We start from the raw sequence: 144,179 nt of genomic DNA, 5'->3' as shown, positions 1-144,179 counted from the left end.
TACTGATTTTAATTCAGTTTCAATGTGGTCAGAGAATATACTCTATATTATTTTAATCCTTGTAAATCCATTGATTCTTGTTTAATATCCTAGCACATGGTCTATCTTAGTGAATATTTGTACTTGAGAAGAATGTGTATTCTGCTGAAAATGGGTGTAGCGTTCCATAAATGTCAATTAGGTCAAGTTGGTTGATGGTGCATTTAAGTCTCATATCTTTACTGATTTTCAGTTTACTTTTTGAATTAATTACTGAGGGAAGGCTGTTGAAATCCTCAATTATAATCGTGGATTTGTCTGTTGCTCTTTTCATCAGTTGCTTTATGTATTTTGAAGCTCTATTATTAACTGCATATATATTTAGAGCTATAATATTTCTGATAAAATTGACCATTACCTGTTATCACATGCCTGAAAACAGTTGTTTTATATATTTTGTACAGTTTTATTATTACTAAAGGTAAAGCCGATACCTGTTACTCCAACATGGCTATAACTAGAAGTTCAGTTAAAGAGTTCTTAATGAGGCTGGGCTCAGTGGCTCATGCCTGTAATCCCAGCACTTTGGGAGGCTGAGGGGGGTGGATCACCTGAGGTCAGGGGTTCAAGACCAGCCTGGCCAACATGGTGAAACCCCATCTCTACTAAAAACACAAAAAAATTAGCCGGGTGTGGTGGTGGGTGCCTATAATCCCAGCTATTCGGGAGGCTGAGACAGGAGAATCGCTTGAACCCAGGAGGCAGAGGTTGCAGTGAGCCAAGGTCACACCATTGTACTCCAGCCTGGGCCACAAGAGCAAAACTCCATCTCAAAAAAAAAAAAAAAAAAAAAAAAAAAAAAATGGAGTTCTTAAAGAAGATCTTGTCACTATTGTGAATAATGGAGATCTATTGACTAACACAATGACATTTATCTTAAAAATTTTAAAGTACTTTTAGAGTAATTGCCAAAGGTTATAGCTCTTTTTATGTAAATTGACCTTGATTGTATTGTCTGATGTTTTAGTTGAAGACCATACCTAAGGGTGTGGATATGGAGACAGAAAGTTGTCCCCTTTTTCTATAAGTAGGAGCCTGCTCATACATTTTTTGTACTTATTTTGATTATTGTAATGATCAATTATTACATAATTGCTGATGACATTTGAACTTTTTGCCAGTAATATAATAAAACGTCAGCAATGAATGTACTTGGTAGGGTGGATATTTTATTGGCTAATAATACCTGTCAAAAGGTGTTGGTCTGGCAGGTGTGTTTATGTCTCATTTCTGGTCTGTTTTCATTTTCCACATATGATTCTATCTTGTAAATCTTTTTTTACAAAGCACTTTTTAAAAGCAAATGGTTAAAGTAATGAGTTGCTTACATAAAAATAAAAAGGCCAGGTACAGTGGTGTGCACCTGTAGTCCCAGCTACTTGGGAGGCTGAGGTGGGAAGAACACTTGTGCCCAGGAATTTGAGGTTGGCCGGGGCAATGTAGCAAGACCCTATCACTTAAAAAAGGAGCAAGAGAAGGAGGAGAATGAAGGAAGGGAGGAAGGGAGGGAGGGAAGAAGAATAGCAACAACAAATGAAAAATGTGAGGTGAGAGGATTGTTTGAACCCAGGAGTTTGAGGCCCTACTAGGCAGCATAGTGAGACCCTGTATCTTGAAAGAAGAAGAAGAGAAGAAGAAGAAAATAAAGGAAGGAAGGGAAGGAAGGAAGGAAGGAAGGAAGGAAGGAAGGAAGGAAGGAAGGAGAAAGAAAGAAAAAAAAGAAAAAGGAAATGATCCATTTGGCTAGAACATGATGACATTAAGATAGGTCTCAGAGTATTTGAAAAAAGATATAGTCTTGATTTCTGTGTTTATTATTTATATTCCAAGCTTGTAGACTTTTCATCTATTCTCCCTAAGACTGATTTCCAGAGTCTGAGTAAAAATAGTTTAAAGTGTAGTTTCAGTGTCTACTAAGGCCACAAGTATGGTAGACTGTTGCAGAGTCAACATTTTCCTCAAATTCAAAGTTAAGAAAGTAGAGCTTTTATTTTTATTTTTATTTTTTTTTGAGACAGAGTCTCGCTCTGTCACCAGGTTCACGTGCAGTGACAAGATCTTGGCTCACCGCAACCCCCGCTTCCCGAGTTCAAGTGATTCTCCTGCCTCAGCCTCCCGAGTAGCTAGGATTATAGGCATGCACCACCATGCTTGGCTAATTTTTAATATTTTTTAGTAGAGACAGGGTTTTGCTATGTTGGTTAGGTTGGTCTCAAACTCCTGACCTCAGGTGATCTGCCCGCCTCGGCCTCCCAAAATGCTGGGATTACAGGCATGAGCCACCACGCCTGGTCAAGAAAGTCATGGCTTTTAAAACACATGCTTGTATATACATAGGAACAACTATACTAGGACATAGGAATGCCAAGAAGAAGAAAAGTTGGCTACATTCAGAAAGTGTAAATTAAAGGGCTCTAAATGGAAATTGGACCAGGATACTAAAACAATTAGCAGTATTGCATAGGGAAGCAATTGAGAAATCTTAGGTGATATGGGAGCCATAAATTATAAGATGATAAAAGACAGCAAGAAAGCCTTCTTTGATTTTTAATAAAGGCAAAAGTATAGAAAGAAATCAAATATCCTGCTATCTCACTAACCTCCTAACTGCCCACCTGCTCTTTCTGCAGGGTTAGGGAAAGTTGATGACTGATGGCTGTCTAGAGGCAGATGATTATGATGATTTTTCTTCTTTTCTGAAAAAGTAATCCTGAGGTTAGATAACCAGAAGAATGCACTTACGATAGGTGGATTAAAAACCAAACTAAAGAGAGAGGAAAACATAGTTAAAGAGCTCTTCAAGCTGTGTTCTATTCAAACTGGTCCAATATATTGTCATTTACTGTAGGATTGCTAAGAAATCATTAGGTGTTATTGATTAGTTTTGAATTATTATTTGAAAATCTCTCAGAAGGCAGACAAACCTAGCAACCTTCATAAAAATGTCACGCAAAAAAATAACAAATTTGTTTATCTTAATTTTGAAACCTGGAAACCTAGAAAGAATGCCAGTAGTTGATTTATAGTCATCCAGAGAAACAGTATATAATAATCACTATGATTTTGTCATTTTATCTGGTTAGTCTTTTTTTTTTTTTTTTTTTTTTTTGAGACGAAGTCTTGCTCTGTCACCTAGGCTAGAGTGCAATGGCATGATCTCGGCTCACTGCAACCTCTGCCTCCCAGGTTCATGTGATTCTCCAGTCTCCCAAGTAGCTGGGATTACAGGTGTATGCCACCATGCCCGGCTAATTTTTGTATTTTTAGTAGAGGCGGAGTTTCACCATGTTGGCCAGGATGGTCTCAAACTCCTGACCTCAGGTGATCCGCTTGCCTCAACCTCCCAAAGTGCTGGGATTACAGGTGTATGCCACCATGCCCGGCTAATTTTTGTATTTTTAGTAGAGGCGGAGTTTCACCATGTTGGCCAAGATGGTCTCAAACTCCTGACCTCAGGTGATCTGCTTGCCTCAGCCTCCCAAAGTGCTGGGATTACAGGTGTGAGCCACCGTGCCCGGCCTGGTTAGTTTCTCTTAATAATAGTTTGATGAACCTGTAAATAATGGGAAAGCAAGAGATAATGTTTTTGTAGTTCACACATTTGGGTTCACTTCTTAAACCTCTTCTCTTTTTTGTCTACATTCCCTGGGTGATTTTATCCAGACTCATAACCTTGAATACCATTTATATGCTGATGATTCTCAAATCTCTTTTTCCAGCCTGGACTTCACCCGCAAACTCCAAACTCAGATTTCCAATTGCCCATTCAACAGCTATATTAAAATATATACTAGGTATCTCAAGCTTAACATGTCCAAAATTAAAGTCCTGATCTCTTCCCCACTCCCCATATGCTTCCTTGAGTGTTTTCTGCATGTTAGTTAAGGGCAACTCCATTCTTCCAATTGCTCAGGAGAAAAATCTTGGAGTAATGCTCAACTCCTCTCTTTTTCTTATACCCTACATTATCCTTTCAGCTCTGTTTTCAAAATATTTCCAGGATCTGCCACCTTATACCCCTTCACTGCTATTCACAACATCTCTCGTCTGGATTTTGTAGAAGTCTCCTAACTGATCTCCTGCCTTCACCTCTGTTCAGCCTTCAGTTTCTTGTTCTTCAGTTTCTTCAGTTTCAATGCACTGCCTAGGTGTTCTTAATAAAACTTAAATCAGATTGTGTGTGGTGGCTCACACGTATAATCCCAACGCTTTGGGAGCCTGAGATGAGAGGATCCCTTGAGGCCAGGAGTTTGAGATCAGCCTGGGCAATATAGCAAGACCCCATTTCTACAAAAAAATTTTTAAAAAATCTTAAATCAGATGATGTCATTGCTCTGCCCCAAACCCTCATGGCTTCCCACTTTACTCAGAGTAAAAGCCACAGACATCACAATAACTTACACAGCCCTACACAGTATGCCTCTCCCCTTCTTTGACACCGTTTGTCATTTTCCTCCCTATCACCTCCTTCCAGTTCAAGACAAACTCTTTTCTTTATTTTTTTTTTTTGAGATAGAGTCTCATTCTGTCACCAGGCTGTAGTACAGTGGCACAATCTCGGCTCACTGCAACTTCCCGACTCCCTGGTTCAAGCGATTCTCCTACCTCAGCCTCCTGAGTAGCTGGAATTACAGTCACGTGCTGCCAGAGACAGGGTTTCACCATGTTGGCCAGGCTGGTCTCAATCTCTTGACCTCATGATCCACCCACCTCAGCCTCCCAAAGTGCTGGGATTATAGGTGTGAGCCACCGCGCCTGGCCAAGACAAACTCTTTAATGTTCTTTATTCATGTACAAAGCCTCCCCTACCACCTTGCTTAAAATCATAACTCTCCCCATTTCTCTTCCCTTTTTGTTTTTTGTTGTTGTTGTTGTTGTTGTTTCAGATAGCATTTCTCTGTGTTACTTTTGAATCTTTCTTATCAATTGTGTCCCTCCACTAAAATGACTCCCGAAGGTAAGGTTTTTTGTTTTTGTTTCTGGTTTTTTTTTTTTTTTTTTTTTTTTAAGACGGAGTCTTGCTCTGTCGCCAGGCTGGAGTACAGTGGCGCAATCTCGGCTCACTACAATCTCCACCTCCTGGGTTCAAGCGATTCTCCTGCCTCAGCCTCCTGAGTAGCTGGGATTACAGGCGCTCGCCACTACGCCCAGATAATTTTTGTATTTTTAGTGGAGACGCGGTTTCACCATGTCGGCTAGGAGGGTCTTGATCTCTTGACCTTGTGATTCACCCACCTCAGCCTCCCAAAGTGCGGATTACAGCCGTGAGCCACCGTGCTTGGCCAAGGCAAGGTTTTAACATCTTGTTCACTGCTATATTCTCCATGCTTAGAACAATGCATAACATATATTGGCACACAATAACATTCGCTTTGTGACAAATGAATGGATTTATTTATTTATTTATTTAATTTCTTTTTTGAGATGGAGTTTTGCTTTGTCGCCCAGGCTGGAGTGCAGTGGCATGATCTGGGCTTACTGTAAGCTCCACCTCCCAGGTTCACGCCTTTCTCCTGCCTCAACCTCCTGAGTAGCTGGGACTACAGGCACCTGCCATCACGCCCAGCTAATTTTTTTTGTTTTTTTTTTTAGTAGAGATGGGGTTTCACCATGTTAGCCAGGATGGTCTCGATCTCCTAACCTCATGATCTGCCCACCTCGGCCTCCCAGAGTGCTGGGATTACAGGGAATGAATGGATTTATTAAGCACTCCGCATAGTAAGTCACTTGAGAAAAAAAAAGAAGAAGAAGAATGAAATATAAGATAATTTTACCAGTGGGGTAGAATATGCCCTCTGTATCATGTTAGTATTAATTTCACTTTCAGTACTTTGTACTGATTGTTTCCAGTAGCTGTTACATGTTCTGTATGCCCCTCTTGCTCTAGAGAGTAAGGATGATTCTGAAATTCTCTCTGAAGTCAGATTATCATAGTCTCCTCCAGAGGGAGCCCACAGTCCAGCATTTTAAAGAGCTGGAGTCAGCCTCTGTCCCTAACAGAGGACAAGCCATTTGGTCTCCTGTTGGACTGAACTAATGTATGAAGATGGGGTGCTAATACAGCTGTGTGTTTTGCTCTAAATCTCCTAGATGACAGATGCAACAAAAGTGCAAGCTAGGAATTTGGTTTCCTCAGATGAATGGCTCCAAAGTCTTAGGACGTTTCAAATCCAAGACCTAGATCATACACATTTCAGGCAACATTTACTCTTGGGCATCTCTGAGTAATTTCTTTGTGGCTACTAATTATTACATTGAACAGTATTATTATAATGTTAAAAGCATCTGATGCCTCATGAAATTACTTTAATAACAGGATTTATTATATAATAATTCTGCCATCAGTATTGTTAGATTCCTTGGATTGTTGTTGAGTTTGGAAAATTGGTTTCTTTAATTTCTCTCTATTCTTCAAATAGAAAATTTGATGGTATCAGAATATTTATTGAAACTACTGTACCTAGAAACTCCTGGGGACTTTTTTCTTTTCTTTTTCTTTCCTTTTTTTTTTTTTTTTTTTTTGAGACAGGGTCTTGCTCTGTTGTCTAGGCTGAAGTACAGTGACAAGACCATAGCTCACTGAAGCCTCAAATCTCTGGGCTCAAGCAATCCTCTTGCCTAAGCCTCCTGAGTAGCTGGGAGTACAGGTGTTCACCACCATGCTGGGCTCATTTTTAAATTTTTTGTAGAGACAGGGTCTCACTATATTGGCCAGGGAGGTTCTTAAAAAAAAAGCTCATTGAACAAACATTCCATTTTTATTTAAACCCACATATTATGAGAGTCCAGATTAGTATCAGGTTACCTGAGTTAGAAGGCAGATGCTTTTATCACCTCTTCATTGGAAGCCTGTTTGGTGCTTTGCAGCCTCAGTTTTCCCAGCTGGATAATGGGGACAAAATAGCTGATCTTAGAGATACTGTGAGGACTCAAGGTTTAGCACGCACAGGACACAGTGGGTTTGTAGTGATGAAATTTAGTAGTTCACTGGGTCTGTGTGTCTCTTCAAGAATGAAGATTATGGTCTTTAAGTTTTGTTGTGCAAGTTATCTGAGTTTATCCTGACTTAATTCCCTTTGGGAATAAATTAGGTTTGAAAGTACCCTCTACTCTTGTTGCATACTGCCTGTGAAATTCCTAGGGTATCTGTGCACTGGGCAGCATGTTTTTAGACATAGAGTTGGCATGAATTATCTGTTCTGCATGCATAAAGTGTTTCATTAAATACAAGAAAAAACATGGCATTTACAGTTTTAAAAGAGATCTGTATAATGTGTCCGCTATTGTGGTTGGGAAGAAAATCTCTGGAGACCCAGTTAGAGTTGTACCATGTCACAACAGAGATACTAGTACTGTAATTCTTTTCCATCCTGAGAAAAGCAAGTTTAGCTCAACACTTTCCAACTTTTATCTTTTGGGGTTACATTGGATTTACTCAGATTCTTTGTGTGTTAGTGGAGTTTTAAAAGTAAAGTTAGGCCGGGCGCGGTGGCTCAAGCCTGTAATCCCAGCACTTTGGGAGGCCGAGACGGGCAGATCACTAGGTCAGGAGATCGAGACCATCCTGGCTAACACGGTGAAACCCCGTCTCTACTAAAAAATACAAAAAGCTAGCCAGGCGTGGTGGCAGGTGCCTGTAGTTCCAGTTACTCAGGAGGCTGAGGCAGGAGAATGGCGTAAACCCGGGAGGCGGAGCTTGCAGTGAGCTGAGATCCGGGCACTGCACTCCAGCCTGGGCGACAGAGCCAGACACTGCCTCAAAAAAAAATAAATAAATAAAAATAAATAAATAAAAGTAAAGTTATAGGCCAGGCTCGGTGGCTCACACCTGTAATCCCAGCACTTTGGGAGGCCGAGGCGGGCGGATCACCTGAGGTCAGGAGTTCGAGACCACCCTGACCAACACGGAGAAACCCATCTCTACTAAAAATACAAAATTAGCTGGACATGGTGGCGCACACCTGTAATCCCAGCTACTCGGGAGGCTGAGGCAGGAGAATCATGAACCCAGGAGGCAGAGGTTGTGGTGAGCCAAGATTGCGCCATTGTACTCCAGCCTGGGCAACAAGAGTGAAATGCCATCTCAAAAAAAAAAAAAAAAAAAAGTAAAGTTACAAACATAGCTGTGGTAAGTTGTTGAGAAGATGAGTTACTGGTTAATTTAGGCAGATACAGGTTTTATGGAAGCTGCTGCTTTTAAATGAGGGCGCTTTTTGAGGAGAAAACACAAAATTTCAAAGGCAAAATTGGAAGGGCTGTTTCCATGGCTTTGAGTGGAGCCTGTGCAAGTGAAGGGTTACACTGGCTTTCAACAAATATGCCTCTGCTGATAGGATTGCTCCTACTTGGGTCTCCGTGGCCACCAAAACTCATGCAAACAAGTAGGTTATGGCAAAGGCAGTGGCCCTGGCAGCTGAATTGGCAATCAATTGGCCAGGTCTTGAAATCTGTTGGGTAGCATCCATGTGATGATTGGGAGTCCTGGCTCTAAGTCCTTTGACCACGCGAAGTTGTCATAAGTGAAAGGGGATACAACTGGTTGCTCAGTGGGTTGCTGGTGTGTGGCACTCATTACCTTTCTGTTGGAAGAAGGATCACGGAATATAGTCACAAGGATAGGGAACACTCTCCTGTGCTTAACACCCCTTGAAAAATAAAATTAAAATTTGATCCATTAAATAATTGAGTCAGGGTTCTGTTTTCACCAGAGTAATAAAAACTTGCTTTTCATGGGCACTAGTTATCACCTAATTGTCAAATTCAGTGGCTTTTCTTAAGTCCTTATTTTTCCTGATCTTTGTGTCACATTTCACACTATGAATCATCTTATCCTCCTCAAAGCTCCATCTTTTTTGTCACATATCATCATTTTCTTCTTAATTCTAAGTGCTTTTCTGTTCTACTGATAATTTATCTTCCTACCTGTTTCCCTGGCAGTTCTTAAGGCCTCCACTCTTCCCTGTTCCTTGAGAGAAGCATGTTACTCTTATAGCTTGGCTACCACCTCTGAGCGTATTACTCCAAAATTTGTAGTTCTTCCACAGACATTTACCTGAAGCTGCAGTCTCTATATGTTTGCTAAATGTTTCCACTTTATAATTTTGCTGTTTCTTCAGCCTTACTGATATGGTTTGGCTGTGTCCCCACACAAATCTCATCTTGAATTCCCACGTGCTGTGGGAGGGACCTGGTGGGAGGTAATTGAATCATGGGGGGCAGGTCTTTCCTGTGCTGTTCTCATAGTAGTAAGTCTCATGAGATCTGATGGTTTTTATAAGGGGGAGTTTTCCTGCACAAGCTCTCTCTCTTTTTGCCTGCTGCCATCCATGTAAGATATGACTTGCTGTTCCTTGCCTTCCACCATGATTGTGAAGCCTCCCCAGCCATGTGGAACTGTAAGTCCAGTAAACCTCTTTCTTTTGTAAATTGTCCAGTCTCAGGTATGTCTTTATCAGCAGCATGAAGACAGACTAATACAGTGAATTGATACTACTAGAGTGGGGCATTGCTGAAAAGATACCCAAAAATGTGGAAGCAACTTTGGAACTGGGTGACAGGCAAAGGTTGGAACAGTTTGGAGAGCTCAGAAGAAGACAGGAAAATGTGGGAAAGTTTGGAACTTCCTAGAAACTTGTTGAATGGCTTTGACCAAAAGCTTGATCATGATATGGACAATAAAGTCCAAACTGAGGTGGTCTCAGATAGAGATGAGGAACTTGCTGGGAACTGGAGCAAAGCTGACTCTTGCTGTGTTTTAGCAAAGAGACTGGCGTCATTTTGCCCCTGCACTAGAGATTGTGGAACTTTGAACTTGAGAGAGGTGACTTAAGGTAACTGGTGGAAGAAATTTCTTTTTCTTTTCATTTTTTTTTTTTTAATTTTTATTTTTTGAGACAGAGTCTCACTGTCACCAGGCTGGAGTGCAGTGGTGTAATCTCGGCTCACTGCAACCTGTGCCTATTGGGTTCAAGTGATTCTCCTGCCTCAGTCTCCTGAATAGCTGGGACTACAGGCATGTGCCACCATACCCAGCTAATTTTTGTATTTTTAGTGGAGACGAAGTTTTACCATGTTGGCCAGGATGGTCTCGATCTCTTGACCTTGTGATCCACCTGTCTTGGCTTCCCAAAGGGCTGGGATTACAGGCATGAGTCACCGCACCCAGCTGGTGGAAGAAATTTCTAAGCAGCAAAGCAGTCAAGAGGTGACTTGGATGCTGTTAAAGGCATTCAGTTTTATAAGGGAAGCAGAGTATAAAAGTTCAGAAAATTTGCAGCCTGACAATGCAATAGATAATAAAATCCCATTTTCTGAGGAGAAATTCAAGCCAGCTGCAGAAATTTGCAAAAACAATGAGCAGCCGAATGTTAATCCCCAAGACAACGGGGAAAATATTTCCGGGACATGTCAGAGACCTTTGCGGCAGCCCCTTCCATTACAGACCCAGAGGCCTAGGAGGAAAGGCCCAGGGTTCCCATGCTGTATGCAGCCTAGGGACTTGGTGCCCCATGTCCCAGCTGCTCCAACCATGGCTGAAAGGGGCCAATGTAGAGCTCAGGCTGTGGCTTCAGAGGACCAAGCCCCAAGCCTTGGCAGCTTCCCTGTAGTGTTGAGCCTGTGAGTGCACAGAAGTCAAGAATTGGGGTTTGGGAACCTCTGCCAAGATTTCAGAGGATGTATGGAAATGTCTGGATGTCCAGGAATAAGTTTGCTGCAGGGGTGGGGCCCTCATGGAGAACATCTGATAGGGTAGTGCAAAAGGGAAATGTGGGGTTGGAGCCCCCACACAGAGTCCCTACTGGGGCACTGCCTAGTAGAGCTGTGAGAAGAGGGCCACTGTCCTCCAGACCCCAGAATGGTAGATTCACTGACTGCTTGCACTGTGTGCCTGGAAAAGCTGCAGACACTCAATGCCAGTCCATGAAAGCAGCCAGGAGGGAGGCTGTACCCTGCAAAGCCACAGAGCTGCCCAAGACCATGGGAGCTGCCCAAGACCATGGGACCCCACCTCTTGCATCAGTGTGACCTGGATGTGAGACATGAAGTCAAAAGAGATCATTATGGAGCTTTAATAATTGACTGCCCCACTGGATTTTGGATTTGCATGGGGCCTGTAGCTGCTTTGTTTTGGCCAACGTCTCCCATTTGGAATGGCTGTATTTATCCAATGCTTATACCTCCATTGTATCTAGGAAGTAAATAACTTGCTTTTGATTTTACAGGCTCGTAGGCGGAAGGGACTTGCCTTATCTCAGATAAGACTTTGGACTGTGGACTTTTGAGTTAATGCTGAAATGAGTTAAGACTTTGGGGGACTGTTGGGAAGGCATGATTGGTTTTGAAATGTGAGGATATGAGATTTGGGAGGGGCCGGGGCGGAATGATATGGTTTGGCCCCACACAAATCTCATCTTGAATTCCCATGTGTTGTGGGAGGGACCTGGTGGGAGGTAATTGAATCATGGGGGCAGGTTTTTCCCATGCTGTTCTTGTGATAGTAAGTCTCATGAGATCTGATGGTTATTATAAGGGGACGTTATCCTGCACAAGCTGTCTCTTCGCAAGCTGCCATCCACGTAAGATGTGACTTGCTGCTCCTTGCCTTCCACCATGATTGTGAAGCCTCCCCAGCCGTGTGGAACTGTAAGTCCAATAAACCTCTTTCTTTTGTAAACTGTCCAGTCTCAGGTATGTCTTTATCAGCAGCGAGAAAACAGACTAATACACTTACCATATCTAAACTGTATTAATTTATCCCCAAACCATCTTTCTCTCTTAGCTTTTCTTGTTTTTAAAAGTAATACTGTGGTTTTCCTTGGCTTGAAACTTGGCATTAACTTAATTTTTTCAGCTTCCATGTATCTGATAGCCATTCAGTCATCAGGCCTACTTGACTTACTCTAACAAATTTTGATCCTCCCAAATTGTATTAATTTTTCATGTTTACGCTTATGTAGCCTTCCTTGCATGACCTGGGCTCTTCCTATGACAGGTTATCTCCTTTTTTTCTAGGTTCCCATATTCTATTGTTTATACTATGTTTTACATCCTGCTTTGTGATGCTAGTTACCTCTTAATTTATGTGTGTCATCAACAAAACTATTAGTTCTTGGAAGTTAGAGTTGTCAAACCGTTATCACCGAACCCCCAGTGCCTTTTATATGATTATGTACCTCAATATGTATGGAACAAATAATTTAAATTCAAAATGACCTTGGTAGTTTGGAGACTTGTTGAAGAATTAGGGAATGATGTTAAAAATGATCAGTAATACTGAACCTGGGAGGCGGAGGTTGCAGTGAGCCAAGAATGCGCCACTGTACTCCAGCCTGAAAAAAAAAAGGAAAAAAAAAAAAAAAACAGAAAGAATCTGAGGTATAGATGTCACTGAGCAAGCTTGCCAGAAGAAATCTTGAGATGGGAATTAGTGTCATGCTGTAGTTACTCTTTAAATTTTCGGAGCATTCACAGTTCTGTTTGCCTTTAGAAAGATGTAGTTGAAGATTTCTGAAGTTTCAGACTTAGATCAAAAGCAGATCTACTTTTTCATTTCTGGAAATATGTGTGGCGGGTATCTGATTAAATGTATACTGCATATCCTGAAAAACTCCAATTGTAAAACCTCTCATCAAAGGCTACAAGTTCCTGGTGGTTTAGAGCATTGGTTTGAATAGGTCACCCAGCTGGAAGGAGATAAACCTAGAGCCTAAGCAAGTTTGGAAGTTATGTTGGAGACTGCACATGAAGTTGAGTCCGTAAAAAGTGTTACCCTAAGTAAAGAGTGAATTAGAAAAAAACCTGCTCCTCAAAAAGAGGAGACAGAAGAATTGCTTGAACCCGGGAGTTGGAGGTTGCAGTGAGCGTGGAACCACTGTTCTCCAGCCTGGGTGACAGAGCGAGACTGCATCTCAAAATATATATATATATATATATATAAAAGGACACAGAAATAGTGAAAATATATGTTAGAAAAGATATAACAGGCAAACACTAAGAAAAAAAGTTGGTGTGGCTCTATATTATCAGGAAAAACAAATTATAAAGCAAAAAAACTTACTGTGCATAAAGAGGGACACTACATATGATGATTTAATTCACTGAGAAGGCATAAAAGCCAAGAAGTTTTTGCATCAAAATATATAAAGCATAAATTTAGTGAACATGAGAACTTGAAGAATCCATTATCATAGCATGATATTCTTAATACTTCTCTTTCAGTAACTGACAAGGAAACAAAGAAAAAGTGTGGATACGGATTTGAATAACAATATATTTAAGTTTGATTTAATAGATATATAAGAAAACATTTTGCCCAGAAATGAAAAATAACCCATATAAACCCATATATATGATTTTATATTTTTTTGAGACAGAGTTTTGCTGTGTTGTCCAGACTGGAGTGCAGTGGCATGATCTTGGCTCACTGCAACCTCTGCCTCCTAGGTTCAAGTGATTCTCCTGCCTCAGCCTCCCGAGTAGCTGGGATAACAGGCATGTGCCACCATGTCCGGCTAATTTTTGTATTTTTAGTAGAGAAGGGTTAGTCATATTGATGAGGCTGGTCTCGAACTGCTGGCCTCAGGTGATCCACCCACCTCGGCCTCCCAGAGTGCTGGGATTACAGGTGTGAGCCACTGTGACTGGCCCCGTATATATGAAATTTTAAAAAATACTTTCTGAAAGTATCAAAGAAGAAATAATAATGGAAATTAGTTAATCATTTCCATATAATAATACATAGAAAATAGTAATAAAAATGCAGTCTCAAAACATATGGAATAAGATACTTATGCTTCTAGATACGATAGTTTGCAACAAAATTAAACATCCATTGAGAACCAGGTGAAATGCAAGAAATTTCTGTTTAAAGGCAGGTTGCTGCTGATGCAATAGTGATTTGAGGGGATAATTCCAGAGAGTTGAGCTGATGGTTTACAGTGGCTTTTCCCTGGGGAATATAGACTGATTCTTGAAACAAGAAAAAAACTGAGAATTCAGACTTAGCTCTGGAAGAGGGCACTACTGTGGTACAGAGAAACTAACAGAGCTTTTTAGTAGTTTCATACAGCTAGAGTGACAACATCAGAGACATGAACAGTCTCAACACATAGTTTGTTTCCCCTTCAAGACAGAGTGGAAAGATCTAACCTAAGTATAATTAGGTTCCCATCAGACGAGGAGAGAGAAAATAAGGCAGAAGCGCTGGCTGCGGTGGCTCACGCCTGTAATCCCAGCACTTTGGGAGGCCAAAGCGGGTGGATCACAAGGTCAGGAGTTCGAGACCAGCCTGGCCAATATGGTGAAACCTCATCTCTACTAAAAATACAAAAATTAGCCAGGCGTGGTGGTGCACGCCTGTAGTCCCAACTACTCAGGAGGCTGGGGCAGAAGAATCACTTGAACTCGGGAGGTGGAGGTTGCAGTGAGCCGAGATTATGCCATTGCACTCCAGCCTGGGTGACAGAGCAAGACTCCATCTCAAAAATAAATAAATAAATAAATAATAAATAAATAAGGCAGAAGCAATATTTGAAGAGAATGTCCCAAAATACTACTAAACTGATGAAAGACAAAAATTTGTGTGTTTAAGGAGCTCTGTGAACCCCAAGCAGGAAAAATACAACTAAAACCCCACCTAGGCGGCTGGGCACAGTGGCTCACACCTGTAAACCCAGCACTTTGGGAGGCCAAGGCGGGCAGATCACTTGAGGTCAGGAGTTTGAGACCAGCCTGGCCAACATGGTGAGACCCTGTGTCTACTAAAAATACAAAAAATTAGCTGGCCATGCTGGCGGGCACCTGTAATCCCAGTTACTCGGGAGGCTGAAGTGGGAGAATTGCTTGAACCTGGGAGGCAGAGGTTGCAGTGAGCTGAGATAGCACCACTGCACTCTAGCCTGGGCAACCGAGTGAGACTCCGTTTCAAAAAAGAAAAAAGAAAACCCCACCTAAGCACATCATAATGAAACCACCTAATTCATATATAAAAAGAAAATCTAAAAGGCAAGAAGACATGTTTCCTTTAAAGGAGCTGATCTCAACAAAAATGATGAAATACAGAAGACAATGACATGACACCTTTGAAGTACTGCAAGAAAATAGCTGCCAAGCTGGAATTGTATACTCTGTGACAAAAATGAGGGCAAAATACAGACTTTTCTTTTTTTCTTTTTGAGACAGAGTTTCACTCTTGTTGCCTGGGCTGGAGTGCAATGGCATGATCTTGGCTCACTGCAACCGCCACCTAAGCAAACATATAAGCAGAAAGAATTTATTGCCAGAAGACCTGCCTTAAGATAAAAGCTGAAGAGAGTTGGTTTTTTTTTTTTTTTTTTTTTTTTTTTTTGAGACGCTCTGTTGCCCAGGCTGCCGTGGCGCAATCTCTGCTCATTGCAATTTCCGCCTACTGGGTTCAAGTGATCCTCATGCCTCAGCCTCCTGAGTAGGTGGAATTACAGGCATCTGCCACCACGCCCAGCTATTTTGTTTTCTTCTTTTTGGTAGAAACGGGGTTTCACAATGTTGACCAGGCTGGTCTTGAACCCCTGACCTCAAGTGGTCCTCCCAACTTAGCCTTCCAAAGTGCTGGGATTACAGGTGTGAGCTATTGTGCCTGGCCTGAGGAGAGTTCTTAAGGCAGAAGGAAAATAGTCCCAAATGGAAACAGGAAATTTGAAGGGAATGAAGAACAACAAAAGGGGGAAATGTGTGAGTAAATATAAATAAATATTTACTGTAAAGATCAATCATAGTAATATGAGGGCTTAAAATATATGTAGAATTAAAACTCATGACTCCAATAAAGCAAGAAGGAGAGGGTAAATAAAGTGTTCTAAGATTTTAGCATTATCAAGGAAATATTAAAATAGTAATTTGTATTAAACTCAAGTCAAAGATGGTAGATACAATTCCAACTATATTAGTAATTACATTAAAACAAATAGAATAAATACTCCGAACAGAAGATGAATATTATCAGATTGGATTAAAAATTATCTAACTATAACCTGGGTCTGGTGGCATATGCCTATAATTCCAGCTACTCAGAAGACTGAGGCAGGAGGATTGCTTGAGGCCAGGAGTCAAGGCCAGCCTGGCCAAATAGTAAGACTCCAATCTAAAAAGAAAAGTTAAAAAAAAAAAAGACAGCTATATGCTGCATATAAAAAATATCTTAAGTATAAGACACTGAAATGCTGAAAGTAAAAGTTGGAAAAATATAGTGTGCAAACAATAATTAAAGGAAAGCTGGAGCTGGGTGTGATACTCACACCTGTAATCCCAGCATCTTAGGAGGCCAAGGTGGGGAGATCACCTGAGATAGGGAGTTGGAGACCAGCCTGGCCAACATGGTGAAACCCCATCTCTACTAAAAATACAAAAATTAGCTGGATGTGGTGATGCCTGCCTGTAATCCCAGCTACTCGGGAGGCTGAGGTGTGAGAATCACTTGAACCCAGGGGCAGAGGCTGCAGTGAGCTGAGATCGCATCATTGCACTCAAGCTGGTGTTGCTCTGTTATTATGAGAGAGAATAGTTCTTAAGGCAAGAAGAATAACGAGATAGAAAGGGGCATTTTCTAATGATAGAGTCCAATTCATAAGAAGATATAACAATTCTAAATATATATGCACTGAATAATATAGTTTCAAAATATATAAGGCAAAAATGGACAGAATTAAGAGGAGAATATAGACAAATCAACATTAATAAGGTGGATTTAACACACCTTTCAATAGTTGATAAAACAAGCACATGATAAATCAGTAATGACATAAAAATCAAAATAACACAATAAACTTGAGTCTGTTGACATAATAGAACACTGCACTGAGGATAAGACTACATATTAGGGCCGGGCACGGTGGCTCACACCTGCAATCCCAGCACTTTGGGAGGCCGAGGTGGGCAGATCACGAGGTCAGGAGATCGAGACCATCCTGGCTAACATGGTGAAACCCCATCTCTACTAAAAATACAAAAAATTAGCTGGGTATGGTGGCGGGTGCCTGTAGTCCCAGCTACACGGGAGGCTGAGGCAGGAGAATGGCGTGAACTGGGGAGGTGGAGCTTGCAGTGAGCCAAGATTGCACCACTGCACTCCAGCCTGGGCGACAGAGCGAGACTCTGTCTCAAAAACAAACAAACAAAAAAGACTATATATTAAAAATATATTTTTTTGAGATGGAGTTTTATTATTATTGCCCAGGCTGGAGTGCAATGGCATGACCTCGGCTCACTGCAACCTCTACCTCCCAGGTTCAAGTGATTCTCCTGCCTCAGTCTCCTGAGTAGCTGGGATTACAGGCATGCACCACTATGCCTGGATAATTTTTGTATTTTTAGTAGAGACAGGGTTTCACCCTGTTTGGTCTCAAACTCCTGACCTCACATGATGCACCCACCCTGGCCTCCCAAAGTGCTGGGATTACAGGTATGAGCCACCACGCCCGGCCTTAAAAATTTTTTTATAGAGACAGGGTCTTACTCTGATGCCCAGATTGGAGTGCAACGGCATGATCATACCTCACTGTAGCCTTGAATTCCTGGGCTCAAGCAATTCTCCTACTTCAGCCTCCCAACTAGTTAGGACTACAGGCACACACCACCAGTGCCCAGTTATTTTTTTAAAAATTTTTTGTAGAGACAGGGTCTTATTATGTTGCCCAGGCTGGTCTTGAACTCCTCGCCTCAAGTGATCCTCTCGTTACAGCCTCTCAAAGTGCTGGGATTACAGGCATGAGGCAAAATGCCCAGCTAGAATATACATTGTTTTTAGTATACAGGTGAATTTATCAAATTTGACAGTAAAGCCAGCTTCAACAAAGTTTCAGAAGATTGGAAGCACTCGGAATGTACTCTCTGACCACAATAGTCTTAAGGTAGAAATGAATTACGAAAACTAATTAGAAAATGGAAATTAAGCAGTACACTTCTAAGTAATCCTTTAATCAAAAAAGAGATCACAATAGAAATTAGAAAGTATGTGAAACTGAATAATAATGAAAATATGACATATCAAAACTTCTGAGATATAGTTAAAACAGTGGTTCGATGGAAATGTGTAGCTTTAAGTGCATATGCTAGAAAAGAAGGAAGGTTAATATCAGTGATCCAAGCTTGTATTTCAAGAAGTGAGTAAAAGAACAGCAAATTAAACCCAGAGAGAAATAAATAGATACAAGTAAAAAATAATGAAATTTAAAACAAACACACACCAGAGAAAACTGAGGAGCTTTGACTTCTGTCCATGATGGAGCAACTGGCATGATACTCTTCCTTTGTAAAAGCTAGGATAATGGAAAAAAGTATCTGAAACAATGCCTTAGACATTGGGCAACAGCCAGCCCAGGACCATAGTCCCTTACAGATGGAAAATGAATGAGGTAAGCACTATGATTACATAGGCTTTTTGCTTAAAGGCAATTTCTGGACTACAGCACAGGATGGCATAACCCAAGGAGAGCCTGGCAGCTTTGCTGAGTTGATGAAGTAGGGATAGAAGCTTGGGGAGGCCAAGGTGGCTAGAATTTGCAAGGCAGAGTACTAGAGAAGAGAAAAGCTCTACATATAGAGAAGGTGCTCAAAAGTCTGCATGGGTTACCCTCCAGTCTTTGGTTGACTATTAATCTGTGCAATTGTGGCAGCCATGAAAATAGACCTCTCAGACCTTCAACAGCAGGGAATGTAATTTTGACCTATCGGCCCAGTTGCTGCATTTTGAAATTCATCACCATGTTCATACTAAGGAATCTTCCTATGGCTGCTGCTTACAGTCAGTGACTAGGCACAGAGATACTGAGGAAGGCCCATTCTTGGAAGGTGTGAAACTCAAAATTTTGGCTGAAAGATTCTTCACTGGCATTGCCAAACTTCCTTAGAATTGCACTGCAGTGTAAGTTGCTTCCACTCAACCTTTCTTTTCTTTCCTTCACAAAGGTCAGACATACATTACAGTCTGATGCCTTTCCTAGATTCCCCTGGCTCCTTTCCCAGTTTTCTCACAGGTATTTCTCCCAGTAAATCTCTTGCATATCTAATCTCTTGCCATCTGTTTCTCAGGGGACTTGAGCTAACACAAGTGGTACCAAGAGTGGTCCAAGAAAATAGGCAGTAAGATGGGATCTGGGACTGGCTCACTCACCTCCTGGCAGGCAAAGAGAACATCATTCTGACTGGTACGTGGGACATGGATAGACACTAGCATAAACCGGAGCTCAGCAACTAAAGATTTCAGTGGTGACTTGGAAAATGATGTGGTAGAGGGAAATTCTGTGTAAGGTGTGCTGATGCAGGCAGAGAAAGATTTTGGGGGAGGAAGGAGATTACCTCCAAATGTGAGTGAATTGGTTACTGCTGAGTTGTATTGATGCCTTGCAGTGGAATAATCAGAAACTGAAAGCTCTTGAGCAATTAATGGCTAAGCCAGATGGTTTCGTGTTATCATCTTACAAAGAGCTCCTTATGTACTGCAGTGGAAGAGCAGACACATGTGAGCAGTAGGATGAAGACCTAATTGTTAGAGTTGCAGAACTTCAGAGACATGACACATTTGAATGCCCAGCAGGCCTATTATACAAAGGTCAGGACCTAGTGGGGATAACCTGGGACCCTGAAACATGGAATGGGGACATCAGGTTGAATGCCCCTAAGAATGCTGGCACTGCAGCCCTTGAACTGTCTGGGCTTGCAGAGATGGCTCATTTTTCCCTTGTAAGAACTAACACTTATATTTTGCTGTATGATGCCGCAGGTGCTCATCTCAGTAGCACTCCGACGTTTTGCTGCCAAATCAATAACTTAGGTTAAATTTCAGCATAACTTTGTTGAAAACATGCTGGGCCTGATAAAGGAAGAAAAGAGACTTATATCAAAAGAATTGCAAGAATTAGCTAGCATACTAGCAGGAGGCAGGAATGTATCCTTGGAATTAGATTTTTAGGTGTTTTTAGATTTTAGGGTGTTTGATCAAGGGGACTAGAATGTAAGCATAGATAAGCAAGAATTCTTCTACTTGGGAGTACTATCTCAGGACATGGGATTTAACACCCTTGCAAGGACCGTAGGGGATAAGGCAAATTCACTGCTGAGGTGGATTTTAGAAGCTTGGAAAATGTTGTGGCTAACACTCAGGGAAGTGGAAATGCCTGAGTTGCCCTTACAGATGGCACAGGAAAGGATGAAGAGGCTGAGGGAAGTAGGCATGCTGGAATAGATGTGTAATATAAGACCAGAAGTCTAACCAGAGAATCATGGGAGGACCCAGAGGACACATCATTCACCAAGGACTGGTGAAATAAGATTGAAGATTTGGACACTGAAAACTACAGCAACAGAGACTAATGTTGAACCCCAGACATAGCACTGTTCTCTGAAGAGACCAATCAGCTAGTTGGTGCCAAGTCAAGTATATCAGGCTTCTTCCAACCCAAAAGAGCAAGAGTTTTATCTTCACCAGGTATAGATACTTATTCTGAGTATGGTCTTATACTTCCTGTCTAAAGATTATCAGCTTCTCTGGGGCTTACAGAATAATTCATAGGCATGGAATTCCACACAACATAGCATCCAACCACTTTACAGTGAAGAGGGTGTGGAGTAGTTTCATGACCATGGGATTCACTGGGAATATCACATGTACCATCCTAAAGCAGCCAGCCTTATAGAACACTGGACCAGCCTTTGTAAGTACAGATGAAGTGCTAGCTCAGAGGAAATATTCTGAAAAGATAATGTGCCAATCTTCCGGATGCAGGATATATATGCAGAGACTTTTATAGGATATCATATCCCCAGGGGGAAAAACACATGGGTCTGGGAGTCAGGGCATGGAAGCAGGAGTGGCTCCTCTTATTATCACTCCCAAAATGGGAATTCATGTCCCACCTGGGAGATTTTGTACTTCTCATCCTTGCAACCCTGGACTTTGACAGAATTGGAGTTCTTGGTTTCCAAAAGGGGCACAATCTTGCTAGAGGTCACACACAGCAAGAGTTCCATTTAACGTAAAGTTACAATTTCCACAATGGCATTTTGAATTCTTTGTGTCCGGGGTGTAGCAGGCAAGAAAAGAAGTCACCATACTGGGAGGGGTAATTGGCCTTGATCAGCAGGAGGAAGTAGGACCACTGTTACATGAAGGGGGAAGGATGGCAAATGTGTCCAACCCATTATCCATTTGAGTGTCTCCTGTTATTCCCTTGAACCACTGTAACTGTGAATGAACACATGTAGCAACCTGAGACTGAAAAGGGTATGATTACTAAGAGTTCGGGTTTCCCAGGAATGGAGGTTTGGATCACACCACTAGGTAAGGCACCAAGACCTGCTGAAATGATGGCTATGAGTGAGGCAATTCAGAATGAATCATTGGAGGAAGGAGAGGGTGAAGACCAAGTGCAGTGCTTAGATCAACTGCAGTGACGAGGACTGTAGTTTGTCTCATCATTCTCTCTATTCTTAGTTTCCCCCCAGGAAGAAAGGATAATAGGCATCATGGAGGAGCCTGTCTCCAAATTTTGAGGAGATGTATATCTGTTTGATGGAAGGTGTGAATATTTGGTCGCCTAAAAAAATGTGTCTCTAATATATCTGACTGTTAAGAACATACTTGACTAATGGGCCCAGCTGCTGCACTCTGAAATCCATCTCCACATTTGCAGTAAGGCCATGTTTCCCATGTGTTAACTCCCATCTAATGACTTTCAGGCATATGAAGGTAGGCCTATTGCTGAGAAAAGGAGAATGCCTCCGATGGGAGACTTTGGCTTAAGGATTCCCCATCAGATTTCCAAACTTCCTTAGAACTGCAGTGCAGTCTAAGTGTCTTCCACTCAACTTTCCTTTCTTTTCTCTTTCAAAAAGGGTCAAACCTGCATTGCAATTATATGATTCTCTTAGCTTCCCCTGGCTCCCTTCCCATTTTTCCCTACAACATTATAATGTCTTAGAACCCCCTTCTTGGTATCTGTTTTTTGGAGTACTCAAACTGATGAGCCATATATAGGATGAAATTTACAAGGCCAGTCAAATAATATCTCCCAGGGATCTATAAGTAAAATAATTGTCAGAGATCCCACAGGGCTAGGAGCAACTCCAGTTTCTGCCATCTAATGTGTAGAGATCTTTTTGAACAGCCAGGGCATTTAGTAGAGACCCCATATCATATCTTTGTAGTAGGGATAAACTATCTTACGATAAAAGGCCTTTTAGATATGCTCTTACACAGCTTAAAAACAAGACTCTTGGCCAGGCACGGTGGCTCATGCCTGTAATCCCAGCACTTTAGGAGGCTGAGGCAGGTGGATCATGAGGTCAGGAGTTCAAGACCAGCCTGGCCAACATAGTGAAACCCTATCTCTGCTAAAAATACAAAAATTAGCTGGGCTTGGTGGCGTGTGCCTGTAGTCTCAGCTACTCAAGAGGCTGAGGCAGGAGAATTGCTTGAACCTGAGAGGCAGAGGTTGCAGTGAGCTGAGATTGTGCCACTGCACTCCAGCCTGGGCAACAGAGTGAGACTCTGTCTCAAAAAAAAAAAAAAAAAGACTCTTAGGGACCAAGGTGATCTGCAAGTAACTCAATGGCTTGTCAAAACAAATTCTAACTTCTTTAAAGGAAATTTAAAAAATTCTAACAATCATGTAAGTGTTATAAGCCTGCCACCCAATGAAAAAATTACTATAATTGGCTGGATGTGGTGGCTTATGCCTGTAATCCCAGCACTTTGGGAGGCTGAGGCAGGTGGATCACTTGAGGTCAGGAATTTGAGACCAGCCTGGCCAATATGGCGAAACCCTGTCTCTACTAAAAATATAAAAATTAGCCAGGCATATTGGTAGGCATCTGTAATCCCAGCTACTTGGGAGGCTGAGGTAGGAGAATCGCTTGAACCAGGGCGGCGGAGGTTACAGTGAACTGAGATTGCACCACTGCACTCCAGGCTGTGCAACAGAGCAAGGCTCCATATACAAAAACAAACAAACAAACAAAACAAAAAACAAACAAAAAAGCCGGGCACGGTGGCTCACGTCTGTAATCCCAGTATTTTGGGAGGTCGAGGTGGGTGGATCACCTGAGGTCAGGGGTTCAAGATCAACCTGGCCAACAAAGTGAAACCCCATCTCTACTAAAAATACAAAAATTAGTTGGGCATGGTGGCAGGCACCTGTAATCCCAGCTACTTGGGAGGCTGAGGCAGGAGAATTGCTTGAACCCGGGAGGTGGAGGTTGCAATGAGCCAAGATCACGCCATTGCCTCTAGCCTGGGCAACAAGGGCGAGACTCCATCTCAAAAAAAAAAAAAAAAAAAATTGTAGACTTGAAAACAATCCAGCAGCCGGATGCAGTGGGTCACTCCTATAATTCCAGCACTTTGGGAGGCTGAGGCATGCAGATCGTTTGACCAACGTGGGCAACATGGTGAAACCCTGTCTCTATAAGAAATACAAAAATTAGCTGGGCATGTGGTGCACGCCTGTAGTACCAGCTACTCAAGAGGCTGAGATGGGAGGATTAAACCTGGGAGGCAGAGGTTGCAGTGAGCCAAGATTGCTCCACTGCACTCCAGCCTGGGCAACAGAGTGAAACTATATCTCAAAATAAATAAATTAAATTAAATTAAAATAAAACAACCCAGAAAATATGTGACCTACAATGACAATTTTAAATGATTCAATAGAAGGAGATAAAGAAATGATAATGGAATTAGCAGGCAAGGGCTTTACAACAACTTTAGAACAGGATTTAAAGGATAACATTAACATAATGAGAAAATAAATGGAATATTAAAAAAAAAAATCCACATGGGGCTGGGCATGGTGGCTCACACCTGTAATCCCAGCACTTTGGGAGGTTGAGGCAGGGAATTGCTTGAGTCCAGGAATTTGAGATCAGCCTGGCCAACATGGCAAAACCCCTTCTCTACTAAAAATACAAAAGTTAGCTGGGCATGGTGGGACACACCTGTAGTCCCAGCTACCTGGGAGGCTGAGACACAAGAATCACTTGAACCCGGGAGGTGGAGGTTGCAGTGAGCAGAGATCATGCCACTGTACTCTAGCCGGGGCAACAGAGGAAGACTCTGTCAAAAAAACAAAACAAAACAAAACAAAACAAAAGACATAAAGCAAAAGGGGTATAGCTAATGAACCAACAGTAGAGACAGAATGGTACTCTATCCATAGGGAAGCAGCACATGAAAGGGAAGAGAAAACAGATGCTATATCCTAACTACATAGATAATTACATTAAATATAAATGGTTCAAATACTCCAATGACAAGGACAAAGATTGTCTAACTGGGGAAGAAAAAAGCAATATCCAACTATATGCTGTAAGAAACACACTATAAATATGAATACACAGGTTAAAAGGATAGAAAAAGGATGCCAACAGTGATAATAAGAGAGCTAGAGTGACTACATTCTTAGATGAAGTAGATTTTTAAATGAGGTATACCAGGGATAAAGAGAAATTTCATGATAAAAGGGTCAGTGCACTAAGAAAATATAACAGTTTTAAATGTGTATGCATTTAATACCAGAGCTTTAAAATATGTAAAGCAACTACTGATAGACAATCCACAAATATAGTTGAGATTTCAATACTCTTCTCTCAATAACTGATAGAACAAGTAAACAGAAAATTAGTAAAGACATAGGTGACTGGGTGCAGTGGCTCATGCCTGTAATCTCAGCACTTTGGGAGGCCGAGGTGGGCAGATCACCTGAGATCAAGAATTCGAGACCAGCCTGGCCAACATGGTGAAACCCCATCTCTACTAAAAAATACAAAAATCAGCCGGCTGTGGTGGCATGTGCCTGTAGTCCCAGCTACTTGGGAATCTGAAGCAGGAGGATCACTTGAACTTGGGAGGCAGAGGTTGCAGTGAGCCAAGATTGTGCCATTGTACTCCAGCCTGGGTGACAGAGTGAGACTCCATCTAAAAAATAAAAAGACATAGGTTATCTGGCTGGGTGCGGTGGCTCATGCCTATTAATCCTAGCACTTTGGGAGGCCAAATGAATGGATCACTTGAGACCAGGAGTTCGAGACCAGCCTGGCCAACACAGTGAAGCCCTGTTTTTACTAAAAATACAAAATATTATCAGGGTGTGGTGGCATGCATCTGTAATCCCAGCTACTCAGGAGGCTGAGGTACAAGAATCACTTGAACCCGAGAGGCAGAGGTGAGCTGAGATTGTGTGACTACACTCCAGCCTTTGGAACAGAGTGAGACTGTCTCAAAAAACAAAAACAAAAACAAAACAAAACAAAAAAACATAGATGAGCTGAACAATACTTTCAACCAACTTTGATTAACTGGCATTTATAGAACATGATACCCAACAATGGCACAATACACATTTTTTCCAAGTGCAAATGTTACACTTACTAAGATAGACCATATTCTGAGCCATAAAACAAGTCTCAATAAATATACGAGGATTTAAATCATATAGAATATGTTTTGTGACCACAATGGCATCAAATTAGAATTAATAACAATACAATGTTTAGAAAATCCCCAAATATTTGGAAACTAAACAATCAATTCTAAATAATCTATGCATTACAGAAAAAACACCAGGAATATTAGCAAATATTTTGAACTGAATGATAATGAAAGCACAACATATCAAAATTTTTAGAATGCAGCCAAAGCAGTGCTTTGAGAAATGTATGGCTTTGAATGTTTATATTAGAAAAGAAGAAAGATCAGGGCCGGGTGTGATGGCTCACACCTGTAATCCGAGCATTTTGGGAGGCCAAAGAGGGTGGATCATGAAGTCGGGAGATCGAGACCATCCTGGCTAACACGGTGAAACCCCATCTGTACTGAAAATACAAAAAAATTAGCTAGGCGTCGTGGCATGCGCCTGTAGTCTCTGCTACTCAGGAAGCTGAGGCAGGAGAATTGCTTGAACCCAGGAGGCAGAGATTGCAGTGAGCCGAGATCACGCCATTGCACTCCAGCCCGGGTGGCAGAGGGAGACTCCGTCTTAAAAAAAAAAAAAAAAGAAAAGAAAAGAAGAAAGATCTAAATTTAATGACCTAATCTTTAAAATGTTTTTTTTTAAAAAAAAAGTCTAGAAAAGAACAAATGAAACCTATAGTAAATAGAAAGAAAGAAAGAAAGAATAAAGGAAAGAATTCAGTGAAATAGAAAGCAATAACTAGAGTAAAATCAACACAACCAAAAAGTTGGATGATTAGAAAGAATGAAAAAAAATGATAAACTTAGGGGCTGGGCACAGTGGCTCCCAAGCCTGTAATCCCAGCACTTTGGGAGGCTGAAGCGGGCAGATCACCTGAGGTCGGGAGTTTGAGATCAACCTGACCGACATGAAGAAACCCCGTCTCTACTAAAAAACAAAAAAAATCCAAAATTAGCCAGGCATGGTGGCACATGCCTGTAGTCCCAGCTACTCGGGAGGCTGAGGCAGGAGAATCACTTGAATTCGGGAGGCGGAGGTTGCAGTGAGCCAAGATTGCACCGTTGCACTCCAGCCTGGGCGACAGAGGGAAACTCCATCACAAGAAAAAAAAAAAAAAAGATAAACTTACTAAACTGGTCAAGAAATACAGAAACACAGTTTAACAATATCAGGAATAAATGAGAGATGTAAATGTATAATCTACAGACATTTCACTTAAAATTTAAAATTTATCAGTATATAGTTTATAACACCCTCTTACTATTTTGTAAAAGTTGGTAAGATTCTAGCGAAGTTCTTCCCCCACTTCCTGCTCTGTCACTGAGGCTAGAGTGCAGTGGCACTATCATTGCTTACTGCAGCCTCAAACTCCTGGGCTCAAGTAATCCTCCTGCCTCAGCCTCCCAAGTAGCTGGGACTACAGGCATATGTTACCATGCCCAGATTTTTTTTTCTTATTTCTTTTTGATATGGGTTTCACTATGTTGCCTAGGCTGATCTTAAGCTCCTGGCCTCAAGCTATCATCCCGTCTGAGCCTTCTGCCTGAGCCTCCCAAGTAGCTGTGATTATAGGCACGAGCCATCATCCTTAGCCCCTTTTCATTCTTGAACTTAGTAACTTGTGTTTTTTCTAATTTTTTTATACCAATAATTTATCTAATTGTCTTTTCAATGAAGTGATTTTCTCTAGTGTATATTTATTTGCTGTGGTATTAATGTCTGTTCCTATCTTTTTTTTCTTCTAATGTCTTTAGATTCTGTTTATTTTCCAATTTAAATCATTGACTATCAGCCATTGTTTTTTTCTCAGAAGCATTTTATTTATTAATTTGTTTTTAGTTAAACAATCATTTTACTGCTTGAGTACATAGACAGATTTATGCGAGCAGGACAGAGGCTGTTGATGATTCATATTTCCAATTGGGAGGGAGGATTCACTTGGTCTTACAATATCTAGCCAAATGGTGATCTGGCTCTCTATCAGAATCAGACATAATTTAGCATCCTTATCCTTTCTGTTTTGTTCGAGATGCTTTCAAATAGCAACTGCTTTCTTAATTAAATGGTACAGATCATCAGGGAGATCAAGAGCAAGTCCTTTGGACTTAAGAATTCTTAAGGGCTGGGCGCGGTGGCTGAAGCCTGTAATCCTAGCACTTTGGGAGGCCGAGACGGGCAGATCACGAGGTCAGGAGATCGAGACCATCCTGGCTAACACAGTGAAACCCCGTCTCTACTAAAAAAAAAAAAAAAAAAAAAAAAAAAACTAGCCGGGCGTGGTGGCGGGCGCCTGTGGTCCCTGCTACTCGGGAGGCTGAGGCAGGAGAATGGCCTAAACCCGGGAGGCGGAGCTTGCAGTGAGCTGAGATCCAGCCACTGCACTCCAGCCTGGGCGACAGAGCGGAGAAGATTTCATTGCCTGTCACAAAACATACTTGTGCAACACATGTCAGTCTCTCAGGATCACACTGATTTGTGAGGGAGTCAGGCCCTTTTTGGCCAGTTTGTAAATCTGCTCCTTCATGTCATCAGATATCAACTTCAGCCAGGTGGGGACGCTGCGGTGATAGGGCAGAGTCCCTCCAGGGAGCATGCATGTGACCCATGATGGCGGCGGTCAGGGAGCGAAAGGCGAAGCATTTTAAATGCATAAATTTACTTCTAAGCACAGCTTTAGCTGTATCGCGTGTTTTTATATGTAGTGTTATTTAGTAAAATGTTTTTCCAATTTCCAATATGATATCTACTTTATGAGTTTTTTGGAAATGTAATTCTCAGTTTCCAAGCACATGGAAGTTTTTGAAATTAATATTTAGCTTAATTAGAGTGTGGTCAGAGAATCCCTCTGTATTATTTCATTCCTTTGAAGTGTATTGATTTGTTTTATGTGCCAACATATAGTAAATTTTTGAAGTTAAAAAAAATTCTGTAATTATTGGGTGCAATATTCTATAGGTGTCAGTTCAAGAGTGTTAATTGTGTTGTTTAAATCTTTATACCGTATCTGATTCTTTGGCATGTGTCCTGTTTATTTGTTATTGAGGGTTATGTGTTAAAATCTTCTAGTACTATTGTGGATTTGTCTACTTCTTCGTTTAATTCTATCAGTTTTTAATATACATTTAAGGCTATGTTATTAGGTGCAGTCAATTTAGGTTTGTTGCATTTTTCTGGTGAATCGTACCATTTTTTCATTATGAAATATGTCTCATTTCTAGTAATGCTTCTCACATTACAGTCTACTTCATCTGTTATTAATATAGCTACATGTTTTGTTTAGAGTTTGTATAGTAACTATTTTTGTTTTCTTTTACTTTGAATATTCCTACATATTTATATTTCATATAAATGGTTATTTTATAAGCAATATATGGTTAGGTTTTATATTTTCTATCCAGTATGACCATCTCTGTCTTTTATTTGGAGCATTTTATTTGGAATCTTTTTTATTTAATATAGTTACTTATATGTTTGGTTTTAAATCTACCACCTAGCTATTTACTTTCTATTTGTTCCATGTATTCTGTTTTCCTTTCTCTGTTACTGCTTTTTAAAAAAAATAGTTGAGTATTTTTATTATTCAATATTTCCCTTTATCAGTTTGTTATGAGAGATATATATTTGACAATTATCTGCAGATTTTTGTCACATGCGTCTGTGACTTACCAGAGTTTAATAAAATTGGTATTTTACTCCTTCTAGATAATGAAAAGACCTTAGAATACTTATTTGCTTCTTTCCCTATTTATGTGCTAATGATGTCATGTATTTTAATTTTACATATATTAATCATATAATATAATAAACATATAATAATAATACATATAATAATACATATATTAAAACATTATTATTGTTTTAGACAGTTAACTTTTACTCTTTTGTTACTATTTATTCCTCCCTGCATTTCCAAGCTTACACTGGGGTCATTTTTTTCTGTCTAAAAAATACCCTGTAGTATTTCCTTTAATGCAGACTATATGATGACAAATCCAGTCATTTGTATTTTCCTATACATGTCTTTATTTTACCTTCATTTTAAAGAATTTTTTTTTGAGATGGAGTCTGGCTGTGTCGCCCAGGCCAGAGTGCAGTGGCGCAATCTCGGCTCACTGCAAGCTCTGCCTCCTGGGTTCACACCGTTCTCCTGTCTCAGCCTCCGTAGTAGCTTAGTAGAGACAGGATTTCCCCGTGTTAGCCAGGATGGTCTCAATCTCCTGACCTTGTGATCCGCCCACCTTGGCCTCCCAAAGTGCTGGGATTACAGGTGTGAGCCACCGCCTGACCAACGTTTTTGTTTTTTGTAGAGATGGGATCTCACCATGTTAACCCATGCTGGACTCAAACTCCTGGGCTCAAATGATCATCCTGCCTTGGTTTACCGAAGTGCTGGGGTTACTGCCATTTGTTAACTTCTTATAGCTATGTCATGTTCTAGTGCATTACCATAATACAATTTCTTTATCCAGTCTCTAGTTGATGCACATTTGAGTTGTTTCAATTATTATGATTAAGGCTGCCATGAACTTTTTTGCACAAGTCTTTTTGTGGATCTATGCCTTCATTATCTTTGGAAAAATATTTAGAAGTAGAATTGTGTGGTCAGTCATAGGGAGAATGTATGTTTAAATTTATGGAAAATTACCAAACAGTTCTCTAAGGTGAGATAATTGTTTATACTCTCACCAGCAAAGACTGAGAGTTCCAGTTGTTCCATAGCTTTATAAACATCTGATATTATCACTTTATCCATTCTAGTGGGTGAAGCTTTTTTTTAAATCAAAGTTTTAATTTGCATTTTCCTAATGAACAATGATGTTGAGCACCCTTTCACATGCTTACTGGCCATTCTTATGTCTTTTTTGTTTGTTCAAATACCTTGTACATTTTAAATTGGATTTTCGTTGTTGTTGTTAATTGTTAGTGGTTCCTGATACACTCAGAATACAAGTCTTTTTTTTAATATTTAAATCCACATTTATTAAATATCCCTTGTTTTTCATTCAGGAGATACCAGAAGGGCCCAGGTCCTGCTGCACAGCAAAGCTTCTTATTCTGGAAGTGGAGAACCTGGCACCCAAACCTAGGGCCAGAGGTCTGTCAGACCCACAGCCCAGGCCCAGAACTGGAAATTCCTGACTCCTTCCAGAAGGGCAGCAAGCAAGGTTTCAAACTTGCTCAATTAAGTTGCCTAGACTTGCATTCAAATTCAGCTCCACTCCTCACTAGGTGTGTTAACACAGGCAGCCTTCATCTCTGCACAGGTTCCAAGGAACAGCCTGGCAGTCACTGAAGGTATCTTCTCTCAGGTCAGGTCCCCTCTAGCTCCGGCATCTCGGGGTTGCTGCTGTAGAAACACTGAGGGATGGCAGGCACTCTTGTGCTATGTGCTGAGTCAGGGACACAGAGTGGAGCCACTGGTGAGAGGTGGCTGTCAGGAACTGGCAGCTAACAAGGTCGCCTCCCAGTTTCATAGACAAAGACTGCTTGAACATGAGACTCAAGGAGGGACCTCAGCAGGCCTGGGGTGTTCAGCAACTGTTCCTGGCCTGAAAAGACAGAATCAGCTAGAAGTCTCTACCTTTAAGAGAGGTGACCCCACCACCCAAAGGAACACAGGGGCTGTGCTGCTTGTGCTATGCCCAAGCCAGCAACACTTTTCCCATCCCAGTCAATCCTTTAACACACCTAACACCAAGACAATAACTTTAAGGCATCCATCTCCTTCCCACCAGCTTCTATATTCCACTCAGGCTGCAGGGTTAGAGAGGCCTGGCATCAAACTCTGATCTGCCGGTTTGTGGCTGGGCAACCCTAGACACATAATTCTGACCTTGGGCTCCTCATCTGTACTGAACTTAAAAACGACCTCATGGTGATACCTCAAAGATTTAAAACAAGAATTAAGAGGGTTGGCACAAAATAGGTGTTCAACAACATTAGCACCTTCCTCTTCCATGAGTTTTTCCTTTAAGACGAGTACACATTGACCTCACCCTCCACTAGCTCCCGGGGCATTCAGCCCCTCTGCAGAACTGAGACTCTGGTTCTCTTTGCTTTGCCTTGTAAATATCCTGTTCCATGAATCTCTCAGGGCAGGACTCTTCCCTGTTATTCCTCTCCACTGTTTCAGCTCCTACACTTACCACCTCTCTTGGCTTCATCCTCAACTTTCATAAGGCTTTTGCTTTAAGTGTGTAATAAAATAAAATTTGTACTGAGTCTGGAGCATAGCAAACACTCAGGATTCCATTCACCTTTCACACCAGAATTGTCCAAAACAACTTCCACAGCGACAGAAATGCCCTCTAATCTGTGCAGTCCAATATGGTAGCCACTGGCCACCTGTGGCTACTGGCCACCTGAAATGTGGCTAGTGTGAAAATGTAATAGAACTCCAAATTTAATTTAATCATGTATGCCAAGTGGCTGCCACATTAGATGGTGCAGATCTATACAAGGCCCAGCACACCAGATCCAGGAGGGAGCAAGTCATTGTCTGAAATTTTTATAACCTTGCTCTGGATAGAAGGGCAAGGTCTCAAACCGTTTCAAAACTGTTCTAGCAAGCACTGAAGGAATGCATAGGGTCACCACAGACCCAAGCATGCTGGAGGCTTGCTACGGGATACAAGTCTTTTGTCACACATATGCACTGCAAATACTATCTCACAATTCGTGGTGTGTCTGTCTATTCATTTTATTAACAATATGTTTTCCTTTAAAGACGTAAACTTATATAAAATAAAATGCAAGGGGGCCCTAACTATTTAGCTTTATCAATTGTAGCAATTAAATATACTCATGTAACCACCCCCCAAAGCAAGATATGAAATAATTACATCACCCCTTATCTTCCTTTCAGCCAGTGCCTCCCATCAAAGGAAACCAGTATCTGACATCTATCACTAAAGGTTAGGGGTTTTTTTTTGTTTTGTTTTTTGTTTTTTGAGATGGAGTTCTGCTCTTGTTGCCCAGGCTAGAGTACAATAGCACGATCTTGACTCACCGCAAACTCTGCCTCCTGGGTTCAAGCAATTCTCCTGCCTCAACCTCCCCAGTAGCTGGGATTATAGGCGTGTGCCACCACACCTGGATAATTTTGTATTTTTAGTAAAGACGGGGTTTCTCCATGCTGGTCAGGCTGGTCTTGAACTACCAACCTCAGGTGATCTGCTCACCTCGGCTTCCCAAAGTGTTGGGATTATAGGCATTAGCCACCACGCTTGGCCCCATTTACGTATTTACTGTATGTTTCCAGTTAGATAAAGTTCAAATACAAATAAAACTATCCTCTGGGCTCTTTCAAACTCGTGACCTTGGGTGATCTGCCGGCCTTGGCCTCCTAAAGTGCTGGGATTACAGGCGTGAGCCACTGTGCCCGGCCAAAGATATCTTCTAAAAGTCTTAAAGTTTTCCATTTGCATTTAAGTCCATAATACATACGAAATTATTTTTTGTGTTTGGTATGAGGTAAGAGTTTAGTTCCTCTTTTTCTATATGGATTACCAATTGTCCCAGTCTCATTTATTTAAGAGTCTATCCTTTCCCCACTTATTGTCAATACCATTTCTATCATATATTAAATTTCTGTACATATGTGGGTTTTTTTAGGCTCTTTATTCAGTTCTACTGCTCTTTTACCCTTACAGCAATTCAATGGTGTCTTAATTACAACTTTAATATGAATCTTGATGTCTGGTTAGACACATGCTTCTACTTTGTTCTTTTTTCTTTTTTCTTTTTTTCAGACAGAGTGTTTTTCTGTCGCCCAGGCTGAAGTGCAGTGGCACGATCTCAACTCACTCCAACCTCCACCTCACGGGTTCAAACAATTCTCCCACCTCAGCCTCCCAAGCAGCTGGGACTACAGGTGCCCACCACCACGCCCAACTAATTTTTGTATTTGTAGTAGAGACGGGGTTTCACCATATTGATCAGGCTGATCTTGAACTCCTGATCTGTTGCGGGAAGTCAGGGACCTCAAATGGAGGGACTGGCTGAAGCCGTGGCAGAAGAACATAAATTGTGAAGATTTAATGGACATTTATCACTTCCCCAATCAATACTCTTATAATTCCTATGCCTGTCTTTTTTTTTTTTTTTTTTGAGACGGAGTCTCGCGCTGTCGCCCAGGCTGGAGTGCAGTGGCCGGATCTCAGCTCACTGCAAGCTCCGCCTCCCGGGTTCATGCCATTCTCCTGCCTCCGCCTCCCGAGTAGCTGGGACTACAGGCGTCCGCCACCTCGGCCGGCTAGTTTTTTGTATTTTTTAGTAGAGACGGGGTTTCACCGTGTTAACCAGGATGGTCTCGATCTCCTGACCTCGTGATCCGCCCGTCTCGGCCTCCCAAAGTGCTGGGATTACAGGCTTGAGCCACCGCGCCCGGCCCCCTATGCCTGTCTTTACTTGAATCTCTTAATCCTGTCATCTTCGTAAGCTGAGGATGTGTGTCACCTCAGGACCCTGTGATGATTGTGTTAACTGCACAAATTTTTTGTAAAACGTGTGTGTTTGAACAATATGAAATCTGGGCATCCTAAAAAAGAGCAGGATAACAGCAATTTTCAGGGAACAAGGGAGATAACCATAAGGTCTGACTGCCTGTGGGGCCGGACAGAACAGAGTCATATTTCTCTTCTTGCAGAAAGCAAATAGGAGAAATATCACTGAATTCTTTTCCCAGCAAAGAATAACCCTGGGGGCCGGGCGCGGTGGCTCAAGCCTGTAATCCCAGCACTTTGGGAGGCCGAGACGGGCGGATCACGAGGTCAGGAGATCAAGACCATCCTGGCTAACACGGTGAAACGCCGTCTCTACTAAAAAATACAAAAAACTAGGCGGGCGAGGTGGCGGGCGCCTGTAGTCCCAGCTACTTGGGAGGCTGAGGCAGGAGAATGGCGTAAACCCGGGAGGCAGAGCTTGCAGTGAGCTGAGATCCAGCCACTGCACTCCGGCCTGGGCAACAGAGCGAGACTCCGTCTCAAAAAAAAAAAAAAAAAAAAAAAGAATAACCCTGGGAAAGGAATGCATTCCCAGGGGGAGGTCTCTAAAATGGCCACTCTGGGATTGTCTGTCTTATGCAGTTGAAGACAAGAGATGAAATACACCCTGGTCTCCTGCAGTGCCCTCAGGCTTGCTAGGATTAGGAAATTCCAGCCTGGCAAATTCTAGTCAGACTGGTTGTCTGCTGTCGAACCCTGTTTCCTGTTAAGATGTTTATCAATGACAATGCGTGCCCAGCGGGATGTGGAACCTCATCAGTAATTCTAATTTTGCCCTGGCCTTGTGATCTTGCTCTGCCATTTGCCTTGTGATCTTTTATTGCCTTTTGAAGCATGTGATCTCTGTGACCCAATCCCTATTCATACACTCTCTCCCCTTCTAAATCCCTAATAAAAGCTTGCTGGTTTTGCAGCTCAAGGTTGCCATCACGGTCCTACCATTATGTGATGGTCCCCCGCAGAGGCCCAGCTGTAAAATTTCTCTCTTTGTATTCTTTCTCTTTATTTCTTAGACTGGCTGACACTTAGGGAAAATAGAAAAGAAAAGAACCTACGTTGAAATATTGGGGGCTGGTTTCCCCGATACTGACCTTGTGATCCATCTGCCTTGGTCTCCCAAAGTGCTGTGATTACAGGTGTGAGTCACCACGCTCAGCTCATATCTCTTTTCTTTTCTTTTCTTTTCTTTGAGACAGAGAGTCTAGCTCTGTAGCCCAGGCTGGAGTGCAGTGGTGAGATCTCAGCTCACTGCACCCTCTGCCTCCTGGGTTCAAGCAATTCTCTTGCCTCAGCCTCCCGAGTAGCTGGGATTACAGGCATGCGCCACCACACTCGGCTAATTTTGTATTTTTAGTAGACACGGGGTTTCTCCATGTTGGTCAGACTGGTCTCAAACTCCCAACCTCAGGTGATCCACCTGCGTTGGCCTCCCAAAGTGCTGGGATTACAGGTGTGAGTCACCGCGCCCAGCCCATCTTTCTTAAATAAGACACCAAAAGCAAAAGCAAAAAGGAAAAACTGTTGACCAAATGTAACTGTATGTGGGCCCAGTGGTGCACGTCTATAGTCCTAGCTCCTCCAGTGCCTGAGGTGGGAAGATCGCTTGAGCTCAGGAAGGTCAAGGCTGTAGTGAGCTGAGATCGTGCCTCAGAGCTCCAGCCTGGGGAACAAAGGGAGACTCTATCTCAGAAAGAAAAAAAAAACTATATTAAAATTTAGGACTACTCCTCATACCAGAAGAGTAAAAAAGTGAAAAAGCAAGTCACAACTGGGAACTTAGAGAACTTACGTAACTTACATAATTATACCTCAAACACATGGTGAATTCCTAAAAATCCACAAACAAAAAACACAAGATACCCCAAATAAAAGTGAGCAAAAGATTGATATGTCACAAAAGCAAGAAGGTGAATGGCCAAAAATATGGAAAAAAAAAAAAAAAGCCTCAGCTTTATTAGTAAGCAGGGAAATGGAAATTAAAACCACAGATTCTAGTTTTCATTCTCACCCAGTTGGCGAAAGTTCATTGTCAACACCAAGTGTTGGTGAGGACGTGGAGCAATGGAAATGTTCACACTCCGCTGGTGGGAGTGTAAATTGGGAAGACAACCTGGCATTATCTAGTACATTGTAGATGGGCACACCCCGTGACCAGCTATTCCTCTCCTTGGTTTTTATTCTGGAGAAAGTCCTGCACGTGGACTTCAGAAGGCATGTAAGGATGCTCCCAGCAGTGTTGTTTGTTACAGCAAAATCTGGAAATAGTCCAAAAGTCTATCAACAACAGACTGGATAAATAAACTGTCATATATTATTAATATATATACACACAGACACGAACATGAATGAACTATATACATCAACATGAATAAATCGCAAACATTTTTCTTAAGAAGAGCAAGTCATATTATGGTTCCACATATGTAAGTTAAACACATACAAAGCTAAATATATTTTAAAATATACAATGTATGTTTTGATTATAAAGAAAGTCAAGGAATAATAAATACAAAATTCAGCACAGCATACCTGTCTGTTGGGGATGTGATCAGAGAGAGCATACCTGGAGCCTCAGTGTTACTGGTAATGTCATGATTTTTGAGTCAAGAGTGCAAGGGAAGGCTGGGCGCAGTGGCTCATGCCTGTAATCCCAGCACTTTGTGAGGCCAAGGAAGGTGGATCATTTGAGGTCAGGAGTTCCAGACCAGCCTGGCCAACATGGCTAAATCCAGTCTCTACTAAAAATACAAAAATTATGCATGGTGGCACGCACCTGTAGTCCCAGCTACTCAGGAGGCTGAAGCATGAGAATCACTTGAACCCGCGAGGCAGAGGTTGCAGTGAGCTGAGATTGTTCCACTGCAGTCCAGCCTGGGCAACAGAGAAAGACTCCATCTCAAAAAAAAAAAAAAGAGTGCAAGGGAACTTGTTTCATTATTAGTCTTTAAATATGTTAATTGTATTTTTGTCAATATTATTTTTCACAATAGTATCTTAACAAAAACAAATCTTACAAGCTACAGGGTTGTGGGGCAGGCAGTGGGAAGAGATGGTCATAGTAGTCAATACAAGAAATGCGAGAATCTTCTAACTCATTCCTCTAGGTGATTAGTAACCTTCTGTTTCACTTTTTAATTTAAAATTTTAGTTGTGTATTTTTTCTTATGAAATATTTCATAAATACAGAAAGATATAGAGGATAATATAATCACTTATGTGTCCATGACCCAATTTAAGGTGTAAGGCTTGGCCAAGTGCAGTGGCTCACACCTGAAATCCCAGCACTTTGGGAAGCCTGAGATGGGAGGATCACTTGAGGTCAGGAGTTCGAGACCAGCCTGGGCAACATGGTGAAACCTGGTCATTACTAAAAATACAAAAATTATCCAGTTTTGGTGGGCCACTGTGCGACCCAGCTACTTCAGGGGCTGAGGGTGCTTGAGCCCAGGAGTTGGAGGTTACAGTGAGCTATGATCACACCCTGCACTCCAGCCTACGCCACAAGATGGAGACTCTGTCATAAAACAACAACAATAACAAAAAGGTCTAAGACTTTACAAAAATAGTGGAAGCCCTTTGTGTAACCCTCCCCCATGGTATTCCCCTTCCTGCATCCCTAGTAACCACATTTCTGAAATTGGTACCACTCCTTTCTATGTTGGTCTTCCTACTTTTACCGACATATGCATGTACCCTTAAAGGTTCGTATTGTATTGTTAGGCATGTTTGGCATTATATATATATATGAAATTATGGCATCATTTGGTACCTATTCTTCTGCAACTCTTTTTTCCAATGTTATTTTTAAATTTTTACTTAGAGACAGGGTCTCACTTTGTCACCCAGGCTGGAGTGCAGTGGCCTGCTCACAGCTCATTGTGGCCTGTAACTTCTAGGCTCAAACGATCCTCCTCCAGAGCAGCTGGGACTATAGGCAAATGCTACTATGTCCAGATAATGCGTGGATAATTTTTCTTTACTTTCTTTCTTTCTTTCTTCACAACACAAGACCGGGTCTTGTGTTGCCTAGCCTGGTCTCAAACTCCTGGGCTCAAGCCATCCTCTTGCCTGGGCTTCCCAAAATGGCTGGAATTATAGGTGTGAGCCACCACGCCCCACCCTCCATATTTTTCTTAATGTTTGTCCATGTTGATGTGGTAGGATTCTTTATATCCAGTTTTAATTTATGTTTCCAGTCCTCCAAAATTTTACAAACTTTTTGTTATGGGAAATTTCAAACATATACAAGAGTAAACAGAATCTCATAATAAGATTCTCATAATTCCTCCTGTTACTCATCACCGAGCTTTAACAATTAATATAACATGTGGTCAATTTTGTTTCACCTATTCCCTCACTCATTTCCCACCCTCTTGTATTATTTTGAAGCAAATCCCAGACATCGTATAATTCTTTCCTAAATATTTCAATACGTGTTTCTAAAAGCTTAGGGTTCTTTCTATAAAGATATAATCACTTATCACACCTACAAATAATTAACAGTTTCTTTTTTTGAGACAAAGTCTCGCTCTGTGGCCCAGGCTGGAGTACAGTATCATCATCTCGGCTCACTGCAACTTCCACCTCCTGGGTTCAAGAGATTCTCTTGCCTCAGCCTCCGGAGTAGCTGGGATTCCAGACGTCTGCCACCATGCCTGGCTAATTTTTTGTATTTTCAGTGGGGATTTCGCCATGTTGGCCAGGCTGGTCTCAAACTCCTGACCTCAAGTGATCTGCCCGCCTTGGCCTCTGAAAGTGCTGGTATTACAGGCGTGAGTCACTGTGCCCAGTCAATTAACAGTTTCTTTTCTTTTCTTTTTTTTTTGAGACAGAGTCTCACCCTGTCGCCCAGGCTGGAGTGCCATGGCACGATCTTGGCTCACTGCAGCTGGGTTCAAACGATTCTCCTGGGTTCAAATGCCTCTGGGTTCAAATGATTCTCCTGCCTAAGCCTCCCAAGTAGCTGGGATTACAGGCGCCTGCCACCATGCCCAGTTAGTTTTTGTATTTTTAGAAGAGACAGGGTTTTACCATGTTGGCCAGGCTGATCTCGAACTCCTGGCCTCATGATCCACCCACCTCGGCCTCCCAAAGTGCTGGGAATACAGGTGTGAGCCACCGTGTCCAGCCAACAGTTTCTTTTTCTTTTTCCTTTTCTTTTCTTTTCTTTTCTTTTTTCTTCTTGTTTTTTTGAGATAGAGTCTCGCTCTGTCGCCCAGACTGGAGTACAGTGGCAGAATCTCGGCTCACTGCAACCTCCACCTCTCAGGTTCAAGCAGTTCTCTGCCTCAGCCTCCCGAGTAGCTGGGATAACAGGCGAGCGCCACCACACCTGACTAATTTTTGTATTTTTAGTAGAGACAGGGTTTCACCATCTTGGCCAGGCTGGTCTTGAGCTCCTGACCTCATGATCCACCCACCTCAGCCTCCCAAAGTGCTGGGATTACAGACGTGAGCCACTGCACCCGGTCAGCAGTTTCTTAATATCACCAAATATCCAGTGTTGAAATTCCCAAATTTATCATGTGTCATTTTTCACATTCTGTTTGAATCAAGTCTTTATTTTTGTTTTGTTATTGTTGTGGATTTTTTTTTGTTTGTTTGTTTGTTTTTTTTTTGGAGACAGAGTCTCGTTTTGTCACCCAGGCTAGAGTGCAGTGGCACAGTCTCAGTTCACCGAAACCTTCGCCTCCTGGGATCAAGTGATTCTTGTGCCTCAGCCTCCCAAGTAGCTGGGACTCCAGGCGCACACTACCATGCCCAGCTAATTTTTTGTGTTTTAGTAGAGATGGGGTTTCCCCATGTTGCCCAGCCTGGTCTAGAACTCCTGACCTCAGCAATCTGCCTATCTCAGCCTCCCAAAGTGCTGGGATTATAGATGTGAGCCACTGTGCCTGGCCAAGTCTTTGTTTTATTTGTTTTATTTATTTATTTTTTTAACTTGCTGATATGCTACCCCGTGCTGAAGATCTCACCCTGAGTGAAGGGCAGTTTTCTCACTCCATTGATGGGTTAAGAATATAGACTTCTTCAGGTGGCTTGTGGGACCCTAGAGCATTTTCCACAGATACCTGGTTTGTACATCACTGATTTATTTATTTATTTATTTATTTATTTATTTATTTATTTTGAGGCAGAGTTTCCCTCCTGTCACCTAGGCTAGAGTGCAATGGCACGATCTCGGCTCACTGCAACCTCTGCCTCCCGGGTTCAAGCGATTCTCCTCCCTCAGCCTCCCAAGTAGCTGGGATTACAGGCATCTGCCACCATGCCCAGATAATTTTTGTATTTTTAGTAGAGACAGGGTTTCACCATGTTGGCCAGGCTGATCTCAAACTCCTGACCTCAGGTGATCCCCAGACCTTAGCCTCCCAAAGTGCTGGGATTACAGGCGTGAGCCACTGTGCCCAGCCTCATCACTGATATTTATTAACTCTTTAATGTTGTTGGTTTTTATGCTTCCTGTGGTCCTTGTGTAAAGAGCTCCTTTAAAGTCTTTCTTCTTAACATCTCATTAGATGGTTAGGCAGTTACTCAGTATTTACCGTATTGAGTAAAATAAATAATACTTGTTTATTAATAATTCATGCTAAGCAACTACTGATTTCCATAATCTTACCATCCTTGCTCTTCCTTAAAAGTGAAGGGTGTGGGGTGAGATGAAGGAATGAGGAAATAACCAAATAAGACAATGTTGGAGTAAGTAGACTGTGACCTGAATGGTACTGTGCAGTGCTGACAGCTTCTTAGCCTAGTCTTACATTCAGGCTCTCATCCATCATTTAGGCTGCTGCAGCGTGGCCTTAGACAATGCATGTCTAATGCATGCAGTCTTGCCAGTTGCTCTCAGTATTGTTGGCACAGTGGTGTTTCAATGACAATTTCATTATTTTCCTTTTTTTTTTTGAGATAATCTCGCTCTGTCACCAGGCTGGAGTACAGTGGCATGATCTTGGCTCACTGCAACCTCTGCCTCCTGGGTTCAAGCAATTCTCATGCCTCCGCCTCCCGAGTAGCTGGGATTACAGGCATGTGCCACCACACCCAGTTAATTTTTTTGTATTTTTAGTAGAGATGGGGTTTCACCATATTGGCCAGGATGGTCTCGATCTCCTGACCTCATCATCTGCCTACCTTGGCCTCCCAAAGTGCTGAGATTACCAGCATCAGCATAAGCCACCGTGCCTGGCCTATTTTCCTCTTTTTAGTAAGAATAAAAATGAGTAGAATTGGAAAAAAAAAAAATGAGGCTGCTGATGCTAGTGATTGGAAGCACTGCTCTCATCACAAGTGTGCTGAAAGAAGACAAAGACAAGCTCCTCAGAGGACCAAGAGCAATGAATCTTTAGCCTCATCTGAACTCTTAGTCACGTGCCAGCTGACATATATTCCGTTGTTAAGAATAAAAAGAGGCTTATGCCTGTAGTCCCAGCATTTTGGAGGGCTGAGGCGGGCAGATCACTTGAGCCCAGGAGTTCAAGACCAGGCTGGGCAACATGGCAAAACCCCATCTCTACTAAAACTATAACAGATTAGCTGGGCATGGTGATGTGCACCTGTAGTCCCAGCTACCTAGGAGGCTGAGGTGGAAGGATGACTTGAGCCCAAGGAGGTTAAGGCTGCATGGAGCTGTGATGACACCACTGCACTCCAACCTGAGCAACAGAGCAAGACCCTGTCTCAAAAAAAAAAAAAAAAAAAAAAAAAAAAAAAAAAAATCTACAAATGCTAAAAATACATTGTTCAATGCTGTGACTAAAATGTGAAATACAATTGGGCATTTTATAATATTTTTAGCTTTCTGGGAATGAACTGCCCTTAACACATTTAAGCCTATTGTTTGACTTGCATACGTTTGTCTATTCAATATGTTTCAGAAACACATTATGTTCAGAAACATGGAAGGGCCCATATGTGAGTAAAGCTTCCTCTCTCACAGTTACCCACAGAATTACAACTCTAGAGATAGAGTGAGGAAACCAGCCTAGGCCTATCACAAGGTCGTCATGCTCAGCCAGCCTGGAGAGAAGGACGGAGAAGAAAGGGGATGAATACCTTGCCCAGGAGAACAAGCCACTTTTTCTCCAGCAGCCCAGGGCAGTCATTTCATGAGAGGCCAACCTGAGGACATGTGCCCTGTTCACATGGTCAAAATATGCTGTCCGGCTGCTCTGTTTCCTCATGTGGTAGGCGCCACAGGTGTCATCTTTTGGTATTTGGGTGAGGCAGGAGCCTGAACAGCCTCATTTGAAGTATTGATGACATGCAGAACCTGGCAGTGACTTAAAGTGTCATTTAGTACAAGACAGAGGACCCCTTCAGCAGTTAGGATTGGAAGCCCAAGGGGGCTGTTTACCTCATGGCCTTGAGCATCTACAGACAGGATCAGAGGATGCAGTACGGGCATGCAGCCTTCACCATCTGCTCTGCCTTGAATTACAAGTATACCAAGAATGCTCATCACAACTACCTCCTTGGGAAAAGGAGGCTAGAAGTGATTTATAGCCCTATGCAATATTTTAGGTCCAACACTTTTTGTATTTATTTTGGCAAAAGCTTTGGGAGCAGAGGAAGTCGTAGTACAATGGTATCACTTGACTCTGACATCGCCAATATTACTTTTCCCTGGATAGTACACTAAGCTCAGCTATGTTAAATTATATTTCACTGTATTTGCCCCCTGCTTAATAGTAAGGAAATGGTCCTGGGCCTAAAATCTAGCTTACACTTTGAGATTCTTCTATAAAAGAGAACCTCAGAGGAACAGAAACCTATATGATGATTATGAGCCTCAACTTCATTCAACAAACATTGGTGAATTGTATTTGAATTGCTCTGTTTGCTAACTAGAAGGTGAACAGTTACAAAGCAGAGAACCAAGTTTTCTTCATCTTTCATTCCCCCATGGAACTTATGGCACTTAGCACATAGCAGGGATTCAGAGCAGAGCAGAGAAGCAGAGCCTAGAGAAGATGTGTATCACAGTACAAGGCAGAAGGTAGTTAGGGCTGAGAAAGAGACTATGCATGAGCTGTGGGATCCCAGAAGAGGAGAGAGATGACTTCCAGCTGGAGGAACTAGAAAGGCTTCACAGGGTGGTATCAGCTAAACCAGGTCTTAACAGATTGAAATGTAGAGGATAAGAGTTATCATATATTGAACTGTGCCAGGCATTGTGCTAAGCATTTGACATGCCTAATCCAACTGAATTCTCCCAGCAACTCCATGAGAAATATACCCTTATCCCATTTTATTTAGTTAGTTTTCCATAAATTTAATAAATTAGAGATGGGTGGTCTTGCTATGTTGCCCAGGCTGGTCTTGAGCTCTGGGGCTCAAGCAGTCCTCCTGCCTCAGCCTCCCAAAGTGCTGGGATTACAGACATGAGCCAATGTGCTCAACCTCACCATCCTATTTTAGAGCTGAAGAAACTTGTGGCTCAGGCAAATTAAGTGATTTTATCAAAGTCACACAGCTGGTAAGTGACAGAGCCAGGATTCTACCCAGTCTGAAATAAAGGGTAGTTCCTTTTTTTTTTGAGACAGAGTTTCGCTCTTGTTGCCCAGGCTGGAGTGCAATGGCACAATCTCGGCTCACTGCAACCTCTGCCTCCTGGGTTCAAGCAATTCTCCTGCCTCAGCCTGCCGAGTAGCTGAGATTATAGGCAGGCGCCACCATGCCTGTGTGCTAATTTTGTATTTTTAGTAGAGACAGGGTTTCTCCATAATGATCAGGCTGGACTCAAACTCCCGACCTCAGGTGATCCATCTGCCTCGGCTCCCAAAGTGTTGGGATTACAGGCATGAGCCACCACGCCCGGCCTAGGGTAGCTCTTAAATACTGCGCTATACTGACCCTAGTTCTGTAAATACATTCAGTGGTTCAGTGTTTGGAAAAATATGGACTATGTTCTAAAAGCATTTACTAGTGATATGGCTGGAGGATGGAGGATGTGGAGGGTGGAGAGCAGAGGGAAAAAAAGTTGTTTGGTAAGTCAGGGACAGGTCACAGAGAACTTTGAATGCTATGCTAAGGAACAGGGATTTTTGGAAGGTGATGGAAACATTAAATGCCTATTAGTGAAGTGGCAGGACTAGGTATGTACTTTAGGAAGACAACTCAGTATGACGGGGCGGGATCAGAGGCATAAAAACCAGTTGGGTGGCTATTGCAGTAGTGGCGCAGGAGTGCAAAGGCATGCATAGCCCCAGGAATATGTAATCCTGCCAGCCTAGTTGAGATTGTTTCATTTTAAGACAAAAAAACCCCAAAAAACTGTGTTCAAAAATCTAGACTCCAAACAATATAAATTAGGGAATAATTATTAGTTTTTTATGTGCTCTATTTTAAAGCTTTTAAAATAAGATTTGGCTTATAAAATTTTTTGCACATGAATCTTTAGGAACTGCATAAATTGACCTCTGTTTATATAACATTCTTTACTATTTATTTATTTATTTGAGACAGAGTCTTGCTCTGTCGTTCAGGCTGGAATCCAGTGGTGAGATCTCAGCTCACTGCAACCTCTGCCTCACAGGTTCAAGTGATTCTCCAGCCTCAGCCTTCCTCAAGTAGCTGGCATTACAGGCGCATGCCACCACGCCCAGCTAAGTTTTGCATTTTTTAGTAGAGACAGAGTTTTGCCATGTTGGCCAGGCTGGTCTCGAACTCCTGACCTCGGGTGAAGTGCTGTCACTTCACCTGAAGTAATTTTTCATCCCTCACTCCCCTCCCATCCTCTCACCCTTCTAAGTTTCAAAAAAGAGTTTTAGTTATAAGGGATATATGGAAATTTGCCATAGTCCTCGGTAATAATTGATTGGCAATGTTCCTTTAAAGAATGTTATGTAGGCTCTCCAGTGGCCAGCGTTTTTCATTTGCTGCCTAAAACATTATCATCTGGACATTATAGGATTATTAATTTTAAGTGTTGGAGTGATTTCATTAAAATGAGTTTTTAAGGCCGGGCGCGGTGGCTCAAGCCTGTAATCCCAGCACTTTGGGAGGCCGAGACAGGCGGATCACGAGGCCAGGAGATCGAGAGACGATCCCGGCTAACACGGTGAAACCCCGTCTCTACTAAAAAATACAAAAACACTAGCCGGGCGAGGTGGCGGGCGCCTGTAGTCCCAGCTACTCGGGAGGCTGAGGCAGGAGAACCCGGGAGGCGGAGCTTGCAGTGAGCTGAGATCCGGCCACTGCACTCCAGCCTGGGTGACAGAGCAAGACTCCGTCTCAAAAAAAAAAAAAAAAAAAAAAAAAAAGAGTTTTTATTCTTTAGAGATAAATATTAAAGATTTAAGTTGAAATTATGATGCCTGAGATTTGCTTCAAAACACCTTCCTCCTGCCTCAGCCTCCCAGAGTGCTGGGATTACAGGTGTGAGCCACCACGCCCAGCCTATATAACATTCTTTAAAGGAACATTGCCAAGCAATTGTTACAAAGGACTATGGCAAATTTCCACATATCCCTTATAACTAAAACTCTTTTTTGAAACTTAGAAGGGTGAGAGGATGGGAGAGGAGTGAGGAATGAAAAATTACTTAATGAGCCTGATGTGCACTATTCATGTGATGGTTACATGAAATAACCCAGACTTCACCACTACGCACTATATCCATGTAACATAACAACACTTGTACCCCTAAATCTATAAAAATAAAACAACAAAATCTTCTTTCACATGACTCCATGTTTTCTTCTAACCCTTATGAATGGCACTAAATAGGTTAAATAAACCTATAAATAAAAAAGTCAAATAGATTCTTAAAATATTTTCAACAAAACAGAAACCAGCAGCATCAGGCCTGGGGAAACTCCCATAGACTGTTGCTTCTGGACTGTGCTCTGGAGGTGCAAGTACTGCCCTTGTCCACTGTGCTCACTCACATTCCTGAGCTATGTATGTAGCTCTGACACAACGTGTGACACCATGGCATTGACTTATGACATGGAATCTCTACTTCTCCAAAGGGAAATTGAGTTGTTCATGAGGAGGCAGGTTCTCTAATCTTCCTTTCATGGAGAGTTCATTCTCATGATTTCCCGCTTGAACCCGGGAGGGAGAGGTTGCAGAATAAACAAAGAATAAAAAATTAGGTTTGCTATGAAGTCTCATCACCTACTTTATGTGGTCTTATCAGTGAAGCTAGAAACATGTCCCATTTAACCGCAGAGGCTGTGAGAGTGACAGCACTTCACATCTCTCCAGTGGCCAGCGTTTTTCATTTGCTGCCTAAAACATTATCATCTGGATATTATAGGATTATTAATTTTAAGTGTTGGAATGATCTCATTAAAATGAGTTTTTATTTTTTAGAGATAAATATTAAAGATTTAAAGTTGAAATTATGATGCCTGAGATTTGCTTCAAAACAGCACAGGATGGAGGAAGTCAGTTGGAGTGCAGATAAAATAATAATGGCCATGAGTGGATGATTGTTGAAGCTGGATAATGGGTACATGGGGGATTATTATACTATTCACTATATAAATTAGTGAATGGCTGGGCACAGTGGCTCATGCCTGTAATCCCAACACTTTGGGAGGCCAAGGCAGGAGGATCACGAGGTCAGGAGTTCAAGACCAGCCTGGTCAACATGGTGAAACCCCATCTCTACTAAAGGTACAAAAAATTAGCTGGGCGTGGTGGCGGGCACCTGTAATCCTGGCTACTCGGGAGGCTGGGGCAGGACAATCACTTGAATCCGGGAGGCAGAGGTTGCAGTGAGCTGAGATTGTGCCACTGCATTCCAGCCTGGGTGACAGCGAGAGTCCATCTCAAAAAACAATAATAATAAATAATTAAAAAATTACTGAATAATTATTAGCTTTACAAAAGGTCTGCTGTTATCTATGTTTGAAATTATAAATAACTTAAAAATGATCACTCTTTAGGTATAGAACAGAATTAGCAATGTTTAGATTTGGGGTGGAATACTAATGAATTGTTTCTAGAAAAATGTGCATGTTCAGTAATTTCTCTTCTTTCTCCTTTTTTTTTTTTTTTTTTTTTTGAGACGGAGTCTCGCTCTGTCACCAGGCTAGAGTGCAGTGGCACAATCTGTTCACTGCAACTTTGGACTCCCTGGTTCAAGCTATTCTCCTGCTTCAGCCTCCTGTGTAGCTGGGATTACAGGCACATGCTACCACACCCAGCTAATTTTTTTGTATTTTTACTAGAGACGGGGTTTCACTATGTTGGCCAGGTTAGTCTTGAACTCCTGACTTCAGGTATCTGTCTGCCTTGGCCTCCCAAAGTGCTGGAATTACAGCGCTTGGCCAGTAATTTCTCTTCTTAATGCATAGTACACTATTCAATCCACCTACTGTCTCCAAGCCTACACTAACTCTATAGAGCTGTGATTAGTTGTGGATGCATTTGTCTGTGCCTTTTATCTGTGTTCTTAGAGCTTTTTCACCTCTGACTTCCCTTTCATTAGATTAGTAACTTCATCGTGGCAGGACTTTCTATTTAACTGGCCACTCACCCTATGGCTCTAAGTACTATGATATCTCAAGTATGAGAAAATAAATTGTTGAAGACAAGATATGAGATCAAACAGTGTAAGTCAACATTTTTCAAAAGGCTGGCAAAGGGATGGTGATTATGTAAATGTCGGTTTATATGTCAGAAACATCTGAGTTCAATTCATTCACCGACAGTGATTCCCTCTGAAGCTCGGGAGAATGTATCACACTTTTTCTTCCTGTAAAATAGAAATAATCTAATCTCAGGGTAGAGAAGTGAGAGGAGAGAAATAGGAGAGAAACAGGGTTGGGGATGGCAGCCGTGTTTTCCAGTGACCCAGTCATTCCCAAGTGGTGGGGACCATGGACCTGTCCTCAGGTGGCTGTGCCCTCCATTGTGGGTCTCTTATTGGTGTGGGTCTTCTGAGTAGGTGGACTTGCCACCATAAGTCTTCTGCAGCAGCTGTAGCCCATTTTCCTCTTTTAGCATAGAGTTGTAGAAAATTTTATTGTTGGCCAAGTGTGGTAGCTCATGCCTGTAATCCCAATGCTTTGGGAGGCCTAGGTGGGAGTATTGCTTGAGGCCAGGAGTTCAGGATCAACCTGGACAACATAGTGAGACCACCCTCACATCTCTATAAGAAATTTTAGGCTGGCTCACACCTGTAATCTCAGCACTTTGGGAGGCTGAGGCGGGTGGATCACTTGAGGTCAGGAGCTCGAGACCAGCCTTATCAACATGGTGAAACCCTGTCTCTACTAATAATACAAAAATTAACCAAGTGTGGTGGCACATGCCTGTAATCTGAGCTACTCGGGAGGCTGAGGCACAAGAATCGCTTGAACCCAGGAGTCAGAGGTTGCAATGAGCCAAGATTGCACCACTGCACTGCAGCCTGCGTGACAGAGTGAGACTCTGTATCAAATAAATAAACAAACAAAATTTAAAAAGAAGGAAAATGTTATTGTTGAGAAAGATCATAGCATTATTTTAAAGGTAATCCAAAGGCTCTGAGTGTGCAGGGACTTGCTCAAGGTCATAGTTATGCACCGAGGCTCAGACTAGAAGCCAGGTCTCCTCAACAGTTCAGTATATGAGACAACTCTCCACCTCCACCCAAGTCCTAGAGACATTCCTTGGGGGCTTATTTTGAAGATCTTAGGCTGATAGGAATCAAGGGATAGGTTAACAGCTGCCCTATATTGAGAACTATAATCTCTAGTTTTGGCTTTCAAAAAGAAGTGTAGAGAGGGTGACTTACCTCTTAAGCAACCTGCTAAGATGACTGCACAAATTGCTGTAGAGGAAGGGTGATGTCATCTTGTCCTTTCTGGCCTCCACACTGAAACTGGGAACTACTCTCTTGGTAAGGAAATAAAGGAGGAAGTGAAGAAGAGTCATCAGTGCTTAAGGAACCTGGTATGTGAGCTAGGATTCCCTAGCTGTCGGCTGAGGCAACAGGGCGAAGCTCTCACTCACGTGTTCTCAGGCCCCAGCTGAGAAGGGATGGGGCACTGCTGGTTTTTGGGACTGGCCCGTTCACCTATGCAGTCTGAGCAGCTCATGGGAATTCTAGAGATGTCAGAACTTCACGGCTGGGCGCGGTGGCTCACGCCTATAATCCCAGCACTTTGGGAGGCCGAGGCGGGCAGATCAACTGAGGTCGGGAGTTCGAGACCAGCCTGACCAACATGAAGAAACCCCAACTCTACTAATAATGCAAAAATTAGCCGGGCATGGTGGTGTAATCCTGGCTACTCGGGAGGCTGAGGCAGGAGAATTGCTTGAACCTGGGAGGCAGAGGTTGCAGTGAGCCAAGATCACGCCATTGCACTCCAGACTGGGCAACAAGAGCGAAACTCCATCTCAAAAAAAAAAAAAAAAAAAAAAAGAGAGAGAGAGAGAGAGAGAAAGAAATGTCAGATTTTCTCTGTTTGGATTGTTCAATACTTCTGGAAAGTTTTTTTTAGTAGAAACCTTGTATAGTAGTTGGGAATGGATAACTGGCAAGTGTGGCTTGGATATAACAGGTAAGATGTGATTATTGGGAAGTTTTTTCCAACTAAATGGACATTAGCACTTAAGATTCCACCTCCCTTCGCCCTGTAAAAGTGGCTAAGAGGCCAGGCACGGTGGCTCACGCCTGTAATCCCAGAAGTGAGGTGGGCAGATCACGAGGTCGGGATATCAAGACCATCCTGGCTAACATGGTGAAACCCCATCTCTACTAAAAATACAAAAAATTCACTGGGCGTGGCGGCGGGCACATGTAGTCCCAGCTACTCAGGAGGCTGAGGCAGGAGAATCACTTGAACCCAGGAGGTGGAGCCTGCAGTGAGCTGAGATCGCGCCACTGCACTCTAGTCTGAGCGACAGAATGAGACTCTAACTCAAAAAAAAAAAAAAAAAAAAAAGAAAGAAAAGAAAATGAGTAGTGAACAGGCCCACACTCCAGGGGCCCAGAAAGCCAGACATGTCAGATCATTTGAGCTGCTGTAATCCTAGGTAGGCTTTCAGTCCTAATTATTACTGTAGAAATAGGTGCTTTTCAATCATTAAGAATACAGAATTATAGCTTGAAAATACAACACCTAGCCACCCTTCTGAAGTGTTTCCCGATATAAAAGGAGCCCTGGCTTTTCCCTGCTTGCAGGCAGGCAATCCTCGAGTCTCGACTGTGTGAGATCCCCTGCTCTGTCTCCTCCTTGAAGGACTCCAGGATGAAATGAAGTTCCCATCAAGTCCTGTGCCCATGGCCTGCTCCAACCTTGTGTTTCCTCTTTTGTCAAATACTTCCTCAGGAGCCAATTCAAATCTTCCTTGCCTTAATTTGGGCCTATTTCTGGGTTAGTCATATGGTAGCATAATAACTTCCTAATCATTATTAAGTAGCTGCTCCTTGAAAAATTTTTATGAGCTTTGAGCCTCTCAGAAGAAAGATATTTGAAATCCAATAAATAAATACACAAATAAACAAACATGGCACACCTTAGACTTGGAATCTAGTAGAAGGGAGGATAGTAAAGGTAGCCTGAGAATCCAAACCCAAACGGAGACCTTGCAATGAGCTACAGGAGCCGATTCTGGTTTACATCATTCTTCTTGATCAAAGAGCAGGGCCTGGGCTGACACGGCAGGGAAAGATGCTGACTCTAGATTCACATGAAGTAGAAGCTAATGCTGACCTTTTTAAAGGGAACATCAAGAGCCCAAAGATGTGAGTTAGTTAATGACTCTGAGGATATAGGGATGGGGATCTAACCAAGAGACACTGCAGGAATAGGTAGGCTCTAGGACCCTGAGGGGGTGATGCATTTCTGGGGCAAGGGATAGAAGGGAATAAAGCTATGCTGAGCCCTTCAAAAAAGATAAGTCAGGCACCACTGGATGGTGGATGTCTTTGTCTTAGGGGAACCATCCAGGCCATTTGTGAATCTCTGGGTCTGTCTTGTCACATAGCAGCTGTCTCCAGGTTTTAACCTGTGCTCATCTTTCTGAATGCCGAGCTTATGTTACGGTTTTTATGTTTAGGCCCCCTTGGTAGTAAATATCTTCTGGATTCTGATTGTTTGTTTATGCACATACCTTTCTCCCTCTGTTCCTTTGTCCTGTTTTACAAAGCCCACCTCCTTGCTTACTTATAATTGCCCATAATAATAGTCATAGCTGTGGTATTCAGAGTGATTCACATCCTTGCATAATGGGCTGTTACCCAGGTAAGTCCTGAGGTGTAATTCTAAGTTCACAAGCACAAGAAAGATAATCATTGTTTGATTTCTGGGATCCTCCTTCAGAAATTGCCTGAAAAATGCATTGATTCCTTCCCAAAATATCATGAATTGTGTCTTCTGTCTTCCTGTAGAAGTTCTCATTGTGATTATCCTCATTTGACATGAGAAAACATCAGCATGAAAATGAGTAACAGCTTTCTTTATAATTTAGATGTTTCATTTACCTCCATACATGGTTGTTTTCAGAGCGTTTAAATGTATCTGAATGGAATTCAGATTAATTCAAGAATTCTAAGAATTTCTGATGGGTTTTAAACCTTACCAGTTTAATAGAACTGTTCTGGATGGCTGAATCTATGCCTGCCCTGGTGTCCTTCAGTGGGAACTGTCCGTCCCTATTTGTGTCTGGCACAGGTGGCTCACCAAAGGACAAAGACAGGATGGCTCAGGACCAGAGCTCCACCACCTGTGGAGTCACTCAGAGCCGCTGACCTGGGTATATAAGGCCAGTCACATTGCCTGTGTCCTACACATGAGAAGACAGTAGTGTTAAGGGAAAAGATGTTTCTCTGTCATCTCTAAGACAAAGTGGGCGAGAGCAGTACCTTGGCCTCAGGCAGGCACATCTGCTCTACCAGCAGTGTGCTGCAGCCATACCTGACTTTCCAGTTCCTGTGGAATGCACATAAACTGTGTTGTCTGCCCATGTGTAAAGTGCTCTTGCAATATGGCACTGCTTGGTCAAATTAAGTATATGCATATTCTATGATGAGATTTTGGTGTCAATTGACACCCTCCCCTTTCCAATATCAACCAGGACAGATGTTGCGAACAGAAACCTGGTGGAAGTGAGAATGAGGGGCCACGTCCTAGTTTTACAGACTGTATCCTCAACTAGGCTCCACCTGAGGGAGTGAGTAGGAGCTGAAACCCAACCTGAGCTCCACATTGTTGAACCTTCAGCTTTACTGTTGGGGCTGCATCCTCCAGGAGGAAAAGGTGCCTTTTTTTTTTTTTTTGAGAAGAAGTTTTGCTCTGTCACCCAAACTGGAGTGCAGTGGCACAATCTCGGCTCACTGCACCCTCTGCCTCCCAAGTTCAAGTGATTCTTCTGCCTCAGCCTCCCGAGTAGCTGGGACTACAGGCATGCACCACCACACCCGGCTAATTTTTGTATTTTTTTTTTTTTTTTTTTTTTTTAGTAGAGACGGGGTTTCACTGTGTTGGCCAGGCTAGTCTCAAACTCCTGACCTTGTGATCCACCCGTCTTGGCCTCCCAAAGTGTTGGGATTACAGGTGCGAGCCACCATGCCCAGCCGAAAAGGTGCCTTTTCTGAGGCACATAAAGACACCATATAAGCGAGAGACTGCCTAAAGATTCCCACATGGGCACAAAATGAATCACACAAGCAGCTGCTTATGGCAGCATTGTCTTGGTGGTGGGAAGTTGGAGGCACTTGGGAGTGCCCAGTACTGGGGAAGCAAAGAGAACAAATGTGGTGGGTGCACACTATTCAGTACTCTGCAGCAGTCAGAATCATGGACTAGATGTGTACATAGCAACATGTATAGGGTCTTTTTTGTTTTTGTTTTTTGAGACAGGATCTCACTCTGTTGCCCAGACTGGAGTGCAGTGACATGATCTCAGCTCACTGCAGCCTTGACCTCCTGTTCCTCCCACCTCAGCCTCCCAATAGTTGGGACTACAGGCAGGCACCACATGCCTGGCAAACTTTTGTATTTTTTGTAGAGACAGGATTTCACCATGTTGCCCAGGCTGGTCTTCAACTCCTGAGCTCAAGTGATCCTGCTGCCTTGGCCTCCCAAAATGCTGGGATTACAGGCATGAGCCACCATGCCCGGCCTAACATATATAGGTCTTAAAAACAAAGTGAGAAATGAAAAAAAGGAAGACAGAATGAGATACATAGCACAATAATACTAATGTAAATTAAAATACCTGCAAACCAAACAACACACTTGTAAGGTACATGGATGTGCTTTGGTCAAGGATAGGCCAAGGTAAACATCCTGCATGACTCAGCGGGATTGGAGTGCCAGTGCATAACTCCATTTGTAATATAATCACAGCTATGTAGCCATAACATGGGAAGGCTTATCACCTAGCTTGGCGCCACTATTGTTCGTAAAAGGTATAACTGCCTTGCTGACACTGTGCATACAGCACGCACCCAGAGAAGGAGAGAGACAGCCAAAGCTGTCCATCTTGTAGATGGACAGAGAGGAGCCAGGGCTCGGCTTGGCTTGTGCCCAGAGAGAGAAAGAGTTAAGCTGCTGACCCTGTAGGGAGAGCTGGCTGTGCAGCTGTGTGTGGGAGCGGCAGGAGCCGCAGAGCCAGAGCAAGCAGCTGAGACAGAGACAGACAGTGTAAGAGAGCTGCTGAATAAAACCATATTTCATCTGCCTGCAGCCCCCTGAGTGTTCTTTCAGCTATCTGCCACCCATCCACCCACTGCCTTCGGACCTCAGGGCCGGAACCTGACCCTGGGCATGACAACACTTCACATGAACACATACATACAAACCAAAAATATATACATATGCATACATGTATATATAATAATTAAATATATGAGAATGGTTGCCTATGGGAAAGGACAGGAGGGAGGTCTGAGGATAGGCAGATATCTATCCATCCATCCATCCATCCATTAAATAGGAGCCTTAGGGCCAGGCATGGTGGCTCACACGTGTAATCCCAGCACTTTGGGAGGCTGAGGCGGGTGGATCACCTGAGGTCAGGAGTTCGAGACCAGTGTGACCAACATGGTGAAACACCATCTATACTAAAAATACAAAAAATTAGCTGGGCATAGTGGTGGGCGCCTGTAATCCCCGCTATTTGGGAGGCTGAGGCAGGACAATCGCCTGAACCCAGAAGGTGGAGGTTGCAGTGAGCCGAGATTGCGCCATTGCACTCCAGCCTTGGTGACAAAAGAGAAACTCCATCTCAAAAAAAAAAAATAATCAAGAAAAGAAAAGAAAGGGGCCTGGAATGGACTGATCATAGTATAATGAGCCATGAACCGAAAAGTGCGATTAACTTAATACTCTATACCTAAGGCCTAATAATTTCTCTTTTTTCTGAAGTGCTCTGGGCCTTGCCATTTGAGGTTTCCCTCAACCCAGCTGTTGACCACTAGCATGGCTTTAACAGGATAATCATAGCTTTTTAATAATCTCATTGACAGAAATTTATACCTGGATTCTGTAAGCTGCCTTATGCTGACCTTTATCAAACTCAGGGATATATGATGCTATCTTGCTCTTTTGCTATCTTGCTCTTTTTTTAAAGAGACACAGGTCTCACTGTGTTGCCCAGGCTGAAGTGCAGTGGCTATTCACAGGCACAATCATTGCACACTACAATCTCAAACTCCTGGGCTCAAGTGATCCTCCCACTTCAGCCTCCTGAGTAGCTAGCACTACTAGCTGGATGCCACTGTGCTGGCTTTTCCTGCTCTTTAAAATACTTGAAAGTTACCTTGCTTTGGCCGGGCGCGGTGGCTCAAGCCTGTAATCCCAGCACTTTGGGAGGCCGAGACGGGTGGATCACGAGGTCAGGAGATCGAGACCATCCTGGGTAACACAGTGAAACCCCGTCTCTACTAAAAATACAAAAACTTAGCCGGGCGAGGTGGCAGGCGCCTGTAGTCCCAGCTACTCGGGAGGCTGAGGCAAGAGAATGGCGTGAACCCGGGAGGCGGAGCTTGCAGTGAGCTGAGATCCGGCCACTGCACTCCAGCCTGGGTGACAGAGCGAGACTCCGTCTCAAAAAAAAAAAAAAAAAAAAAGAAAGTTACCTTGCTTTATCTGTAGTTTTTTAAAGTTTCCTGATGCCATCCTGGCTAACACGGTGAAACCCCGTCTCTACTAAAAATACAAAAAAATTAGCCAGACATGGTGGTGGGCGCCTGTAGTCCCAGCTACTCAGGAGGCTGAGGCAGGAGAATGGCATGAACCCGGGAGGCAGAGCTTGCAGTGAGCCGATATCGTGCCACTGCACTCCAGCCTGGGCAACAGAGCGAGACTCTGCCTCAAAAAAAAAAAAGTTTCCTGATGCCCATAAACAGAAATGAAAGCATGTACTTTCCTGGGGATCTAACCAAAATGTAAACGCTATGTTAATGAAGAATAGGCACCACCAAGAATAAAAGAAAACCCTTAATTCTGTTTGGCCTGGTTTCCTAGAAATCCTGTGCCCAGTTTTTGCATCGAGCCAAGGCTGGCAAGATGTGGATAGGGCTAGGCCCTCAGGCATTGAGATACAGTGCCTCAGCTTCTTCAAAGATAGGTCTAGAACATTCCAGACCAATGCAATCAAAAAGTACCTGGTGGAACCAGGCATAGTGGTTCAAGCCTGTAATCCCAGCACTTTGGGAGGCTGAGGAAGGAGGATTGCTTGAACCCAGGAGTTCAAGACCAGCCTGGGTAACACGAGACCCTGTCACTACAAAAAATTTTAAAATTAGCCTGACATGGTGGCACAACCTGTAGTCCTCGCCACTTGGGAGCCTGAGGTGGGAGGAGCACTTGAGGCCAGGAGTTCAAGGCTGCAGTGAGCTATGAATTGTGCCACCGCACGCCAGCCTGGGTGACGGAGTGAGACCCTAACTTTAAAACAAAATAAAATAAATAAATAAAAAGTACCTGCTGCTAAAAATTACACCATTTTAGGGCCAGGCGCAGTGGCTTATACCTGTAATCCCAGCACTCTGGGAGGCCGAGGCGGGTGGATCACCTAAGGTCAGGCGTTAGAGACCAGCCTGACCAACAAGGTGAAACCCCGTCTCTACTAAAAATACAAACATTAGCTGGGCGTGGTGGCGGTCACCTGTAGTTTCAGCTACTCGGTAGGCTGAGGCAGGAGAATTGCTTGACCCTGGGAGGTGGAGGTTGCAGTGAGCCGAGATCGCGCCACTGCACTCCAGGCTGGGCGACGGAGCAAGAGTCTGTCTCAAAAAAATAAAAAATAAAAAAAAGTTACACAATTTTAAAACAACATTTGAGTAAACCCAGCATCATTTTTGAGATACTCTAAGATCTTGACCTACTTGTGTGTGCTGCTTAAACTGAAACAAGCCCTAGTATTCTCTGAAGTAGCATGTGTTCAATAGATATCCAATAATTTCAAGTTAGGTTGAATGACCTTTTACCATCCACTTGGGGACTCCCCTTGCCTATATGGTATCTATGCATATTAGAAAAGGTGCTTCTTCATCCTGGAGATGCGGCCCCACGGTAAGGCACAGGTGTGGCAAGTGGAGCTGGATTCCTCTCAGCTCATCTCCTTGGCTATTCATGGCACAGTATGTACAACTGTAGGATATGGCCCTGCAAACAAACTCCACCCTTTCTTTCTTCCACCAAACTTCCACTGTTTGCAACATCTTTCCTGGCTGGTGGAAGAAAGGCAGGCTCAATTGATGGTCCTAATCTCCAATGGGGGCAACAATATTGCCCACCCCACAGGCTCTTTTGGAACTTTGCTACTCTAAAGGTAGAGTCTGATTCCACTCTCTTTGAGTCTGGGGAAGCTTGTGACTTGTACCCAACAGAAGAGCAAAACTAACACTCTGTGATTTCTGAGATTAGGTTACAAAAAGTGATAAAGCAGCCAGGCATGGTAGCTCACACCTGTAATCCCAGCACTTTGGGAGGTCGAGGTGAGTGGATCACCTGAGGTCAGGAGTTCAAGACCAGCCTGGCCAACATGGTGAAACCCTGTCTCTACTAAAAATACACAAAATTAGCTGGGTGTGGTGGTGCATGCCTGTAATCGCAGCTACTCGGGAGGCTGAGGCAGGAGAATCGCTTGAACCCGGGAGGCGGAGGTGGCAGTGAGTCAAGATGGCGCCACTGCACTCCAGTCTGGGTGACAGAGTGAGACTCCATCTCAAAAAGAAAAGTGACACAGCATCCACCTTGTGACTAGAACACTGGATTTGTAGCCCTAAGCTGCCATGTAAGAGGTTTAACTTGCCATTCTGTGATAAAGCCAAGGCACAGAGAGAGGCCATGTGTAGGTGCTGTGGTCAGCAGTCCTAGTTTTTGAATGCGTCAGGCCCAGCTACTGACATGTGAGTAAACAGTGAGCCAAGATGGCGCCACTGCACTCCAGTCTGGGTGACAGAGTCTTCCCAGCTGAGTCCCCAGACAGCTTGGAGCTGAGAGAAGCCATCCCCAGTTGTGCCCTTTCTGAATTTCTGACCCATAGACTCTGTAAGCACAATAAATTGGTTGTTATTTTATGCCACTGAGTTTGGGGTGGCTTGCTACACAGCAATAATTAACTAAAAGACCCATTATCTTCAACAACACCAAAAAGTAGGGCTATAAAAAAAAGGAGGAATTGTTATAAATTAAGGCCAGGCACAGTGGTTCATGCCTGTAATCTCTAGAACTTTGGGAGGCCAAGGTGGGATGATCACTTCAAGTCAAGAGTTCAAGGCCAACCTGGACAACACAGTAAGATCCTGTCTCCAGAAAAGATGAAATAAAAAAATAACCTGGGCATGGGAGTATGTTCCTTAGTCCCAGCTACTAGAGAAGCTGAGGTGGGAGGATCGCTTGAGCCCAAGAGTTTGAGGCTACTGTGAGCTATAATTGTGCCACTATACTTTAGCCTGGGCAACAGGGAGAGATCCTCTCTCAAAAACAAAAGCAAAACAAACAACAAAAATGATACATACACACACATATATACATGCCCACATATATATACACACACACACATATACATATGTACGTTATAAACTAAAAAAGACGTAAGAGATACAACAAATGCAAATGATATTGTTTTGCTCCTGATTAGAATAAACTATTACAGAATGACATTTAGGAAAATCAGGGCAATTTGATTTCTGGCTGGATATCAGTTGACATTAGGAATTATTTTTAATTGTTTTATATGTGACATAGTGGTTATTGAAAAACGTCCTTATTTATCACAGAATTTATAGTATTTAAATATGAAGATAACCATGATTTACTTTAAAATTTGCTTTAAAATGATGATGAGGGAGGGGTGGGGTATAGATAAAACAAGACTGCCATATACTGTTAATCGTTGAGGCCAAGCAATAGGTAATGGGTGTTTATTATATTATTATCTCTACTTTTGTGAGTATTGGAAACTTCCCATAAGAAAAAATTTAACAAAAGAGATGAGGGGAGGACTTACTTCTCTATCCCATTCTTCCAAGCTGTAGTTATGTGCTAACAGGGGCCAATGGTTTAAATAGATTCCCTTCTTCTGAACATGCCTCTATGCATGCCTGGGGGCTTCTAAGACCCAGGATTCTACCCCAATATGGGGGATTTCATGCATGGAAACAGACTAGCAGAGGAAGTCATATTCTTAGGAAAATGTTTTGGGCACTCTTCAAATCTTTGGTGACTAGAAATCCACTTGAAAACAGAATTCCCTTCCCTGACAGTACCTAATCCAGTGTTAGGTACACAGGGCGGGGAGAGGGGGAAATGGATTTGAATTAAGAAACCTGATTAATTCAGAATTAATGCACCAGCTTCCTCTGAAGATTAGGCAGTATTCAATTTTCAGCCTTTCAGAAATATATCCGTCAGCATAAAGACAGGCGAATGGGCTGCATGTTGCTATGCAGACGACACAGTTTGGAAGGGCCTTCTGTTTGCTTATGGATTCGCTCTCCCTTGAAGAAAAACTATTAACTCATGCTGCAGCCTGCTGCTCTCTGCTTGGTGTTGGCTATGTCACCGAGCCCAAAATAGAAAGTTCTTTTACTGCAGAGAGGGAAGGAGGTTTAAATTTATCAATTCAAATAACAAAGGGTAGAATTATACTGGCTTTTCTCGGGTGGGGAGTAGGGGAAGATAATGCCTATTTCATTAGAAGAAAAAGTGATCTGACACTGGCAGGGGCTGGGACCAGAAGACAAGCTTGCACTGTGGTGATTAGGCTCGTTTCCCATCCTGGCTCCCCTCACTCCCTCCTTCCAACAGTGTCACCTCTTTTAGGACATGGGAAAGCATCTGAGCCACTGGGTAATCAGTTCCAGAAATATCACTGAAATTATCAGACTGGGAACGATTCTCTGAACCAAATCCCTTCTTGCTCAGTTTTCGAAACAGTCAGTACCTTACCACAAAGTTGAACAGCAGGGAGATGTTATCTTTCTCCTACCAAATGGTCAAAAATCTTTTAAAGACTCCCAGTGTTGGAAGGAGTTTGGGGCTACGGGCATTCTCCTACATTGCTGGAGGAGAGGCAGACTGATCTAACCACCTGGAAAGCAACCCGACAACATAGATCCCAAACCATGGAAACATCAATACCAGAGGATATGGATCCAGGGGCTCTCTCATCCATGGCTGGGGGAAGCGTCAATTGATTGTCTAGAGAAATGCTTGCACGAGTACAACAGGAGACATTGACAATAATGTTCATAACAGCAGTGTGTGCAAGAACAAAATCCTAGAAACAATGCAATTGCCCATCAGTAAGAGGGTAGATGATAAACTGTGGTATGTTTATGTATTGGATTATTTTATATCAGTCAAAATGAATGAACTACAGTGAAATGCAAGGATATAGACGGATTTTAGCAAAATATCAAGTGAAAAATCCTGAAAGATTACATACAACATAATATCCTTTTTTATGAACCTCAGAACAATTTAAAAACTATTCTTTAGGAATATGTACAGATATTGGCCAGGCACGGTGGCTCACACCTGTAATCCCAGCACTTTCGGAGGCCGAGGTGGGCCAGAGGTCAGGAGTTCAAGACCAGCCTAGGCAATATGGTGAAACCCCATCTCTACTAAAAATACAAAAGTTGTCGGGCTCAGTGGCTCAAGCCTGTAATCCCAGCACTTTGGGTGGCCAAGGCAGGCGGATCACAAAGTCAGGAGTTCGAAACCAGCCTGGCCAGTATGGTGAAACCCCATCTCTACTAAAAATACAAAAATTAGCCAGGTATGTTGGTGCGCGCCTGTAGTCCCAGCTACTCAGGAGGCTGGGACAGGAGAATCGCTTGAACTGGGAGGTGGAGGTTGCAGTGAGCTGAGATTGTGCCACTGTACTCCAGCCTGGGTGACAGAGCGAGGCTCTGTCTCAAAATAAAACAAACAAATAAATAAATATTAAAAAAAAATAAAAACACAAAAGTTACCCAGATGTGGTGGGACGTGGCTATAATCCCAGCTACTGGGAAGGCTGAGGCAGGAACCCAGGAGGCAGAGGTTGCAGTGAGCCAAGATCACGCCATTGCACTCCTGTCTGGACATTAGAGTGAGACATTGTCTCAAAAAAAAAAAAAAAAAAAAAAAAAGAAGGAATATATACAGATATAATAAAACCATATAAAAAGGAAAGCAAGGAAATGAGCACAGGATTCAGGATGGTTGTCTGGGGTGGGGAGCAAGGAGATGGGGCAGTGGGGGCAGCAGGAGCTATGGTTGGATATCGGTTTTGTCAAGGTGCTAGCTTTTGTTTGGGGTTATAAATTCACAGGTACTGATTACATTATTAAACAAATGAATTTACCACTAAATTAACAAAACCAGGCCATCTATATACCAGTTATGAGAGTGGACCATGAACCAAGCATTCTGGTTAGTCTAATTCTGTATACCTGACATTAAAAAAACAAAAACAGGGTATAGCTTTTTGTATAGTCAGTCAATTCACTTCTAAGCATTTATCTTAAGGAAATAAGCAGAGATGCATACAAAAATGTATGAACAAGAACATTTACCACAGTATTTATAAATATAAAAATAGGAAATAATCTAAATAATCTAATACCAAACTAATAGATTAGTTATATAAATTGGGTTATATCAATGTGCTAGAAAACTAGGTAGTCTCTAAAAATATTATTTTCTAATAGTATCTAAGTATATGGGAAAATGCTCATAATATGTCAGTTGAATGACACAGTACACATTATGAACCCAGCTTTTTATTTTCCCTAAGTATGTATATGCACCAAAAAAGCTGGGAAGGAAGGGCTGGGCACAGTGGCTCACATCTGTATTCCTAGCATTTGGGAGGCTGAGGTGGAGGATCGCTTGAGCCCAGGAGTTTGAGACCAGCCTGGATAACACAGTGAGACCTCATCTCTACAAAAAATGCAAAAATTAACTAGGCGCGGTGGTGAGCGCCTGTGGTCCCAGCTACTCAGGAGGCAGAGGTGGGAGGATCAGTTGAACCCAGGAGGTCAAGGCTGCAGTGAGCTGTGAACATGCCATTGCGCTCCAGCCTGGGCTACAGAGCAAGACCATGCTTCAAAACAAACAAACAAACAAAAAACAAAAACAAAAAAATTCAGCTGGTATGGCGGTAGCTCACACCTGTAATCCCAGCACTTTGGGAGACTGAGGTGGGTGGATCACTAGAGGTCAGGAGTTTGAGACCAGCCTGGCCAACGTGGTAAAGCCCCACTTCCACCAAAAAAAAAAAAAAAAAATTAGCCAGGTGTGGTGACCTGTGCCTGTAATCTCAGGGAGGCTGAGGCAGGAGAATCACTTGAAACCCAGAGGCAGAGGCTGCAGTGAGCCGAGATTGCACCACTACACTCCAGCCTGGGCGACAGAGAGAGACTCTGTCTCAAAAAAAAAAAGAGAGAGACAAAAAAGCAAGAAGAAATAAAGCTGGGAATACTATATGTCAAAATGATAATAGCACTTATCTCTGTATGTTATGATTGTTCCTTCCTTCCTTAAACTTGCAGTAGTTCACAAATTTGCTATAGTGAAGATTAATTGTTTTTTCTTGTTGAAGATTTTTTGTTGTTGTTGTTGTTTTCGTATTTTTTTTTAGTAGAGACCGGGTTTCACCACGTTGGCCAGGCTGGTCTCGAACTCCTGACCCCAAGTGATCTGCCCACCTAGGCCTCCCAAAGTGCTGGAATTACAGGTGTGAACCACCACACCCAGCCGTGAAGTTTTTTTTTATAACCAAAAATAATCATATTATAAAAATAGATATTAGTAACGACTAATGTAGACAGAGTACTTATTATATGCTAATAATTTTACAGAGATTAATTTAGTTAAAGCTTAAAATAATCCTATGAGGATATTGCTATTATGATCCCCATGTTACAGAAGAAGATACTAAGATTTAAGGGGATAAACAGCTTGCATGAGGACACGGATGATAAGAAATGGTGCCCTCTAGAATCGGCTTCTAGAGAGTTTTTCAAAGAGTACCCAATGGTAGAGTCTTCGTCTCTCAAACCCAGAGATGGCTACACTCAGATGATTTCTCCCAGAACAGTACTGGGAACTGAATGGCCTGAAGAGGAACCTGAAATTCACAAGAGAAAGAGGCCCCCTTGGGGTGCCTGAGCCAGAGCCAACACAAGGCAGCTAACCAGCGAATATAGAGAGGACAGACGTGGAGGAGCCCCAGTGCCCAAGCCCCTGAGGGTTTCTTTTTCTTTCTTTTTTTCTTTTTCTTTTTTCTTTTCTTTTTTTTTTTTTTTTTGAGACAGAGTCTTGCTCTGTTGCCCAGGCTGGAGTGCAGTGGCGCTATCTCTGCTCACTGCAACCTCCACCTCCCAGGCTCAAGCAATCCTCTCACCTCAGCCTCCTGAGTAGCTGGGACTACAGTTGCCCACCACCACACCTGCCTAATTTTTGTATTTTTAGTAGAGATGGGGTTTTGCCATGTTGCTCAGGCTTGTCTTGAACTCCTGAGCTCAAGCTATCTGCTCACCTAGGCCTCCCAAAGTGCTGAGGTTACAGGCATGAGCCACCATGCCTGGCCCCTGCTAAGGTTTTCTTTTCTTTCTTTAAATGTTTATTTCTTGTACCCCTGAGGATTTCTGATGAGCCCTTGAGAGAATAGGAGATCCTACTGACTGGAGAATCAATTGGAGGGCAGAGATGTTTTACTCATGGCTCTGACCAGCCCTGGCTCCCACCAGACATTGCAGGACCGGCTTCTAGAGCCTTCGATGCAGAGGAGGAGAGACCTCTATGGATGGGACAGAGCCAAGGTCTTAGCTTTGGTCTCTTCTCATCACTCATACTTTAAATATAAGCTCTAATGTCATCAAGCCACCAGAGATAAAATGCCTTTCTCAAGCTAAGCAGACAGGATCTGGTATCCAATTTGGACAAGATAGTGGAAAATAGACTCAGGGGGAAAAAATCTCTTGGCCTCAGCACCAGCACACGGGAGTTGAATCTGACACCTTAACATTGTACAATAAACAAATGTAGGCATGGTTTCCTATGTTTTCTTCAAAACATCTAGAATAGATCTGATTAGAGGGAATGATTTTAACAATTAATTCTTCTCTCCTCAGCTGAAAAATTCTGGATTATCCTCCAAGATGTAACTAAACCATCAGCTTCTGTGGAAATACTTCCCCAGCTTCCCCAAGCAACAAGGCCATCCCTCTTCTGTGCATATTTAATAAATAATTTGTTTGCCTGTTGGACTGTGTGTCTCCCCTCAGCACAAGCTCGGTGAACTGTGTAGTGTGCAACTGCAGGCTTCCCCTCCTTTCCCAGAACCCCTCTCTACCACCTCTCCACCACCTCTCCCTCACATGCATTCCCATGCCTGCCGTGGGGTAATTGCTAATTAAATGTTGATTGCTGAAATAGACAGCTATGGAGGTTCAGCAATGGTCTTCTAGATTTCCCAGAGCTGGGACTCAAACCCCTTTTTGGATCTCTGATGCCTGAGATAATCTGATGAAAGCTAAGAACTTTTCCCCAGAAAAAAAAGCACAGGCAAAAGAAAATTCCCAATTGTACAGACTAAATAGCCATACTAACACATATACAATTATGTGCATGTAAAACTGGGGAAATCTGGATAAGATAGGTGAATTGAATCAATATCAGTTTCCAAGTTGCGATATGGTACTATAATACCGCAAGATGTTACCACTGAGAAACTGGGATCTCCCTGTATTATTTCTTATAAATGTATGTGAATCTAAAATTTGTAAGGCCGGGCGTGGTGGCTCACACCTATCATCTCAGTACTCTGGGAGGCCGAGGTGGGCAGATCATCAGAGGTCAGGAGTTCAAGACCAGCCTGGACAAGATGGTGAAACCCTGTCTCTACTAAAAATATAAAAATTAGCTGGGCGTGGTGGTGTGCACCTGTAATCCCAGCTACTCAGGAGGCTGAGGTGGAGGAATCGCTTGAACCCAGGAGACAGGTTGCAGTGAGCCAAGATTGCACAACTGCACTCCAGCCTGGGTGACAACAGCAAAACTCTGTCTCAAATAGATAAATAAATAAATATAATCTCAGCCGGGCCCAGTGGCTCACACCTGTAATCCCAGCACTTTGGGAGGCCAAGGCAGGTGGATCACCTGAGGTCAGGAGTTCGAGACCAGCCTGGCTAACATAGTGGAAACCCTGTCTCTACTAAAAATAAAAAAATTAGCAGGGTGTGATGTTGGGTGCCTGTAATCCCAGCTACTTGGGAGGCTGAGGTGGGAGAATCGCTTCAACCTGCGAGGCGGAGGTTGCAGTGAGCCGAGATCACGCCACTGCATTCCAGCCTGGGCAACGAGAGCGAGATTCTGTCTCAAAAATAAGTAAGTAAGTAAATAAATAATTAATTAATTAATCTCAATAAGAATTTCAATTAAAAAACACAAAATTCCCATACCTTATTTTTTGAGAGTTGATGGACCCCCCGCACTGAACCTACCCATGAATCCTAAATTGAGAACTCTCTAATATAGTCCAATTTTTGCATTGTTGGATGGGGAAACTGATGGGAGAGGATGTGTTCAAAGTCATTCAGATTGATTGTGACGAGGCAGGATGAACCTAGCTCTCCTTATTCTACAACTGGTTGCTAAAAGGAAGAGAATGCTGTCCACATTGTGTTGTTTACTTGATTTAAAAAGGCAAGACACGCCGGGCGCGGTGTCTCATGCCTGTAATCCCAGCACTTTGGGAGGCTGAGGTGGGTGGATCACGAGGTCAGGAGATCGAGACCATCCTGGCTAACACGGTGAAACCCCTTCTCTACTAAAAATACAAAAATAAATTAGCCGGATGTGGTGGCGGGCGCCTGTAGTCCCAGCTACTCGGGAGGCTGAGGCAGGAGAATGATGTGAACCTGGGAGGCAGAGCTTGCAGTGAGCCGAGATCACGCCACTGCACTCCAGCCTGGGAGACAGAGCGAGACTCCCTCTCATGGGAAAAAAAAAAAAAAAAGGCAAGACAAACCAATGTAACAGGGCAACTGAGATTCCCTGATGTGCACAGAGAACACTGAGTCTAGATAAGGCAATTTATTATTATTATTATTATTTTTAAACGAAATCTCACTCTGTTGTTCAAGCTGGAGTGCAGCGGCACAATCTCGGCCCACTGCAACCTCCACCTCCAAGATTCAAGCAATTCTCCTGCCTCAGCCTCCCAAGTAGCTGGAACTACAGGCATGTACAACCATGCCTAGCTAATTTTTTTGTATATTTAGTGGAGATGGGGGTTTCACTATGTTGGCCAAGCTGGTCTTGAACTCCTGACTTTGTGATCTACCCGCCTTGGACTCCCAAAGTGCTGGGATTACAGACAAGAGCCACCGCGCCCACCAGCAGTTTGTTTTTAGGATATTTTTTTTTTCATTGCTTCCTAGACTGTCTGTGCTCAGCCTGTGGTGGACTGTGGATGATCTCATTCACAAACAGGTGGCTTGGAAAGGTGTAGGTCAGGGACCAGCAGCCTTTTTGATTCTGAGTACCAAAAGAGGAACCAAATAGTGCCTATGAGTTATCTCAGCAGACTGGACATGTTGGGGAATAGGAGGGAAAGAAGGAGAGGAAAAAGAAAGTGGGTACATCAGGAGAAAAGAGGGCAAACGAGGATGGTATGGAGAGAAGAGAGTGGAAGAGAGAACAAGTGTATTTAGGGAGTAGAGGGCTTATGTGGTGGGGCTGGGCCACAGGCTGCTCACCAAGTCAGAACCTGTAAGAACATGAGTTATCTGCTCTGTCCTTGGAGATTGCTAGGTATTGGAATTGTCAGGTGGTCAAAGGTCAAGATCTTTCTTTAATGAAAATCACTGTGATCTGATGCTAAAGCCTCTCCGGTAGTTAAGAGTTTGGTACTTCTCCTGAGCTAAAGCCAGACTGAGTTTGTATCCCAGCTCCTTTGTTTACTATTTTACCTTAGACAAGTTACTTAATCCCTCTGTGCCTCAGTTCCATCATCTGTAAAAGGAGGATAATAATAGTACCTACCTCATAAGTTGTGAAGTGTAAATGTATTAATACGTGGAAAACATGACCTGGCGGGGTGGCTCACGCCTGTAATCCCAGCACTGTGAGAGGCCAAGGTGGGCGGATCACTTGAGGTCAGGAGTTCGAGACCAGCCTGGCCAAGATGGTGAAATCCTGTCTCTACTAAAAATACAAAAATTAGCCAGGCATGGTGGTGCACTCCTGTAATCCCAGCTACTCAGGAGGCTGAGGCACGAGAATCATTTGAACCCGGGAGGCAGAGGTTGCAGTGAGCTGAGATCACACCACTGTACTCTAGCCTGGGCAATAAGAGCGAGACTCTGTCTCAAAAAAAAAAAAAAAAAAAAAAAGGAAGAATACATGGAAAACACTTAGAAGAGTTTTGACATGTAGTAAGCGCTTAATAAATGCTGGCCCTTATTATTGTTACCCCTTGACAGAGGCTCATTTCCTCTTGCCTGTTCCTGCAAAGACGGAGACAACTGATTAGCCATCCTTCTTCTAAGAACTAACCATCAACTTATAGACGCTAAATCATCCATCAGTTTCTCTTTCTGAATATACTATCTGTTCCTTCTTTTGTCTGTCCTCCATTACTATCTTCCAGAATCACAATTTAAACATGAGCATAGAAGTGCTTAGTAATGGAGGGGTCTTCCTGTTTGGTGTTCCCTCTATTGGCCAGAGAACAAACACTCCTATGAGAGGAGAGTTTCTTTTCTTTCCATCAGACAGGAGAGCAGTATGGACCTATGTTTCTATCTTTGCAAATGAATTTCATAGCACCAATTAGATACCTCTGTGCTTGGAAATTCACCTGCTTTGGTGAATCTAATTTTAAATTTTGTCAGGAATCAAGGTAGAACACTGGTAAACTGCTTAATCTGGAAAATAAAGAACAAAATATAAACAGATTTCCCCTCTGGCTCCCTGCAAAGCATCTCTCTCCTCCACAGTGTTTCTGTAAGTCTCTAGGGAACAACTCACCAACAAGTCCTCCTCACCAACAAGTCCTCCTCACCAACAAGTCCTCCTCCATTCACACCCCTCTGCCCTGATACCAAGTGTCTGTGCTGTCCCACCAGTCTCTAAGAGTCTCCTGCTAATCTACTAAGTACTCTTGACCAAGAGAGACGTAGAGTCACCACCAGAGAAGACTTTTCAGAGTTTTCTCTGAAAAGTGGGGCCTGAACTGACCTTAAATGACAGGAAAGGTTCATATAGAAACCGGGGGGAATCCAGGGATCCAGGGCAGGATGAGCAAAGGGTGAAAGAAGGAACGGAGTTGGATGAGTACAGAATTGGTTTGGGGAGGTGGCCAGCTAAGCTGAGGAGGAGAGCTTATAGTGAGGGAGAAGGCAGGAGAGGAGGCCATGTGAGAAGGCCATAGGAGAGCTCAGACTTCTTTCCATAAGAAAGTGAGGGCCCTGGAGTAACACTGCAGGGTATAGTGGAATACTTGGCAGAACTATTGGCTATATTGGCTACATGTTGTTTGGTTCTTTGGGCCTGTGATTCTCCCAAGAGATGCCTTGTCATGTTTATTCACGTATCTAACATTTTCTTTTTTTCTGAGCTGCAGTCTCGCTCTGTCATCCAGGCTGGAGTGCAGTGGTGTAATCTCGGCTCACTGCAACCTCTGCCTCCTGAATCCAAGCGAGTCTCCTGCCTCAGCCTCCTGAGTAGTTGGGATTACAGGCATGTGCCACCACGCCCGACTAATTTTTGTATTTTTAGGACAGACGGGGGTTTCACCATGTTGGTCAGGCTAGTCTTGAACTCCTGACCTCGTGATCTGCCTGCCTTGGCCTCCCAACATGCTGGTATTTTTCTTTGTTTCTTTTTTCTTTTTTTTTTTTAGTCAGAGTCTCACTCTGTCAAAAGGCTGGCTGGAGTGCAATGGCACGATCTTGGCTCACTGCAACCTCCGCATCCCAGGGTCAAGTGATTTTCCGGCCTCAGCCTCCTGAGTAGCTGGGATTATAGGCATGTGCCACCAAGTACAGTTAATTTTTGTATTTTCAGTAGAGATGGGGTTTCACCATATTGGCTAGGCTGGTCTTGAACTCCTGACCTCGTGATCTGCCCGCCTCAGCCTCCCAAAGTGCTGGGATTACAGGTGTGAACCACCACGCCTAGCCCCCCCGCCTTTTTTTTTTTTTTTTTTTGAGATGGAGTCTTGCTCTGTCACCCAGACTGGAGTGCAGTGGCATGATTTTGGCTCACTATAACCTCCGCCTCCTGGGTTCAAGCCATTCTCCTGCCTCAGCCTCCTGAGTAGCTGGGGTTCCAGGTGCCCACCACCACACCCAGCTAATTTTTGTATTTTTAATAGAGATGAGATTTCACCATGTTGGCCAGGCTCGTCTCAAACTTCTGACCTCAGGTGATCCACCCGCCTTGGCCTCCCAAAGTGTTGGGATTGCAAGTGCGAGCCACCGTGCCTGGCCATTTTCTTTCATAATTATAAAAGCATTATGTATTCATTACAGAAAAATCAAGTTAGCAAAAAGAAGAAACAAAAAACCATCCTACTCACTGGAAGTAACCACCATTAATACTTCACTGTGTGGCTTTCTAAAGTTTCTTATAAACGTATATTTACAACATATGTTAATGAATTTGGGGTTATATCACACATACTGTTTTATAAGGTATTTTTAATATTTAATATGTTATGAATAATATTATATATCAAACATACTTCCATGATGCAGTTTTTCATAGCTACAGAGTTGGTGACAGTATTATTAAGATTTTCTCAACCTTCTGGAGTGATGAACTTTGCCTACCATTTCAGAGTTTTTTTTTTTTTTCCTGTAACAGAAAAATGTCTCCTTTTGTAACTGAGAATACTATCCAGGCATCACGGGCATTACCAGGGGACATGGTCATTTCTCTCTTTTTTCTTTAGCCAGACAGTAGAAGCTGGGGGAAAGGGCAGTATATCTGTGGCAAAGTTCCTGGTCACAAAATTTTGGCTACATTTATAAAATTCTAATTCCAGGTGAAAGGGGAATATAAACTTAATTTTTCTGAAAACTACAAAGAACAGAGACAGATGCCAATGAGTTGCAGGCATCATTGTGTAAACTGAGTGCAGAAATCATCTGGTAGCTGGGCAGGTGTCATTGGTCAGAGCATGGCAGGTTTTCCATGGCCAAAGCCACTGAAATTTTGACTGCTCAGGACTTCATTTTGGGGCTTCTGGGGCATAAAAGGCCTTGGTACAAAGAGCATGTTATCCTTTTCAACTATGGCACCCTTTTCAGATGTAAGATTCTGAGTTGACAGGAGCATGAGACTGATTGTATTAATTCTTGGATTTAGTCCTAAGTAACTTTTTCTCTATATAACAAGTCTGAATGGATGGCAAGGCAAGAGAGGAGTTGTTCTGTTTATTCCATCTCTACCTCTCCTTGAATTTCTTCCCCCCATCCCCACTTCATCAAATGGCTTTGTGTTTACATGATGTTTTTATTTTACTTATTTATTTATTTTGAGACAGAGTGTCACTCTGTCCCCCAGGCTGGAGTGCAGTGACATGATCTTGGCTCACTGCAACCTCTGCCTCCCAGGTTCCAGCAATTCTCCTGCCTCAACCTCCCGAGTAGCTGGGGATTACAGGCACCCACCATGATGCCTGGCTAATTTTTATATTTTTAGTGGAGACACGGTTTCACCATGTTGGCCAGGCTAGTCTTGAACTCCTGACCTTCAGTGATCCACCCACCTCGGCCTCCCAAAGTGCTGGGATTACAGGCCACTGGGCCCGGCCTACATGATATTTTTGATACCTCTATTTCTGTTTCCAAACACCATGATGTATTTCACTGCAGATATGAGGGACTCTAACTGGCATTAGAGGATATGTATTTAAAATCTGAGCCCACTTAGAAATTATAATAAAAATAACATCTACCACTTATTGTACATTAATTAATACTATTTTGGTGTTATTTATTTATTTATTTATTTTTGAGACCAGAGTCCTGCTCTAGGCTAGAGTGCAGTGGCGCAATATTGGCTCACTGCAGCCTCCGCCTCCCCGGTTCAAGCTATTCTCTTGTCTTAGCCTCCTGAGTAACTGGGATTACAGGCACACACCACCACACCCAGCTAATTGTTTTGTAGTTTTAGTAGAGATGGTGGTTTCGCCAGGTTGGCCAGGCTGGTCTCGAACTTCTGATCTCAGGTGATTTACCTGCCTCAGCCTCCCAAAGTGCTGGGATTACAGACGTGAGCCATCGCACCCAGCCTGGTTTTATTTATTTATAATTTCATTTAATTCTCAGAATAACCTCATTATTTGTCTATTACTTTTATTCCCACTTTATAGACGAGAAAACCAAGACTCAGAAAAGTTAGGTAACTTTCCAAAGTTCACACATGTAGGCAGTTGCAGAACCAGAATTCAAACCCAGTTCCATCTGACTCCAGAGTCGTTTCTGACACTGGTCTACTTTCTGTCTCAGTAAGTTTAGAAGTCAGGGAACTGGAAGGAACAACAACAAAATAAACCTGATTTAATGCCAAGATAATTGCTGACAAGATACATCTCATTCCTACTCCATGTTTAATGTCAATTTTTATCTTTATTTTTATTTTTTTTTATTTTTTTTTATTTTTGAGACGGAGTCTCGCTCTGTCGCCCAGGCTGGAGTGCAGTGGCGCGATCTCGGCTCACTGCAAGCTCCGCCTCCCGGGTTCACGCCATTCTCCTGCCTCAGCCTCCCGAGTAGCTGGGACTACAGGCGCCCACAACCGCGCCCGGCTAATTTTTTGTATTTTTAGTAGAGACGGGGTTTCACCGTGGTCTCGATCTCCTGACCTTGTGATCCGCCCGCCTCGGCCTCCCAAAGTGCTGGGATTACAGGCGTGAGCCACCGCGCCCGGCTAATGTCAATTTTTATATCTTGGGTAAGGGAGCCTATTATAAAGCTATTTGCTCAAGGTTATCCTCCTCCTACCCCGCCCCCATCATCAGATGATTTTTATTTATAGCTATGCTTAAACATCATGGGCAACAATCAGACTTGCTGTATATTGAATTTGCCATCTGAGCAAAGATTCTTTCTCAAAGCATATTTGCTTTATTTACTTTCTGGTGTTTGCCAATAAATTAAAAAGACAATTCTTTTTGGTTTGCTTTAAATTTTTTGTTCCAAATATTCTTCAGCTCTAGAATTTAGTCAGTGAGGTCAAATTAGTCAAGTCCAGATAAGTCAAACTTAATTTTTCTTTTCATGTCCATTAGATATTTTGAGTTCTACAGAATACACAAACATTCTGGATTTCTTCTAAAGAAAAATATATCCTGATTTAGTTCTGTATTGTTTATGATCATGTATGCTTTACTTCACTGTCTGATGCTAAGAGCTTCCTAGAATTCATTCCTTAAGGAGTTAAGTCATGGCATTTAATTATTTGGCAGGATGTTTTAAGTACATATAATTATTATATCTTCCCTACATTTTGTGATGGTGGTGAGCCAAGTAATCTGCATCAAGAGAAAATAAATAACACTACATTAATGCTACCAACAAGGAGCTCACAGTACTTTGGAAAAACTGATTATAATTTTAGCACATAGTGGGTGTTCAATACTTCATCATCTACCAAACTAACATCACCACACCCTTTCCAGGTAAGAGAATCTAGGCAGGCCAAGTGTGGTGGCTCACGCCTGTAATCCCAGCACTTTGGGAGGCTGAGGCAGGTGGATCACCTGAGGTCAGGAGTTTGAGAACAGCCTGGCCAACATGGTGAAATCCTGTCTCTACTAAAAACACAAAAATTAGCCAGGCATGGTGGCGGGCTCCTGTAATCCCAGCTACTTGGGAGGCTGAGGCAGGAGATTTGCTTGAACCTGGGAGGTAGAGGTTGCAGTGAGCCGAGATTGTGCCACTGCACTCCAGCCTGGGCGACAGAGTGAGACTCCGGCAAAAAACAAAACAAAAAACAGACAATCTAGGCAAAGAGAAATTATGTTGATTCTGTTCCTTAAGTCAGACCTTGGAAGGTCAACTGCATGACTGTGACTGAGACTTTGTACTTGGGAGTAAGCAGTTTTAAATCCTGACCAATATCTCGGGCAAGTCCCTTCTCTTTTCTGAGTGCCCGTCTGCTTCTTGCCCTATTAGACATTTCTCACATAGGTTCATGGCAATGGTAAAGAATACGATTAGACAGCACACTGGGTATGGCTTTATAATCACAGGCATTAAGTGATGATTTTTTTTCCTTGTTCATTCCACTTGGTCTTAACTCTTCCCTTCTATTGTTTGGGGATGTTAACTGCAAAGCAGGGACAGAATTTGGGCTAAAGTGTCTTTTTCCCAATCTGGTAAATTAAGTATGTGGTAAGACTTCTGGAAGAGTAGATCTGAGGTACTTTCTTTGGTGCACACTAATAGGAGGTGTGAAGGGAAAGCAGAATTGCAATTTCCAGCCTAAGGAGGCCAAGCCAGTCGGCCTCGCCAAACAGGTTGTCTTGGATAAAGAAGGATTTTCAGTCCTGCTATTGGCTGATGGGACCTCCAGTGCCTTCTTCAGCCTGTTGGTGGGGATGACGCCCTCAGAGTGGCAGGTTGAGCACTCTCCTCCCAAGCATCGCTGAGCACTTGGGTGTGGAAGGGTTGCCTGATACTGAGGGTGGGGCGCCTGGAAGATAGGCGATCAGGTTCAGCTCTTGCCTTGCCCTTTATGGTTAAATGTTCTTTGGAAAGCTTCTGTATCTCTCAAATCCTGGGGGCATTATGATCTTTCTTCTGCCTATCCTAAACCATCTTCAGCCATTACTGTTGGGAGAATACAAGCTCCAGGGCAGGGTCCCTGGTCCGTCTGGATGACCCCTCTGGTTCTGGCACATAGCTGGCGTTCTATGGAACCAGGTATTTATCTAAAAGCAGGGACAGTGGAATGTGAAAACGTTTTGCAAACTCCAAAGCGATTCATAACCAGACAGAGGTCCAATCCTAGGGTATACGAGCTCTCTTTTAAGCACGGATCACACCTGCTTCTAACGCCACCGAGACGCGGTCAGGACAGGTGCATCCATCTTCTCTGGGCTTCCCCTCTTAAAAGTAGGCCAGGGCGCGCAGCGGTTGAGGGTTTCTCATTCCCAGGGGGGAATCAAACTTGGAGGAAAGCAACCACGGGCGAGGAGCTGGGCGCGTGGAAGCGAGCCGCGGTCCGAGGCTCAAAGAAAAGCCCAAACCTCGCCCCCGCCATCGCGCCGGACGAGACACCTAAGTCCGGGGACAGGTATGTGCCGGGGAAGTCAGGTGCACTGCACGGCACTCCCCCGGTAGGTACACGCTCCTCCACCTACGAGTGACCTAATTACAAGGTGCCAGCCGCGCCCAGAGGTGGAGGTGGTTAATCCAAGCGGCCACTCGCTGCCCGTTCCTGCCCCCAAAGATGAGGGAAACCCACACGTTTACAGCGCCGCTGCACCCCGGATGAGCCATGGGGTCGCAATTCTCGTTTCCGTGATCGGGCTGCCAGGCCCCAGGTGAGGAGCTGAGTTCATCACCAGAGCAGCCTTCCCATGGGAACCAGTTCCAGGCCGTCAGTAGCCCCGGTTTCCACCCGGTCTGCGCCTGCGCGCGGTCCAAGTCCTCTCCTCTCAGGGTTTAGCGCTAAGGGATTAGTCCAGTTCGCCGCTGTGCGCACTGCGCATGCTCCAGCTCCATCCTTCCCTTCCCCCACCACCCCGCCCTCCGGGAGCCACGCCCAAAAAGTCAAGGCGCCTCAGTTACCAACCGGCTACGTCGCGCCTGCGCTTTGACCCCCAGTTTGCGCCCCAACTCCGGTTGTGCGGCCGCCCAGGGTGGGCTCTGCAGTTGCGCAGCTTGCTCCCCGGCCCTCTTCCCCTCCGCTCCCCGCCGCCTCCTGACGCCGGGCGTGACGTCACCACGCCCGGCGGCCGCCATTACAGAGAGCCGAGCTCTGGAGCCTCAGCGAGCGGAGGAGGAGGCGCAGCGGCCGACGGCCGAGTACTGCGGTGAGAGCCAGCGGGCCAGCGCCAGCCTCAAAAGCCGCCAGAAGTACAGGAGGAACCGGCGGCGGCGTGTGCGTGTGGCCCGTGTGCGGGCGGCGGCGCGGGAGCAGCGCGGAGCGGCAGCCGGCTGGGGCGGGTGGCATCATGGACGAGAAGGTGTTCACCAAGGAGCTGGACCAGTGGATCGAGCAGCTGAACGAGTGCAAGCAGCTGTCCGAGTCCCAGGTCAAGAGCCTCTGCGAGAAGGTGAGCTGTACTACGGCTGCGGACAGCTGCCGCGGGGCCAAGCCCGCCAAGGAAAAGGCGGCCGTGAGGAGGGTGCAACATGGCGGAGGCCTCCGGCCCGGGTCCCCCGAGCCTCCGAGACCGGCGCCCATCCCGGCCGGCGGCGGCTTCCGAGCGACCCGGCGCCCCCTGCCTCCCGCGCAGGGATTGGTTGTCGCCGCCACCGCCGCCTAAAATGGCGCCGTTCACCCGACTCCTGGGTTTTTGAGTCTCCCGGCCTTGGCGCCAGACGAGGTGGCAGGGGGAGCGGAGACCCTGTGGGTCAGCGTCGTGGACGGTTTTGAGGGTGAGCTGGCTTGGATTCTGCGGCTTGGGAATGGAGCCTGGGCCTCTACGGTGGGCTGAGTAAGAGTCTTTCCGCTTGTACCCAGGCCTAGTTAGGTCCAAAGCTGCCCAGAGGATCCCCACAGGCAGTCTTGTTAGACCATATCCCAGAACATATCTAAAGGTCACACAAGTTTAGTACCCCTTGGTGGCTTGTATTAAACTCACTAAGCGATCTTCTCCAGAAACCAAGGTAAGGGGTGTCTTTAAGAATTTAAAAATTATTCTCTTAACCTAATTTCTGCGAAGGTCATGGTGGTAGGTATAAGATAGGAGTTTAACTTATTTTTCATAGTTGGAAGAAATCGGGAATTTGGTGAGTCATACTACATAAGGAGCTTTTGGATTGGCAATCAAGTGTCACTTGAATCTATGATTTATATGCTGACTCAAAGCCTTCTCTAAGCTTAACACACTTGGCATTTTGCCATTTATTTTTAAAATGAACAACATAAAATGGAAGAGCGGTAAATTTTGTATCTTTGTTGCAAAAGTTACTTCATAGTATTTTGTGACTGCTGGTAGTAGTAGTAATAACTGTCGACTGAGATTGTATTCCAGACATTGTGCTTAGTGTTTAAATAATGTCTCACACTGAAAATAGAATGTTGTAGTCCACTTAACCCTAAACTTTATATTAGCTAATTCCGTTTTGTTTTCCCCTAGGGATTGGGGAAACAGGTAGCTAATTTAACTATTAGCTGTGTGTTGTATTTTTAAATTCTTGTAACTCAGTTTTCTAAAGTACACAAAATGCTGATCTCTGCTGTGAACATTTTAGCTTCCCTTTTCAAAATTAACTTTGCAGCATGTCGCTTTAGTACGGAATGGTGAAGTATCATATTAGCATTTTGTATTCGTGAAAAGAATCAATGGAAAACTATTACCCTGATCTGTTTGTGGTTTGATGTGAAAATTAGGTTCATGAGTTTGATGTATATGTTTTCAAGACAGGCTTTTTTAGAAGCCATGTTGTGAACAATTGGAATTTAAGTAAGTCAAATTTAAATTTATTTCTCCCAAGCCTGAACAAAACTACTACTAGTGGATGAGGTGGTACATCATTTGTTGGAGATGGCTTTTAATGGTAGCGATGTATTAAATCTCCTGTTTCTTTACCCTCTCACATCAAATGAGGTTGGTGTTTATTTTGAAGGTTTAAAATTGGCCTTTCAAAATGAATGTATATTGCCAGGTCTTAATTTCTAGGTACTATACATATGCCGATTTTTGGAACTCAGTGCATTATATGACTTTTAAGTCAATAGTTGGCCAGTTGACTAGTCTTTTGAAGAAAACATGGAAAGGAGGGAGGTAATGACGTAACTGAAAGACTGGACTGCGAGTTAGATTTGGACATGAATCCTTCCGCTCCTACTTGAGTAATTGGGACAGACTTTGGGACAACCACTTAACTTGGTCCTTGCTTTCCTGTCTATAAATTAAAATGTGTTCTGAGATTATACAGTCAATTCCGTTTTAAATTAGTGTGTTTAATATTGAACACCTATTGAATATCCAAGATTGCATACTCTCTTGAGGGAAATGAAAAGCAATGAAGAATAAGTATGCTTACTGTCAAGGAGTTATAAATCTAGTTGGAAAGAAAAGCGTGGTATGAAAAGGTGTGGGAGATGGAGCATGGAAGTAGAGGGTTTGTGCTGGAAACTGTTGTAGAAGATAAGATATATCATACTGGATGCTAAAGTGGGGTGAGTGAAGCTAGTGCATCTAATATTGCTTTCCACATCTTTGTAAAACTAAGATGTAGTGAGGTGAATCTCCATTGCTTGCTCTGCTTACGCAAATTTTAGTTCTGAGTGCCAAAAAAGATGGAAATAATATTTGAGAGTAGGTGTTTTATATAAAAGTTTCCATGGAATGGATCCGTTTTGGTGGATGTCATTACACAACCTTCATACTGTTTATAACTGGTATTTCAACTTTGAGGATGATATTAAACTTCCAAACTAAATTAATTTGAAGACAGTTTTTTTGAGTATGTGGAATCCATGAACTGATATTTTTTGTACAAGTCTTTCTAATAAAACAAAAGCTGTCTTTCACTGTTAATGTTTGTGTGCCAATGGCATCTGTGGGTAAAAGCTACGTATGTGCTCTTTGGTGTGATTGCCTTCTAAAGAGTAATTTTGAAAATTTGAGGGCTAATTTTTTTCATTAGTATATAATAATAGTATTTTTTTTGAGAAAAAAGATACTTGTTTGATAATAGTTGATAATTTTTTCAATCATAAGAAGGAATGATAATGTAAAAGCCTTCCTTCTACCCACCTAAAGATGCCTGATTTGAAGGGGAAATATTTAAATAGTAAAGCTGTATACCATAAGAGGTCATTGTTATTAAAAAATCCTGAGGCCATTATTTTGTTATCCCATCGACAATTAACAGTGTTATGTGTTCAAAACTGAGAAAATCTAAGTATGCATTTATAGACAAGGGTGAACATGGTTTTTAAATTACTGACTAGCTAAAAAGAATTTTAAGATGTGATTAAGGTTTATATAAAAGCCAAGGTTGTAGTGTATCGTATATTTTGTCATATTGAGGATCATAATTTGTTGATAGTTTAATAATTTGGTGTGCAGTTTTGTCTCAGGCTCAGTTCTATAGTCAGCATTATATCAGTATGACTGGCCTGGTATGTTTCAATCTACAGATTGAAAGGACTGAATAGTATCAACTTGTTTTTGCATTGACTACAGTAAACTTTTATCATGTGACTTCAGCTTTGGTTTAGTGTGGGTATGATTCTTGGCTTTGTGCTTAACAAACATGTGGAGAACGTTGTTTGATAGCCAGACTTTTTTTTTTTTTCAAAGAAGTTCTTTACCTAGGTATGCTGTTTTCCATTGCTCTGCAAGCACTATAAATAAAGTGCAGTCATTAGTCATTAAAATGTTAGTTTTAACATTTGTTACGTGAGTATGGAAATAACAAACTGCTTGCTTCTAATTACATGAGCTGAAAAATATTTGACCAAGATGACATTCTTATATGAAGTGGGTAATATATTGGTGTATGTGTGTACATTTCATTTTAAAGGCTGTTTGGCTCATTTACCTAGAAGTGATTTGAATGTTGAGGACAAACAGGTGAGGGAATCTTGTTACAGAACATTATTTTTATCATACTTTTATAAGATAGTTATTGTTCTCAGTTTCAGATACAAACCAAAGACTCAGAAAGGTAAAGTGACTCGACTAAAGGGACTAAAAGTGAGATTGCCAAGGCTTGTGGATTCTAAGCCTGATGTTCTCGTATTGCTTCACAGATCCCCTTCTCTTTTCAGAGGTACTGTTAATAGTGAAAGATGTAGGTGAATTGGGGCCAAGCTAAATTGGGAAGTCAACACTTTCGTAAAATGAAACTTTTTTTTTTTTTTCCGAGACAAGATCTTACTCTGTCGCCCAGTCTGGAGTACAGTGGTGCAATCTTGGCTCACTGCAACCTCCACCTCCCAGGTTCAAGCAGTTCTCTTGCCTCAGCCTCCCTAGTAGCTGGAATTACAGGCACCCGCCACTGTGCCCAGCTGTTTTGTATTTTTAGTAGAGATGGGATTTCACCACGTTGGCCAGGATAGTCTCGAACTCCTGACCTTCAGTGATCCACCTGCCTCAGCCTCCCAAAGGGCTGGGATTACAGGATTGAGCCAGCACTCCCGGCCAAAACATTATTCAAAACATTATTTTTATTTTCATTGCTTGAAAGTTTCCTGTTCATGTTACGTACTGTTGTCCCACTTTGTCCTGGAAAGAGTAATTATTATTCAGTTTTGGATGTAGCTGACAACATTTGCCCCTCAAATAAGATTGGTGAGATGAAAACCCTAGATAATTTCCCTTGTATTCACAGTATAAATCATGATCCAGAGACTGAGCTCTAAACTATTCTAATAAAGTATAACTGACTTTTTATATTGTTCATTGCAGCTGAAAAATGCCTCTTTTCAGCAGGGCGAGGTGGCTCACATGCCTGTAATCCCAGCACTTTGGGAGGCCGAGGCAGGTGGATCACAAGGTCAGACAGAGACCAATCCTGGCTAACACGGTGAAACCCCATCTCTACTTAAAAATACAAAAAATTAGCCGGGCGTGGTGGCACGCAACTGTAGTCCCAGCCACTCAGGAGGCTGAGGCAGGAGAATTGCTTGAACCCGGAGTCAGAGGTTGCAGTGAGCCAAGATGGTGCCACTGCACTCCAGCCTGGGCGACAGAGGGAGACCCCCACACACACACACACACATGCAAAAGCCTCTTTTCATCCTCTTAGCTTCCACAGTCAAATGTCATGCATGTGTGTATTTGTTTCATGGTCTCCTAGGCAGGAAGCTGTAATGCATCTAGTTTGGAGTTGACTTCATGAGGAAACAGAAAAGGTGAACATTCCCGCTATTCAGAAACAGGTTCCCCAACCCTCCCTATGTTCTCCATTGGGGCCAGAATTGTATGTTTTCACAAAATTGGCAGTAAGGCTAAGTTGAAGCTTGTGTACTGTAGAAAGAATGAAGGACCCTTCAGGAGTATGTGGGATAACATTTGTATTACCAGTCTGGTGTGGCCCTGTTTTATGGCAGCAAATATGTTCCCTATCTCATGGTGAGTCAGGTTTGTCAGAGTTACCTGTGAGATCCTTTGCTTAGTTTGGAAGGGGTGAGTTAGGAAAACTAAGAGACTGGGTTTGGTGGGGTCATATCAGGCCACTGAGGAGAGAGGCAAAGTTATATGCAACAGGGAGACACTATTTACTCTTTCTACTTGGACCCATTTATCTTATATCATTATCGTCCTTGCCTGAAAAAGCTGTCAACCTCCACTCATACACAAACAGATCTGAATTGGATGAGAACTATGAAGGAGGAAGATTTTTGTTTTTGTATGTGTGTGGTTTTTTTTGTTCTTTTTTTTTTTTGAGATAGTCTCACGGTCACCCAGGCTTGAGTGCAGTGGTGTGATCTCGGCTCGCTGCAACCTCTGCCTCCCAAGTTCAAGCAGTTCTCCTGCCTCAGCCTCCCAAATAGTTGGGATTATAGGTGTGTGCCACTACGCCCAGCTAATTTATGTATTTTTAGTAGAGAGTCTGGTTTTACCATGTTGACCTTGCTGGTCTTGAATTCCTTACCTCAAGTGATCCACCCGCCTCAGCCTCCCAAAGTGCTGGGATTACAGGCATGAGTCTCTGCACCCAGCTAACTGCTTAATTTCTTCACAGTGCAGTATTATTGCCTGTTTATTTATTGGTCTGTTGTGGATTGTGGTTTAGAATGGATGAACAAGGCAGTGGTGCAGATATGTGTATATCTGAATCTGGGCATTTTTTAAACTAAACGTGACCAGTTGGCCAGTCCCTCTTGCACCCTGTGTTGCCACTTCTGCCTTAGTTTAGTCACGTAGTTACTACTACAGATGGGGATTTTTACCCTGCTGGTGTTGGGGCTGGAAGAAGGTTGCATACCTTTGTGCTAGATTGGGACCAGGAGTAGAATGGGAGACAAGCAGTAGCATGTGTTTACCTGGCCAAAGGCATGCCAAGTGTAGTTCACAGGGGTTATGGAGTGTCAGTGATGCTATCGTGTGACAGTGTACATTTGTTTTTGGAACCAATATTTAATAAACCTTCATTGATGCATTACTGTCTCTACTGAACTTTGTCTAAAAAGCACTACCTTGTTCTTGTGTATAAGCATTTCTTAGTTTGGTTTTGCTCTAATTAATAGTACAGTTTTGGATTAGTCAGAAGATTGACTTTGTAGTTAATTCCAGATAGGGAATGTTTTAGAATGCTTGTGCCGGCGGTGGTCAAGTAACTTATTTTTCTGCCGCTCATCATCTGTAAATGAGCAATAATGCCCACTATCTATTTCTTTTGGCTGGCTTTACTTAATAAAATAGGCTTAAGGAATGATTTAGGATGGGGTAGAATTCTAGTAATGAAATCAACCTTAAAGACCCATCTACGCTGGTGGGGCACAGTGGCTCACGCCTGTAATCCTGCCACTTCGGGAGGCTGTGGCAGGTGGATCACGAGGTCAGGAGATGGAGCCCATCCTGGCTAACACGGTGAAACCCCGTCTCTACTAAAAATACAAAAATTTTAGCCAATCATGGTGGCGGGCGCCTGTAGTCCCAGCTACTCGGGAGGCTGAGGCAGGAGAATCGCTTGAACCTGGGAGGCGGAGGTTGCAGTGAGCCAAGAAACTACATATATAGCAGCATTTCTCAGTTGTATAAGTAGATTAAAACTTTTTTTTTTTCTATGCAGGAATGATTGGGAATGTTTAATTCATTCACATATGTAGGTTAGTTGGTAAAGATTGAGTTTAGACTGTTGTGCATATGAGACATAGGGCTTTAAGGATCTTTCCTTTTGGTCAGAGGCAAAGGTGATTATATTGCAGAAACAGACAGGAAAACTCACAAATTTTATATTTTTCTTTCATTACAATTTTAGAATTATCCCTCATTGCCAACATTTTTCTTTTATTTAGGTCCTAAGCCTTAGAGCCAAACAGAAAATCCTAGTTACTAGAGTATTACCTGGAGGGTTAAACTTTTAAAGTACAACCATACTGATTTTAATCAAAGAAGATTGAAATGTTTCATCAGATATTAGCAGTATCTGTTTAGTGTAATTAATGAAAGACAAGTAGTCATGACATATTGGTCAGTGGTGGACTGCATATGATGGTGGTCCTATAAAATTATAATGGAGCTGAAAAATTCCTATCACCTAGTGACCTTGTAATGTCATAGTGTAACACTTTATGTTGTTTATGTTTAGTTATACAAATACTTCACATTATGTTAACAGTTGCCTACAGCATTCAGTACAGTAAATGCTGTACAAGTTTGTAGTCTAGGAGCAGTAGGCTATCCAATAGCCTAGGTTCGTAGTAGTCTATACTATCTAGATTTGTGTAAGAACACTCTGATGTTCACACAACAACTAAATCATTTGATGTATCCCTGTGGTTAAGCAACACATGATTAGTATGAAGAATGTTTTGATAGTTGAAGGAAATTAACTCAAGACTCATTTGCTTCCAGGGCTAGTAATGTGTTCTACATCATGTATCACCCCACCCCTCACTGCTAGCCCTGTATACTAACTTACCACAAACCTTGGATTTTTTTGCACCGTTATCAAAATGACAAATCAACCGTTCGTCTTGATGTAAAAACAGTATGAGACAAAATGAAATTCTCTTGGAATATTGAAAAAAATTTTTTTGCCTGTGAATTTAGTAATTTTACTTCTTAAGAGTTTTCAAATGATTTCAGTTCTTAAACTGAAAAGTAAAATTCAAAAATTAATTGCATTTTTTCCAGTTTTTCTTCTATGTCTTTATATTGGTGGAACTGTCCAGCTATATGGTAAGGATATGAAATGTTAAATTTACTTGAGCTAGAGTTACAATGAACATTAGAATTAATAATCAGACTTTTTTTTTTTTTTTTTTTTTTTGAGAAGGAGTTTTGCTCTTGTTGCCTAGGCTGGAGTGCAATGGCACAATCTTGGCTCACCACAACCTCCACCTCCCGGATTCAAGCGATTCTCCTGCCCCAGCTTCCCGGGTAACTGGATTACAGGCATGCACCATCATGCCCGGCTAATTTTTGTATTAGTAGTAGAGACGGGGTTTCTCCGTGTTGGTCAGGCTGGTCTCGAACTCCCGACCTTAGGTGATCCACCCACCTCGGCCTCCCAAAGTGCTGGAATTACAGGCATGAGCCATCTCGCCCGGCCAATAATCAGACTTTTAGTAGTAAAATCACTTTCAAAAATGGAGATTCCTTTGTCAAATAGAACTATTAGTAGTACTAAGATTGTAAAGAGGTTATTTGTGTCTGATTTTGAGTTTGATCCTACAGAGAAGACACGTTAGGCCAGCATTGACATTTTCCATCAAGGGCAGAATTGATGATACAAAAACTTGATTTCTGTCTAAGCATGGTGGCTCATACCTGTAATCCCGGTGCTTTGGGAGGCAGAGGCTGGAAGCTCACTGGAAACTAGGAGTTTGAGACCAGCTTGGGCAATGTAGTGGGACTACTGTTTCTACAAAACAAAAAATAGGTTTCTTTAGTTAAGTATAGATCATTGATCTGTGATGAATCTGAACGCTTTTTCCTCAGTATAGATCTTGGGGTTCTTCTGTGTTTGACTACCTTCTTTTGAAGGAAACCACCTTTTTCTTTTTTTGAGACAGTCTCCCACTGTCGCCCAGGCTGCAATGTACAATCTCAGCCCACTGCAACCTCTGCTTCCTGGGTTCAAGCGATTCTCCGGCTTCCGCCTCCTGAGTAGTTGGCATTATAGGCATGCACCACCATGCCCACCTAATTTTTGTATTTTTAGTGGGGAGCAGGGGGTTTCTCCATGTTGGCCAGGCTGGTCTCAAACGCCTGACCTCAAGCGATCCACCCACCTTGGCCTCCCAAAGTGTTGGGATTACAGGCATGAGCCACTGTGCCCAGCCGAAACCACTTTTAATATATTATACCTTTAGAATATTAGTTATATCATGATTCCTTTCATGTAACTAACAACAAAAGTGAATATTAACCCCAAATATTGGAACTAGTATTTTGAAGCAAGTTATTTCTTGGTATACTTGAGTGCCAGAATTGGTACTGCTATGTGATTAACTGTTTTTGAGACTGAGAAAACATTTTGCTGGACATCTGATGAAATTATCTTAAAAACAGTGCTTGAGTGTTTTCCCTGGAATATAGTGGCAAGAGTACTCTGTTGACCATCAGAGCCACTTGCTGCTCTCAAATGGCCTTGCTGTTGAATGGCATAATATGATTTTATTGGAGTACCCAAGTCCTAAGACGTGAAGAATAAGGGTTATTATCTCAGTCTCATCTTTTCTCTGAGATAGCATTTGTTCAAGAAATGTTACCTGTTTTCAATGGTGAAGGGAGTGAGAGTCTGTTTAGGAGTTACTGTATACATTAAACATTGGTGACCAGCTTTTAAAGAATTAGAGGCAGGCCGGGCGCGGTGGCTCAAGCCTGTAATCCCAGCACTTTGGGAGGCCGAGGCGGGCGGATCACAAGGTCAGGAGATCGAGACCACAGTGAAACCCCGTCTCTACTAAAAATACAAAAAATTAGCCGGGCGCGGTGGCGGGCGCCTGTAGTCCCAGCTACTCAGGAGGCCGAGGCAGGAGAATGGCGGGAACCCGGGAGGCGGAGCTTGCAGTGAGCCGAGATCGCGCCACTGCACTCCAGCCTGGGCAACAGCGTGAGACTCCGTCTCAAAAAAAAAAAAAAAGAATTAGAGGCTAGGCCTAGTGACTTACACCTATAATCCCACCACCTTGGGAGGCCAAGGCAGGAGGATATCTTGAGCCCGGGAGTTCCAGACCAGCCTAGGCAACGTAGTGTGAGACCTTGTCTCTACAAAAAAATTTTTACTTTTTAATTTTAATTTTTATTTTTTGAGATGGAGTTTTGCTCTGTCACCCAGGCTGGAGTGCAGCGGCATGATCTTGGCTCACTGCAACCTCCATCTCCTGGGTTCAAGTGATTCTCCTGCCTCAGGCTCCTGAGTAGCTGGGACCGCAGGCGAGGGCTACCATGCCCAGAATAATTTAAAGTTAATGTCATAATGTTAACGATGCAGGTTTAAGATGCTGATATAAAAAGAAGCTTGAGTAGTTGTCGTGTAATCCTAGGATTTAAGTATAGATTTTAAAATGAAAAGCTCTTAGAAAATGGGGAGATGTGATAACTTTTCCTAACACTTGTAGGAGAAAAATTACAAAGCGAAAATGGGCATAGAAAATTTCTGGCTATGTATTTAAAAAATAAGAGAAAATGCCAAAAAGTTACTTAAAATAACAGTTTGAAATAGTTTATACACATACTTAAGAACATCATCTAGCTCTTAATGATTAGATGTTCAAAAATATACACGGACAACTTGTATAAGAGGAGAAATAACTGATGGTAAATAAACATGGAATAAAAAGTTTGTACTCAGAAATGAAAAATGCCAATTAAATTAGTGAGATCACCTTTTATATCCGAAATAACTGAGAATGAGTATATTCTTTCATTTATTTACTGTATAACAAATTGGCATAATTGAGTTTTATAGTACATATGAAACAAAAAAAAAGTTAATGCGCTTTTGCCCCATAATCCCACTATTAAAGCTTTTTGAAAGGAAATAATTCAAATGAGCAATAGTACTGTACATGTATAAGTCTATTTAGAAGGGCATTATGTAGTTTTTAAAAAATCACTATAATGTAGAAACGAGTTAGTATGAAACTTTAGGACACAATGAGATGCTGATCAGTTATAAATAAGAGGTTTCTGTGGGTAGAAACTGAAAGGTAATAGAAATGAAAAGAGTTCTGGTTGGTAAGAATAAGATAGTTGTATATCTTAAAGCTTTCATTGAAATCTTAACATTTTAATGGTTTTTTTTTTTTTTTTTTTAGCATTTTTTTGTTTGTTTTGAGAGAGAGTCTTACTGTGTTGCCTAGGCTGGAGTTCAGTGGCATGATCTCAGCTCACTGCAACCTCTACCTCCTGGGTTCCAGCAATTCTCATGCTGCAGCCTCCCAAGTAGCTGAGATTACAGGCCTGTGCCATCTTACCTGGCTGATTTTTGTATTTTTAGTAGAGATGGGGTTTTACCGTGTTGGCCAGGCTGGTCCCAAACTCTTGACCTCAAGTCATCCACCTGCGTTGGCTCCCAAAGACATAAGCCACTGTGTCTGGGCTTTTCATTCAGCTTTTTTTTAATGCAAAGAATTGTAACATGGTTGTAATCATTTTGTGCTTTTATTTACTTATTTTAAGATAACATCATCATAGCTCATGGGAACCTTGAACTCCTGGGCTCAAGCGATTCTTCTGCCTCAGCCTTTCTAACAGCTGGGACCACAGAGTTCACTACCATCCCTAGCTAATTTTTATTTTTTGTAGAGACAGGGTCTTGCCACGTTGCCCAGGCTGATCTTGAACTCCTGAGCTCAAGCAATCCTCCTGCCACAGCCTCTTCCAAGTAGCTGGCACTACAGATGTGTACCAGTATGCCCAGCTAATATTTTAATTGTTTTGTGGAGATGGGGTTTTGGTATGTTGCCCAGGCTGAGCAGTAATATTTTGAAAGGAATCTTTTTTTTTTTCCCCTGAGCAATGGGTCTCAACAATACACTTAAAATATTCAGTATACCATGCTGTAAGCAGATGTGCTGTCATCCAGGCTTTGTTGTTCCGTTTTTGGAGCACAGGCATAGTAGATTTAGCATAATTCTTAAGTGCTGAAGAATGGCTTACCACTTAAAAATGGTTTTCAGAATGGTGAACGAGCATTGGCTTCAACTGAAAGTCACCAGCTACATTAGTCTTTAACAAGAATCAGCCTGTCCGTTGAAGGTTTGAGGGCAGGCATTGACTTCTCTAGCTAGTAAAATCCTAGGTGGCATCTTCTTCCACTAGAGGACTATTTTGTCTACATTGAAAACCTGTTGTTTAGTGCAGCCACCTTCATCACTTAGGTAGATCGCCTGGGAAACTTGTAGTTTCTGTATCAGTACTTGATGCCTCATCTTGCACTTTTATGTTAATGGAAATGGGTTCTTAAATCTGTTGAGCCAGTCTGCTAGCTTTAAGCTTAACTTCTGTAGCTTCCTCACCTCTATTAGCTTTCATAGAATTGAAGAATTAGGACCTACCTCTGAATTAGGCTTTGGGGTTTTTGTTTTTTTTTTTGAGACGGAGTCTCGCTCAGTCGCCCAGGCTGAAGTGCAGTGGCGCGATCTCGGCTCACTGCAAGCTCCGTCTCCCGGGTTCACGCCATTCTCCTGCCTCAGCCTCCCGAGTAGCTGGGACTACAGGCGCCTGCCGCCACGCCCAGCTAATTTTTTGCATTTTTAGTAGAGACGGGGTTTCACCATGTTAGCCAGGATGGTCTCGATCTCCTGACCTCGTGATCCACCCGCCTCAGCCTCCCAAAGTGCTGGGATTACAGGCGTGAGCCACCGCGCCCGGCCAGGCTTTGGCTTTTAAGCGAATGTTGTGGCTGATTTGATCTATCCAAACCACTAAAACTTTGTCTATATCAGCAATGAGACTGTTTGGCTTACTATTTGTGTGTTCACTGAAGTAGCATTTCTAATTTCCTTAAAGAACTTTTTCTTTGCATTTATACCTTGGCAGTTTGGTGCAAGAAGCCTACCTTTAGGCCTGTCTTGAGTTTCCATATGCCCTCTCCTAAGTTTAATAATTTCTAACTTTTCATTTAAAGTGAGAGATATGCAAGTCTTCCTTTCACTTGAACATTTGAAGGCCATTGTAGGGTTATTAATTGGCCTAATTTCAATATTGTATCTCAGGGGATAGGGAGCCCCAAGGAGAGGAAGAGACAGAATGGCCGGTCAGCAGCAGTAAGAATATATACGACATTTATTAATTTCATTATCTTATGGGCACGGTTTGTAGTGCCCCAAAACAATTAATAATAGTAACATCAAAGATCACTGATCACATATCACCATAACATATAATAGTAATGAAAAGGTTTGAAATAATTTTAGAAGTACCAAGATGTGACAGAGAGACAAGAAGTGAGCACATGATGGTGGGAAAATGGTGCTGATAGACTTGCTCCACACAGGGTTGCCACAAAGCTTTGATTTATTAAAAAATGCAACATATGCAAAGTGCAGTAAAGTGAAGCACAGTAAAATGAGGCATGCCTGTAGTTATTGTGTGCTCTTAAGGAAATTACTGTTACTATTTTTGAGACGGAGTCTCGGAGTCTCGCTCTGTCACCCAGGCTTGAGTGCAGTGGCGTGGTCTCTGCTCACAGCAACCTCGCCTCCCAGGTTCAAGTGATGATTCTCCTACCTCAGCCTCCTGAGTAGCTGGGATTACAGGTGCCCGCCACCACGCCTGGCTAAGTTTTTTGTATTTTTAGTACAGATGGGGTTTCACCATGTTGGCCAGGCTGGTTTCGAAACTCCTGACCTCAAGTGATTCATCCGCCTTGGCCTCCCAAAGTGCTAGGATTACAGACGTGAGCCACCGTGCTCAGCCAAAAATGATAAGTGGTTAGTGAATCTGTTTTCGGTTCATGTACTTTTAAAAATTGTCTTCCGCTGGGCGCAGTGGCTATAATCCCAGCCTTTGGGAGGCCAGGGTGGGTGGGTCACCTCAGGTCCAGAGTTCAAGACCAGCCTGGGCAAGATGGTGAAATCCTGTCTCTACTAAAAAAAAAAAAAAAAATTAGCTGGACGTGGTGGCATGCACCTGTAATCCCAGCTACTCAGGAAGCTGAGGCAGGAGAACCTAGGAGGCGGAGGTTCCAGTGAACCGAGATTGCGTCATTGCACTCCAGCCCAGGCAACAAGAGCGAAACTCTGTCTCAAAAACAAAAACAAAATCGTTGTCTTCCATGAAAAACAGCATGGATGATTTATGAAGTCTAGTTTAAGCCTGCTTTGTTTGTAATTTCATGTTACTACAGTGGTTATGATGGCCTGTATTCAAGAATGTTGAGTCTGTGGGTCATTTATCTTATAGCTGATTAATAGCGGATTGGAAATAAGGTTGTGGGATTTCTGAATCCAAACCAGAATGCCGAGAGGATACTGGTAATAAGATAATGTCCTCAGTAGTGCATGCCTGCAGTCCCAGCTACTCCGGAGACAGGTGGGAGGATTACTTGAGCTTGGGTGGGAGATCAAGGCTGCAGTGAGCCATGATAGTGCTTTTGAGACCTTGTCTCAAAAAAAAAAAAAAAAAAAAGGTTTTAAAAAGTATCCTTAAAGATTGCTTTCCTTCAAGTGAATCTGCAAATTTTTTGGATTCTAGGACAGTGTGAAATGTTTAACTTCCCACAGTTACTTTGATAAGGTGTTATTAAGAGAATATCCTCATTCCAGTTTTAACCTTGTTCTTGGAAGTTTATACCAAATTTTTGTTTGCTTGAAATTCATTCATTTCAGTCTATACCCTTTGACTGAATTTCAGAAGGGTTCTGATAAATGAAAACCAGTATGGTACTAATTATATTCTTTTTTTTTTTTTTTTGAGATGGAGTCTCGCTCTGTCACCCAGGCTATAGTACAATGGCATGATCTTGGGTCATTGGGTTCAAGTGATGCCTCTGCCCTCAGCCTCCTGAGTAGCTAGGATTACAAGTGTGTGCCACCATTCCTGGCTTTTTAGTAGAGCCGGGGTTTCACTATGTTGGTCAGGCTCGTCTCGAGCTCCTGACCTCAAGTGATCCACCTGCCTTGGCCTCCCAAAGTGCTGGGATTATAGGTGTGAGCCACTGTGCGCAACCCTAATTACATTCTTTTAAAAACTTTATCTTAATTTTTTTCCCAGATGTTGACCATATTACCTAAGAAATTTGAGATTCTGGAAAAATGTTTTAGGGGAAGCAAAAGGTTTGGTATGTGTGATTTGCTTTTGCTTGTCCTTCAGTTCTTAATTCAGGTGACATGAGACTTTATAGAAGTCAAAATGCCACAGTAAAAAGGTGGTTATTAAAAATAAAAAACCTCAAATGTCAAAATTAAGTTACTTAAAAGTCTGGTTCTACCATTTACTTTGAGTATTAAGTTAGACAGTTGAGATTGTGTAACCACCTTTGAAAATGATGGTTGCTAAAGGTCTGGAGGCTCTGGAGGTGATCCATAAAGCCACTCTTATTAGGTGCTTTCAGGATTTACAAGGCCTAAGTCTTTGTGATAGCACAGCTTATCTTTATTTTATTTTTAATTTTTTTTTTTTTTTTTGAAATGGCTGTCTACCAGGCTGGAGTGTGGTGGTATGATCACGGCTCACTGCATCCTTGAACTCCTGGGCTCAGGCGATTCTCCCAGCTCAGCCTTCTGGGTACCTAAAACTTCAGTGGCTAATTTTTTTATTTTCTGTAGAGGGGTCTCAATATGTTGTTGCCCAGGCTGGCCTCTGAACTGCTGACCATCCTCCTGCTTTTGCTTTCCAAAGTGTTGGGATTACAGGCATGAGCTGCTGCACTTGCCAAAATGATTTTTTTTTTTTCTTTTTGAGATGGAGTCTTGCTCTGTCACTCTGGCTATAGTGCAGTGAAGCCATCTTGGCTTACTGCAACCTCCGCCTCCCAGGTTCAAACGATTCTCGTGCCTCAGTTTCCCAAGTAGCTGAGATTACAGCCATGCACCACAGCACCCAGCTGTTTTGTGTTTTTAGTAGAGACAGGGTTTTACCATGTTGGCCAGGCTGGTCTGGAACTCCTGACCTCAGGTAATCCACTCGCCTCAGCCTCGCAAAGTATTGGGATTTGGGATTACAGGCATGAGCCACCGCACCCAGCCCAAAATGATCTTTTTTTTTTTTAATTTTTTTTTTTTTTTTTTTTTTTTTTTTTTTTTTTTGAGACAGAGTCTCGCTCTGTAGCCCAGGCTGAAGTGCAGTGGCCGGATCTCAGCTCACTGCAAGCTCCGCCTCCCGGGTTTACGCCATTCTCCTGCCTCAGCCTCCCGAGTAGCTGGGATTACAGGCGCCCACCACCTCGCCCGGCTAGTTTTTTCGTATTTTTTAGTAGAGACGGGGTTTCACCGTGTTAGCCAGGATGGTCTCGATCTCCTGACCTCGTGATCCGCCCGTCTCGGCCTCCCAAAGTGCTGGGATTACAGGCTTGAGCCACCGCGCCCAGCCCCAAAATGATCTTTTATATGAACATCTGTAGCTTTTATTGTTCTAGTGTTCTGGTGTAGTCTGTTTTATTGTAGTAGTAACTATCTGAGAGCTGGTAAGTTGAGACCAAAAAAGAAAAAAAAAAAAACAACAAAACAACCAAAATCATGCTTAAAACTGGTTCTTTCCAAGGTTGCATTTTTGTTAAGATCTACTTAATAGTTGATTGGGTGATTTTTTAATTTAGTTTAATTTTTATTTTTCTTTCTCTGGTCTGAGGGGTGATTGCTTCTACTGTATACCACTGTTAACGCCAGTGTTTAATTATACTTGTTCTGATCTGTGAAGTTTGGTAGGAAGGGAAGAAACAGCTTTGGTTAGCTTTTCTGGATTCACAAGTTAGAAATTTCACTTAAGAGTTAACTGTTCTTTTTATTTTAAAGGACAGTTTGGTAATGTCCACATTTAAAAATCAAACTACCTGATACACTAGTTAAATTCACTTCATAGTATCTTCTCTCAGGAAATGTGCCTGCATATGTATACAAAGGAGAAAATACTAGGATATATATTGCTGTCGTTTCACACTGCTCTGCCATTGTAATTGGTCAGGGGATACTCTGCCTCCCCTATGAGAAATTGACCAGCTGTCTCAATAAATGTTATATATTATTATGTATTGTTAGAAAAGCAGGCTGCTGAACAATATTGTTTCTAGTTTAAAAATGCAAAGGAAAACTACTGTTTCTGTAGACATACAGTATGTGTGTAAACTTTGTAAACAAAGTTTTAAAAGGATATACAGACAGTCCCCGATATTTTCGACTTAATGATGGTGTGAAAGTGATAGACATTCAGTATACCCCTCAGTTTATGATGGGACTACATCCCTACATCCAGATAAGTGTATCATAAATTGAAAGCATTGTAAGCTGAAAACACACTTTTGACTCGATTATGTTTACAATAGGATTATCTGGATGCAGCTGTGTTACAAATTGAGGAGCATCTGTACATCAGGATTTTATTGGTAACTGTGCCCAAAGGGGTTGGGATTGTGCAGGGTGCTCAAAGGGAACATTTCATTTTATCTGTGCCAAATTTTTTTACAAGAATGTATTACTAATTTGTATAGTTTAAAAAATAGATGTGTTTATCGTTGTGATTTGCCTAAATTGAAATAAAAAACAGCAACAAATAGCATTTAAACTTAATTTTCCTTCATGATTTGAATAGAAATTTTGAGTCACTTTTAGTAAGGAACTTCAGGCAGTCCTGAAAGTCAATTTTTTATTATTCATACAGAGGAGAGCCTTGCAGGTAAACAGATATTCACAGATGTATGTTAACATTTAACTTCTGATAGATTTAAATGTGAAAATTACATCAAGGCAAGATGTACACGGTATATAACCATCTGTTTTCTTATGTCATGCCCTTTTAAAACTTCTGAATAACTTTGGCAAGTTTCTTCTCAGTGTAGGACTTATTTCATTCAGTTATTTTCATTAATATATGATAGGTGCTGAAAAAACACTAGATGTGGTATTAATGCCAGACAGACTTGGTAATGGAATATGCCTAGTGAATTTGTGTTTTTTCATGATAATTAATGGGAAGCTGGAATTACCCAGGAGAGAAAAATTTCAAAATGAAGTAGGATTTGATAATAATGGGTTGTACATATTTCTTAATAGATATCTCAGGCCGTTGTAGTGGCTAACACCTGTAATCCAGCACTTTGGGAGGCAGAGGCGGGCAAATCATTTAAGCTCAGGAGTTCGAGGCCAGCCTGGACAACATGGTGAAACCTCACCTCTACAAAAAATACAAAATAGGCATAATGGTGCACACCTGTGGTCCCAGTTATTCATGGAGACTGAGGCAGGAGGATCGTTTGAACCTGGGAGGTAGAGGTTATAGTGAGCCGAGATCACGCCACTGTACTCCAGCCTGGTCTTGAACTCCTGGGCTCAAGCCGTCCACCCTCCTTAGCCTCCCAAAGTGCTGGGATTATAAGCATGAGCCACAGTGTAAATTGAAAAAAGCACAGTGGAAATTTCTTCTAAACTCAGTAAAATGTTAGGTCACTTTAGGGATGTCACTGGTTGGTAGGCATCCTGAAATAGGCCCCCAAAAATGTTTGAAGACTTGAAAATAGTGGTTCTTAAACTTGGTTGCACACTGAGGAAAGGAAGGGTTGGGGTGTTTAAAAATTATTGATGGTTTGATTCCACTCTCCACAATTCTTACTTGATTAATTAGGGGAAGGGATGGGCGTTGGTGTTTTTGTTTTTGTTTTCAGACAGAGTCTTGATCTGTCACCTAGGCTGGAGTGCAGTGATGAGATCTTGGCTCACTGCAACCTCCACCTCCCAGGTTTAAGCAGTTCTCCTGCCTCAGCCTCCCAGGTAGCTGGTACTACAGTCATGCAGCTCCATGCCTGGCTAATTTTTTTGTATTTTTAGTGGAGACGGGGTTTCACCATGATGGCCAGGCTGGCCTTGAACTCCTGACCTCAAGTGATCCGCCCACCTCGGCCTCCTGAAGTGCTGGGATTACAGCTGTGAGCCACTGGGCCTGGCTGGGCATTGGGATTTTCGATGTGCAGCTAAGATTGCATTACCAATGCCTTGAACCCAGTCCTTGTCATGTGTGGTTGTCATGGCTTGTTAGCAACAATTCTCTGGTACTTTGTTTTGGTATCTTATGTAAAGAGGTCTCTCCCAGTTACCCTTTCCCTTTCCTTTGTGACACTTAACACAGTGTACTTTTGGCTTGGTTACTTGTTTGTGGTCCTTCTTCCCTCTATGGTAGTGGGAATGAGCCATCTTGTTCACCACTGTATGTCCAGTTGCTAGCACGGGACTTGGTACATAGTAGTCACTCAGATGGCTGAGCAAATGATTTTCTCATAGGCATGGGCCACGGTGCCTGGCCAAAAACATGTTTTTAAAAAGTCAAACAGGGCTGAGGTGAGGTAGATTATGCATGTAATCCCAAGCCTTGGGAGGATGAGGCTGGAGGATCACTTGAACCCAGGAGTTCGAGAACACCTGTGCAACGTGGTGAAACCCCATCTCTACAGAGAAGTTTGTGAAAATTAGCCAGCCATGGTGGCGTGTCCCTGTGGTCCCCGCTACTGAGGTGGGAGGTGGGAAGATTCCCTGAGCCAAGAAGATCCAGGGTATAGTGAGCTGTGATCATACCACTGCACTCCAGCCTGGGTGACAAAATGAGACCCTGTCTCAAAAAAAAAAAAAATTGAATCTTTGAGTGCTGTATTGTAGTTAGAACTCTAAAGGTAAGGAAGTAGGTACCTGAATGTCCTGTTCCATTTTCATTGATTTTATGTGGCTGCTAACAATTAGTATTTACTTAGATGGCAATTTGATAGGTTTTTTAAAAACTCCTGGTATTGATGATAGGAATGCACATTTTTTTCCTAGGTAACAGGGTGAGATACCTAATGGATTATAATCATATCTCGCTTATTTTAATGGGATCATAAATGCCTGCAATTTTATCTTAGACTGAGTCTGCCCCTTAAGTTACATTAAGTGTAAGTAAACAAATCTTTGTTAATATTGTTTAATGCCAAATGTATTGCCTTATTTTTGTCTCCCATCTGTAGGCTAAAGAAATCCTGACAAAAGAATCCAACGTGCAAGAGGTTCGATGTCCAGTCACTGTCTGTGGAGATGTGCATGGGCAATTTCATGATCTCATGGAACTGTTTAGAATTGGTGGCAAATCACCAGATACAAATTACTTGTTTATGGGAGATTATGTTGACAGAGGATATTATTCAGTTGAAACAGTTACACTGCTTGTAGCTCTTAAGGTAATTTCAGTTTTATGTTGGGGGTTGTTGAAATGGGTAAGACAGTCCTCTTGAATATTTTTTTCCCAATTATTTTCTCTATCTGAATGTTAAATAAAACAAAATTCCACATTTGGGAATGCGTATGTTCAGGTTTCAGACTTACAAATCATAGGCGTCTGCATTCTGAGTAAGGGGATGGTACAGAATCAAAACAAAAGGAAAAAAAGAATGCGTCAGTCAAATTGTTTGAAAAAATAGGCTGGGTGTGATGGCTCACGCCTGTAATCCCAGCACTTTGGGACACTGAGGCAGGCAGATCACCTGAGGTCAGGAGTTCGAGACCAGCCTGGAGAACATAGTGAAGCCCCATCTCTACTAAAAGTACAGAAAACTAGCCGGGGGTGGTGGCGGGTACCTGTAATCCCAGCTACTCTGGAGGCTGAGGCAGGAGAATTGCTTGAATCCAGGAGGCGGAGGTTGCAGTGAGCTGAGATTGTGCCACTGCACGCCAGCTTGGACAACAGAGTGAGACTGTGTCTCAAAAAAAAAAAAAGAAAAGAAAAATGTTAGAGGGCTGGTCAAATAGATATTTTAGTTCAGTAAATTGCGGTATGGAGAGATAATATAATTAGGTTTGTGTTTTTAGATACTTTTGAAGTATTATAAATGTATAAACATACCAAATGTCAAAATGTTTACATCAGCTGGTCACGGTGAGTCGTGGCTGTAATCCCAGCACTTTGGGAGGACAGGACAAGGTGGGCGTATTGCTTGAGTCCAAGAGTTTGAGACCAGCCTGGGTGACATAGTGAGACCTTGTCTACAAAAAAATAGTAATAATAATTAACCAAGTGTGGTGGCACAGGCCTGTAGTCCCAGCTACTCAGGAGGCTGAGGTGGGGAGAGTTGCTTGAGCCCAGGAGGTCGTGGCTGCAATGAGACTTGATCTTGCCACCCCACACTGTAGCTTGGGTGATGGTGAGACCCTGTCTCAAAAAAAAAAACAAGGAAGAATCTTGTTCAAGTAAAAAAGATTTTTTCTGAGGAAGAAATTCAAGAAAACATTTGCTGTAAATATTTAACAGTGAATATGTACATTATAGTTTATCTCAGTTGAATAGTTTCCAGCCATTAACCATGACAGTAATAATCTAGAATAGGCTGGGTGCAGTGGTTCGCGCCTGTTATCTCAACACTTTGGAAGGCTGGGGAGGGCGGAGAGGATCACTTGAGTCCAGGAGTTCAAGAACAGCCTGGTCAACATAGACCCCATCTCTACAAAAAGTTAAAAAAAAAAAAAAAGCCAGGTACAGTGGTGTACACTTGTAGTCTCAGCTACTCAGGAAGCTCAGGTGGGAGGATCACTCGAACCTGGGAGGTCAAGGCTACAGTGAGCCATGGTGCACCACTGCACTCCAGCCGTGTGACAGAGCAAGACCCCTGTGTCTTCAAAAAACAAAACTCTAGAACAATAGAAATGATAACTGAAAAAAGCAAGTTCCAAAATTACATGCATTACGTGCCAGTTGTAGCTTTGCAGAATGTACCGATGATGATCTGAACATGAAGCAAAACATGGTAAATAGCTGTTAGGGTGGCAGGCTTCCGCCTTTCCCTTTAAATAAATTGTTTGACTTTATCTTTACCTAAAAATCTTGGGGAGATTTTTAAAAAAAATTTTCCTAGGCAACAGACTGATTTTTATTAAATAATATTCAAAATGATAAAATGACTGTCACAGACTTTCCTAATATTAGAGAAGCATTGAGATGTGGTTTTAGCTTGAGCTGAATTTTCGTGATTAATATCTGAATTGTGTAAAATGCTACAAAATATTTTTGGAGGTTGTTATTTTCTGCAGTTGTAAAATGAAGGAGTTGGACTAGATGGTGGAAGGTTTCTGCGGTGACTCCAAATACTATGAAAAGAGCTAACCTGTGCTAAAAATAAAAACCCAGGATGAATCCAGTGCTCAAAGAGGAATGAGTGTGCTACCTTTAAGAGTTTATGCAAGCAGCCTGGGCTACCTAGTGAGACACCATCTCTTCAGAAAACAATTTTAGCCAGACATGTTGGCATGTGCTGTAGTCCTAGCCACTCTGGAGGCTGAGGTGGGAGGATTGCTTGAGCCTAGGAATTTGAGGCTGCGGTGAGCTACACCAGTGCAGTTGAACCTGGGTGACAGAGTGAGACCCTATCTGCGGGGGAGAAATTACTCATGGAGGTGTAATGGGCTGAATTGTAGCCCCCAAAATTCATTTGTCTAAGTCCTAACCCACAGCACCTCAGAATGTGACTGTATTTGGACAGGTAATTAAGGTAAAGTGATGGGGTCACATGGTTGGACCCTAATCCAGTGTAAGTGGTATCCTTATTAGAGATTAGGACACAAATGGGGAGAAGATAAGAGAGATGGAGATGATGAGCATCCATAAATCAAGGAGAGAGGCCTTCAGAAGAAACCAGCTCTGCTGACACCGTGATCTTGGACTTCTGCCTCTGAAACTGTGAGGAAGTAAATTTCTGTTGTTTAAGCTGCCTGTTCTTTGATGCTTTGTTGCGGCAGCCTTAGGAAAAGAATACCGGGAGAGAGGATGTTTCTTTCAGTAAATGGTGCTGAAGCAAATGGATCAGAATGTATCGTAGATCTAAATGTAAGAGCTAAAGCTACAAAACTTCTAGAATAAAAAACCAGAAAATCTTTCTCAGGTTAAGTAAAGATTCTTAGATATAACAAAAGCACAATCCATAAAAAATTGAAAAATTGGACTTTATCAAAATTAAGATTCTGTTTCTTCAAAAGATGACACCAGAAAAGAAGTACTTGTATTCAGATATTAGAAAACAAAAGCAAACAACAAAAAAACAACTTTTATAGCTCAATAACGAGACAGATAATTGTTAAATGGAGAAAATATTTGAATAGATACTTTACCCAAGAAGATGATACATGAGTGGTCAATGAGCACATGAAAAGCTGCTTGATATCAATTGTAATCAGGGAAATGCAAATTAAAGTAGCTGAGATACTACTTCACACCTATTAGAATGGTTGTAATCAGTAAGGTTGATAATACCAAGTGTTGGTTAATACCGGAGATTAAACTCTTCATGCATTGCTGGTGGGGATATAACATGGTCTAGCTACTTTGAAAAACAACTTGACGGTTTCTCAAAAAGTTAAACATTACCACATGATCCAACAATTACATTCCTAGGAATCTTCCCAAGAGAAATGAAAGCATATGTCCACAGGAAAACTTCCACGCATATGATTATGGCAACATTATTCATAGTAGCCAAAAACCTCAATAACATAATTACCAGTTCATCTTACCTGTGAATAGAGAAACAAAAAATGGTATAGGCATACAGTGAAGGACTGTGCAACTATGAAAAGGAACAAACCACTGATCTATGCCATTACATGGGTGAGCCTCAAAAATATTCTAGGTGATATTAGCCAAAAGACTACATTTTGTATTCCATTTATATGACATTTCTAGAAAAGACAAACTTAAGACAGAAAGTAAATCAGTGGTTGCCAGGAGCTAGAGTGGGAGTGGAGAGTGACTGCATTAGGGATCTTTTTGGGATAATGGAAAGGTTCTAAAACTGGATTGTGGTGATTATTGCATAACTATAAATTTGTGAAAAATTATTGAACTGTAAAGTAGTTTATGTGGTTTTGTATGCCATTGATTATGTTTGGTATAAAGTTGGTGGTAGAGGGAGTTTGATTTTAGTTGAGATGATGTGGGCAAACATCCCATGGGCATTTAAACACTGTGTAGAGCTGTGGTTTTGGTTCAGTATGATATGAGGATGTGTGTTGTTTTTTCAACAAAATTGTAACTCTGCATTTTTTTCTATAGAAAGTTTCTTGAATTTTCATTGGTTTTTGAAAGAGCTAGTTGTTTATGTTTTGCATTTTGTTGTTTTAGGTTCGTTACCGTGAACGCATCACCATTCTTCGAGGGAATCATGAGAGCAGACAGATCACACAAGTTTATGGTTTCTATGATGAGTGTTTAAGAAAATATGGAAATGCAAATGTATGGAAATATTTTACAGATCTTTTTGACTATCTTCCTCTCACTGCCTTGGTGGATGGGCAGGTATGTGGATCTAAAACTCATTGCTGATTATTTCAGAGAATCAACTTCCTTTAATGTTCAGGTGCTCCTGACTCTTTCCACTGTTATACCCCTTTAGGGATATTTTTTAGTAGATATTGATAGCATTCATTCAAATTTAAAAAAATTAATTTGACAAATGTGTCCAGCTTTTTAAAGTGCATTATTCTTTATATCAGGCACTGAACTATATGATGGGATCACAGGGGTGGATGATGTAGCCCATTTATTCTCTCAGACTGTTTTTGGACAAGTCTGGGAGATGTAAGGAACTAATTATTGTGCACACAAAAGAACTTATAATAAAATTTTATGAGCATGGAGATACTAGTCTCTGGCAGGGGGCAGGAGTGATATCCAAAAAGTTTTCTCAAAGGAGCTGTTTGAGGTGGAGTCTGGGTGTGACAGTGATGTTCTATTAGGAAGAATGGGAGTGTACTCAATCGTTTAGAGTGGGCTGGAGCAAAGCTGAATCCTGCAAAGTCAGGCCTCATTCAGGCAGAGCACAGAAACACCAGAGGGGCCAAGTGATGGGGGCGTCCAGCTCATTTTTTAAAAATTTTTATAGAGACACAGGGTGTTGCTGTGTTGCTCAGGCTGGTCTCAAACTCCTGGCCTCAAACAGTCCTCCTGCCTCAGCTTCCCCAAGTGCTGGCGTTACAGGCATGAGCCACTGTGCCCAGCCAAGAATGTTTACAAATTTTTTAGGTGAGGTTAACCTTTTAAACCACTCTTTTCAGATCTTCTGTCTACATGGTGGTCTCTCGCCATCTATAGATACACTGGATCATATCAGAGCACTTGATCGCCTACAAGAAGTTCCCCATGAGGTATGACTTTTATTTGATAAAATCTTTCCAGAAAACTTATTAATAAGAGTGGAGAGGTTTAATTATAAGATCATTAGATGTATTCTCTCTTATAATTCTCAAAAACAACTTGAGGTGTGAACACTCTTGTCTGCCCTATTGTTCAGAAGAAGCTGACATTAAGAAACCTGCCAAGATCACAACAGCTGTAGAGCTGGGCTTATTAGGACCTAGGTTGTCTGTCTTAGACTCTGAAATTTGCATAATATAGGCAGATTAATTAAGGCATGTTACTGCTGGGTCCCATGGATGTCAGCTGTGTCTCATAAAGTCTACTGGAAAATACATATTACTTGATGCAGATGTTTGACTTCAACTGCATAATCTACTAGCGTTGTCCACAAACATCACTCAAAGAGGGTGACTTAGGGTGCTGCTTCTGATGAATTACTCAAATAATGTGTTAACCATGTTTGTAAAAGGCATTTTATAACGAAGTTATTTTTTAGGGTCCAATGTGTGACTTGCTGTGGTCAGATCCAGATGACCGTGGTGGTTGGGGAATATCTCCTCGAGGAGCTGGTTACACCTTTGGGCAAGATATTTCAGAGACATTTAATCATGCCAATGGCCTCACGTTGGTGTCAAGAGCTCACCAGCTAGTGATGGAGGTATGCTTCTATTATTTGAAATATGACTTGTTTTTTAGTAAACTTAAGGAGAGAAGATATTAGGGAGTTTTAAATTAATGACATTTGTGAGAAATTCCATCTATTCCTTCTGATGAGTTTACCATTATAGCCTGAGCCTTTTCAGTAGATGCACACTACTAGAATTAAAAGCTCAAGTTGTTGATTACAATGAATCCATTAACATGTTTCCAGAGAAATCTGAATGACTAGGAAGTACTTGGGATCTAAGAGTGGGAAAGTAAGATGTAGGGAGTTGGGGTGTGTATATAATATTTTATGATCCCAATGTCATTTCATATATTTAACATGTATGTATGTAGGAGAGACTGGAAAGAAATACACCAAAATGTTCTAAGTGGTCCTTTGGATGGTAGGATTACAGGTAATTTGAAAGAAGAGAAGGGAAAGAGGCAAAGGTTCTTGACATGCACACTGATTAGCATGTTTCTAAAATAAGGTGCTAATTAGATTAATACTAGTACAACTCTGTGGTTATCAATAAAATCTGACTTTGCTAAAGATAAATAAATTTGTGAACAATACTAAACAAAAAGTAACAAAAGTAGCTCATGCATTCAGATGGATGGATTTTGAGGAAACAAGACTGGAGATCCTAGAGGCATATCACATTTGTTCCTGGGCAGTGAATGACTTACAGGCCTTTACCTGTAACTGACGAAATTGGTAAGGTTCTGATCTCCAGGATTAGGTATCTACTTCTCTAGGGAATGGCCACTTAAATACTCATTCTTAAATCATGTTTTAAGACCACTGCAATAGAAGAGGCTAATGAGACACCATCATTTACAGCAAGGCAGATACATGAGAAGCAGTTCATTCTTCGGTGGTCGCCACTGTTTGTTAAAGGCTTTTTTTTTTTCTTTTTAGTACTAAAAGCAAATTTTGTAATTAGGGGGAAAACAAATACGTATGTATCTTACAGGTTGTATGAAGTACAGCAAATTATTAAGTCAACCAGAAAAAAAGTATTAACATTTCTTAAGCCCCTTTGGCAGGGGTGGGAATGAGTAGAGATTTTTTTCTCTCTTGAGTGAAGTAGCATTTAGTTGAATTGAGGGAGTAAAGTAAGATTTTTGCCTCCTTTTCCTTGTAGGGATATAACTGGTGCCATGACCGAAATGTAGTAACAATTTTCAGTGCTCCAAACTATTGTTATCGTTGTGGTAACCAAGCTGCAATCATGGAACTTGACGATACTCTAAAATACTCTTTGTAAGTATTTCTACTTGAACATTTTATTGCATTACTGAATATGTAGGTTTTTGGTTTGTTTATTTATTTTGAGAGAGAGGGTGTCACTATATTGCCCAGTCTTACCTCAAACTCCTAGGCTGAAGTGATCCTTTCACCTTGGCCTCCCAGAGTGTTGGCGTTACAAGTATAAGATACAGTGCCGGCCAGGCACGGTGGCTCAGGCCTGGAATCCCAGCACTTTGGGAGGCCGAGGTGGGCAGATCACGAGGTCAGGAGATTGAGACCATCCTGGCTAACATGGTGAAACCCCGTCTCTGCTAAAAATACAAAAAATTAGCCAGGCGTGGTGGCGGGTGCCTGTAGTCCCAGCTACTCAGGAGGCTGAGGCGGGAGAATGGTGTGAACTTGCAGTGAGCCGAAATCGCACAACTGCACTCCAGCCTGGGCGACAGAGTGAGAGTCTGTCTCAAAAAAAAAAAAGATACAGTGCCCAGCCTGAATACATAGTTAAATGTGAGGTTTAAGAGTTTAAGGGGGCCAGGCACGGTGGCTCACGCCTGTAATCCTAGCACTTTGGGAGGCTCAGGTGGGTGGATCACCTGAGGTCAGGAATTCAAGATAAGCCTGACCAACATGGTGAAACCCCGTCTCTACTAAAAATACAAAAATTAGCCCAACGTGGTGGCACATGCCTGTAATCCTAGCTACTTGGGAGGCTGAGGCAGGAGAATCTCTTGAACCTGGGAGGCAGAGGTTGCAGTGAGCCAAGATACCGCAACTGTACTCCAGCCTGGGCAACAGAGCGAGACTTCATCTCAAAAAAGAGTTTATTAAGGGATTATACTATGTTAGATTCCAACTTTTATTTTTAAGTTTTTGAATGGACCTACATTGAAACACACCCACAGGAACTTATTATATATAGATCCTAGTATAAATTACTAGGTTTTTCACTTTTAAAACCATGTTTTGTGTTTTTTTGTTGTTTGTTTTTTCTTTTTCTTCCCCCCCCCCCCCCCCCCCCCCCCCCCCCCCGAGACGGAGTCTTGCTCTGTCCTCCAGGCTGGAGTGCAATGGCGCGATCTCAGCTCACTGCAAGCTCCGCCTCCCGAGTTCACGCCATTCTCCTGCCTCAGCTTCCCGAGTGGCTGGGACTACAGGTGCCCGCCACTGTGCCCGGCTAATTTTTTTGTATTTTTTTAGTAGAGATGGGGTTTCACCGTGTTAGCCAGGATGGTCTCGATCTCCTGACCTCATTATCCTCCCGCCTCGTCTTCCCAAAGTGCTGGGATTATAGGCGTGAGCCACCACGCCCCGCCAACCATGTTTTGTTTTGTTTGAAATTTCAGTCAAGGTAAAAACCATATTTTTATAAAAGCATAGTCTCTGTGGCTGAATTTGCCTTGACTCTTTCAAGGGGAGTACGGTTAACAGACCATTATCATTAGGGTTCTGTTACATTAAGACAAGCTGAAATTGGATAGGAAGTGTAAAGTTTGAAAGACTCATGTTCTTGATTTTGATTGTCAGTACATGGAGGTCTTGGAACATAAACCATGAATCTGTCTTGTTTTTCAGCTTGCAGTTTGACCCAGCACCTCGTAGAGGCGAGCCCCATGTTACTCGTCGCACCCCAGACTACTTCCTGTAATGAAATTTTAAACTTGTACAGTATTGCCATGAACCATATATCGACCTAATGGAAATGGGAAGAGCAACAGTAACTCCAAAGTGTCAGAAAATAGTTAACATTCAAAAAACTTGTTTTCACATGGACCAAAAGATGTGCCATATAAAAATACAAAGCCTCTTGTCATCAACAGCCGTGACCACTTTAGAATGAACCAGTTCATTGCATGCTGAAGCGACATTGTTGGTCAAGAAACCAGTTTCTGGCATAGCGCTATTTGTAGTTACTTTTGCTTTCTCTGAGAGACTGCAGATAATAAGATGTAAACATTAACACCTCGTGAATACAATTTAACTTCCATTTAGCTATAGCTTTACTCAGCATGACTGTAGATAAGGATAGCAGCAAACAATCATTGGAGCTTAATGAACATTTTTAAAAATAAGTACCAAGGCCTCCCTTCTACTTGTGAGTTTTGAAATCGTTCTTTTTATTTTCAGGGATACCGTTTAATTTAATTATATGATTTGTCTGCACTCAGTTTATTCCCTACTCAAATCTCAGCCCCATGTTGTTCTTTGTTATTGTCAGAACCTGGTGAGTTGTTTTGAACAGAACTGTTTTTTTCTCCCTTCCTGTAAGATGATGTGACTGCACAAGAGCACTGCAGTGTTTTTCATAATAAACTTGTGAACTAAGAACTGAGAAGGTCAAATTTTAATTGTATCAATGGGCAAGACTGGTGCTGTTTATTAAAAAAGTTAAATCAATTGAGTAAATTTTAGAATTTGTAGACTTGTAGATAAAATAAAAATCAAGGGCACTACATAACCTCTGGTAACTCCTTGACATTCTTCAGATTAACTTCAGGATTTATTTGTATTTCACATATTACAGTTTGTCACATTGTTGGTGTGCACTTTGTGGGTTCTTCCTGCATATTAATTTGTTTGTAAGAAAGGAAATCTGTGCTGCTTCAGTAAGACTTAATTGTAAAACCATATAACTTGAGATTTAAGTCTTTGGGTTTTGTTTTAATAAAACAGCATGTTTTCAGGTAGAGCTTAACAAACTAAATGATGTGTTTACTTAGTGCAGTTTCTGGTTATGAATATTATATTGCTATGTATATTATATGGACTCTTTAAAATGATTGACAGATTGGCAAATTCTTAAATCTTTGTACATTGTTGAGTCATATGTTCTTAGAGTTAAATTTGTCTCCGATAAGAAAGTGTTAAAGCATTAGCCTGTGTCAAGTTCTTTGAGTGATACTAGTGAAACCAAATAGAAAACTATTGTTGGATCATGGTTTAGTCTTATGTACGTTCACCTGAAGACAAAAATGGTACTTAAAGTGGCAGTGTTCAACATTTGAGTTTTTCCACCCTTTTATCCTCCAAATAGGATTAGATGTTAAAAAACAGTTCTTCTGTGGGAACTAATATTTGATATTTTAACCTACCAGAGTAAACAGGAACACTTAATCATACTTGTGAGTGTAGTAAATAAAAGTTTTCTTGCTTTGTGCTGTGTTGAATCTGGAACCAACAGGGAAGTTATAGCATATCCCTTTTCTAAAATGCTTGAGGAACACATACATACCGAATGTCTTTTCTGATCTAATTGATAGTATTTTTAGTGGCTTTTGGAGTTAATTTTCCAAAGCAAAAGGCCGTTAGGGTTTCTACATTTCATTCTTTTCTTTCACAAGAAATGCATTCTGTGTCTTTTTGTTGCTCTGTCACTCTATATGCCCTTTCTCTCCGACTGAACAAATAGCTTATCCATGTTTTAATACCCAAGTAATCTAGACACCAAGCAGCTTTTTTTTGGGTCCTGTGATATCAGAATTGACTAAGGAATATGTATATTGTAATTGACATGTGGTGTTATCTTCCAGGTACAAATGTGCTAAATTTTGTGGTTAGCGGAATGGGACTTGTGACAAGAATAGCTTGGTTTTAGAATAACTAGGGTTTAAAAGAATTGTTTAATTAGAGACTGACTGGGCTTTGGCCATTTAAACTAGAAAGTGTTAGTACCCTAACTTCTTTTGAAAATGGCTATGGTAAGGAAAATGTGTTAGTAAGTATAGTAATTTTCTTTAAAAATACATAATCATGGTTGGATGAGAATCACCAAGTTGGGTGTTAATTGACGTCTCAAGGCCGGGCGCAGTGGCTTACACCTGTAATCCCAGCACTTTGGGAGGCCGAGGTGGGTGGATCACGAGGTCAGGAAATCGAGACCATCCTGGCTAACGTGGTGAAACCCCGTCTCTACTAAAAATATAAAAAATTAGCTGGGCGCAGTGGTCGGCGCCTGTAGTCCCAGCTACTCCAGAGGCTGAGGCAGGAGAATGGCGGGAACCTGGGAGGCGGAGCTTGTGAGCCGAGAGAGCACCACTGCAGTCTGGCCTGGGTGAAAAGAGCGAGACTTCCGTCTCAAAAAAAAAAAAAGTCTCAGTAACATTAGAACGGGATTTTCGTTGATAAACTTTCAAAAAGCTTGCGCTAAGAACAGGCCTGGCGTAGTGGCTTATGCCTGTAATCCCAACACTTCGGGAGACCGTGGCGGGTGGATCACTTGAGGTCAGGAGTTGAAGAGCAGCCTGGCGACATGGCAAAACCCCATCTCTACAAAAAAATACAAAAATTAGCCGGGCTTGGTGGCATACCGTATGCCAGCTACTTGGGAGGCTGAGGTGAGAGGATCGCTTGAGCCCAGGAGGCAGAGATTGCAGTGGACTGAGATCGTGCCCCTATACTCCAGTCTGGGTGACAGATCCAGACCCTGTCTCAAAAAAGAGGATTCTGAGTTTGTATAGTGAGGGCTTGTAGAAATTTTGAAACTCATTGTGTAAGATTACGATGAATTTGTACATGATGTGCTCATGTTTTGGGTTGAGTATCCTAGACATTTTTTCGTTTGCTGCGTATTAAACATTTGTTGGTTGTAGTAGGTATTTCTTAAAAGGAAGTTTGTCAATATTAGATTAGTTTCAAGAAGGACTTAGCTCGGGAAAAGGATAGTTATTTCTGTGGTTCTCAGCTTTGATGCCTACAGAGATTCTGATTTAAATTGCTGGAGGAGGGCCCAGGCATACATTTTTAAATTTCCCAAGTGATTCTAATTTACATCTAGGGTTAAAAACAGCCGGGCGCGGTGGCTCACGCCTGTAATCCCAGCACTTGGGGAGGCCGGGGTGACTGGATCACCTGAGGTCAGGAGTTTGAGACCAACCTGGCCAACATTGGGAAATGCCCGTCTCTATTAAAAGTAAAAAACTTGGCCGGGCGCGGTGGCTCAAGCTTGTAATCCCAGCACTTTCGGAGGCCGAGACGGGCGGATCACGAGGTCAGGAGATCGAGACCATCCTGGCAAACATGGTGAAACCCTGTCTCTACTAAAAAATACAAAAAATTAGCCGGGCGAGGTGGCGGGCGCCTGTAGTCCCAGCTACTCGGGAGGCTGAGGCAGGAGAATGGCGTAAACCCGGGAGGCGGAGCTTGCAGTGAGCTGAGATCTGGCCACTGCACTCCAGCCTGGGCGACAAAGCGAGACTCCATCCCCCAAAAAAATACAAAACTGACCGAGTGTGATGGCAGGCGCCTGTAATCCCAGCTACTCAGGAGGCTGAGGCAGGAGAATCACTTGAACCCAGGAGGAGGAGGTTACAGTGAGCCGAGATCGTGCCACTGCACTCCAGCCTGGGCAAGAAGAGCAAAACTGTCTCAAAAAACAAAAACACCTAACTGCCCTGTTTCCTAAGTACATATTTAAGAAACTTGGGATACACGGTTGTGGTTCATGGATGTAGATAAGAAATTAAAATGTACCGTGTGACTCTGTTTCAGTGGTGACTTTTACCTGTTTAGTATAGATATTCCTTTACTTCCAACCATAAATGTGTTCTTAGAAATGGGCTGATAGTTTAGTAACCTATAGTTTGGTGATAGGCTTGTTTTGAGATGGGTTTTGGTTCTGTGAGCTAAAGCTATTTTTTATTAAAGCCTTAGTCCTCACACATTCTTTTGACATATTTCTAGTCTTCATAAACTTTTTTAATTTAGATTTTTTTCCCTTCACAGGTATACATCTGTTTTAGCAAATAGCCTTATGAAGGTTGTAGATGTATTATTTTGGGCATGCCTGGTGATCTCTATGTTTTTTCCAATGACAGTTTAACCTTTATGTTTTAGGAATATAAGTACATTTTATTTCTTTTTATTGTATATATTTAATTGCACAAGTACTACTGTCTAGAAAAAAATGGGATGTTGCTAACAGCATTGTTGGCTTGTAGGCAGTGCTGTCCTGTAAATAGATTGAAATGTATTTTTATCAGCTGGTATATAAATTTGAGGGAAGAAAAATTTGAACTGTGTTTGAATTGTTTAAAAGTTGAACATAAAAGATCGTTGGTAATCAAGTAAGTGAAATAGGCAATAGACCCCAGTTTGTTTTATATTTGCTGTCATGCCTGGACCAGAATTCCTCATTCCCAAGAGTGAAAGAGGAAATAATTATAGCTAATGAGTGAATGCTGGAAAAAGTCACACTTTTTTGTTTTTTAAGGAAAAGCACAAACACCCTTATGTCTGAGGTTGAATTTAATTAAGTACAGCTGGCCCTCCATAGTCAAGGGTTCCACATCTGAGGATTCAGCCAACCATGGACTGAAAATATTTTTGGGAAAAGGAACCAATAAAAACCAATACAGTGGCTGGGCGCAGTGGCTCACGCCCATAATCCTAGCACTTTAGGAGGTGGGGGTCGGGGGATCACCGGAGGTCAGGAGTTCAAGACCAGTCTGGCCAACGTGGTGAAACCCCGTCTCTACTAAAAATACAAGAATTAGCTGGGCATGGTGGTGCGCACCTGTAATCCCAGCTACTCGGGAGGCTGAGGCAGGAGAAGCACTTGAATCTGGGAGGCGGAGGTTGCAGTGAGCCAAGATAGAGCCACTGCACTTCAGCCTGGGCAACAGAGCAAGACTCCGTCTTAAAAAAAAAAAATACAGTGTAACTATTTACATAGCAATTTCATTGTTTAGGTATTTTGAGTAATGCATAATTTAAAGTATAGCCAGCTGTCAGTATCCACACAGGGTTTGCATCGAATCAGTCAATGGATTCAACTAACCTGGGATTGAAAATGCAGTGTTCTTTTTTTTTTTCCCTGAGACAGTCTCGCCTGTCACCCAGGTTGGAGTGCAGTGGCACGATCTCGGCTCACTGCAACCTGTGCTTCCCGGGTTCAAGCGATTCTCTAGCCTCAGCCTCCCGAGTAGCTGATACTACAGGTGCGCCTCGCCACACCCAGCTGATTTGGGATTTTTAGTAGAGACGGTTTCACCATGTTGGCCAGGCTGGTCTGAAACTTCTGACCTCAGGCGATCCACCTGCCTCGGCCTCCCAAAGTGCTGGGATTACAGACGTGAGCCACCGTGCCCGGCCAAAAAAAAAATGCAGTATTCTTGAATGCAGAACCCACTGATAAAGGGGACTGACTTCTAGACTTGAGTATCCAAGGGAGGTGTCCTGGATCTAGTCTCCCAAGATTACTGAGGGATGACTAGTTTGTATCCTCAACAGGCTTGGGAGAAGTAGCCAGGATTTTGTCTACTCTGCCTGCAATGCTGCTAATGCAGTAAACCACTGCTCTTATTTTACTACTTGGGTTCCTTCAGAATCTATTTTAAGATAGCCTCAGCCATGGTGTACAATCTTCTCAACCATTCAGTGTTGTTAGTGGGAAGGACTTTGATGTGTTCTTCCTGCCAGGTGCAGTGGCTTACGCCGGTAATCCTTATCACTTTGGGAGTCCGAGGTGGGTGGATCACTTGAGGCCTGGAGTTGAAGATGAGCCTGGCCAACATGGCAAAACCCTGTCTCCACTAAAAAACACAAAAACTAGCTGGGTGTGATGGCACTTACGTGTAATACCAGCTAGTTGGGAGGCTGAGACTACAGAATCGCTTGAAAGCGGGAAGCAGAGGTTGCAGTGAGCTGAGATCGCACCATTGCTCTCCAGCCTGGGAGACTCTATCTCGAAAAAAATACATTTTTAAAAGCTTTCTTCCAAGAAATAATGTAGCTGTTCTTTCTTAGTGCGGTGGTAGGCTGTAGCCACCAGCAAGCAAGATTACTGATGGTGGAAGTCAAAGGCCAGAATCGTGATAGGAAAGGAAGTTAAGAGTGCTTTTTGCTCTGTAGAAAACTAGGAAGACCACAATGGAAGGTCTAATTAAAGCTATTAGAAATGCCCAAACCTGTTGGGTGCCTCTACCTCAAGGCTTAGCGTACCTTCTGATCTGCAAGGAGACTAATTATTAGGCTTTTTGTAGTTCTAGAACTGCTCTGAGTATGGCATTGGAACCTGGGGATAGGAGCAAGAGCTAGTAATTGGGTTTGGCAGGCCTGGTCAAAGGAGAGCTTTAAGGTCAGGTATGTCCAAACGTGTCAGGAAGTAGGTTACATGGTGTGGTGAAATATACCAGATGGAAAATCTGTAGAATGTACTCTTACTGTTGAGTCCAACTTGCAACATAAGTCCCTTTGCAGTGAAGGTCTTGAGTATGTATTGCATGCAGCAGGCAGAGGAGTGGGAGGAGAAACTATAATGTATTTGGTCTTGAACATTGTTTTCCAGAACCACATTCATCTCTACCTTGGTTGAAATGTATAAAACTACCATTTTAATTTTCATCTTTTCATTGCTCTGTGACTAAAATTAGGATGCAAAGACAAACCTGAGGCCTAGCCCACTGCTTCCACCTCAGAGCTACACTGGAACTGGCTGTAGGGTAAAGTGATATAGGCAATTTAAATATGAGTCAAAATTTTTCGTTTGGCAGTATGGCTCTCATGGCCTCTGGATCTAGGTGATGTGCGACCTGGTATGGCCTCTTGGCCTGTTGCCACCACACCAGGTTTTGCCCTTAATTTTAGTCTTGGCTCTGGATTTCTTTGGGGTATTAGTGATAGCTTTGCTGGTCTTCGGGTTTTTCTAGCTTCACCACAGATCCTAGGAAAAATAACCATACTCTAGAAATGAGAAGCCAGGATTTTTAAAGTAGGGCTGGGAATATGAGTAGACATCTTTTGGATTTTCAAAATGTATTTGCTTAAACCACCTTTTGGCAGCAGTTGGACATTTCTGCTATCAACCTGAGTGGCAGATGGCCTACAGCATTTGGTATGTTAAAAGAGTACAGAGTAAGTGATTCATGGCTTCTGAAATACATCAACTTGACGTTGCAGTCTTGAAAAGGCAATAGCTGACATAGCCTGAACCAGCTTGGTTTTCCGGTGCACTCAATGCTGAAATAATTGCTGTGAAGGGTTGGGTTGAATTCAGAGTGACTTAGGAGAGTAGTAGCTACTGAATGTTCAATCTTTGAAATGACAGAATTAGCTTATAGTGAATATTGTCTAGCACTGCGCATTTCCATGTGCCAAGCATGTTACATGGATTGAGCTTTTTCAACTCTGTTGAGAAGAGCAGAGAAGGTTCTCCTATTCAGGCATTCTGATCGCAGAGTTCCTGATTTTCAGGAAGCATTAGGTTTCTCTTGCCTTTGCTGAAATTCTTACTAGTGGTGTTTGAAGGGTAGGCAAGAGCCTACACAACTTTAGGGTTTAGATGTGTCACTCAGCCGCATTCAGGAAGCTAGGTGTCTGATGGGCCCTTTGGGGAGTGTGGTGAGGAAGGCTTGCATGCTGGGCCTTTTGAGTGTTGGCCCAAGTCAAGTAGCCTGGTTACGGCATTCTCAAGAGTTCATGGACTGCCGGGCGCGGTGGTTCACACCTGTAATCCCAGCACTTTGGGAGGCCGAGGTGGGTGGATCACGAGGTCAGGAGTTCAAGACCAGCCTGGCCAAGATGGCGAAACCCCGCCTCTACTAAAAATACAAAAAAAAAAAAAAAAAAAAAAAAAAATTCGCTGGGCATGGTGGCGGGGCACCTGTAATCCCAGCCACTCGGGAGGCTGAGGCAGAGAATTACTTGAACCTGGGAGGCTGAGGTTGCAGTGAGCCAAGATCACACCTGGACAACACAGCGAGACTCATCTCAAAAAAAAAAAAAAGAGTTCGTGGACTGACCTTTGTGTCTCAAGGGCATTTTTATGAGCCAGAGTTTGAAGGGGAGTTAGGTGAGGTTCAGCTGAACCACCACAACCTAACAATTGCTCTTGAAGATGAAAGAATTTTCACAGTGGACCCAGATTAACAAATACTAAAGGAAAACCAGAAGGTATATATGGAGTGGAGCGCCCCATCCCTAACTTTAAAAAATTCATCTAAGTGGCATAATTCCTCCATTTTTCATTGAATTACCGACTGAAGTGTGGGTTTTCTTGTAGCTGAGGAATGACCTAATTTTTTTAGACTGTTTTATAAACTTCCGGGATTCTGTACAAGACTGCTGGAAACTAGTCAGCTCTTTAGGCTGACAGTTGTGGTAATGAATGAAATCTCATGCTAGCCTGTCATCACCTGACCATCTTCCCCTCCTTCTGAAGACCCTTACCTTCTAATCTGAGAGGAGTCAGAAGCCAAGTCCAACTTACTTTCTTGTCTGGTGTCCTAATGGCCAGTTAACAAATTCTGATACAGAGGACTTGACTCTGTAAACAATGCCCATCTCTAATCTGTATGGGTGCACATTTTTTTCAAATGGATCTTTTCTACTCCTATTAGTATAAAATACATACTTGTAGTAAAGCAATAGAGATGAATATAAAAAAAGTTTCTCCTTCAGCCTTGTTGGTCTGAGGTGGTTACTACTAATGGTTGTGGATGTTTTCACAGTCATATCAGCAAGTGTGCTGTGTGTAGGGTGGTTGTGCTCTAGTCTTCATGATGATGTGTATTAAATTGCTTCTCTGGGAGCAATACTCCTCGCCCATTTAAAACAAATAGTAACAGACACCATTCTGCACATTGCATATTTTCATTTAGCATATTGGGTATTAACCAGTGTGAGCTTTTATTTTACAAGTAACAGTGGTGAGTTGGTGGAAGTATGATGGGTTCCTGAAATAGTTAAACATCGAGGCAAAACTGAGTAAACTCACCAGCTTGTTAATGTGTGGCCATGGTTGGGCACAGCTCCAATATAGGGTGACCGTTTTACCCGGTTGCTTAGGACTTGGTTTTCCAGGAAGCAAAGCTTGCTTTCATCTTCTTTTTCTTTCTTTCTTTTTTTTTGAGATGGAGTTTCATTCTTGTTGCCCAAGCTGGAGTGCAATGGCACAATCTCGGCTCACTGCAACCTCCGCCTCCCAGGTTCAAGCGATTCTCCCGCCTCAGCCTCCTAAGTAGCTGGAATTACAAGTGCATGCCGCCACCACACCTGGCTAATTTTTTTGTATTTTTAGAAGAAACGGGGTTTCACCATATTAGCCAGGCTGGTGTCAAACTCCTGACCTCAGGTGATCCACCGACCTATGCCTTCCAAAGTGCTAGGATTAGAGGCGTGAGCCACTGCCCCAGCCAGTAGAGCTTTCATACCAGAACAGTTGGTCACCCCCATTGTGGGTTCTGTGCCTATGTGTTAATAGGCACAGAAAGAGCCTTTCCCACCCTTATCAACTAGACAAAATCCAGGCTCTGCTTTGGCTCTCAGCTGGGAAATCGGTGGGGGTAGTGGTAACTGGGCGAATTTACTCACACCTGAGCTCTAAGACTATCTGCTGCTGGCCTGCAGTCTTGCATCCACAGGAACCCGTCTTTGCATTAAAAGTCTATGACTGAGACCCCCAACTCCCAAGGTTCCAAGCCTTGTGCTACATGCTCTTGTTTGTGAGAACTCCAAAGCTTCTTAAGTCTCAAGGCAAAGGACAGAAAGGCAGAGATCTAAGGAGAACAGAGGATTAAATTTATAAGAATAGGAAGAAAGGGGTGAAGCAAGGCAGGTGTGTGTTGAGGGGTGAGAGGTTCTAGCAAGAGGACTTAGGTCTTAGCCAGGGTGTATGTAGTAAGGGGCCGCTGCCATCTGGGAGAGCACAGCAAGTGAAGTGGGCAAGAAGAGATGTTACCATGGTATTTGAGTAACTTCCACTGGGTAAGTAAGCCACCACCAGGCACCAGCTGAGTTAAGTGGTATTCAGCAGCTACTTACTGTGCACTTGTTATGTGCCAAGCATTATTAGGCACAGAATGAATACAGCAGTGTACAAGACAAAGTGCCCTTGTGAAGTGAATACCCAGGAGAGACAAATATAAAACTCCGATAGGAATAATGTACTTTGAAGAAAAAGCAAGACAGGAGGCCAGAAGGTAAAAGGAGGTACCCTTTTAGCCAAAACGTGCACATACTGTTGTGCACATTGCTTACTGCCCAACTCAAGTTTGTGAATTTTGGCAATTTTTTTGGCTGATGGCAATAGCATGTCTTGATGTGATGGCTGTTAAAATTTCAAAATAAGTTTTAATGTAAATTTAATATACTATTTAGGTTGGTGGTCTCTGAGGAGGTGACACTGAGCTGAGACCTAAAGGATGAGAAGGAGCTATTCCGTCTCACCAATGTGTGTTAGATACTGTTTATCACAAGGTGACAAATCACTTGTTTTGAAAGAGAATGCTGAAGTGTAGCTTGTAGAAAAGCACTGACCGTGACCTGATAACATCCCTATAGATTTCTGCCATCTGGGGCAGTGGTGGGGAAGCTGCTGATTGGGAGACTGCTGTAGTCCAGGCCGCGCTGTTCTGACCGGAGCCTGCTACCTACAGCTGAGCGGCAGGATGTGGCTAGAGGAATGGACACAGCTGTACTGGTGGGACTCATGCAAATGTCAGATGGATCATAGTTACTGCGGGATAGTCCTCTACACTTCCTTAGATTCTTGGGCTTCAAAAGGACTGATTAACACAGTCTCTTCTCAAATTGCCACCTCCTCTCTTTACTCTATAACACTGATAACCTCGCCAATATTAATACTTCAGGGCACAATAGATAGTGTCTCTGTCTTCTTCCTGCCATTACATCCAGCAATCTTTTTTTTGGAGACAGAGTTTCACACTTGTTGCCCAGCTGGAGTGTAGTGGCACGATCTTGGCTCGCTGCAACCTCCACCTCCTGGGTTCGAGTGATTCTCCTGCCTCAGCCTCCTGAATAGCTGGGACTACAGGCATCCACCACCACGCCCGGCTTAATTTTTTTGTATTTTTAGTAGAGACATGTTTTCACCGTGTTGGCAAGGCTGGTCTCGAACTCCTGACCTCAAGTGATCCTCCCACCTCAGCCTCCCAAAGTGCTGAGATTACAGGCGTGAGCCACCCCTCCCAGCCAACATCCAGCAATCTTTCTGCAGGGGTATCTTTATCCTTGGCCTCCTCAGTTGGATTATTCCTATTAGCATATAACATGGCTCTGTGTCTTCAGGCCTAAAAACAGACTCCTTTGACTTCACAGTCCCTTTAAGTGCCTGCCCTTTTTCTATACTGCTCTTAGCAAAACTCCTTGAAAGAACTGTGTCCTCTGTAACCTTCTCATATCACACTTTTCTCAACATACCACCCCCTGAAATTACGGCTTTATCAAGGTGATTTTCCCATTGCCGAGTATAGTAGATGTTTTTTCTGACTTTAATTTTGTTTTTATTTGAAATGATTGACCAAAACAATTTCCCAGATATAGTTTCTTTGCTTGTCTACCATTACACTACACTTGCTTGTTTTCCTCCTACTTTTTTTTTTTTTTGAGACAGGTTCTCCAGGCTGGAGTGCAGAGGCATCATTATATCTCACTGCAACCTCGACCTCCCAGACTCAGGCGATCTTCCCACTTCAGCCTCCACAGTAGCTGGGACTATAGGTGTGTGCTACCATGCCCAGCTAATTTTAAAATTTTTTATAGAGACTGGATCTCACTATGTTGCCCAGGCTGGTCGTGAACTCTTGGGGCTCAAGCGATCCTCCTGCCTCAGCCTCCCAAAGTGCTGGGATTATAGGCATGAGCCGCAGCGCCCAGCCCCTCCTACCTTTTTGCTGCTTTCCAGACTCCTTTGCTAGTTCTTCCCATCCTCTAAATATGGAAATGACCCAAGGCTTAGTACTCACACCACTTTTTCTCTTCCAGGTGATCTCATCTAGCTCTGTCTATATGCTGAAGAGCCCCAATTTGTATCCTTCGCCCACCTTCTCCCCTGCACTCCTGTTATATATTCAACTGCCTACTTGACATGACTCAGATGTCTAACATGCATCTCAAACAATTCCTGATCTCCCAAACACCTTCCACCCCAGATCCTGGTGTTTCCTATCTTAGTAAATAGTACCACCATTCATGCAGTTATCCTTGACACCTGTTTCTCTCATCCTCCACGTGTGGTTCATTTGCTACACCTCCAAATACATCTTTCTCTTTTATCTCTACTGACTCAGTCCTAGTCCAAGCCTCCTGAAAGGTCTTGCTGCTTCTCTTCTTCCACCTACTACAATCCATTCACACAATCACAAGAGCGCTCTTTCTGTACTGCTGCTTACAATGCGGATCCTACCACATGCTGCTTACCCTCCATCACCTGAGGCTACTTAATGAAAATAGGATGAAGTGGCCAGGCATGGTGGCTCATGCCTGTAATCCCAGCACTTTGGGAGGCTGAGGTGGGTGGATCGCTTGAGGTCAGGAGTTCGAGACCAGCCTGGCCAACATGGTGAAACCCCATCTCTACTAAAAATACAAAAATTAGTCGGGCATGGTGGTGGGAGCCTGTAATCCCAGCTACTCGGGAGGCTGAGGCAGGAGAATCACTTGAACCCTGGAGCCGGAGGTAGCAGTGAGCCAAGACACCACTGAACTCCAGCCTGGGTGACAGAATGAGACTCCGTCTCAAAAAAAAAAAAAAAAAAGCCAGGCCTGTAATCCCAGCACTTTGGGAGGCCAAGGCGGGTGGATCACGAGGTCAGGAGATCGAGATCATCCTGGCTAACATGTGGTGAAACCCCATCTCTACTAAAAATACAAAAAAATTAGCTGGGCCTTGTGGCGGGCACCTGTAGTCCCAGCTTCTGGGGAGGCTGAGGCAGGAGAATCGCTTGAACCTGGAAGGTGGAGCTTGCAGTGAGCTGAGATCCGGCCACTGCACTCCAGTCTGGGTGACAGAGCGTGACTCCGTCTCAAAAAAAAAAAAAAACAAGAAAATGGGATGAAATTCCACTTTCTTCACAGAGCTCTTCATGGTTTGGTCGTTACCTGCTCTTCTGCCCTCCTTTGTTTTCACTCTCCCCCCCATTCATTAATCTCTAACCATATTAGCCATGCTGTTCCTGAGACACACCAAGCTCATTTTTAGAGACACTTTTTCCATCTCTTTCTGTGAGCTGGGGCCTTCTTATGCAGGTTTCTGCTTAAATGTATTGCCCTCCTCTCCCTTTGTAACCCTACTTTGTTTTCTTCACAGTATTTATCCACCTGACATTCTTTTATTTGTGCTTATCACATTGAACCCACTAGATGGGAAGCTCCCTGAAGGTAAAAATCCTTCTCTTGTTTACCACTGTCTACAACATGATGGGGAGAGGGTGCTAAGAAAAATATTCATTGAATGACTGACTGGCCCAGCAGCTTGCTGGGCCTAGGCTCAGAGATTTTCCTGGAGAAATCCCTGCCACTCAGTAGTCCCTTGGCAGACAGGCCTTCCTGACTGGGCAGTTAGGAGTCAGGCACTTGGCTTGTAGGACACACCCATGTCATACTTGACTACCTCATTGATGATCCCAGTCTAACTCCTGGGATGTTCAGCAACTCGGCCTGCCTGGAGTTCCATGGGTGGCTGGTCGGCTGGGCTTTGCAGAGTTTTTAAATTGCCCTTTCTCTCTGGTAGTCTTTGCCCCAGTGTGCTGGCTCCAGACGACATATTGGTGCTGGGGTCCTCTGCGCGGAGGGGTAGGGAGACTTAGCCGGTGATGATAGGTGATGCCTGTCATTGTTTTCTCATCTGTGAAGGAGTCCTCGCTGCATTGTACTGCACTGCCCTGCTCCTAACTGAGTCTTCCTGGACCTGCTACCAGGTCCTGCATTTCACAGGTCTCTGTCAAACTCCATTTCACAGAGGGACACTGTGACCCAGATGGCTGGGGGTTAATTCCATGGTCACTCTGTGGACATGGGATTAAGTTGCACTGGCCTTCAGCCTCTGGTGGCCAGACTGGGTTTCTGGACAGGAGTCTGCATCCAGGAGGGGAGAGAAGGCAACCTTTGGAGGGGCCAGAGGGCAAGCCTGGAAGAGGGCAGGCTCAGTGAAATGCACCCTTGGGACAGCCACCTGGCTCTCTGGCGCCATCTGTTGGTCAGAGCCAGTCAGTACTGGTAGTTCTTGGGGGTTGACCTGGACCAGACAGACTCTAGAGCAATCCCATCCCTGTCCCTGCCTTAGCTTGGGCCCAGCATGGCAACTCTGAGCACATGGGGGGCACCATGTATCCCCATAGTCTTTTCTCCTTGGAGAGAGGTGGTGTAGCCCATGCTCTTCCACGAGGTCAGACTCATCTGTGGTGAGTTAGCCAGACCTAGGTTCAAATCCTACCTCCCCACTTTCCTGCTCTATGGCCTGGGGCTGGTTACTTAACCCATCTCAGCCTTGGAATCTCTCCTATAAAACGCAGATGATAATAGTAACCACCTCCTAGGGTTGCTGTGAGATTAAAAGATTATAAAGAAAGAGTTTAGCTCGGTAATCTGGCAGGCCCATGCTCCAGGAATGTTAGTGGCTGTGCTCACGGGCTTGCTGATTTGGGCAGGATTACTTTTCAGTCCCTCCTTCATGGGTAGACCCACTTTGGCTTGACCCACAGATGTGGGTCAAGAAATGTTTTCCTCCACCACTTAGGTGTAGATGCCACTTCTGCCTAAAGATTCCACAGCAGCTATCCAAGGACAGGTCCATAGTCCACCAGGGAAGGTATTGCACTGGCTGGCTCAGATAGAGGAAAGGAAGCTGTAGGTTTCTGTAGCTTTGTCCAAGGTCTTAGTTGAACTCTTGGGCCATGGGCAGATAAGTCCTCCCTGTGGCCTTGCAGAAATTCCTCACCTTCCCTCCCAACATCTCCTGTATTTCTCCAGCCTTGGCTGTGAAGGGTTGGGAAGCCATGTGAAGGAAAGGCTCCAGGGGCTCAAACTTCCTTCAGGAATTGGCACTGGCATATGTTAAGAATGTTACATGCATTCACACATTGTCACTACCTCCTAGCTTTTTTTTTTTTTTTTTTAAAACAGAGTCTTGCTCTGTCGTCCAGGCTGCAACGGCGCAATCTCGGCTCACTGCAACCTCCACCTCCCAAGTTCAAGCGATTCTCCCGCCTTAGCCTCCCAAGTAGCTGGGATTACAGGCACCTGTCATCACGCCCAGCTAATTTTTTAATGTATTTTTGTAGAGACGGGGTTTCACCATGCTGGCCAGGCTGGTCTCGAACTACTGACCTCAAGTGATCCTTCTGCCTCGGCCTCCCAAAGTGCTGGGATTACAGGCGTGAGCCACCATGCCCGGCCTTTCTCCCCCTTTTCTACTGAGTTATGATTTACATACAGTAAAGTATACAAATATAATTGTAGCTCAGTGAATTTTTGTATGTGCATACACTCATGAAACCACCATCTGGACCAAGATACAAAATGTTGGCTGGGCATGGTGGCTCACACCTGTAATCCCAGCACTGGGAGGCCAAGGTGGGAGGATTGCTTGAGCTCAGAAATTTGAGACCAACCTGGGCAACATGGCAAGACTCCATCTCTACAAAAATAAAAATAAAAATAAATAACTAGGCTGGGTGCGGTGGCTCATGCCTATAATCCCAACACTTTGGGAGACCAAGGTGGGTGGATCACCTGAGGTCTGGAGTTCGAGACCAGCCTGGCCAATAGGGTGAAACCCTGTCTCTACTAAAAATACAAAAATTAGCTGGGCATGGTGGCAGGTGCCTATAATCTCAGCTACTCAGGAGGCTGAGGCAGGATAAGTGCTTGAACCTGGGAGGTGGAGAGGTTGCAGTGAGCTGAGATCATGCCACTGCACTCCAGCCTGGACAACAAGAGTGAAACTCTGTCTCAAAAAAAAAAAAAAAAAAAAAAAAAAAAAAAAAAGCCCGGTGTGGTGGTGTGCACCTGTAGTCCCAGCTACTCGGGAGGCTGAGGTGGGAGGATTGCTTGAGCCTGGGAGGTAAAGTGCAGTGATTACACCACTGCATTCCAGGCTGGGCAACAGAGCAAAATCCTGTCTCAAAGAAAAAAAAAAAAAAAAAGAAACAGAAAAAGAAAAAAAATATTTAGCATCCCCTAAACTTCCCATCAATACTTGTCACCTGCCAAAAGTAACCTTTCTTTCTTCTCTCACCGCAGATTCATTACTGCCTGGGGCTTTTTTGGTCTTTATTTAAATGGACTTTAGCAATCGATATTCTTGTGTTTAGCTTCTTTTGTTCAACATTGTCCATGAGATTCATTCACATTGTGTATATCAGTAGGTTCTTTTTCATTGCTGTTTAATATTCCATTAAGTTAATATACTACGGTTATTTTTTTCATTTTATAGTTGATAGATTTGTTCTTTCTTGACTCTTATGAATAAAGCTGCTATGAACATTCTTACACATATTTTCGTGGACATAAGTGCTTATTTCTGCTGAGTATATATCCAGAATTGGAGTTGCTGGGCCACTGGGTATATGTATGTTTAGCTTTAGTAGATACTGCCAGCTTTCTGAAGTGTGCCAATTTGTACTCCCACCAGCAATGTATGAGAGCTCCAATTGTTCCACATCCTTGCTAACACTTTGTATTATCATTCTTTTAAGTTTAGCCATTCTGGTGACTAAAATAATTGATTTTCACAAAAATCCTGTTATGTGTTGGTATTGTTATAATCCCCACTTGACAGACAAGGGGTCTGGGACTCAGCGAGGAGAAGCCACTTATCCCAGATCATGCAGGATGTTAGCAGCAAGTGGGAAACAGCAGGTCTGTGTGATTCTTCTGCATCTGTGGCTGCATGCATTTTTTTTTTTTTTTTTTTTTGAGATAGAGTTTCACTCTGGCACCTAGGCTGAGGTGCAGTGGTTCTATCTCGGCTTACTGCAACCTCCACCTCCTGGACTCAGGTGATCTTCCCACCTCAGCCTCCTGAGTAGCTGGGACTACAAGCGCACACCACTACGCCTGGCTAATTTTTGTATTTTTTGTAGAGACAGGGTTTCGCCATGTTGCCTAGGCTGGTCTTCAACTCCTGGGCTCAAGTGATCTGCCTGCCTTGGCCTCCCAAAGTGCTGAGATTACAGGCGTCAGCCACAGCGCCCAGCCTGCATGGAATTTTAAAGTCAGAATATTTGAGTGTGTCAAATATCATCTTATTTTCATAATTCCTTTCTACAGCACTTATTTCCATTTGACAGCAGAAATATAATCTGATCACTTCCTGGCAAATACAGTCAAGTAAGTGCGTGATCACCCAGTCATTCCAGGGAATACTCAGTCGAGTGTTCTGTCCCTCCACTTCTATCCAGGGGCACAGTTACATTCTGTGGAGGTTATGTGGTCATGGCATGGAGTGGGAAGTGAGGGGGTTAAGGTTGTCTGGTCCTTGGTCATCATCATCTTCCTCTGCTGCTCAGGGAGGCAGGCCGACTTCGCCCCTGCCAGTTGTGGGTTGTCATCTCTGGTTTCTACTCTGCCCACAGATGTATGCATTCGTGCCATGGTCTCTGGCTTGGACTGTGGCGTTAATGCTCCCTTTATTCTGCTTATTATCCCAGAAGTTCTTTCCTGGTTATCTGGCCCCTCTCAGCAACTTCATGCTGTTCTAGGGCCTCAGGACACATGCTAATGCTTCCTGGGATTCTCACACATTAGGCATGGGACTGAGATGCTCCCAGGGCCCCCTGCGTAGGCACACCCAGCTGCCATTTCTACTTGACTGCTACCATACTTTCTCATCATGGAAGATTATTTAGACCCTACCCACAGACAGATTCTCCCCTCTCTCAGAACCTCCAAACCTATCTGGGGTCCTAATCCCTCCCTATCCCTGGGTTGAGAGGATGGAAGAATGAGAGAGAGTCCCTTCTCAGAGACCCACACTGGAAGCTAACTGCATGCAGTGGTCTCCTCCCCACCCCAAGCCTGGCATCATACCTTCTTTCCAATTCTTTCAACAGAGGAAGGTGAGGCCCAGAGACGTGAAGTAAGTTACCCAAGATCACGTAACAGAGGCAGGTAGTCTGACTTCAGAGTGGCTATGCTTACCCCTGTATTAGAGGACCAAGACTGAGAGAGTTGACACACAGCAGGATGCAGCCAGGAGACCTTTGACCATGCAGACTGAATACTTCCTAGCTTACATGCTGTCCTATGGGATGGAACATGTATCTAAGTCCAGAGTCTGTCCCATGGATGGGTGCACAAGAAATAGAATGAGAACTGAATTCTGGGCTGCAGAGTCCTGTTTGTTTGTTTGTTTACTTTGAGTGGAATCTTGCTCTGCTGCCCAGGCTGGAGTGTAGTGGCGAGATCTCCACTCACTGCAGCCTCCACCTCCTGGGTTCAAGCAATTCTTCTGCCTTAGCCTCCCGAGTAGCTGGGATTACAGACACCTGCCACCATGCCTGGCTAATTTTTTTTTTTTTTTTGTATTTTTAGTAGAGACGGGGTTTCACCATGTTGGCCAGGCTGGTCTCGAACTGCTGACCTCAAGTGATCCTCCTGCCTTGGTCTCTCAAAGTGCTGAGATTACAGGCATGAGCCACTGTGCCCGGCCCAGCGTCCCGCTTTAGATGCACTGACAGGGTTGCTCCTCATAGGAATCCTCCTGTGAATGCTTTATAGCAACGAAGACTCCAACGAAGACTTACAAAGGGAGATCATTTCTGGAAATGAATTCATCATAAAAACTGGATTTTCACATCTGGAATATTTGAATCAAAGGCCTTTAGTCTCCCTGGAAGTAGTATGCTGGGAACAGCTGTAAATTAGAAAATGCTCCTGCATTTGAGGAATGGGGCTAAGATTCACTGCCTGGGCTGTGATGGCAGATACATAGCTGGGGCTGGTGTGATGGCTGGGAAAGTCTCTTTGGTTTTGTTTCCTTCCTCTTAGGACAAGGGGTTTTGATTACCCCTTGGCACGGAGCATATGGAGTGACTGGAGTAAGGGTGGAGCCTCAGCTTCCTCAGGGCCAGCTCTGGTAACATAGGTACCCCTGCCCCTCACACCCACACATGTATCCACACGTACCACAGGGACTCTGTGCGGGCCAATCCTTTCTGACCTGTGGTCATCACTATGGATAAATGAATGGAGATGAGTCACTCCCAGCCTGTCCCACAGTGCTGCAGCTACCTTGGCCCTCCTGAGTGGAGGGTTTGAGAGAAGGTAGGGTTGATCCAGAAAGTGAGGAGCTAAACTAGTCACCTTTGACGAACACTGTTGGCTCCTTCCTGGCAGTGCTTCACCACTGAGACGCTACTACAGAGGTTTATTCACTTACTCTGGGCTTGAGGATCACCTGGAGAACTTGTTTAAAGGGCAGAAAAACCTGCCGCCAGGGAGTTATTAGATTGAAAGTGGACCCAGGAATCTGCATTTTTCTTGAACAAATTTATTTTTAAGTTAAAAATTTTGAATATGTAATACATTGATGTGAATTGATACCCAAAAGGTAGAAAGGGGTATAAGGTGAAAAATTATTCTAACCCGTCCCTCAGTGACCTAGTTCCCTTCCTCTGAGGCGACCAATTTCTTGTGTATCTTTCCTGAGATAATCTATACATAAAGCACCATATACAAGCAAATGAAATATGTTTTATTTATTTATTTTTTGAGACTGCGTCTCACTCTGTCACCCAGGCTGGAGTGCAGTGACATCATCTCAGCTCATCGCAACCTCTGCCTCCTAGGCTCAGGTGATCCTCCCACCTTAACCTCCAGAGTAGCTGGGACTACAGGCTCACGCCACCATACCCAGCTAATTTTTGTTTTTTTGTAGAGATGGGGTTTCACTATGTTGCCCAGGCTGGTCTCGAACTACTGAGTTCAAGTGATCTGCCCACCTCGGCCTCCCAAAGTACTGAGATTACAGGTGTGAGCCTCCATGCCCGGCCCCGAAATCTCTTTTAAAAGTAGGCATTTCTTGGTGATTCTAATAAAGGGGGTTCTCAGACATATTTGGAAAAGCATATACCTACTTTTACGCCAGACCCTGTGCTGGGGCCCCAGGCTAGCTGTATGACCTGACACTGCACAGTCCTGCTTAGGATGCTCAAGGAGAGTTTATAAGGTATCACCCTGCATACCATAGGCAGGGGAGCAAAGGGGCTCCAGTGGGCCCTGCCTAGGAGGCCTGAAGCTGGAGCTGCTGAGGGCAGGGCTGTGCTGCTGAGAAAATATCTGAGAGCTGCAGGCGTTTCATCTTCTGTCATCAGCTGTGGCACCTGGCAGACACTGGATACCACAGCTTATAGACAAAGACCTGGTAACTCAAGAAGCTGCTTGGCATTCCTGCCCAGTCCCATCCCAGAGGCACTGTACGTCTCCGGTTTCTTCAGGGGGCCCTGTGTGGAAGTATCTTTTGTCTTCCTGTGTCAGGGATACCATCACGTGCCTATTGGCTAGACGAGCCCGGCGCCCAGTCTCCTAGGACAGGGAGAATAACCTTCCCGAGCAGAGCGGGGTGGGGCTTTCAGACTACTCCCGTTCCTTTACTGCAGGCTTCATTCCATCGACCTCATCACAGCCTTCCTGGGAGCACCCCAGACAAGAGTTCTGTCCAGGCGGGGCCCTGGCTGCCTGGTTCACTGCCGAATCCCCAGCACCACGCCTCGCATGTCGGGCTCAGAGCATGTTTAGTGAAGGAATGGGTACCTATTGCTAGATGGAAGCCATCTCTCTAGATTTGGGGTTTCCCTACGACGATGGCTATTTTTGGCACGGAAGCCTCTTTAGAAGTCAATAGTAGGAAATAAGGGCTAACGGCACCTAACTGTGGAGTAATGTTCAAATCCTGGCTCTGCCACTTAACCGTTCCGAACCTGTTCCCTCACTGCAGAGGCGAAAAGGCTAACACTATTTCACCTCGGAGGGTTACTGTGGAGAATGGAGGCTGGACAAGCTGTATCAGTTCAGTAGTAAAACACATACACACAAGCGCCCCCCCATCCCCACCCCAGGAATGAACACACACACACCCGCGCGCGCACACACATACACCTCAGGAATGAACACACGCGCGTACACACACACGCAGCCCCTCCCAGGAATGAACACACACACACACGCGCGCGCGCCCCGTTCTGTTGTTCCCAGGAACACACACATAGGCGCACACACGCCCCGTTTTGTTTTTTCCAGGCCGTTTAGCTGGGGTATTTTACTCGGCTTAGGGCGCCCCTGCCTGAAAGACCTTTCTAGGCCAGTCAGGGTTCGGCACCCAGTTGATGAGAGAGCGCGGCGCTTTCAGAGCTAGGGAAAGGCGAAAGCTCTCCCGTTCCCCAACCCCCCGGCCAGCCGCCCCGGCAGCTCCTAGTCGCCTCCCGGCCTGGGCCCGCCCCGCCGTCTTCGGCCTGCCGTCAGGCGATCTCGGCGGCCAGCCCAGCCGCTGTGTGACGCCGCGCGCCCCGGGGTCCTCGGCGCCTGCGCCCTCTCCTATAAAGCAGACGCCGCGCCGCGCCGAGAGGCTGTAGTGGCTTCGTCCTCCGCTTTTCTGTTCCTCCGCTGACGTCTCCTAGCTCTCGTCAGCCTCCCGCCGGCAGTCTCCTTAACACCGAACACCGTGAGTAGCCGCCCACTGAGCTGGAAAGGGTCGTGGCTCCCGGATTGCATGCAGGCTGGCCTCACTGCTGCGGTTTGGGCCTGCCCGCGGCGGGCGGTGACTGGGCCTGGCCTTCTTTCGGGCCCGGTGGATCGTGTTGTCGACCCCGTTCTTCGGGAGACACCATCAGGTCTCGTCCACCCTCTCCGCCCCCGATTCAGCGAGGCCTGCTCTGGCCGCGCGTCCTCACAGCGCTCCATAAGTGTGAGCCGAACCCCGGGCTGGGCTTTCTCTGCACCGGCCGAGCGTCAGCCGGCGCAGGCTCGGCTGCAAGGCCCAGGCTATGGCCGGGGGCCTCTCTTGGCCTTAAGCCTGCTGTCCCGGGGACTAGGGCGGGGGTGGCGGCGGGGTTGTGAATGGGGGTCCCTTGGCTGTCGTGAGCATGGGCGTGTGTCGGTGTCTGGCTTTTGTTGTGGTCGGGAGGGAGAGCTGCGGTGGTGGTCTGAGGCCGCCCGGTTCTTGGCTGCCATCCTTTCTCCCCCGTGTCTGGCGTCACTAGCTACCCGTCGGTCCTGGCTAACTGTGTGCGGGCGCCGAGTTTCTGCACATAGCCGCCTGTTCCTTCTAAATATTTCTTCGCGTTGTTTTGCTATGACTTGGAGTCGTTGAAATAACTATTGTGATAGCAGATACCATCTTCAGAGTGGTGTGACTTGTAAGAGCTGTGTATAACTTAACTCGAAGTGTCTGGCTTTTAAAGAAATAGGATGTCCAGCTGCTTTGGTTCACTTTTAATGGGAACTTCACGTTTGGGTTTTAGGAACATGCATTTTTCCATTAGAGCGTCACAATAGAATGTATCTGTGTCATAGAACAATAGTCTCCTCCACTGTGCAGTCTAAAAAGCAGTGGCAGAATTTCGGGTCACTTAAAACGCAGGGGTTTTTTTCCCTTTATGATGTGATAGAACCCACTTTATGCTGGCCATGGAGAATTATTTACAAGTGCAGGAGCCTTTAGGCCTCTTTCTTTAGAATGGAATTGTTTTGAAAACATTTCAAATCAAAATTTCATCCATTATTACTTAAAAATTTTGCACTTTATTCTACTGTAACACTAAAACTTATCTTTTAGTTTAGTATTACCAAGTGCATCGAATTACAGATTTAACCGATTACCTACCTGCTATTTAGTAAGATCTCAACTCCCTTAAGAGTAACCCAATCCACGAATTTGACTATGACTAAGCACTTGAGTTATTTGAAAGAAATATGAAACGGTCGTCTTGCTTTTAGGGTAATTTTATCAACTGCATTGTTAGACTTGTGATTCTGCACTGTTCATTTCAGTACTATCTGATATAAAAATTACATGTTTAAATGTTTTATAATTAAAAATTGGACTCACGTTAAAATATTTTCTTTTGGAGATACCTTTTGTTGTTGTCTTGTCACAGGAAGGGTCCTCTACTCTGGGTCCTTCTTCATTGAGCAGGGACAACGGCATTATTGGCAAGCGCTAAGCAACATGGAGAAGCAGACATGTTTGTGAATTGCAAAGTGAAATCTGATTCTCTCCAACCATGGATGAGTGAGAGTAGGATATTTCAGTGGCTGGTTTTAAAACACGCTTTACTTTTTTGCTTCCTTTGCCTAAGAACCTGTTTGCTTTGGGGTTGCGGACAATTGTCTCAGAGAAGCTGAATGAATATTTTAACCGATGTAATGGGTCATAAGTCTTTGAACATAAAATGGGTGTGATGCATGTTTTAAATGCCAAATGATACACTTTTGTGAAAATATATGCGATTTTTAATACAACACACCTAGAAAACTTCAGAGGTACCATAAGTTAATAGTGACATCATTGGATTATGAATACTTGAGAAGCATGGGCCTTTTAAAAGTTGTATGTGAATTTTAAGAGGCCTTGAATTAATCTGTACCAGGTATTGCTACTCTTTTTGTTGTTGTTTTTCTTTTATGTATGTTTTCTTTTTTAAAAAAAGAATTTGAAGATGGTAAGAAATTGTTGGACTTTTAATTTTAAATTCCTTTTTTTTTTTTTTTTTTTGCCAGAACTCAAGTCCTTTGGAATTAATTGCTTAACTTTTTTTTTTGACACGGAGTCTTGCTCTGCCACCCAGGCTGGAGTACAGCGGCGCGGTCTCGGCTCACTGTAAGCTCTGCCTCCTGGGTTCATGCCATTCTCCTGCCTCAGCCTCCCAAGTAGCTGGGACTACAGGCGCCCGCCACCACGCCCGGCTAATTTTTTGTATTTTTGGTAGAGACGGGGTTTCACCATGTTAGCCAGGATGGTCTCGATCTCCTGACCTCGTGATCCACCTGCCTCGGCCTCCCAAAGTGCTGGGATTATAGGCGTGAGCCACCACGCCTGGCCTAATTGCCTAACTTTTTATGTAAGATTATCTTTTTCCTAGTGACTCATAATTACTCTGAGTTAATAAATGCATTTTCAGAGCAAGTAATAGGTTATTATTATGGAGCTCTTGACAAGAGATCTCAAAGTTGGTCAGTTGGACAGTCAGTACTGAAAGATAAAAAGCGCTCTGAAATGAAGCTTCTTACTAGATTTAGGGAATTGTACTCACATCTGCTTATCTTTAAATCATTTTATTCTTGTGTATATGGTCTTGCATTGCCTCAGACATAAATCAGCATATTCTGATTTACTCTCTGGATCTGAACTCATCTTCACAGGTAGGTCTCACTGTGGGGAAAATTTCTGTCTTATTTGGTAGCCTTGTTTATTTTGGACTGACCTTCCTTAGGTTTGCATGCAGTTAATTGTGGCAGTTAACTGCTCAAATGGAGTAGTCCAGTATTCATTGGGAGACGAAAGGCAGGAAGAAAGCAAATACAAATATGTATGTTTTATTAAATTTATACCAATAGTGAGTTCAGTAGGGCAGGCCTTAAAAGCTTCTGTTCCTAGTAGTTATACTTTGAAAAAAGTTAATAGAAATACTTGCAGGCTAACCTGTGAATAACTACTTTCAACAGTGTTTTACAGGATTATGTATTGTAGGTCCTTAGAACTTTGTGGTCAATAAGTTATAGCCTTCTGACGGACTGTAGTTGATGAAATATCATGTAGAACTCTCTCTCAAATTTTACATCTAATGTACTTGTTTTTAGATGCCTTCAATTAAGTTGCAGAGTTCTGATGGAGAGATATTTGAAGTTGATGTGGAAATTGCCAAACAATCTGTGACTATTAAGACCATGTTGGAAGGTAAGTTCATTGGAAAACCTGGGTGGGGAGAAATGTGTAATTTGAGATAATTTGTGAATATCAAGTTTATATGAGCAGCAGGCTGTCATAAGGTGCTTGAGAGTATAAAGAGGTAAAGTTTACATTTTTTTCTTTATAACTTACATTTTTCTGATACAAGTCATCCTTTCTGCATTGTCTGAATTAGTGAGGGTTCTGTAATTAAATGGATAAAATCATAAGGTAATAAACATTGAAGTGATTGCCAAGCCTTAGGCAATGGTTAATTTCTGTTCAAGTAAATTTGAATTCATAAGTTCCAGTGACAGAAATTAAAGTCTTTGGAAAAGAGATACCGTCCTATAATGGTAGCTGAATAGAACACCTTATTTCAGTGAAGGGAGTGAGCTCTGTGGATTGCTGTGTAGATTTTATTTATTTATTTATTTATTCATTCATTCATTCATTCATTCATTCATTCGAGACGGAGTCTCACTCTTGCCCAGGCTGGAGTGCAGTGGTGCAGTCACGGCTCACTGCAGCCTCAACCTTCTGGGCTCAAGCAATCCTCTCACTTCAGCCTCCTGAATAACTGGGACTACAGGCACGTGCCACCACATCTAGCTGATTTTTTTTGAGACAGATTTTTGCTCTTGTTGCCCAGCCTGAAGTGCGATGGTGTAATCTTGACTCACTGTAACCTCTGTCTCCCTGGTTCAAGCGATTCTCCTGCCTCAGCCTCCCAAATAGCTGGAATTAGAGGCTTACGCCAGCAAGCCCAGCTAATTTTGTATTTTTTTAAGAGACGAGGTTTCTCCATGTTGGTCAGGCTGGTGTCGAACTCCCAACCTCAGGTCATCCGCCCGCCTTGGCCTCCCAAAGTGTTGGGATCACAGGCGTGAGCCACCGTGCCCAGCCCCAGCTGAGTTTTTTTTTTTTTTTTTGAGACGGAGTCTTGCTCTGTTGCCCAGGCTGGAGTGCAAGTGGCAAGATCTCAGCTCACTGCAACCTCTGCCTTCCGGGTTCAAGTGATTCTCCTGCCTTAGCCTCCCAAGTAGCTGGGATTACAGGTGCACGCCACCATGCCTGGCTAATTTTTGTATTTTTAGTAGAGACAGGATTTCACCATGTTGGTCAGGCTGGTCTCGAACTCGTGACCTCATGATCTGCCTGCCTGAGCCTCCCAAAGTGCTGGGATTACAGGCGTGAGCCACCATGCCCAGCCTAAATGTTACCCTGGCTGTTCTCACACTTTTGGACTCAAGCCATCTTCCCACCTCGGCACCCCAAAGTACTGGGAAGAGCCACATTACAGGCATGAGCCACTGTGCCAGGCAGAATTTTTTATTTATTTATTTATTTATTTATTTTTTTTGAGACAGAGTCTCGCTCTGTCGCCCAGGCTGGAGTGCAGTGGCGCAATCTGGGCTCACTGCAAGCTCCGCCTCCCGGGTTCACGCCATTCTCCTGCCTCAGCTTCCTGAGTAGCTGGGACTACAGGTGCCCGCCACCGCGCCTGGCTAATTTTTTGTATTTTTAGTAGAAACGGGGTTTCACCGTGGTCTCGATCTCCTGACCTTGTGATCCGCCCGCCTCGGCCTCCCAAAGTGCTGGGATTACAGGCATGAGCCACCGCGCCCGGCTTTTTTTTTTTTTTTTTAAAACAAGCTTTCTCTTTTTGTCATTCCCCTTAAACTGCTACAAAGTATATATGCAGCATAAGGAAGCGAGTTAGAAAACAGTTCTTGAAACTCACTAGTTAATGTAGATCTCTTTTAAGTATTACCAGTGGGGTGATACAAATCAGTGTCTGGAATTGATGAAAAAAACTCAGTAGTATTGAGTGTTCTTTAGTACTTAAATGTCAGAGGTTTTTTACGTAGGGAAGATCAGTAGCTTATAAATACTTAAACGAAGAGAAGGGTTATATGCCAACATTGGTGCTGGTGAAAAGAAGGTAAGTGAGACATGGCCTTTGCCCTTGAAGAACTTATAAGCTAGGAGGGAAGCCAGACACAAACAAGGCAAACTTGTCACATGGTGTAATTAGCGCATTAATAAAGTTGCGTGCCAAGTGGCGCTGTGGGAACATCTTGGCTAGTGTTATGCTTCAGTCTTGAAGAGATTGTAGTATGTAGTACTGGTGAGGATATTTCTTCTATTTATTTATTTTTTTGAGGCTGAGTTTTGCTCTTGTTGCCCAGCCTGGTGTGCAGTGGTGCGATCTCAGCTCACTGCCACCTCTACCTCCGGGGTTCAAGCACTTCTTCTGCCTCAGCCTCCCAGGTAGCTGGGATTACAGGCATGCGCCACCATGCCCATCTCATTTTGTATTTTTAGTAGAGACGAGGTTTCTCCATGTTAGGCTGGTCTCAAACTCCTGACCTCAGGTGATCCTCCCACCTCAGCCTCCCAATATGTTGGAATTACAGGCGTGAGCCATTAAGCCCAGCCGAGGTGATATTTAAATCCAGTAAAATTAGGATGTTTTGGGAGATCATTCTGAAGTAAAGTAGACAGGGTGTGCTAGGGAAAGTAAAAATAAGGTTTTCAGTTGGGGTGGGATGGAATTGCGATACTGTAGTTGGTAGAGCTGAAAATGGGTTTGAGAGGAATGGAGAAGAAAATGACTTTAAGCTTAAACCATGTTTGAGATTCCTTCAGAAGATCTATGTAGCAGTCTACTAGGTGATTGAGTTTGTGAATATTGGCCCCAGAGTTAGACTGCTAGAGATAAGGAGACTTGTTTTATATATTGGGTTATGGGAGTTTAACTCTGGAAGATGATGATGTTGGAGCTGGGGTGCTAAAGAGTATAGAAGTCAGTAGTAGAGAATTAGTAAAGTAGCATTTGTGTAAGTTAAGGGAAAAGGGAACATTTCTAGGTGACTAGAGTGATTGCCAGATTTATATACTGTAGACTGGTCCTTAGAATTTCATAGTTAATAAGTTAGAGGACTTCTAGCTGCAGATACTTAGGTGTGGTAGAGGCAGAAGCTGAATTACAGAGATGTGTCTTCCGTTTTGTTTTTTAAGTGGGTGACATCTGTTTTCTGATAAAAGCTTAGAATTCTCTTTAGTAACTGGTACCAATCATGGTGGCCCTTAAAGTCCTGTATTCTGGTAACTTAAGATAACTTCTACTAAGTTGTAAACTGCTTGGTACATCCCACAGTCACTGTTCATCAAGTACCTATTGAATGAAGAAGTATGTTATGCTCACTAAAAAAAAGTGAAAGTAATCCAAGTGTCCCTAAAAGGCCAGGTGAGTAAGGTTTTATCCAGAAGATGTAGAAACTGATACCTGAATTGCTGCCTGAATACTTTGGCATTGAAAGAGTTCTTTATTTTATCTTGGTGCCTGACACTAATCTGTCCTGTGCTGCTTCAAAGAAGCATTTGCCAAGTTTAAAAACGTAGGGCATCTTGAAGACTTAGCATGCCAACTTTGATCACTGAAGTAAGTGGACTGATAGGCAGTTAGCAACAATTAAATTATTCTTTTACTCCATTGCCTTTGGGAATCAAGTGAATGGTTTTATCTTAAGTACCAATGGCTTACATAAGATTTTAGCCTCTTGAGGACTGGAGTCTTTTGAATTTGGCAACTTACTGCTTTTCTTGTTTTCCATCTGCAGTATCTCTGGTTATGGGTTTTATGTGACTTAGAAAACAAAAATAAAACCTTTTAATCCACAGGACAATCAGAAGTGAGACTCCTGGCACATTTACATGTGGATTGGATGATTAGTTCAGGTCCAGGGTACAGTATCAGGATAGAGATATCTTTCAGAAGTCCCTGAAACTGAATAGCTTAAAGGAATGACTGTTGCTACTTGTGCTTTTAGTCTGAAAGCAAAAAATACTGTACATCCTTAGTTTAAATGCTGGAGGATTTAAAGAGGATTGCTTGAGCCCAGGAGTTCAAAACCAGCCTGGACAACATAGCAAGACCCTGTCTTTACAAAAAATAAAAAATTAGCTTTACGATCCTTTACAGTCATAAAAGCCTTATTTTTTTATTATTATTATTTTTTGAGATGGAGTTTCACTCTTGTTGCCCAGGCTGGAGTGCAGTGGCACAATCGCGGCTCACTAATCTCTGCCTCATGGGTTCGAGCAGTTCTGCTGACTCAGCCTCCCAAGTAGCTGGGATTACAGGCACGTGCCACCATGCCCAGCTTTTTTTTTTTTTTTTTTTTTTTTGAGACGGAGTCTCACTCTGTCACCCAGGCTAGAGTGCAGTGGCACAATCTCGGCTCACTGCAACCTCCGCCTCCTGGGTTCAAGTGATTCTTCTGCCTCAGCCTCCTGAGTAGCTGGGATTACAGGCGTGCAGCACCACACCCGGCTAGTTTTTTGTATTTTTAGTAGAGAAGGGGTTTCACCGTGTTTGTCAGGCTGGTCTTGAACTCCTGACCTCGTGATCTGCCTGCCTCTGTCTCCCAAAGTGCTGAGATTACAGGCGTGAGCCACCACGCCTGGCCAATTGGTTTGTATTTTTAGTAGAAATGGGGTTTCACCATGTTAGCCAGGCTGGTCTCGAACTCCTGACTTCAGGTGATCCACCCACCTTGGCCTCCCAAAGTACTGGGATTACATGCGTGAGGCACCATGCCTGGCCAAAAGCCTTATTTTTAGTGTGAGTTAAGCCTCATTCCAAATTACATTTGGATCTAAACAAGCTGGTCTTCTGTATGTTTCCTCTGATATCTTAGTTCTCAAGACCAAAGTATTTTACATTTTATAACTTCTTTCTCTCAGCTGATGAAAAAGATTTCATACTTGTTCAGGAAAGACATAAGCAACTTGTTCCACACAGAGCTTTACATGAGACATTGTCATTTTACAGTTTCACTCTAAGCTGAGATAGGATCAGGGATAGGCATTGGTGGGAGGAAGAAGAGAGGGGAGATGAGTGAATCCATCCATGCAAGATGACATGAATTATTTTTGAATCTACTCTCATCTTTACCGCTCCACTGGAACTGCTTGTAAATAAAGCTCAGTGAACCCCATGTCATCAAGTGCATTGTCTGTTTTCAGTTCTTATCTAGACCTGTTGACATTATTTGATGCTTGATTATTCCCCTCTTCACTTGGTTCCTAAAATTCCTCTTAGTACTTACCTCACACCCTTCTGTCTTCCAGTCTTTAAAGCCTCAGGGCTTCATCTTTGGACCTCTTCACTATATCTATACACATCCATTTGCTTGATCATAGTGTCATAGCATTATAAACCATCTATACACCAATTCCCAAACTTACTTACAGTTCTGATTTCTTCTCTTGATTTCTGGACTTGAACATACAACTGCCCTTGGATATCTAATATTTTACATTTAGGAAACTAGAGCTCTTGCTCCTCTCTTCCTGAAAATAATAGTTCCTCTGACAGCCTTCCCCTTATCAATTGGTGGCAACTTCATCCTTTTCATGCCATAAACCTTAGTGTTAACTCTTTTCACATTCTACTTGCCTTCTGTTGGCAAATTCTATTGTCTCTACTTTCAAAATGCAGACAGAATTAGGTCATTTCTTACCACCTCCTTAGCTACAAACCTTGTCCAGGCTATCATCTTGTGCCTGGATTATTGATAGCCCCATAATTGTGTCCCTTAACTGATGTTCTTTAACTTCCTTACACATAATATTAACTCTTTCTCATATATCCTGTTGGAAAAAAGCGATTTCTATTTTTATTCGGATAATTTTTTTTAACCTAGTTTAAAAACTTTAATCTTGGGATCATACCATTATGTTTGGAGCTGCCTGCCTTGTTTTTGTCAGTGGCTGCATGATTGTGTGTGTGTGTGTATATGTGTGTGTGTGTATTTTTAGTGTTTTTAGTGTGTGTATGTATACACACATCTGTGGGTTTCAGATTTGAATAGATCGATATTTTAACAACTATAATAGTTTTCATTATTTTACTTTTTAAAATACAGTTCATCTGGAGAATTTGATGTAAAGGGGTAAGGAAAGGGTCCATCTTTAATTTTTTCAGATGGCTGCCCAGTCATTCAAGCCCAACTTACTAAATCACTTTTCCTCCTAATTAAGAACTTCTTTAAATGTAATATTCCTTTATTTGTCTACTCACACAAGTTTATGTAGTTTTGGGTGGTTTTATGGACTCCATCTTTAGGAGCCACCAATTTTTAAATGCTCCTAAGAGAGCTGTTCTAAGTAAAGTCCTTTTTATATTCTTTCAGACATGTCTTAAAAGTTACAGTCGTCCCTTGGTATCCATGGGGGATTGGTTTTAGGACACCCCTGTGGATACCAAAATCCACCAATACTCAAGTCCCTTATAATAGTATAGTGTTGCCATATAACATATGCACATCACCTTGTATACTTAAAATCCTCTCTAGATTACTTACAATACCAAATACAATGTAAATGCTATGTAAGTAGTTTTTATACTGTATTGTTTAGGGAATAATGACAAGGAAACAAGTCTACATGTTTAGTGCAGACACAGCCATCCATTTTTTTTCCCAATATGTTCGATCTGTGGTTGGTTGAATCCACAGATGTAGAACTCATGGATATGGGGGCTGACTCTTATGTTTTGAGACATAGCTTGGTTGGTATAAGTATTATAATGGAATTAGGAAATAGATATTTTCTTCTGGTTTTCTTAGATTTGGGAATGGATGATGAAGGAGATGATGACCCAGTTCCTCTACCAAATGTGAATGCAGCAATATTAAAAAAGGTAAGGTCTTTAAAGAGTTTAAGTTTATTCTGCTTAATATATAACACTAATTGATTAATATAAGTAATTCAACAATCTATGTTAGAATTTACTGCTTAAAATTACTTTTAAATTTGAATGTTCTTAAACACTTACTTGAATGATGTTTGTATGTTCTTAAAATATACAGAAAAAAGTTCTATCTGCTTTCTTGCCACAGTTGACTATTGTCATTTATTGGGCATCTGTACTGTATATACCTATGCAAACACTTCTCTAGGAAGGATGATCTACATGTAGAATATCTGGATCACAGGTTGGCTTATATACCTAAATTTTGGTAGATATTGTTAAATAGTCTTCTGTAAAGATACCACTTCTAGAGCATGGTGGAATTGAATCGTGACTATCTTTCTTAGATTTATAATTTTGAAATGACTAAAGTCGTAAGAAAGGAATATGTAACACTTTGTTCCCATTTCTGTCCTTATCTATTCCAGTCCCCTTTCCGATAGCAGTTTATCCTTTTAGTATTTGTAATACAGGTATTAACAAGTAAGTGTGTTTCTCCCCGCACCCCGCCCCCCCTTTTTTTTTTTTTTTTTTTGAGACCGGAGTCTTGCTCTGTTGCCAGGTTGGAGTGCAGTGACGTGATCTCGGCTCACTGCAACCTCTGCCTCCTGAGTAGCTGGGACTACAGGTGCACACCACCACGCCCAGCTAATTTTTGTATTTTTAGTAGAGACGGGGTTTCACCATGTTGGCCAGGATGGTTTTGATCTCTTGACCTCGTGATCTGCCCACCTCGGCCTCCCAAAGTGCTGGGATTACAGGCGTGAGCCACCGCACCCAGCCTTTTCCCCCATTCTTAAGGTAGCAAACTATACATTTCTATGTTTGTTTGTTTGTGTTTTTTTCCATATAACAAAATGAAAGGTGGTTTGTCTGTGTGGTTTTTGTTTGTTTGTTTGTTTTGTTTGAGATGGAGTCTCGCCCTGTGGCCCAGGCTGGAGTGCAGTGGTGTGATCTCAGCTCACTGCAGCCTCTGCCTTCTGGGTTCAAGTAATTCTCCCTGCCTCAGCCTCCCCAATAGCTGGGATTACAGACACCCACCACCACGCCAGCTAATTTTTGTATGTTTTAGTAGAGACAGGTTTTCACCATGTTGCCAGGTTGGTCTCCAACTCTTGACCTCAGGTGATCTCCCTGCCTTGGCCTCCCAAAGTGCTGGGATTACAGGTGGAGCCACCATGCCCAGCCAACCTGAATTTTTTTTTTGTTTGGTGTTTTTTTTTTTTTTTTGATCTCACTCTGTTGCCCAGGCTGGAGAGCAGTGGCACAATTTCGGCTCACTACAACCTCCACCTTCCAGGTTCAAGCAATTCTCCTGCCTCAGCCTCCCAAGTAGCTGGGATTACAGGCACTTGCCACCATGCCCGGCTAATTTTTGTATTTTTTAGTAGAGACGGGGTTTCACTGTGTTGGTCAGTGAATTCCTGACCTTGTGATCTGCCCGCCTTGGCCTCCCAAAGTGCTGGGATTACAGGCGTGAGCCATTGCACCTGGCCTTTTTTTTTTTTTCTGAGACAGAGTCTCACTCTATCGCCCAGGCTGGAGTGCAGTGGCACAATCTCAGCCTACTGCAACCTCTGCCTCTTGGGTTCAAGTGATTTTCCTGCCTCATCCCCTCGAGTAGCTGGGATTACAGGCACCTGCTACCATGCCCAGCTAATTTTTTTATTTTTGTAGAGACTTCCTGGCGCCACCCATTGTGAACCTAGGCATTAGTTTCTTATGTATCCTTTTAAGAGTTTTTTATTTTTAAATTTTTATTTTTTGTTAGTAGTGGTAGTGATTTTTTTTTTTTTTTTGACAGAATGTCACACTTTTGCCCAGGTTGGAGTGCAGTGGCACAGTCATGGCTCACTACAGCGTTAACCTCCTGGGCTCAAGTGATTCTCTTGCCTCAACCTTCTGAGTAGCTGGGACCGTCGGTGTGCACAACCACTCCTATCTCATTTTTGTATTTTTTATAGAGACAGGGTTTCACCATGTTACCCAGGCTGGTCTTGAACTTCTGGGCTCAACTAAGTCACCCACCTCGGCCTCCCAAAGTGCTAGGATTACAGGTGTGAGCCACAGTGTCCAGCCTATTATTATTATCATCATCATTTTTTGTAGAGATGGGGTCTCTCTATATTGCCCAGGAGGCTAGTCTTGAACTTCTGGCCTTAAGCAGTCATCCTGCCTCAGCCTCCAAAAGTGCTGGGATTACAAGTATGAGCCACTGCACCCAAGTTTAGAGTGTTTTAAATGTCTGGATAAGCAAATATTAATTGACATTTGTTTCTTTTCTTATATAAGTGGAATACTTCTTTTTTTTTTTTTTTTTTTTTTTTTTTTTTTTTTTTTTTTGACACGGAGTCTTGCTCTGTCGCCCAGGCTGGAGTGCAGTGGCCGGATCTCAGCTCACTGCAAGCTCCGCCTCCCGGGTTCACGCCATTCTCCTGCCTCAGCCTCCCGAGTAGCTGGGACTACAGGCGCCCGCCACCTCGCCCGGCTAGTTTTTTTTGTATTTTTTAGTAGAGACGGGGTTTCACCGTGTTAGCCAGGATGGTCTCGATCTCCTGACCTCGTGATCCGCCCGTCTCGGCCTCCCAAAGTGCTGGGATTACAGGCTTGAGCCACCGCGCCCGGCCATAAGTGGAATACTTCTTAAGAAGCTATTATTTATTTCATTAAAAACCCTTAGCTGGTCGCGGTGGCTCATGCCTGTAATCCCAGCACTTTGGGAGGCCAAGGCGGGTGGATCATCTGAGGTCAGGAGTTCGAGACCAACCTGGCCAACTAAAAATATTTTTAAAAATTAGCTGGGCATTGTGGCAGGTACCTGTAATCCTAGCTACTCAGGAGGCCGAGGCAGAATTGCTTGAACCCAAGAGGTGGAGGTTGCAGTGAGCCAAGATAGTGCCATTACACTCCAGCCTGGGCAACAAGAGTGAAACTCCATCTCAAAATTAAAACAAAAACAAAAACCTTTTGCTGGCCAGGCACGGTGGCTCATACTTGTAATCCCAACACTTTGGGAGAGCAAGGTGGGTGAATTGCTTGAGTTCAGGAGTTTGCAACATGATGAAACGTTATGTCTACAGAAGCAAAATACAAAAATGAGCCAGGCTACTCGGGAGGCTGAGGTGGGAGGATCGCTGAAGCACAGGAGGTCGAGTGAGCCATGATCAGAGCACTGCATTCCAGCCTGGGTGACACAGTGAGACCTTGTCTCAAAAACAAACAAAAAACCCATTGCTTGGCTTTTCCTTATTGAAATTGTTTCCTTTTTTTTTTTGTATCCTGGCAGTATAATTTCTTGACCCTGTCATTTTTTCTCAGCATTGTTTATTCCTCCAACATTTTGCTATGAAAAAGTTTTAACCATACAGAAAAATTGAAAAAATTTTTGTCACAGTAGACACCCATGTAGCCACTGCCTAGATTCTACAACTGAAAACACTTTCAGTATTGATTTTGGTCTTCATGCTGGTATGTATAGTCTAGGTAATCAGCTTCCTGAAACTTTATGAAGTAATTATTCTCCTATTAAGGGAATTTTGGGGGCTTTTCCTGCTTTGTTCCTACACCAAATAGTCTTACACATGTGTCTGGGGTATTTGGAATTTCCTGGTTACAATATATATACATATTCAGTTTTAACTGAGGAGTGCTGGATTAGCTTTCAGAGGGGTTATACCAGTTTATACTCTCTATAGAGTTCGTGTTTCCTTTCCACTGTTGCCGAACAATTAGTATCAGTTTCTTGATTTTTTTCAATCTAGAGAAGTATCCATAGTGTTAGTTTTGCTTCTGGTAAAGTTGAGTGTTCCTTGTGTTTGGCCTTTCAGATTTCATTTATTGCCTGTACATATTATTAACCCATTTCTCTATAATGATTTTTTTTTTTTTTTTTTTGAGACGGAGTCTGGCTCTGTCGCCCAGGCTGGAGTGCAGTGGCCGGATCTCAGCTCACTGCAGGCTCCGCCTCCCGGGTTTACGCCATTCTCCTACCTCAGCCTCCCGAGTAGCTGGGACTATAGGCGCCTACCACCTCGCCTGGCTAGTTTTTTGTATTTTTTTTTTTAGTAGAGACAGGGTTTCACCATGTTAGCCAGGATGGTCTCCATCTCCTGAGCTCGTGATCCGCCCGTCTCGGCCTCCCAAAGTGCTGGGATTACAGGCTTGAGCCACCGCGCCTGGCCTCTATAATGATTTTTTAAACATTTTATATTCTCTCGGCTAATCATTGTACATACTGCAGGTATCTTCCAGTCATTGTCCTGTCTAACTTTTCTTTTTGCATAGAAGCTTTTTAATGTAGTCAAGTACAGTACTCTGTCAGCATGGCTTGCTTTTATCTAATAAGATCTTTTCCCTTCTAGGGTTATAAAGATTCTTCATTTTTGCTTTTCAAGCTTGGCTGTTAATGGCTCAAGTCAACCTCTAGCTAGTTATTATTCCAGTATAGGGATAAGTTGTCCCAGCAGTGATTCGAATGAGTACCTTTTGACAAAATGCCACAGAGGAATAAAACTTTTTTGTTGTTGTAGGTCATTCAGTGGTGCACCCACCACAAGGATGACCCTCCTCCTCCTGAAGATGATGAGAACAAAGAAAAGCGAACAGACGATATCCCTGTTTGGGACCAAGAATTCCTGAAAGTTGACCAAGGAACACTTTTTGAACTCATTCTGGTAAGTTTTTAACGTGTAAGATAGCTCTATTCCAGAGCCTTTAAACACTTCTTATAGATTTAAAATTTGCTAACTTCATTGACACTGAATTTTAATACTCTCTAAATTCAAATGTAATGCCATATTTAAATCCACATATCAGTAACACACTAAATGTAAATGGTCTCAACACAGCTAAAAGGCAGAAATTACCAGATCAGAAAAGCAAGCTTAGCTATGCTGTCTATAAGAAACCCACTTTAGGCTGGGCGCGGTGGCTCAAGCCTGTAATCCCAGCACTTTGGGAGGCCGAGACGGGCGGATCACGAGGTCAGGAGATCGAGACCATCCTGGCCTACACGGTGAAACCCCGTCTCTACTAAAAAGTACAAAAAACTAGCCGGGCGAGGTGGCGGGCGCCTGTAGTCCCAGCTGCTCGGGAGGCTGAGGCAGGAGAATGGCGTAAACCCAGGAGGCGGAGCTTGCAGTGAGCTGAGATCTGGTCACTGTACTCCAACCTGGACGACAGAGCGAGACTCCGTCTCAAAAAAAAAAAAAAAAAAAAGAAACCCACTTTAAATATATAGACACAACTAGGTTTAAAGAATGGAAGAAGATACACTACACTAACACGAGTCAAAAGAAAGCTGGAGTAACTATATTAAAATAGGTTTGGAGGGAAAGAATATTACCAGGGTTAAAGAGGATTATTTCATATTGATAAGGGGATCAGTTTTTTAAAAAGACGTAACAGTTATAAATGTTTATCTGCCTAGAAGCAGAACTTCCAAGTGAAACAAAACCCAGTAGAACTCAAAGAAGTCCACAAAGTGACAATCATAGAGATTTCAGCACCTCTCTCAGTTAATATAACTAGACAGAAATCAGGATAACTTGATATAACACTATTGACCAAATTGTCTTAATGGACATTTATAAAACATTTTTTATATATATATATATATATATTTTTTTTTTTTTTGAGACAGAGTTTCACTCTTGTCACACAGGCTGTGTTGCAGTGGTGTGATTTTGGCTCACTGCAACCTCCACCTCCCGGGTTCAAGCGATTCTCCTGCCTTAGCCTTATGAGTAGCTGAGATTACAGGCATGAGCCATCACACCTAGCTAATTTTTTATATTTTTAGTAGAGATGGGGTTTCATCATGCTGGCCAGGCTGGTCTCGAACTCCTAGCCTCAAGTGATCCACCCGCCTCGCCCTCCCAAGTGTCGGGATTATAGGCGTGAGCCACTGCGCCTGGCTGAGACTTGTTTTATGGCCCAGGACATGGTCTGTCTTGGTAATATACACTTGAAAAGAATATGTATTCTGCTATCATTACATATAATGTTTTAGGCTGGGCACAGTGGCTCACACCTGTAATCCCAGCACTTTAGGAGGCCGAGGCGGGAGGATCACAAGGTCAGGAAATCGAGACCATCTTGGCTAACATGGTGAAATCCCGTCTCTACTAAAAATACAAAAAATTAGCCGGGCGTGGTGGCAGGCGCCTGTAGTCTTAGCTACTTGGAGGCTGTGGAGAATGGCGTGAACCCGGGAGGTGGAGCTTGCAGTGAGCCAAGATCGCTCCACCGCCCTCCAGTGACAGAGCGAGAGACCCGTCTCAAAAATAAATAAATAAATTAGCTGGGTGTGGAGACACGCACCTGTAATCCCACCTACTTGGGAGACTGAGGCAAGAGAATCGGCTGAACCTGGGAGGTGCAGGTTGCAGTAAGCCGAGATCATGCCACTGAATTCCAGCCTGGGTGACAGAGTGAGATGGTGTCTCAAAAAAAAAAAAGTCTATTGTAAAAGGATTCAAGTCATACAAAGTTTGTCTTCTGACTGCAATGGAATTAGAAATCACAAACAGAAAGATATCTGGAAAAATCTGCAACTACTTTTAAACTAACACATTTGCAGGTAAGCTACGGGTCAAAGAAGAAATAGAAAGTATTTTGAGCTGAATGGAAATAAAACACATGAAAAATCTGTGAGATACAGCTAAAGAATTACTTAGAAGGAAACTGATGGAATGAAATACCTATATTATTAGAAAGGAAAAAAGTTTCAGATCGGTGATTAAGCTTCCACCTTAAACTAGTAAAGGATGAAATTAAAGTAAACAGAAAAATGAGAATATTAAAGGGCAGAAATCAATGAAATAGAAAACAGGTAAACAATAAAGTCAATGAAACCAAAACCTGTTTTTTAAAAAGAGATCAATAAAGTGTAGTGCTTTAACTGCTTATTTTTGAACTCTTTAAGTGTGGACAAATATTTTTGCCAAGACCTGATGTGGTATTTGTGTGCATGTGTACACACATACACAACAGTAGTGGCTGTTATTTAACATTTGAGCTAGTATAGTTTGGTTAAGGAAGCATAGGGATGCAACATTATAGAGGTGTAACAAAGAAGGTCACATAAAAGTCTTTCACAGAAGAACTTAAGAGTGATTTATTCTCCCTTTAATTTAAAATTAGCATTTTAAGCTTTATTAGATATGGAATGTCAATCATTAACTTTGGATTTAGTTTAAAACATCAAGTATACTTTAAGGAAAACAACTGTCTCTTTACAGGCTGCAAACTACTTAGACATCAAAGGTTTGCTTGATGTTACATGCAAGACTGTTGCCAATATGATCAAGGGGAAGACTCCTGAGGAGATTCGCAAGACCTTCAATATCAAAAATGACTTTACTGAAGAGGAGGAAGCCCAGGTAGGTAGCACAAAGTTTTGTCTTTGATCACATGCTCTTAAAAAGGGACTAACGCCTATAACATGCCAGGAAAAGAGGTGACTGTATCAAGTAGTCTTGATACTTCAGGGATAATATGTACTTTATGTGTCTTAAACATATTCTTACTGGTCTGTCTTTATGAATCTGAACACTTAGGTGATACTGCATTTTAAGCATAAGAACAATTAGTTTTCAATGAGAAGAGCTCTAGTTACTGTATTAACAGTTACCAGTTTTGGCACCTGCAACTTTCTGTATAGACCATACATATCTGACTTCAGAAAAGCAAGCCCTATAGAGAAGTGTATGCTAGGGTACTTTAGAGTAACTTAATGAGGGGAGGAAATGAAATAATAGATCAGAATGATTTTGTTGACATGACTACAGACTGAAATTATGTGACTGAATTAACTGAATTTGCTCTGTCAACTTTAGTGAATTGCCCATTGCCTTTGCTTTGTTCATAATTTCAGCAGGGCAGAATAAAAACCGTGGGAGGCAAAAAAAGGAAATCCGGAAATATAGTCTTAATCTGATGTTATTCTAATTTTCCATGGGTTCTCAGTTCTGACTCAACTCACTGGCTATTGATGAATCAGTAGGTATTATTTTAAGTCTTAGGAAAGACTACTCAAGTTAAGGTACTTCCTTATATTCATCTCTTTTAGGTACGCAAAGAGAACCAGTGGTGTGAAGAGAAGTGAAATGTTGTGCCTGACACTATAACACTGTAAGGATTGTTCCAAATACTAGTTGCACTGCTCTGTTTATAATTGTTAATATTAGACAAACAGTAGACAAATGCAGCAGCAAGTCAATTGTATTAGCAGAATATTGTCCTCATTGCATGTGTAGTTTGAGTATAGATTCCAAACCTATGGCTGAGTTTCTTTTAGTATGATCGAAAGTTTCTTTTTTCTTTGCTCTGAATAAAACTGAACTGTGGGTTCTCTGTAAGTGGCATTTTGGGCTTTCCCTCTTTTTTGTAAAGCAATTTCTGCCTAGTTTATTGTCCAGTTAACTTTAGTGACCTTTTGAAAGTTGGCATTGTAAATAAAACAAGTTGCAAAAAAGTTTTTTGGAATAGAATTAACAAAATATTCTCTTTATTCATGAGTTGGAAACTGGAAAAAGGCTTCTTGAGGTAAATGTTCTGAGTGGAATTACTAGGATGTCTTCCAGCCTCCTGCAGTCAAGGAGTACCACTGTATTAGCCTGTATGTAGCAGGGCTCCCTTCATTGCATCTGAGGACTTGTTTTCTTTTTCTTTAATTTTATTTTTAATCCTCTTAGTTTTAAATATATTGCCTAGAGACTCAGTTACTACCTAGTTTGTGGGTTTTTGGGAGAAATGTAACTGGACAGTTTGTTAGCTTTTCAATTAAAAAAGACACTTAACCCATGTGGGATGTCATCTTTTTATAATCAGTGTTCCCACGTGGGGAAAATTATTCACACTACTTGCATGTAAAAAATAATTTAACTTTTATCATTAAAATATGTGGTAAAACCCAGAAAGCATCCATCATGAATGCAAGATACTTTCAATAAAAAGTAAGTTGTATAGTAGGTAGTTAAGTTTGCTTTTGTGGACTTAAATGTGTCTCTTCACTTAAATGGGTTGAAAGTGTATATATATTTGTTTAGCTTGAAAAGAGTTCATATCCTAGCTCACTGGAGGCTGCTGACATAACCATAACTTCTGTCCCTTCTAATTGTCATTTATATGCCTAACTGGAGCTAGTACTTTAATTTTTTTTTTTTTTTTTTGAGACGGAGTCTCGCTCTGTCGCCCAGGCTGGAGTGCAGTGGCGCGATCTCAGTTCACTGCAAGCTCCGCCTCCCGGGTTCCCGCCATTCTCCTGCCTCAGCCTCCCGAGTAGCTGGGACTACAGGCGCCCGCCACCTCGCCCGGCTAGTTTTTGTATTTTTAGTAGAGATGGGGGTTTCACATGTTAGCCAGGATGGTCTCGATCTCCTGACCTCGTGATCCGCCCATCTCG

At 42.8% G+C, this 144,179-nt stretch overlaps 3 protein-coding genes and 1 non-coding gene across 8 annotated transcripts in view; 3 read left to right on the top strand and 1 right to left on the bottom strand.

Moving 5' to 3' along the window:
• CDKL3 (cyclin dependent kinase like 3) overlaps positions 1-63,637 on the top strand; it is a 147,544-nt gene extending 83,907 nt beyond the window's left edge. Inside the window, 1 exon segment of the mRNA XM_065545886.2 lies at positions 63,507-63,637. Within this exon segment, the coding sequence (XP_065401958.1) occupies positions 63,507-63,510 (4 nt within the window). The 3' untranslated portion in view covers positions 63,511-63,637.
• Positions 31,969-32,099, bottom strand: LOC123574277 (small nucleolar RNA SNORA9). The gene has a single exon (XR_006699163.1). It is a non-coding gene; the product is annotated as a small nucleolar RNA SNORA9 (small nucleolar RNA).
• A 10,721-nt stretch (positions 63,638-74,358) lies between the features above and the next one.
• Positions 74,359-103,715, top strand: PPP2CA (protein phosphatase 2 catalytic subunit alpha). Of its 3 annotated transcripts, none has more exons than XM_045394912.3 (7): positions 74,359-74,671; positions 94,344-94,553; positions 98,480-98,653; positions 99,412-99,501; positions 99,990-100,151; positions 101,287-101,405; positions 102,966-103,715. In XM_045394912.3, the coding sequence occupies exons 1-7, from the start codon at positions 74,570-74,572 to the stop codon at positions 103,036-103,038; spliced, it is 930 nt and encodes a 309-aa protein (XP_045250847.1). In that variant the 5' UTR covers positions 74,359-74,569; the 3' UTR covers positions 103,039-103,715. The 3 variants fall into 3 exon arrangements, with proteins under 3 accessions (XP_045250847.1, XP_015306836.1, XP_065401959.1); XM_015451350.4 differs by having other exon boundaries at positions 74,359-74,996; XM_065545887.2 differs by lacking the exon at positions 94,344-94,553.
• Positions 103,716-124,688: 20,973 nt separating this feature from the next.
• SKP1 (S-phase kinase associated protein 1) lies at positions 124,689-143,740 on the top strand. 3 transcript variants are annotated; one of them, XM_045394907.3, is made up of 6 exons: positions 124,689-124,785; positions 127,923-128,019; positions 134,649-134,722; positions 139,303-139,446; positions 142,015-142,155; positions 142,845-143,740. In XM_045394907.3, exons 2-6 carry the CDS (start codon positions 127,923-127,925, stop codon positions 142,878-142,880), a joined length of 492 nt encoding a protein of 163 aa, XP_045250842.1. In that variant the 5' UTR covers positions 124,689-124,785; the 3' UTR covers positions 142,881-143,740. The 3 variants fall into 3 exon arrangements, with proteins under 3 accessions (XP_045250842.1, XP_045250843.1, XP_065401967.1); XM_045394908.3 differs by having other exon boundaries at positions 124,689-124,954; XM_065545895.2 differs by having other exon boundaries at positions 124,689-125,028.
• Positions 143,741-144,179: the final 439 nt, after the last annotated feature.

The sequence above is a fragment of the Macaca fascicularis genome, chromosome 6, assembly GCF_037993035.2.
Source record: "Macaca fascicularis isolate 582-1 chromosome 6, T2T-MFA8v1.1".
Taxonomy (NCBI): Eukaryota; Metazoa; Chordata; class Mammalia; order Primates; family Cercopithecidae; genus Macaca; species Macaca fascicularis.
The sequence above is the reverse complement of the archived record's forward strand: the minus strand, read 5'-3'. Positions and strand labels throughout refer to the sequence as shown.

Bases quoted from the DNA above. Each gene is read 5' to 3' on its own strand.
- PPP2CA (XM_045394912.3), top strand. From the start codon at position 74,570: ATGGACGAGAAGGTGTTCACCAAGGAGCTGGACCAGTGGATCGAGCAG. The intron at 94,554-98,479 runs GTAATTTCAGTT...TTGTTGTTTTAG, and splicing joins CACTGCTTGTAGCTCTTAAG to GTTCGTTACCGTGAACGCAT. The intron at 100,152-101,286 runs GTATGCTTCTAT...TTTTCCTTGTAG, and splicing joins CTCACCAGCTAGTGATGGAG to GGATATAACTGGTGCCATGA.
- SKP1 (XM_065545895.2), top strand. From the start codon at position 124,834: ATGCAGGCTGGCCTCACTGCTGCGGTTTGGGCCTGCCCGCGGCGGGCG. The intron at 125,029-127,922 runs GTGAGCCGAACC...ACTTGTTTTTAG, and splicing joins CCTCACAGCGCTCCATAAGT to ATGCCTTCAATTAAGTTGCA. The intron at 142,156-142,844 runs GTAGGTAGCACA...CATCTCTTTTAG, and splicing joins CTGAAGAGGAGGAAGCCCAG to GTACGCAAAGAGAACCAGTG.